At 47.2% G+C, this 121,434-nt stretch overlaps 2 protein-coding genes across 10 annotated transcripts; both read right to left on the minus strand.

Moving 5' to 3' along the window:
* Positions 1–4,648: 4,648 nt before the first annotated feature.
* LOC133391039 (spidroin-1-like) lies at positions 4,649–12,678 on the minus strand (the record flags this gene model as incomplete). The annotated part of the gene is made up of 1 exon (XM_061640930.1): positions 4,649–12,678. A coding segment is annotated over one exon (948 nt), but the record flags the coding sequence as incomplete, so codon positions are not given.
* A 4,751-nt stretch (positions 12,679–17,429) lies between these two features.
* On the minus strand, positions 17,430–100,061 carry LOC1272191 (hornerin). Of its 9 annotated transcripts, XM_061655063.1 has the most exons (11): positions 93,477–93,611; positions 90,324–91,103; positions 86,292–87,063; positions 85,437–85,610; positions 36,840–36,987; positions 36,500–36,700; positions 35,748–36,407; positions 35,463–35,627; positions 29,670–29,765; positions 28,793–28,922; positions 17,430–21,534 (listed from the first exon to the last, which is right to left on the minus strand). In XM_061655063.1, the coding sequence occupies exons 4-11, from the start codon at positions 85,556–85,558 to the stop codon at positions 20,078–20,080; spliced, it is 2,979 nt and encodes a 992-aa protein (XP_061511047.1). In that variant the 5' UTR covers positions 85,559–85,610; positions 86,292–87,063; positions 90,324–91,103; positions 93,477–93,611; the 3' UTR covers positions 17,430–20,077. The 9 variants fall into 9 exon arrangements, with proteins under 9 accessions (XP_061511047.1, XP_061511067.1, XP_061511056.1 ...); XM_061655083.1 differs by lacking the exons at positions 90,324–91,103; positions 93,477–93,611 and adding an exon at positions 99,476–100,061; XM_061655072.1 differs by lacking the exon at positions 86,292–87,063.
* Positions 100,062–121,434: the final 21,373 nt, after the last annotated feature.

The following is a 121,434-nucleotide window of genomic DNA, read 5'->3' on the forward strand; positions in this document are numbered from 1 at the left end:
AAAGAGAATGAGAGAGAGAGAGAGAGAGAGAGAGAGAGAGAGAGAGAGAGGAATAGAGAAAGAGCCAGAGAGAAGAGAGAAAAGTGAGAGGAAGAGGGACAGAGAGATAAAGAGAGCAAAAGAGATAATGCAAGGACAAAGGAATGGGTCCAGAACAAGAAAGATTCAAAGACTAAGCTGATTTCAATACAACGAATCATTACGATAACTCAGAGAGTACTTGGCGACATAAAGGAGAAAGAAGAACAGAGTTCGAGCGTACAACAGGAAGAGAGGGAGAGAGATAGAGAGAGAAAGAGAAAGAGACAGAGAGAGAATAAGAGAGACGGAATAAAATTGTCAAGAGCATTCATGTCAGATGGGCAGATAAAAAGAGAGATTATTTGAAATTCGACAGGCATAAAAAAGTACAAGAACTTCGCGGAAATAGTATAGAAAGTAGTACCCGTGTTCCAAAACTTGAGTCAGCGAGTCAATTTTAAGAAGTAAAAGTACAAAAATACAGAGCCGAAATAGAACAAAAAAAAATTGACAGTCGCAAATCACATACGACAATTTGGCAAAGTTAAATGAAAGCAATGAGAAAAGAATACCAGCAATGCAAGGTAAAAACAAAAAAATGGAAAGGTGTAAAATGTGACCCCAACTGAAAAAAAGAAAATTGTAAGATTGAATTGAAGATAAGCAATAATAGGCACAAAACATTATGTTAAAACAAGCTATGAAATTTAATGCTCAGATCAAAATAGATTAGAAAGGAGTAAAAGAGAACTGATAAAATGATTCGACAACATCGAACCAACAGAAGCTGATCAATCCAGACGTTAGTATTGGAGATGATAGACAAACACAAACACTATGATGCATCCGTACGCTGATGTGCGCCATTACTCTCATCCTGCAGCCACACACCCATGGAACCGTTAGAAGAATACAATTGTCCAACTGTTCCCCAGAAGGAAAAGACGATGACCAAATGTTACATAGAAGAGGGGGAACCCCCCCCCCCCCCCATTCCAAGTGTATCACAGCTTATCGATAAAAACACGTTCATAGCAGAGAGGATTGAAGTGTGCTAGTACTTTTACCTCTCTCCGCTAGCGCGGCCGAAGATTTTTGGAAGGCATACTATGCATAGCTGGGACAGGATGAGAGGAGATCAACTTTCGTCTGTTATAAACGTGTAGAACAGGTGCATAATGGTACGGCGTTGGCTTTCTAGTTTACTCAAACATAATCTCAACGTTACAGATAAAGATAATGTGAAGAGAGAAAAAGTAATAGAAAAAAATAACTATGTATATATATTATAAATGTATATGCTTAGGAATAAAATTGAGAAGAGAGAGAGAGAGAGAGAGAGAGATAAAGAGAAAGAGGGAGATATATATATATAATTTCACAGAAAGCCATCAAATGAAAAGCGGCGCAATGAATAACTCATTACATTCGTTCAAAGTTTGTTACAATTAGGTACTACTAGAAAGAGAGTAGGTTTGCACGGAAGTAGAAGGTGTTAAGGCATTGGTATTTTATCGACAAAAAAGCTAGATGTTTTAATAAATTACAAATTTAACTGCCTAATATATATCTGCAGGTGCAAATGCGTGACTTGCTTGGTAGATCTTGCTTGGTAGACCGATACATTTGATAGTACGATTTTGTTTCGGTTTTTTTTTGTTCTTTTCTTCTTATTCCTAAAGGATTTATGATTAATCAGTGTTTAACGAGAATGCTGTACAAACCAAACCATGTGACAAACGAAAACAACCTTTAACGATGCACATGTGTTACTAATAATACGCAACTTTGAAGCCCCCCCAAGTACACTTATTAAACCAGTTTCACGGCCTCAAGTAATCCGAGCATAACAAAGCTAAACGTATTTTGTATATATTTGCCTAAGTTACGAATATTGCTTAATGCAGAAAAACAACGACTCACATCATTTAGGTCACATCATACGTACACACATACACACACTAAGCTCAGTGAGCGACCTCGATGTGAACTTACAGATACACTCAGTTAACGTGTTTTCGAACGCTACGTTATGCAAACAATTTTGAGGAATCACTTCAATAAAATCGCTATATTCTAAGCCAAAACATACGAATACTAAAAAAAAAACTCCGATTTTTACGGTAAGGATTCAATAAAACAAAACCATACACACCAGGAACACCGACGTTTCAATTCACTAAGTAAGCGTATGGTGACAACACAAACGCAAAAGATGGAACTCACGACATCACAAACAAAGTAACCCCACGACATCCCAATGAGCACGGCTTTACGGTAACTCTTTGCGTGAAAATAGAGAGGAGTGTATAGTAGCAACGATCTTTTAACATGAAATGGACGATCGACAAAATACTAAATATACCATCTGTCTTTGTTTCTCTCTCTCTCTCTATCCCTCTCTGTCCCTCGCACACTCACTCAGCGTGTTTTAATGGCAATCGTTTACAGACGTCGTGTGCATCTCTCGAATGATCGACAATTAGTAGCTGCAAATAACGCTTGTCCCGTTGGGTGTTGTTTTCCCATACCCTTGCCGACTAAATACCCATTAGCCGGTTAGTTGCTTTATGTCGGCAGGCACGCGTGGATTTTAATTTCACCGAGAGAGCTTTCTCTTTGCACTTTGAAATGTTAGTTTTGACTCGTTTCGATGTATTTTACACGTATGTGATTTTCGAACTACATTTTGCTTCCTTCCTTGCTTCTCTCTTCTTCTTCTTCTTCTTCCCGTTTAGTTCTTTTGCGGCCCGATACGATTAAACTTTAGTGTGGCCAACACAGTAACGAAAATCACGACACCATTAACGTACGTTTACTTGAAAGTGAAACCCAACAATTATACGAACACAAAAACAACGCAAACACCCGTATGAACAAACGACAGAAAGAGATACGTGTAACGATATTTGTTTTTTTTTTTCTTTGCCTTTGTTTTATTAAGTCTTTTAGTCATCAAATATAAATTATTTTAGTATAAATTATAACAAATAGGATTTTAGTTTTTTTCCTCCCTCCGTTTCCTCTGCAATGTTTCCCCCCTTTCGGTTTGTTTTACTTGTATTCTTTTTTTCCACTTCTCTTCTTTGTGTGTGGTTTTGAGCCTTTATTTCCCCGCTTTACATATCTGCTGTTATTACTTTTTGTATGGGAGTAGCGTTTTTCCAATTTCTCTTCATATTTTTTGTTTTCGTTTTCATTTGTTACATCCCATTTATTTTTCAATTTAGTGCTGCTGCTGCTTCACGTTTGTTTTATTCTCGATTTAATTTTAACTTTTTTTTTTTGTTACCATCATTGCTATGTTTACATCAGGTAAGATTCAATTACACACCGGCGGAAAGAAAACGAGGAACGAAGGATATAATAACAAGAACAATGATAAACATTAAATATAAGAATCCGAACACTAGAGTTTAGAGATTAAAAGTAAATGTGTTCACATACACACACACACGCTGGTACACATTGGGAAGTAAAGACTGTGGCTGTGGGCGCGGTCGGTCGGAAGGGTGGGAGAGGTTTACTCCCAAGTTTTCTCCCCCATCCCGTTCCCTTCCATAGCGCACTGCTAACCACCCCACGGCACCTATATCTCCATTGATAATCACCGCTTGGTTTCTTTTTCCCCTTACAACTCCTACAATTTGCACAATCTCGATTGTTTTCGGGGGAGGCGCGCGGGAGTCTCTTCTACACTTCTCCCCCTCTCCTTCCCCTGTGTTCCCTCTCTCCCCGTCTCCCATGTAGTGTAGCTTAACCAACTGAGCGGATTTTGTAAAACATAAATAGCGATTATTGCACGTAGTACACGAGTAGTCCCTAATGTGTAAGGCTACACGGAAGCTCAGAGTATGAGAGGAACGGGTGGAGGGCGCGTGGGAGTGTGGGACTATAGTTGAAGGAGTAACGGTGATTGAAGCGGACAAGTGCGGACACGACAGCCCGGCGCAGACGAGACCCACACTCATATACACACTCGCACACAACACATACACACGCGCGCGCACATACAGACATGTCAATCTCTACACACACTTACAGCTATTGTTGGATTTTTTTTTCTTCTTCTTCGTGTTGCTTAGTACATTGTCTTACAGGATACACGCCCTTGTCCGTCCTTATATTATATTGAGGGAGGCATTTCTAAGTGGACGTGTGAATGAAAGGGGCGGGGGGGGAAGCGTTGGGAAGAAGGATTGAGCAAGAAGAGCAACAAATATCCTACATCCTACAATGCAACGTTACAGAACAGAATAGTTCCCTTGCCGTAAATGACCACGTGTCATCACCACGTGTTCTGTGACGTTTGTGTGTGTGTGTGTGTGTTTGTTTTTGCTTCTATTACGTCATTCGATTCATTTTAGCTAATACAATCACCCCCAATCCCCTTTTCCCTGGCTCTGCGCACTGTAAACGAAGGTGCTTTGTGCACACACTACCCCCCACTCACCCTCCCACCCTCCCATCCTTATCTTTGTGGAGCTTGTTTTCTAAACCATTAAATGCATTACCCGTTTGGCTTGACCATGATGTGTGCGTTCATGATCTTGCCATCATTGCACTGAAATTAGCTAAATGAGTCTTTTCACCGACTTAAGCTGTAACACACACACATACTGTAGTATTTAAATAAACAAAAAAAAAAACAACACGCAATAGAAAGAAACATAACGCGACGAGGAGTGAGAGATATGGTGCGATGTTAGCTTTCCTATATGTGTTTCTTGGCAGATCTAAGCGACAGCATATTTTACTGCATTTAAGTTAAGTTACACGCTACGGCATTAATGAGATTAATTATAGAGAAGACACAAAAAACAAAAACACAATCACTGCATGTATGTGGCGAAGAGAACGAGAAATCGAGAGAAAAGAGTACGGTACAAGAGGAAAAGGGATTTGCAAAGGGAGTGAAGAACCGATCTGCATCTTCAAAAATGCATCCTTGTCTGAGTGGCAATACTAAAATTTCACGTTTTTCGAGCAAAACTCCAAGCAGACATAATACTCTTGCTACAAACAAAAAAAAGCCCCTCTTTTCCTCCCCTCCCCCTCTCGCTCTTTTTCTCTTTCTTTCTCGCTCTCTTTTGTGCGATCTCATGCTGTGCAAATAAAAACTGTACACACTACTACAAACTCTAACCTGTGGGCGCAGGTATCTTGATCGAATTGAAACAGTAAGCTAACTTTGACGGTTGTAAGGGTATTTATTGTAATATTGTATTCAATTTTCTTCTTTTTGCGCTATCGTTTAGCAGACTCTTGATTTTCTTTTGTCTGGTTCCTTTTTTTTGCACCAAATGTAATCATCAGAGGTGCTGCTAAACTCAATCTAACCTATGCTCGGGAGCGGCTAATAAATTAGGCGTTCGTTTGCGATAACAAAAAAAAAAAACATACCGCAAAACAAAAGAACAATAACCATCTTAACTACGTTGCAAGAGTTTGGAGTATTAGACAGCTTGGCGCCCGCTGCTTCATTTTCCCTGTTCCTTCTCTTTTACTGCTTGTGCTGGACCTTGCACCATCATCTTAAGCTAGACAATACCCAATCGAACACAGTACAATTGCTATACCTCTTCCTTTGCTGTTTCGAGTGCCGGCCAATAATGGAGAGGCTTTGGGGAGGGGTGGTGAGTTATGTGCAGTTTGGCCTCGTGTAAACTCTAAACATTAATACAGACTAGTAAAACAAGCTTTTCGCGTTTGTTTTGTTGCTTTTACAGATTTGTTTCTCTCTTACGCTGCACCTTTGAAACGTGAAGTAATGACCTTCCAAATTTCTTTACCGTTGCCTCGTTCCCTTTCTTTCATCACAAGGGATAAATCTTCCAGACGCAGCATCCCACAAGTAATATCGTTAAGCGGTTTAATCAAACATACAATATATTTAAAAAAAAAATAATTCAACGAAAAAGAGCAACCAAAAACATACCAACGTAAAAGTAATAACAATACGACAGATTTCACCGACGGGATGAAAGTGTAAAAAAACACGCTTACACAGACATATAAAGAAGCTCTCTGAGATTGATGATTGACTAAAGAAAAAATAATAATAATAATGAAACAAACAGAAGATAGCGACAAACAAATAACAACAAACTCTCAACAAAAGGAAACTAAAGGATGCAAGTAAAGGTAAAAAGGGGAAGTAAAGTACCCCCGCCGATAAGTTCTGTACATTTAAATACAACCATACAAAATGAGGTAGTACGTTATACTTTTAAGTTAATCATACATATGGTTTTTTTTTTATAGATATAAACTCGCGCGTACTTAGTAAAAATTGTAAAAAATAAACAGAATAAAAACCTAAACAGAAAAAAAAACAATAACTATTACAAATGTAAAGAAAATGTAAGGTAAATTTCCAATCAGATGCCGGTTTTTTTTAAGCTTTTTTCTTCTTTTTCTTTTGATAACCACCACTTAGAGGGTTAGAGGCTGAGTAGATCGGTAAAGCATAATTAGTTAATTAATTAATCGTTTTAATAATAAAAAAAGGAATATCAGGGAATTCCATTCAGAGAATTCAACATAAATAACATAAAAACTGTGATTTGATATTGCACATCATTAGAAGGTTTCGATATACTGGTAAATTAAAACGCCCTGGCCTACGAGTAATGAGATGTCGGTATGCGTGTCGGGTCTAAACACTTAAATACTCCGCGCGCTCGATGTATACATACACTTTCCAAATACATATACATGGCAAAGGAATACTTACAGACAATATCATTCAACGGTGTACTCATTCATCATCATCATCACACACACACACACAGACAGTCGATGAAACGAACAGACACACACACACACACACACACACACACTAATCAGAGAGTACACAAAACTAGAGCAAAAATAGAACAAAAAATATTATGCACTATGGGAAGGAGTATGGACGCGTGATTCTCCAAGCATTCGCGTGTAACTGGCATTGGTGCTGCGTTTGCAATATTTGTTAGTAAACAGTTTACATTTCTATTCTGGCCATTTCTACTGGTTTTCCGTGTCCCTTACGTAGGCTTTGTTTCGTGCCAGCGTCTCATTTTGTTTCTTGCTACTTGCGCAATTCTTCGCACTATCCCAAGGTTCGACCTATGCTCCCTAATCGGAATACCAACAAGGAATGCTTCGACATGATTGACAACTCTAACCGAGAGAACAGTGGGGGGGGGGGGGGGGGGAGCAATTGCAGGCGAAGTGTAATAGAAGAAGGTGAAAATGAGAGGGTAGCTGAGTTTTAAAGCAGAAGGAAGTTACCGTCGTCACTAGCCCTAGTATAGTGCAATCGGTTATTTTCAGTTGTGTGCGCTGTTTTCCCAACCAAAACCATTTTTGTTGTTGTTTTGTTTTATAAAATAATTACTTTGCCTACTATTCCCGAGTTACACATCCCTGGAGTAACTCTTCCAGTTGCTATAACCACTCCCGCACATTCACCACTTTTCATTAAACTCTCTCCTCCTCCTTACTACCTTTGCCAGAGTTTTGCAGTAATGCCATTACGGATCACATGTTTACGAAGAAGAAAAATATGATCACAAAAAAGAAGGTGCGCTCCCTTCCTATATATCTACCCGTTTTTTTTTTTAAGTAAAGAAATGCATGCTACAGAAGAGGTCTTTTGCTTAACGTTTGTATCTTTCCGACGAGTGGTTTGGCTTGTGAATGGGGTCGCATTGAAAAATGAAAGCTTTTTGGGGAACAATTGCTTCTCAAGAATTAGCAAGAACCGTGAATTATACTCCAGAACTACTACTCCAGAACTAACAGTATTTGGCCTGAACGGCTATAAAAAATAAATCGTCAACCAAGTGAGCTTCATCGTCCGTGAAATTATCGGAAAGTAAGCACACAAAAAACAGACAAACATAAACGTTGGTAATTTTAAATTTTAATAATTTTCAAGAATTGAACTATTTTTGCTTTTTTTTGCATGATATGGTATAAACTGTGTGTCAAATTTATGAGCCCATGATCAGAAAAGCCTCAAAGTCGCCAAAAGCAGAGCCAAACAACACCAAACATTTTCGTTTTCCCATAAGCATGACCTCTAATCGTAACTGAATCTAGTACACTAAGGTGTAAACGTCAGAAGCTTAGTAGTTTTTTACGCATTTAATTATAATTTCTCTCTCTGTCTCTCTGTCTCTCTATGTCTCTCTATGTCTCTCTATGTCTCTCTCTCTCTCTGTCTCTCTCTGTCTCTCTCTGTCTCTCTCTGTCTCTCTCTGTCTCTCTCTGTCTCTCTCTGTCTCTCTCTGTCTCTCTCTGTCTCTCTCTGTCTCTCTCTGTCTCTCTCTGTCTCTCTCTATCTCTCTCTGTCGCTCTCTGTCTCTCTCTGTCTCTCTCTGTCTCTCTCTATTTAATCTTTAAATTGCACTCTCTACATCTCCCTCTTCCTCTTTTTCTTTCTCTTCTCTCTATCTCTCTATCTCTCTCTTTCATTTTCTCACGCGTTTGTTCTCTCGCCTACCCAGTTCGGGAATGTGCTGTAAAGATGAAACGCTGTATCACGTTTCTGTCTGTGTTTGAGAGACTTTCGGGTTGTAAACAGCACCTGTGTTATTCATAATGATCTGCGAGTTAAAAAGAAAACTGCATCTGTCACTCCGTAAACAATGAAACACAAAATATTATACAAAACAATACAAACAAGACTTAACGAAACAAAAAAAGAAGCACAGTTCACAATTGTCGGGTTTACTGGGACATTCCCGCTCCCGGTCACTATGCATTCAAAATTGCACACATAATATCACACTCACTCTTCCTACTAGCCAAAAACGTCAACAAGCACTGCTGTTGCTTTGCTGTGAGTTCTCGACCAGGTGAGTGCTTAATTGCACACTGAGTCGGTTAGCGGCCAAGTGCGTTGTTGGCAGCTGACATTAAATACAAACAATATGATACAAGGGAGTGGCAGCTAGTGAGTGTGTGCGTGAGCACTAATCAGGATTCAATAGAACTGTGTGCACACACACACAATGATGTCTCTGAGCGCGTACACGTGTGTATGTTTAGGAGAATCGGTGGCGGGTGTTTTGGGTAGAATATTCTAACGACTGCGTGTCAACAAACTCGTAGACACGGTTCGGGAAACGTTCACTATATGTGACTAGATAAAGATACCGTACCACTGTCAGGTGTGCTTCCCCCAGACCTACGTTGTTGTTCCGTTTTAGGACGAACAAAGAACATGCTTTCCCGAAATTTTCGACTTCGACCTCAACAAACACTACCGATCAAACACAGCTGAGTTTTCTGTCACGCTCTTCCCCGTATACAGCACCCAAGCCCCTCCCTTTATCCCCTTACCCTTTTCATTCGATGCTGGATGTGTTATGTGGATTAGGATTATAAATATGGAAAGCCCATCATCAACATAATACGCCGATCAAGCACATTTGTGCCCTCTGTTGAGCTTAAAGTTCGCAGCTGGGGTCGTATTCAATTCATTATCCTTGCCCTTTACTAATTCGATTACATTTCTAGTACAACGGAAACAACGAAAATACAACAAAAAAACCGCTATTATTATTTCAACGCATGCATATGAACAATTATACCGAACGTTGAGGCTTTTTTGTTTGTAAAGACTAAGTTTAGAGGGAAAATATATGTGTAGCAATAGAGAAGTGTCACTATTCCAGCCGGGCTATGTGCCGCAACTCCGCAAAACGAATCTTGCAACTTGTAGAACAACAATGGAATAAAAAAAAAATGCTTATGCTGAGTACCCATACAAACTAACAAAAAATTCTGGGGGAAATAGAAAATACTGCAACACAATCGTAACTGAAACATAGCGCTAGTGGGAGCCGTGATGCGCTTTTTGCGAGTAGAGTATTATGGTATAAAGAAGATGTGTATGAGTGTGTATGGCGTTAAATGCACGTAGAGATTGCGCAGGTTGGTGGTAACAAGGTACGGTCACACACAAGGAAAGGTACAAGCATAACAAAATAAAAAGATAGATAGAGAGAGATATATATAAATATATAGAGAGAAAGAGAAAAACGATCCCTTACGAGCTGTACTTAGGACGCTGCGTTCTTATAAAACTGTACACAATCAACTTCAACGACTGTAAGTAATGGTAAATGTACAACAAGGGGGGAAGAGGGGGGCCAGAGCGGAAAGGGTGTCCTCATACGAATCCCGACAGTCAATATCCTAATACGCTGTATCAAACCGTTCACACCTCTCTATCGGCAAAACGAGTGCCATTCAAACGATTCACTCAAAACGCATACGACAGGTGTGAGCGACGAAGCAGAGATACCACTACAACAAATCCACAGATAGTGTGACAGTTACTAATCAGGGTGCGCTTTCGTGTAGCTTTGTCGCTGGGGGGGGCGAGAGAGGAGGGATTGGGGGAATGCAAGGTGCAGAGCCGTCGAACACAACCACGCCAAAAGGTACGAGTGGAGCCAAAGCAAGAGCAAAGATGTCGCGCGACTTAACCTAGAGCTGCGGCTGACAGACGACAGTGCCCCCTCCTGTACGATGGGTACTATTACTACTAGAAACTCCACCACTATCAGCGACGACGCCAACGCCGACGCCTACACGACTGTTACTGTCTTTCGTGAATCCTTGATTATTGGCTTTCAACAACTCGCCCTGATTGAGGTTGGCAGCTGCACCATGGGTCGGATAGGCGTGAATGCGCTTCTCACACATGCCCGCTTGGGAGCGTTTCATCTGCCGTCGTCGCCGTCTGCGTGGCTGCTGCTGTTCCTGGTACTTTTGCTGACGTTGCTGCTGCTGCTGCTGCTGTTGATAATGTGAAAGATGAGGTGGCTGCGGCCGGTATTGTCGGCATTCAGTGCTTTCGCTTGCTGCGCGTCCGGTGGTAGATGCTGAAGGGGGTCCTAGCGGCCAGTCCGAACGCGTTGTTGTGGGCAGTGATTTGTAACCCCGCCAAATGCAGCTCCGATGCGGAGCAGTGGAGAGAGCAGAGCGACTACTACTGCTGCATCTGCAACTACTGCCGCATGGTGAGCAGAGCGACCGGCACCCGTATAGGGTCGTCGACAGTGGAATGATCGGCGGCTGAGCAGTGCGACGATCCAGCAGACAACTGCTGGCGTTGTGGCGGCTAAATAGGCTACAGTTGCGCTTTGAGGCGGCCATGCCGCTGTTCGTACCGCTGCCGGCAGTATTGGAGCTGTCATCCACACTGCTGCTGCGATAGCGACTATTGCTGTTATCAGCGTAGTTGATGGTGTGCCGCTGCCACCAGGCGGTTGCTGCTACCGCACAGCTGATGTCGCCAGTGCGGCTACCCGGGTAGCATACCGCTCCCGCCGGCCCGTAATCCATTCTGGAGGACGGTGATGAGCTTTCTGTACCGGTAGTGGCCGCTGTACCTTTCGCGAGCTGCTGAGCTGGGCGCCATAAGGGCGGTGACGACAGCGGAGACTGAACCGACGGATACGGATAGAGGCACCGTTCCCGACTACCAGGGAGTGGACAAGGTAAGGGAGGCAGAATGGGAGGCGATGCGGGTTGCTGTTGCTGCTGCTTGTGAAGGTGATGGGACGTCGTCCTGTCGGATGGTAGTGGTGGTGCTGTTTGTCGAACGGGTTGATGTTGGGCATCGTCATCGTCGTGGTCATCGTCTGCGTGATCTCGATAGTAGTCTTTTGCATCCCATTGTTCAGTACCGGCTCGTGTGCTTTGATATCAGTCGGATAGTTCGCCACCGTTATTACCATCCCGTACACTACTTCCACCACCACCACCACCACCTCCAACACTGCCAACCTCTCCCCCGATACTGCCACAGCCACCATCTCCTCCTCGATTGACTCCCGCACCGGTCGACATCATGCCTGCGACACCTCCACCGGCAGCAACAGCGGCTCCGGCGGCTACTGAATGCATACCGATCATGCCACCGCCACTACTACTCCTTCCGCTGCCGCCGCCACCGCCCAGACTACTACTACCAATGCCACCGCTTCCGACACTACCACCACCACCACCTCCTCCTCCACCTCCGCCGCTGCCGCTGCCGCTGCCCGGAGAGACGGAGGCGGCAACCGCCGCCGCTACAGCCGCCGCAGCCGCCGCCGCGGACGAGTTCGGAATGGGAGGGAAGTCGGACTTGAAGGTCCCGAGCGCGTAATTGGCAACCGCTGCCGCCGCGCTGCTGAACTGCTCCGACTTGAAGCTGTTCGCGACCGCGGCCGCGGTGGAAAAATCGGGCTTGAAGCTGCTGTTTGCGGCGGCAGCCGCTGCCGAAATGGCTGCTGCCGCCGCAGCCGCTTGCGACGCCATCGTGGGGGAAAGCATGTTTTCGAACTTTCTGGTGTCGGGGTTGAACATCGGATGCTTGAATTTGCAATGCGTGCGCAGGTTATCGCTTCTGGTGTAGGTCGCCCGGCAGAGTGGACATTCGAAGCGGCCCGGAAAGTGCACATGGTAATGGTTGCGTATGTGGGTGACCACTTTGCCGCAAAGCTTGCACCGATGCAGATTGCAACCGCCTGAGAGCCGTTCAAAGGTCAGCCGCATATGCCAGGCCTTGGAGCCTGTTGGGAAGATAATACATACACACAGAGAAGAGAGAGAGAGAGAGAGAGAGAAAGACCAGAGAGAGAGAAGAGAAGAGGGATAACAAAAACAATGAGATTGTCACACGCGTGGATCCAGTTTTGTTGTTGTTTTTTTTTTTTGCTTCATTTTTTATTTGGCTGTTTTTTTCTTTAGCTTTGAAACGAGTAGCAGTTTGGTAGTAGTGGTAGTAGTAATAGTAGAGGTAATAGTAATAGTAACAGTAGTAGTAACCAGTAGCATCTAATAGTAGTTCAAGTAGTTTTAGTTGTGGTAGTAGTAGCATTAGTAGTAGTATTATTGGTAGTAGTAAGGGTTATAGCAGAAGTATCATAAGTGTGGTAGTTACTATAAGAGTTTAAGTAGTGGTTATAGTTCGTTAATGATAGTAGCAGTAGTAACAGTTCACTGGAGTAGAAGTAGTAGTAGGAGCCATTTGGAAGATTGTGTATGACACTTGTGTTTGTGTGATAATGAAGTGCGACTATCACACTTCACTCCAAACACCCTGTTGTGTGTGGTTGGTGTGTATCGGTATAATGAAAGTGTATGAGTGAATTCACTGTGTCTTGTGTCTGCGTAGGAAGAAAGAGTTGATATCTCAGACTAAAAGAGGAAGAACCGTATGGAATGAAACGATGAAATGGGATAGCTGGTGGTGTACGGTGGTCTAAATACATGAGGAAGGATTGTTAGTGGGGGTTGGTTATTCTTACATAGAGAAAAACAACGACAACGGAGAGAGAGACAGTGGTAAAGATAGGGAAATCACAAGCTAAGTAGAAATATCCGTATATGATCAAGTGGCCAGATATATCTAGAGCATGATTTAGTGATCGGAATACGGCACAGTTAAGTAGTAATGCGTTTTTTTTTCACATTTTACCCTAGATGCGCCATTTGTGCAATGAAAGAAATATTAATTATATTACATATCTAGTTTTGTGAAACCAGTCGAAGTATGCCATATTGTTTGTACAAGGTGTATACAATATCCCATGTTTTGGATAAAAACTGTATAAACAGTGAAATGTTATTGAACAAGAAAATCAAAAAATTACACGTTCAGTTTCGCTCTTTCACTAAATGCAGCTTAAGACGTTACATTAATTAATGTACAAGTCAAAGCAAACATCAATTTCCTACGATACTAGTTTTAGCCATTAACAAAACAATTTCATGTTAAATACTTCGACAGCATGTTGCTCATTGATTTTCAAAACAGCACGAATCACTTTAGATTGAATGTTCGCGCACAAGGATCATTTACGGATCGAATTGAATCATTTAAATAGCTAAATAGAAGGGTCTATAGTACTGATGAAGTGTGACAAATGACAGCAGTAGCAGGATAGCTGGAAGAAGAGTAGAAATAGGATTGTACAAAATACAGGCTCGGCTTTTGATGCTACTTCACATTGGTTTGCAACGGGAGAATCGTTATGTAGCATGGCTCTAGAATAGTGTACTCGGTTTTTTAAGGTAAGCTTAAGGAGCTCTTAAGAAATAGCGTCTTGCTCTCCGTCAGTTGCTTTTATGTGAAACAAACAAAGTGTGACACTTTTGCTGAACCAACACCATTTAATATGCACACAACATCAACATGTATTGTGGAGCGTTTTCTATACAGTAAACACAAATCGACAACTTATACATATGGTATATGTATAAGGGAGGAAATAAGAACGACTAGATGTTCAACTTCCTGCATCATTTTCCAGTTCATGTTAAAACAAAATCTGTGTATAATACAGGCACCAGTTTTATACAACTGAAGCAAATACATTTTTATGAACCTAATATTTTTACATCGTTTAGTCCCAATTCGAAAGTTTCCCTTTCCCTTAAAACACACAAACACACATACATCTATATGTACAACGTTTAGGTGGAGTTGCGTTGATGTAACAGTAGTAATAGTAGAAGTAGTAGTAGAAGTAGTAGCAGTAGTATGGCGATATGGTTTCAACTCCGGCCTGCGGAATGTGAATAAGTGGGGGAGGGAGGGAGGGGGCGGGGGGTCGTATGGTAAAGGGAAAAGTGTTACTGAGTAAAGAAGAACGCTTATACGCGTGCTGTTGCAAATGTTTTCCCCCTCTTTGTTTTCATTCCATTTGTTTTTCCTCCTTTTCTTTTTGGTTTCGTTTGTATATTTGTTTGTTATGTTTTCATGTATCGTTTTGTTTGCTGTTGTTGTTTAGACCTTTTGTTTTTGTTTCGGTTGTGTGTTTGTTTCAGTTTTTGTTTACGTTTTATCGTTTTGGTACATTTCCTCGTTTGTTGGTTTGTTTGTTCGGTAAATAATAATAGTACTAAAATTATATGTTATCCTTATTCGTCACTGTCAGTACCAATGACAGTCGTTACAAAGAAACGAATAAATATCGTCTAACGTTCAAATTTTCTTTAGGTTAGGATTTACTCCGGGCCTTGGAGATTATGTTGAAGGTGAAACAAAAGTAGTTTTTGGAAACGTAATTAAAACAAAAACACATTTATCGAGATTGCATGAGAAGACAGAGAAGAGTAACAACACGCACACAGAGAGAGTTACATTCAGACACAATGAGTTTTGAGAAAAAAAAAAAAGTGTGAAGTTTTTACTACATTACACAACAGAGGAGAATTCTGAACGAACATCGAGAAAAAGGTTTATGGAAGAGAGTGAATGAAGGACATAGTGAAAGAGAGACAGAGAGAGAGAGAAACAGAGACAGACACAGACAGACAGTCAGGCAGACAGAGCACACCCCTTTGAGCCAAACCTTCGGGGAAGAAAGTGTCGATACAATTGAACCAGCAGCCATAAAACGATACACCACGCCGCCAGCTTTTACTGGCTGTTGGGGTGCTCTCTGCGACATTTGATCCATATGAGGTACCATCATTTGGCATTGGCGTGTTATTAGCGTGGCTTTTGCTTCGTGTTTGTGCTCTTCTCGTTTTCAAACAGTTAGGAAACAATGAGGATCGCTTTTTTTAATTGAAAGAACGCAAGGCTTAAGGTGGTAACAGCTTGAAACGACGCAATGGCAAGCAAAGAGGGCAAGAGAAGAGAGACAGAAGAGAGAGAGAAAGAGAGAGAGAGAGAGAGAGAAAGAGTGAAAAAACACCAGTGAAAGGATGACATCGATTGATTTTTATCGATATGTGTCTTTTTTGCACGTTTAAAACACATCTAGAGCAACAGAAAAAAGGCCTAAGGTAGGTGTGGTATGCTGTGGGTGGGTGGAAGTGTGTGTGTGTCTATGTGTTTTTATTGTTACTGTACGGTACGATTTTATACATGGAAGGAAGCGACAAAGTAAAGGTACAGTAAAGTACAGTAGTAGTGCAGCGTTTACACACACAGTAGAAAACAACAGAACAAGTAACAACAAAATTAGGTGACGACCAGAGCGCGCTCGAACCAAGCTCCTTCCCGGACTCTCACATAGACACTTACAAACACAGACAAGAAGAATATACGACAGCACACACACACACACAAACACACGTCAAAATTTGGTGTCAAAGAACTAGGTACAAATACAGCTAAGAGAATTGATTGAAAAACAGTGGAGACATTGACATGCGGTTGAGGCTGTTGGCATATGGACCTTCCCTTCTCCCAACCATGTTTTCGCAGCACGGTCACACAGAAACGAGCACGCTATGCCACACGCAGATGATAGTCGAATAACGAGAGGCACCCGTGGCAGTAGTGAGTGTGGCCGTGATGACCCACGACTAATATCTGCTTAGGGGAGACGCGCTACTATTAATGTCTACTCAGGTTGAACGGAGTGAGTACTTGTGATGCCGCACACAACTATCGACACATGGGAAACCCAATAACGTAACAGTGGTTTTAAGCAGAATGTTCCACAGAGAGGGAGAGAGAGAGGAGAGAGAGAAAGAGAGAGAGCGGGAGAGAAAATACACATCTCACAACTTGCTACTCATAACCAACGAAAAAGAATACAGACACAAAATTGATATGAATACACCAAAATGGATAAAGCGAAAATGAGAGTACCAAAAGGAAGCGAAGAAAAAACTTGTTAAACGAACAAATAAACGAGAATTAAAAAAAAAAAAAAACAAACTCTAGTTAGTTCATCGCCCCGCTAGCTCACCGTTTTTCTACCATTTTGTTTTTTTTTCTAGTCTGTTTTAATTATAATAAATAAAGGGAATTGAGACGACGAGCGGGAGCGCAGAGTTTGCACCGAAACGGGCGTGAAGTAGTGACAGTGAGGAAGAGGTAATACTACAAAATGTACTACTACTAATGGAATAAGTACACTAAGCTCCAGATCTCAACCTCGAGCAGTGTGAGGCAAGCGAGCGCGATGCACGCTGCTCATTTGCGCGCGTCACTCACTGGACACTCACTCAACTTACTCACTCATGTGCAAAATCAAAGTTTGACCGTTGACTCATGCGATGATGCTGCTTTCCCTTGCGCACATCCACGACACATACACACATCCTAGATGTCTACTACTTTTGAGCTAAAATTGTAACACGAATCTAAACGGGGCGTACGATACGCAACAAGCGCCCAAGTAGACGACTTTTCAGACATGCTCCAACCCCCCCCCCCCCCCCCCCTCACCACAGATGCCCTTCCAGTTGGCCATACATTTACATGCCTGAGTATTCATTCTATTCTTCCACTACTCCCTTCAACACAAATGAATTCCCAACTAGCTCTTGTTAACCACAAACATTGTAATAAGAAGACAGTCCAATGTATATGCGTCCTTATTACCAATCGTAATAAGAAGAGCACAAAGAAGAGCAATCGCACAAAGAAGAAAAGAAGAGAACAATCGCCCCCCCCCCTCCCCCCCCCCAAAAAAGACCTAATATGTGTGTGCGTCTGTGACTGTTTCTTTCTCTTCTTGTTGTTGCTGTTGTTCGTTTTGCTTCCTCCAGTTTTGTTTTTGTTACTATCTCTAAATATCACATCGTACGATTTATCTAATGTTTAGTTTGGTTGTTGGTGGTTTAGCTCTGGTTTGTGTGTTCCTTCCTCCGTTTCTTCTACCTTTTGTTCGGTTACTTTTGGTTTCATTTGCTTTACTTAAACGTTACGTTTTCATAACACTAGGTGTAAGGTATCAATCAATAAGCCCATACGGTTATTTCTGACCTACGGTTGAATTACTTCTACTCATCATGACAAGTTTTGTTCGGTTACTACCATGTCTTGACGACTTCTTGTTCTGTTTAGCTTCCATTATTTGTTTGTTTTAATACTATGTAGTTATCTTTTCTTTTTTTTTCATTGGGCTGGCATTGTTGTGTTTCACGTCTTCTTTTTACTTGTCTTGCTTTTGGGATTATAGTTATAGTTATAGTTATTATTGTTAATACATTTGTTTAAATTGTCTCTATAAATCTATCAACTACGCAATCGATATTACTATTGCAAGTTCACTATTTTTTTTTTTTTGCTTTGTTTTTCTTTTTTTACCGGGGGAGGGCCATCTACGCATATAAATATAGTTTCCATATCATATAAAAATATAAATGTATATGTGTTTGTAGATATTTCTACAGTTCCTTGTTGTTGTTGTTGTTGTTTTTTTTCTTATTTCTTCTGTCTGGTTACTGTTTTCCGTTTTACTTTCGGTGTCTTGAATGTGTATATAGTTTAATATAATTGGCTGAATTATACTTCCTATGTGTGTCAGAGTGTTTTGTTTTGTTCCTGTAAGATACTGGCTCATTTCTAAAAAACTTGTCAACTTGTCTAATCCTAAACCGCGAAGCACACTATAATAGCCTGAGCGTAAGTGTTTTACTAAATGGCTCCTCTTATTTCCGGGCTGTAATATGTACTACTACATTTGGTTTGTAAATTGGATTCTGTAATTTTTTAACTTAAACACATTACCCAAGACAAACTTGGCGCACGCCCGCACCCGAACAGACACCACAGTGTGGAGGGAGAAGGAAACGCGCAACGGAAGGGCAAACAACAACGACACCACTACGGATTCGAAAGCGTAACGCAATGGGGGAAATGGAGAGCGCACACAAGCCCGATTCTTGGGCCATAAGTGTGGAAGAGGCCGCGCGTACGGATCCGTACAAGGTGGGGGAGTGTTATGCAGCAAAACCCACTGATAGGGGTCGAACGCGTAATTGCTACAAACCTTCCCTTGTGCATATGCTAGGACAGATAATGCATTGGACTAACGCATAAACGTATAACGGAAAGGGATCCATATAATGCCCGTAATGAACTAGCTAGGTGCGGCAGCGAACATGAGAAAGAGACAAGAAAGAGACTGGAGAGATATCGAGAAAAGACATAACTACAAATCCGTACTGAACGCTATTGAGATCGTCACTCAGGTTGAACAGGTGAGAACGTTACGCAACATTAAGCAAGCAAGCTGAACTGATTATATCTCTAATGGAACCTAACAAAACTACTACAATAATTACTGCACTTCGGAAGGTATGCAATTTGCAGCACATTTGTGCCTTTAACACGAGATTAGTTACTTTTTAGCACCAACTAGCACTTTTCTTTTCCAATGCCATGGCCTACCAGAGGACCAAGAATGTTAATACAGAAGTCTAGTATGCCCGAGACCTCCAGAGAGCTTGGTTTGAATTTTTGTTACTATAAATTACTCCTCCTCCGCCCCTGAATTCTCTTCAATCCTTTTAATTCACTCCTTTATCGCCTCTTTGTCTCTCTCTCTCTCTCTCTCCATCTCTCTCATGTTGCACCTGTGCGATGTTCACGATGTTTAAAACCATGACGTTTAACAGCACAGACATAATATGATCCTGCCCTATCTAGCGCTGGAAATAAGGGTCATCTCCCTTCAATGAAAGTACGTGTTGTCCATGTCATTAAATATATATATATATATGCTCCAAAATGCACATTTTTACCATACAAGATATAGGAGGAGTATGCGATCATCACACTACAGGCGCGATGTGCTGCGAACGGAAACAATCCTATTGCAGGCCTCATCTATGACGTAGCGATCTATCCACACACGTCCACCATTGACAATATAATTATATATATATATATATGCTCATCGTATGTAAAATGTCTAACCTCAAGACATGAAGGCAATACTACGTTGGTATGAATGTTGTATGCGTATATAAATATCATCCATACTGTGGGAGGAAAAATGGGGTCCAGTATACGGTGTATGTCAATCAACTCGCTTGGATGGCGCGCTACTGCTGATGCAATAATATGTGTAGAGCAGTCAATCCTTACTCTACAACGGCTGGGCCATGCACATCTCCTACAACACACTCACCCCACGTGACCAGAGGAAAATCATTTGGCTCGTGTGTGCGCGAGCGACTCGTGTTCAAGGACCTACCCCACAGTGAGTGTTAAGACGGTGGTGTGCATGGAAAAAGAGAGCGAGCGACCCACGCTTTACACGAACAGGTTCTTCTTATACTTCAGCCGCTGCTTGTTTCGGGCGGCGCTTAATCACATGTGTACGATGTGGTTGTAGAAGCGGTCCCTCAGCTCCGGGTGCTTCACCTTGCAGTGAGCCTTCATATTGTCGCGCCGGGTGAACTTCTGCCCGCACACCGGACACTCGTGGCTCTGGGGCCGATGTATGTTTGCGTGGTGCCACCGGTTCGAGACGGTCTTGTGACAGCTGACGCAGCTGTACAGCGTCGGGAAGGTGCCGGTCAGCTGTATGAACAGCGACGAGTAGTCGATGTTGTGGTCGCGCCGCGTCGTGCTTGATCCACCGCCGGAAGTGCCACCGTTGCCGCCACCGCCGCTGCTGCCACCACCGGCACCACCGCTACTACCACGGAGTGGACCGCCCGCTCCACCACCTCCAGCCCCTATGGTGTCGGATGGGTCACCGGTGATGAGAAAGCCACCGCCAGATGCTCCTGCACCGCCTCCACCGCCATTACCCCCGCACAGTGACGTTGAGGAGGCAGAGGATGAGGACGACGAGGACGACGACAGGGACGCCGGTGTCGGTGGAGTCGTCGACGTGACGGATGGTTTGCTACACCGGCTACCGCTGCCGCTGCCATCCGGCGGGGGCCCACCACCACCGGTGTTGAGGGCTGCCGCTACCGCCACTCCCGAGCGGGCATCGCCGGCACTGTTGAAGGCACTGCTCGCATGCTGCTGCTGCAGGGAATGGTGGTGCGGTGCGGCGTGGTGCTGATGATGGTGGTGACCGGTGGCGGCCCCGGCTCCACCATGATGGTGGGACAGATGATGCCCTCCTCCACCGTACGGTGACCCGTTCGCGAGACCTCCTCCACTACCTCCTGAGCTGCCTGCCCCACCGCCAGCTCCACTCCCGCCTCCTACTGCACCTCCTCCTAGGCTCGCGGCCAGGCGGTGATGTTCGACCAGCGACTCGACGAGACTACTACTACCGCCGAGCGGAAGCGGAACGCCACTGAAGCCAAGCATACTGGCCGCTGCTGCTGCTGCTGCTGCTGCTGCAGCCGCTGCTGCCGCACCACTATCGCACCCTAACCCTCCTACACCTGCTGCTGCTGCTGCTGGTCCTACTCCTCCTCCTCCTGCCGCACATACGCTCGCCTCACGATCCGCTTGCTCGGTGGTCCGGTGATGGTTGCTGCGGTTCTGCTGCTGTTTCTCTGCTCCCGTCGCACCTACTCCTCCTCCCGCCCTACCTCCTCCTCCTCCTCCTCCTCCTCCTATCCCTGACCCTACCCCACCGCGACCTGCACCTTCATACTCTGGCCCATCACTGCCTCCTCCTGCCATGCCTCCTGCGCCAACAGTGCGGCTCCCATTAACGCAGCCGCTTCCTCCTCCTCCTCCTCCTCCGGCTGCCAAAACGGCATTCACAACCACTCCAGAGGCGAGATCGTGATGATGCAAACCGGCACGATGATGGTGGTGACGTGACGCCATCGCTAGACGCAACATACGGTCACCTGCAAAGCACACAGGCACACAAGAACGGCGTCACCGAGTGCGAGCGCCTCACCACAACACACACACACATATTCACAAACAAACGCCTCCAAATCAAAAACGAAAGAAAAAAAACAATCAAACAAACAAAGAGCTGAGAACTGGTGCCCGGTCTGGCTAGGAACTCAACAGAAAGAAGAAAAAATAAAACACAACACACACGCGCACCACAAAAAGGAAGGATGCGCGTTACGTATATGGGAAGGGCATACGGGACAGTAGGTGGAGAGGTGGACCAGATCAAATAAACATAAGTATGAGAGTAACCAATAGGTAGTGTTTTGCAATTTTTCGGAACTGTCAACAGTACAGGCCTTTCGGATCGGATCAGTATCAGCAGAACAACAGTCCGGATGGCAACTGTCTCATTCAGTCGGATAAGAATGGAATCATCCGGAACAAACGTGCTATCCATTCGAAGCTGACCCGATCCAATTTAAAAATTGAATTACTTTTCTGATTGTTTGGTTCTTTTTGTTTCAATCTTTGAGTTTCAAATAAGGAGAGACCAGGGCCTGAAATTAATTAGGGAATCAGGAACGCGCCACAAAAAAGAATTTATAAAAAAAAACGTAAAATTCATTATAAATTAAAAATAAACAAAAGAGATTTTTGACTGGAGGCACTCAATGCATGGCTAATATTATAAAAACATGAAATAGTTGAAAATGTAAAATGATTATACTATTTTGTAATAATAGTAAATTTTGGTTCAGGAGCCGTGTTTTGCCGATTGGAGTGGTTTTGTTTTGTTTTGCTTTTTTTTTTTTTTGCTATAGTTTGAGTTTTGTTTGGTTCTGGGCTAAGAGATTAAAATATAAAGATGGCGCTAACACTCAGTCACGTTCAGAAATAATAATTACTAAAAAAAACTAAGAACACTTGTCACAATCATAAAGTGGGCGTGTTTGTGTGGGTGTTTGTGTGTCTATTTAAAGAGGAAAGAAAAACATACTCGGTAAAAGAACAGAAACGGGGGAGGAAAATCAACCAAAAATGCTATCACAATAAAACAATAACCATACAAAAAAGGTGTTGAACGCAATCATGAAACGGTTCCTAGATATTATGACAAAACGTAAACACAATTCGACTATTCTAATCGCTAATGGTATGCGGTTTACTTATTGCTAATCTTATATAATATAAACTGCACTAGAGGGCTTTGTTTTACACGGAGTAAAACGATTTACACTAAAACTAAATAGCTCGAGAGTCAGCAATAATACATGTGTTTTGAGGGCGCGAGCAGGGAGGATATAAGACATGACAAACTGAATCGTACATGAAACAAAAACTAACGACCATCAATGTAAACGAAACAACCAAAACAGAACAGCAGCTCAGGGGAAGAGACTGAATGTGTCACGGTAAAATCGAATCACCAACACAAGTGTGCTGACAAGTTTGACAGTTCTCGAGCGTGAAATTAATGAAATGATTTCTAAGCGGGAACTACTAGCGTGAGACAATCGTTTGTAGGGAGCTGTCCTGGGATTTTGTAAACATATTGAACAAAATATACGAAACGAAAGACGCATGTAAAAAAAAAAAAAAGGATGGCAGAAGGAAAATGGCGGAACATTGACAAAGAAAGAGAACGAAACGAAACGTATCCGGCACCGCATCAAGCGACTAGGAAACGACACAGTTTGCACTAGAGATTAAATATAGCTATGCATAATACAGTATATTTGATATGTCTTTGTACTTACAACAGGGCTTAGGCCGTGTTGAACGATATGAGTATGTAATGAGGTATGGTGGTCGTGTGTGACAGACTAAGGCTATTTCTAATTGATAAAACTAAAAAAACTAAAACCATAAGTAAACTAGGAACCAAAGTTGACTACCACGAGAGAATGGATTTTCGGGACGTGATGATTCGGCGCAGAGTAATGAACACAGCCGTATAAAACGACGCTCTAACACATAACCGAAACGAAACCGAAAACAAACGAAAAGGACAATGAGCGAACGAACACATTCAACGTACTGCTATTAGGAAGGTCTATCTAGTTTCGCACACATTTGAAATACGCTCTAGGGCCATCAGGAAAAAAAATGAAAACACAAAAACGATCTCAAGATTACGACGTTACGAAACGCAAAAAATGTAACGCAAACGTAAGGGGAAACAAATAAAGGTGGGAATATGAATCTGGTTTGGTACGCTACGTTTAAAAAAGTAAACAAAGAAAACCCGTGAAACATGATAGTGTAAGGAACAACTGAAACGCTTCATAATGTCAATTGAATCGAAACGCAAAGCTAAACTAAACACAACAACACAAACATTTGATACAAATCGAGAAAAAAAAAACTAAAATAAACAAACAATAACTAAAAGGTACAAGATGAACAATATTATAACAAAATGAAAACAAACAACAACTTAACCAAACATGTTCTGGTCTTCTCTCCACTTCTTACGAAAACCTAACTTTAATGGGTAGAAACTAAGTTACTGCATATTATGATCGGTTTTTTTTTAATTCTTCTTCACAGTTATAGTTTTGGTTGTGTTGTTTCCTTCTGAGTGAAAGGCAGTGGGCAAGTTTTTTGGTTGGTTTAACGCTTTCGTTTAAGTGTTCATTATCATATTTTCGGTTCTTGTTTATCATACTTCTTTAATTCGATTTAGAAAGTTGTTCACTATACATGTGCGTCCTTCTCATTTTTGCTAGCATTAATTTAATTCTTATTATTACTTATTTTCTTTCCTATCAATTTGTTGAAGTTCATCATTACGTCCCTACGGTTTACCCCTAATTTGTTGTATTATATTATATAGTTTCAAAAATTACACATCGCAGCTTGTCACAATTCATCGATAAATACTTTTTAAACAGCTCACTCAAAATGAAAACGGATTGGGACAGCGAGTTTGTTCGTATCCGGTTATTAGCAAGTAATTTTTGTAACACATTACACATTTGGCTGACAGACCGTTGTTTGCCACTCCTCTAACATGAAAAGTGTCAGTTGCTTGATACGGAACATCATTCACTAAACAAACGAACGTGGTAAAGTATGGAGAAAGAAAATATCTCGATCATCAGCACGATCATCACAGTCCTTGCAAGAAATCAGGACAATTTCAACAGCATTTGATATGTTGAGAAATAAATGCTGAAAAACCTCATATTGTGAAACCCACACTAGTTCGCTCCGATCGGTGTTTGAGAGGCCTGCTCTTGCATGAATCGTGTGCTTTTAAAAAAAAAACCTGCTGAGCAATTCAAGTTTCTGAGTCGCTGCAGTCTCAGTGCTTTATACCAAACATCTACAAAACGACTGTTGAAACCACCGCAAAGAAGAAGCTGGAGATGCGCAATAGTGCACACATTCACAAAAAGGGTACAGCAATAAAATGTGTATAATTAAACGTGTAAGAAACACAATCGAAATCAGCGATAGCGAAAGAGATTTATAAAAAAAAGACGGTAGAAGAGTTAGTAGAGAAAGACAACAACTGGGATTGCACATTGGCCAAGACCACGAATAGAAACCAAATTTAAACTTAAAACGGGTGAAGAAAGTAACTAAATTGGGTTACGGGAAAGAAGCATTGAAGAAGGCGAAAAGCGATAGAGTGATGGATCGGGTAAAGGACGACGACCACGGTTGTTATTTGTGTTATTTTGAGTGAACATATGCATCTCCATCTTTCAACTAAACAATTTGTAGGAAGGAATTGAAATATTGGCATGACATGCAATTTCGTCGAATTGTTATTTCATGATGGGGAAATCTTTTTAAGTATGTCTTTCTCTTTCTCTCCCAATGTTTTTTTTTGTCTCTCCCTTCCTCCCCCCCCTCCCCTTCCCCTCTCTTCATACTTATATTTAGATTTCTCTCTCATTCTCTTTCTCTCTATCTCTCTTTTTCAGTATCTCCTTCTCGCGTGCGCGAGGGACATCAAATCCTCCATCACATCAAACCTAGTTGATTAGTATTCCGCATCGTTGTTTCGATGCGTGCATACATTTAGGGGCTTAAATATAGATTTGACGCTGGGAATGAGGGAGCCTTTCGTAGCTGATCGATGAATCAAGCTGACATTAGAGGCAGATCCAGATGGGGTTAAGAAGATCAACACACTTCCACACCGGCAGTACGTAGCGATGCGTGTGTCCGATCACACACGCAGCGCCCGCCATTCTGACACGATGGTTTTGTACGGGTAGACGCAAAAAAAAATAAACCCCCGACAGCACACAGCACATTCAAGGACCCACGGGGCCAGTATACAGATATTGTATGTAGCCGTTTGTACACGGAGAGTTTAGTGGAATAGTTATGCACCGCATATACGTAAGGTAAAGACGTGAGAGAAACAAAAAAACAAAACAAAAATCGTATTACCAATAGATACTTACTCGCTATTAAATGAAACACACATCTCATGATGGAAATTCCCCTTCTATTGCGCTTACATGTGTGTACGTATAATACGAAGGGCTTTGGTATCTATACATATACATACAGATACACATATATCTATGCAAACAATCTCAACACAATGCGAGGGTCTCCTTGAATGCGTACCACCCTCACAGGTAGATCCCAAAACAACACGGGCCTATATTAGACTGCAGATATCATTTGCCGAAGATAATACTTTTACATTCTCTGTCCTGCTTTTGCCTTACAAACGGTATACTGAAACGATCGCTTTAACTCAAATATAATTTTACCAAAGTAGAAGTAGAAGTAGAAGAAGTAGTAGAAGAAGTAGTAGTAGAAGAATTCAAGGAAGAATAAGAGATAAAAGAAGATGTAAGAAGTTAAAGATGACGGAAAGGTGAGTTATGTAAAAGGAAAACAATAACGGAGAAAAAGGAGTTTGTTGAAAGAGAGAAAAGGAGAGCGAGAGAGAGAGAGCAAGTGAGTTTAATTTCAAAAGAACAAACCAAAGGAAACGGTTACTAAATTATAAGCAAATAAAACGAATAAATGCAAGTTAATTGAAGAAACAAGGTAAAGTGGATACTAAATGCGTTTACACGGCATTAATTTTAACTTAACTACCTATTACGCGTATGGAAAGGAAGAGGAGGGACTGATGATGACAGCTTCAGGCACAAAAATGCTGCGACCAGGATGAATAATCGTAATTGAAGAGCACAGAAGAGCACAAAAAAAGCGAACATAATGTGAAATATTAACACAACTCCAAAGTAAAATCCAGCTTGTTTGAGAAAAACAACCAGAAGGAGAATAAAATAGATTGCAACAGAGCGTATCATGACATGAAACCATATCGTTTAAGTTAAATAAGGAAAAATTAGAATAAGAAACAAATAATTTGAGTAAGCGAAAAGTAAACCTACAACGAAATGGCGGATGATGACAAAACAGACAGCATATTGTGCTTTGCTTTCTTAACGGCGAACTAAAAAAAAAAAAGAAGTACAAAACGATACACTAAAACCCGTTCAATGAAAGCCATGAATGAAGTATAGTAGGCCAGCTAACAGGAAAACATGGGATATAAGTAAGGGATCGAAACTGATACGCGCGCTGGAATGTACGTCTGGCACGACAAAAACAGCGAAAACTAAATCAAACACAATTTGGCAAACAACAAACACAAGGCCGGCAGAGCAAAATTACGGGGTAAGGAGAAACACAAAAAAAAAAAAACAAAACGAAGCCAAAAAGGTAAACAGTGGTTTGAGGCGGAACAACTTTACGAACATTCAACCGTTTACTTCTACAGCTGAGCACAAGCGTTCAGTAGGCGATAGAAGGGAAGGGTAGAAAGTGTGAGTGAGTGGGTGAGAAAAGGTGAAAAAAGGAAAGAAGAGTGATAGCAACATAAAAAAAATAAGAGAACCCGAGAGTTAAAGGTAGAGGATCTTTTAAATAATGAAATGTCAATCAAACCTAGGTGTTATATAAATAGGCGAGGATATATATATATATAGAGAGAGAGTGAGATACAAATATGCAAAAATGTATGTGACTAAAACTACGCGTAAATAATTCTATTTAAAAAAAAAAATATAATATATTCAGGTGAGCATGTTTCTATCTAAACATAAAGCGTAAAACTACAGTAGCCTATAGTACAGCTATATATATACATATAAGAAAAAGAGCTACAAACAGTAACTAATAGTAAAGAAGTAGTCGTTAGGACGCATTAAAACTGAACAACAACAATCATGAAAAAGATAGTAACATTTCTGGTAGTGTCTAAGGAGAATTACAAACTGAAGAATAATTCGTACATGTAGTAGTGTAGGGAGAGGGAGAAGTGTGTAAAGAAGTAAATAGCAAGAGAGCAAAAATACAAGTGGCAATAAAAGAAACAAATGCAATAAGAGTGAATAAAGTACGGCGCAAAAGAAAGTAATACAAGAGGTGGGTAGTAGTTGTAGTAGTAGTGGTAGTAAAAGTAGTAGTAGTAGTAGTAATAGTAGTACCAATAAAGGTTGTAGTAGTAGTAGTAGCAGTAGTAATAGTAGTAACAGTAGTAAAGCTACAATGAAGGATATGATGAGCAATGTCAACTAAACAAGACAAGTGTGTCTGGTACATGAAAGATGGATGTGTAGAGTTTGTGTATAGATGGCTGTGTGACTCAGTGTGGTGTATCGTGTATTTTATATGGAATTCGAAGTGTTTTATTTAGTGTGTTGTTGTGCTCGTGTGTTTCGGTGCATGTGTTTTTCTTCTGCGTGTAAATGGGAATAGTAAAAGGTAAATTAAAGAGAGGAGAGGGGGTGGGGGGGAATAAACAATAATAGAAACAAAAACATCGAAGCGATTGAGCCGAAAAGAAAAAACGATACCAAAAAACTAACAATAGCAAATATATGTTATATATATAAGTAGATAGATATAAATATATATATGAATACAAATGGTTCTACAAACAGTCTCCGAAAAATGGAACAAAACAAGAATAATGTTAATCTTTAAAAGTTATTTTTTTATGTTGGTAAATAAATATAAATCTTTCGTTCTATATATATATATATAAATATATGTATAGAATCGACAAACGCATACGCAAGTGTCGTACACAGCCGCGCGATGGCATTGTGCATCGGTGCACCCACTTGCGTATGCGTCGTCGCAAGTGTGTGTGTGAGTATGATTCACTAAGAAGGGAGATATTACAGACAGAGAGGAGGTAGCAGATTAAATTAGGAAGATTACAAAACCGATAAAAGGAAGGAAAATAAAATGGTTCTGTTCGCTCACCATCGATATTGTCTGGATGATCCGGATGTGACAGGTGGGCGTCACTGTCACCGCTCTCGTTGAGCGATCCCATGTTGCCGGGTGCTAGGATATTGTTCATATCGTCCGCGTTCATGTTGATCGGAATAGGCTGTAGCCACAAACCGAAAGAAAGAGAGAGAAAGAAAGAAAGAAAGAAAAAACACACAAATAAGAGAATCACGAAGAAGCAGAGAGCGCGGGATGGATAAATTGAAAAATTGAGACGAAGAAAAGCAAAACTGTGAGTACTGCCCAAGCAGCGTGGAATCTAATGAAGATAACTTGAGGCATACCACACAGGTCGGATGATAAAGGAGATGGGAGGATGTGTAAACAAGGGAAAGGAAGAACGCAACGACGCAAAACAAAACAAAACGAAACAAAAACAAAACAAACGACAGCGGCTAAAAAGAAACGACTCAGCGAAACACGACGGCACACCTTCCCCCCCCCCCCCCCCCCCTTTTGCCACGAAGGCGACAAACACCCGCATATTACAGAGAGCCATTCCCACTCCGCTCGCTTCGGGCCCCCGGTGTAAGGTGTGTCGTGGTTTCAGAACGAATCCTTCAAACGTGGCAACAACAGCGAACAAGCAACTGAGTACGGAAGCGAAAGAAAGTCTACGAAACAACCGAACCATAACATAGCCCCAAAAACGTAACGCATAAAAAAGCAGCTAATGGGTTCCTAAATGACCGAATTCTAGTGCAGCAACAGACGAAGCTCTGGAACCCCGCTGCGTGTATCTGTGTCTCTGTGCGTGTGTGTATCTCTGTGAGGGTATTTGTGCGTATGCTGTCGTGTGTATGCGTGAAGTTGGATATAAATGTGGGCGCGTATGTGCTCTAGTTACATGTTTCGATTTATGGCGCAGGTGGTTGAGGTGCGCGTGCGGTTCGAGCCCGATGCTCGCAGACATCTCGTCGGCATACAGCGGCATCTTGAGGGGCTAGAAAAAGGAAACACAGGTATACAAGAGCGGTCGTGAGAAAGAAAGAGAAAAGGTGAGGATGTTAAGGATAACGAACGAACAATGGGGAGAGAGTTAAGGAGAAAAGGAGATGGAGACGAAGAGAGAGAAAGAGAGAGAGCAAGAGAGAACAAGAGATATGAAGAGATAAATACAGAGAAAGAGAAGGAGAGAGAGAGAGAGAGAGAGAGAGAAATCTGAAAGTGTCCTGGTTTGGCAATAATGAGATAAATCCAGTTCACATACACTCAGACATCTAAACACATTCACACATATGCACTCTCTAATAAGTGGATCCAAAGGGGGTCTTCGCTGTGACGTTTTCCAAGTTGCAAGTTTTAATTCATTGGGCAGCCTTCCCTTGACAAACGAGGGATAATGGTAGGAAAAAACAGTTACCACACGATTTTATGTACAACAGCGCAGAGGACGTAGTAGTGTTAGTGTTGTGAATCCTAAAAATCCTTCTCAGGGGGAATCGAATCTTCACAAGAGAGCCGGCCGGATTCAAATCCTTCCAACGATTGGATGAATTAGACATCACACAATAGAGAATCGATGGAAGGACGTTAGAGATCTTAAACTAAAGTAAATGTAATGGAAAAGTCGACTCCTCGCAGCAAATGAAAGACCTTAGGAGAGACAAACTCCACCCCCCCCCCCCCCCCTTCACACACACACACACGTACATACACCTGGATGTCCCCACCACCAATTAGAGCAGACAGCATCGCTCCAGGACCTGCTATATTAAATCTACGACTGTTCCCAGTGCGCTTAAACTGGTTACGCTGGAGAGCAGAGTGGAAGAACGAGTCCATGTGTCCAGACGGCTACCTCGACTCCCCGCGCACATATCTTTGGTGTGTCCCCTACCAGCAATTCCAGCCGATATCCCTCTACTGCATACATTCGTCCTTCGAGCGCGCGTAATAATAATGTGATTGCATTCCACGACGTAACGGGATTAAATTATGCATTTATAATGCACGCGTGTGTGCCGGCTGGAGCATCGATACCTACTGCCGATCGACGGCAAAAAGCAGTGTGCGCACACGCACGCACGCTCCTCTCCTATGCCATCGTCCATGTCCTTTTCTCGCTCGCCAAAGTGCACATGCAGGCACCCATCCCCTTGTTCTACTTACAAATTGCATTAGCATGGATTAAGTCCCTCGCATAGCAGCAAGGGCAAGATAACTTTGTGACAGGTAGCTCATCTGCGTAGGCTCTTGGGTTCTTCTCCCTTCCCCCGCTACAGACACATAATTCTGACAGCTCGATGGTGGAGAGGAGACCGTTTCACTCTCTGCAAAGGGGTAACTGTCGTTGGCTTTGGGAGAAATAGATACGCTGCTCACACAGTGGAAGGTGTTTTTGTCGATAAAGTTTCCATTTATTCGTACACATTTGTCTGTTCTTGGCGATCCCTCCCTCCCCAGCTGCCCTGGTTCTCCCTCCTCGAGGGGTGGCAACAACACTACCTAGTAGTACTACACCTAGTATGGTTGGGGGCACTACGTGCCTTCGATTCGACATTCGTTCGCTTAGGAGCACAAAAAAAGGAAGTAAACGAAATGCTTCGTTTGTAACAACACGCTCCTGGGCTTGGCTTGTTGGTACCGATTGTAGGGGTTATCATTTCTACTTCTTCACAGGGTTAGCAAACCCCCAAATATGGCCACTAAGAAAAGGCACATCTCACACAGCACAGCGTGAGAGAAAGAGAGAGAGAGAGCGAGAGAGAAGAACGTTGGCACACAGTGTTGTTTGGGGACGCCCGCGGCGTAAAACCCAACTCCCTCTTGGCGTTCGCGCACGGACCGGGAAATGAAAAGCAAAAGGCGAAGAGGAGTTGCGGGCGGCGGGCAGAGTGGCGATGGTCAGGGAGTGGCAGAGTCATCGGGCAACCGCTCGCCACTATCACAGCCCTTCGAGGCAGCGTTGGCGGCGGCGGCGGCAGCGGCGGCGGCTGCTGCGACAGCGGCAGCATTGGCGCTGGCCCGGCGCACCTCGGACGCATCCCGCTCGGTGCAGAGCCGGTGCGCCTTACACTTGTCGTGGTGGTTCACGATCTCGAGCCGGAAGTTCGAGTTGCCCTCGACGAACGACGTGCGAATGTCCGGTATGTCGCCGCACCAGCGCCGACAGTACATGCAGTACATGTAGTTCTCCTCCGCGTCGTACTTCAGCCAGTCGAACTGGTCGAGCCAGTTCAGCCGAAAGCGGCCGCCCTTGCGCGAGCTGGTACCCGGTGGGGGTGGTGCCCTCTGCCCGCTGGCCGGATTGCCACTACCAGCCCTGGAGGCGCCTCCACCACCACCACCACCACCACCACCGGAGGTGGACCGGTATGAGACCAGAGCGGATGGCATGCCGGACGCCGCTGTTGCTGCTTTGCCACTGCCACTGCCGCTACTTCCGGCTGTGGATGTTGCGGCGAATGCCGCCTTCCGCTTACTGACGCTTCTTGCATCAATGCCGACAACGCTCTCACCACCGTCGCCACTGGCGCCGCCGCTTTGCAGGGCGGCTTCGACGGCGGCAAGCAACGAGGATCGCGATATCCCTGCCACTCGATTGCCCCTACCACTACCAACAGCTCCCTCAGCACCCTCAACACTGCTGCGACCACCACCTCCTCCACCACCACCACCACCACCACTACCACCGTCAGCAACACCACCGGCTCCACCAGTGCCACCGCTACCCCCCATCAGGTTGTGCGTGAGCAGGTAGCGCTGCAGGCAGGACTTGCTTTCCGGCCAGTCCGCAATGGAGGCGAGAGCGGCGGCGGCGGCAGCAGCGGCAGCGGCAGCGGCGGCGGCGGCCGCATCAGCATGCGGGCCACCGTCACCTGCTCCCCCCGCAACTTCTCCTCCTCCTATAGCAGCAGCAGCAGCAGCAGCAGCAGCACCTCCTCCTACGGCTCCGGTCGGTCCTTGGGCGGGTGACGACGCAGCGGGCCGCTTTGCCGGCGGTTCGAGCATCTGCGGCGGCGGCGGCGGCAGCGGGGCATTTGAGCGCTTTAGCTGATGCTGCTGCTGCTGCTGCTGGTACCGGATAGTGGATAGTGGCGCCACCTGCCGGTGCCCAGCAACAGCTCCACCACCACCACCACCACCACCACCACCACCACAATCAACCAACGCGTTCCCGTGTCGCGCATTAGACAACGAGGAAGAGGAAGAGGAAGTAGAAGGATGCGGATAGGATGTGTGGGAGGATGACAAAGTGGTGCACGTGACATTCGCGAACGAGGTGCCCGAAAAGGGCACCGGAAAAGCGGAGAAGGAGGAACTGGTGGCGGTGTTGCTGGTGGAGGAGGAGAGCAGCAACGGTACGGCGGAAGCCGCCGCCGCCGACGTCGCCGGTGAAGCCGATGATGACGGTGAAGAAGCTGACATGATCGATGCAGACGGTTGTGCTTTCGATTCGTCTCCCCAAACATTTTTCTGTCAATACAATAGGAAGGGAAGGAGGAGTGTCAGTGCAATGGTCTCTCGGTTTCTTTGCTTTTGGTCGTGATTTGGCAAATGTGCGCGTGGGTCGGGACTGGATGAGAGGGGGAAGGGGGTGAAGGGAGATGGGAAGGGGTAGGTGCATCAGGATGAAAGAATGGATGACAGAAACAAGGGATACAAGGGAAGGGGAAAGACGAGATGGCAGGGAAGTTTGGTGGAAAGAAGGGGCGGGGGGATGGGAGGCAATGGAATGGGGGATTCAGGATTTTTTTTTTCAGGAAGGAAAATAGAGAGAGAGAGAGAGAGAGAGAGTGTGTGAACTAGTGATGGGTAAACTTGGCAAAAAATTCGGAGTCGACTCCGATCCAATTCCGAAAATTTCGGAACCGACTACGCATTGTTCCGCAGCCGGAATTTTGGATCCGGTTGTTTGGAATCGGAGTCGTCCGAAGTCGCCCGAAGTCATCCGTTGTAATCCGGAGACGTCCATTGCCATCCGGAGTCTTCCGTTGCCATCCGGAGTCGTCGGGAGTGGGAGTCGTCTGGAGATTTGATCACAATCACATAGTACCGGCCGGCCGGACGTTGACTCTAACCGACTCCGACTCCGGTTAACTCCGACCAACTCCAGTCGACTCAGACCGACTCCGGACGACAACTCCGACTCAGAGGACTTCAGCCGACTCCAGACAACTCCGACCCGGACGACTTCGGAGGACACCGGACAGCTCCGACTTTGGGCGACTCTGACACCGGGCGACTCCGACTTCTGGCAGAACTAGTGGAATCAGAATCAGTTTAACAATAGTCGGATCGGAGCTGTGGGTGCGCTTCAGAGAGACCACATCACTAGTGTGAACGACAGATGTTTCCCTCTATCCTCTTTTTCTATGTTTTTGCCACAACAACAGTCAAAGTGAGAGTAGTAATAGTAGTTGCAGTATCCATGGCACTCTCTCTCTCTCTCTCTCTCTCTCTCTCTCTTTCTCTCTCTTGTTTCGATCAGACCCGTTCGTTTTCACTGCCAGCTTTTCTCCCTCCTTCCCAATCCATCCCTCCCTGTATCCCTCAAGTATCCCACAATTCGACAGGCGTTCTCTCCACACATCATTCCTTTCCTTGGACGTTGACTTAGACTTAGAAACATTAGTAAGGGTGGGTTGAATGGTGCGAGGGGAAAAGGATGTCATTCGATAGTGTTAGGAGGGGTGAAATAGGAGTTTTTTTCTACACATTTATACAGTAATTTACATAAAATGTTGACAGATAGAAGACAGACAGACAACACAAAACAGGTAACGTGACCCACGGACGATGAGAGGTACTAGACTAAACAACGGCTTACAAGACCAGAAATGTTACGTTAGTGATGTCGTCTGCTGGAGAGAAAGAGCTTACTTCAGGTACACAGTTACTGTTAGATAATCTTACTCTTACAACCGCCGAAATGATCAGGATGGTGGTAGTTGTATAACAGTGTATAACAGTCGGTTCTTGCCGAGCACAATTCAATGTGAAGGTAACATCGAAGCTCCAATATCGACAGAAGTTAAATGCAGTCAAAACACATTTAATTGATATACAATTTTAATTACAACTGTTGGTTTAAAAAAAAAAAGTTATTTGAAAGGATGTGACGCGGCGTGTGCAGCAATTGTGGCAAATTTTATTAACTGCGCAACCACGGGCAGCATACTATAATGGCAAATTATGGCAAATTATGGCAGAATGGGGTTAGGGGAGTAACATTAAAATACGATGCACAACTCAAAGCAGAAGTCGTCTGATCAATTTAGTGCTTTAGCAAGTGTTGGTATCTGAAGGGGAAATCATGAAATTCCCAACAACATGACGTAACGGAGACACAGACACGCATTTGGTCGTAAAGGACGAAGTAAACATTACTTTCCATACAAACTCACACACACACACACACTCGAGCGCGGAAACACAAACAGACACATACACGCACAATGAGCCCTTTTTTGAACGAATGGACAAATGGGGTAAAGATCTAAACTTTTGGGGGAACTCACACGACAACACGAATGGGGGCCGGGGGATTTTGAGAAGGGGGACGGACGGGGAAGAGTTTCATGAAGAGCAAAGAAACGATGAAGCCGAGGAAAAATGGGGGTTAGCGAGGGGGTGGTGGGGGGGCGGTTGGGGGCGAGGGCGAAGAGGGACACATACACCGGTCCCGAACACCTACCTGCATCAGCTCGGAGGACAGCGAATGGCGCACCGGCAGCTCGGGCAGCTCCTGCTTGATGCCGCTCAGCGGATGGCCCGCCAGCGGATGGACCGGGGCCGGCGAGCTCACCTTAAACTCGTCCTCCGGTTTCGGGCTCTGCTTGAAGCTACTGTGTGACGAGGCCTGAAAGGGACGGGGCGAGGACGAAGAGCGGAGAAAGAAAAGTCAGTTTGCAATCACCGTTCAATGGAAAAGCGTTCGCTGGGTGGGGGGCTGAAGGTTTGAGGAGAAACGGCGGCGTACCTGCGATTCGTACCCCCCTTGCCGTTCGTTCATCAGGGACGGCGTCGAGGGCGATGAGTTATCACAGGTGGTGGACAATTTGCGCTTCTTCTTATTCTCTACCGTGCTGATCTCGCGATCCTCCGCCGCCAGATAGTCGCGCTCGTCCACCAGCGCCGACTGCATCAGATCGATGCTCGCGCTCCGGGACGGTTGCTGCACCGGGCCGGCACTACCGCCGCCTCCACCGCCGCCGCCGCCACCGCCGCCGCCACCACCGTGCTGATGGTGATGGTGGTGATGGTGCGTTTGGTGCGTCGGTTGCTGATGCTGCGACGACGGATGCTGCTGCGACTGTTGCTGGTGCGACGACGGATGCTGCTGCTGTTGGTGGTGCGTTTGCTGCTGCTGCTGCTGAAGCCGCTCGAGCTGCTCGTGCTCGGTCAGCTCCTTGTCGCGCAGCGGCCCATGGTGCAGGGAGTTGTTGTTGTTGTTACTGCTGATCGTGTTGTTGTTATTGTTGTTGTTGCTGCTACTGTTGTTGTTGTTGTTGCTGTTGTTGCTGGATGCGTTTGGTAGCGAGTCGCGCTCGTCCCGCGAGTCCCGGATCCGCTCCGAGCGCAGCTTGCTGTCCGTATCGGCCGAATACCGGTCGGCACTGCTTTCGGTCAGTCCCCGTACCTGTAACAAATGGGAGGAAAACAAAATGTGTACAATTAGCGCAACCATCGTTTTTGGGGAGGCAGCTTCACAGCACCATCGCTACCCCTTACCTTCAAACTTTCGGCCGTCTTGAGAAAGTTCTGCAAGTTGTGCTGGCCCACGTTCACCTCGCCCTGGTACATGAAGTCGAGCAGGGCGCGCATCTCGTTCACCTCCACGTCGCGCAGATAGATGATCGGATGGGGATGCTTGTTCTCGACGAATATCTGCTCGAAGTACGGGCTGCAGGCGGACAGGATCGCTTGGTGTGCCTGTGCAACAGCAAACAGAGCACGAGATGATAGGAGAGAAGAAACAAACCAGTTAGTAATGCGGGTGGATTGGGCCGTCGCGCGGCCAGTTCTCGCTGCCAAAAAAAAAAAAAAAAAAAAAAAAAACGAGCGCATTTACTTTGACCATGCCCTTCTCGCAGGCGAGCGTGACGTCGCACAGTTTCTCATCTTGTAGGAGCGTGGTGAGCACGGTGGTTAAGTTAGACTGATGATTGTTCCAGCGCAGACAGTATTGCTGGTCCATGATGCCGGTGTCGGTGCTGTTCCTGTTCGCGGTGGAAGAGGGAGAGAACAAAAAAAAAACACATCATAGCATCGGGTCTGGAGTAATATTCACCCAAAAATAAAACCCCTCCCATAACTCGTCGTCTGAGGCTGGGCCATTTATTTTGACTAGTTTTTTTTTTCTTGTGGCAGTACTTTCTACCACCAATAAGCTCCATTTTTTCGCGCGTCTGTTTTATTAGAGACTCACAGCACCCACCCACACCCCCTCGCCGTGTGAGGCAACATGATTTTCAACAGCAGAAACCAGAAACTGTATCATTCAAACGAAGCTCTATAGGGGGTACGCAATGAAATGTGCGAAACAAACGCGCCACAATTAGCCGAGATATAGAGAGTGAGGCGACGAACCTCCGCCAAATAAAATCGCCCACTTTGCAATGCAACTAGTAACTATCTTCATCTTCTTTTTGGTTTTTTTTTCGAAAGTCACTCCCAAGTAACCGCGCGCGTCCAGCGCCGGCTATCTTTAATTGGTATTTAGACCGTAAAATAAAAATGAATCCCTGTCTCTCTCTCTCTCTATCTATCCCTCAATTTCACCTTGCGTACACTCCCTGCCTGAACCAAGGGCTCTGGGAGGATGGAGGAAATGTAATAAACGGCCCGTCCTACACACACACACACACTTCTGGGAAGAAGGCTCGAACGTTTGCGACCTTAATAAGACAGACAGACCATTGGCGGTGTGTTTTTCGGTCGTCCGTAGCCGCCCACGCGCCCTCCCGTATTGAAAGTGCGTCCCCCCAAGGGAAGAGGAAAATAGAGCGGGGAGGGAGGAGAAGTCGAAAGAGATGTCCAAAAATAAGCGCGTATCAAATGGCAAATGGCAATTTTTTTCTTCTCTCTATCGCTCGTTGTTACCCCGAGAAACTGTTGTTCTCACCGTGTGCGCTGCCATTTGTCTTTGCTTGCTTAATTTACCTTTACTGGCCGAGGCCGTGAAAGTAAGGGCTGGGGAGAGCAGCAGTGCGAAGATGCTTCCCATAAACTGAGCTCGTTCTCCAGACTAACTAGGGCAATTAAGGCGATATCAAGAGGTTCACAGCCTGAGAGACGCGTTCGGAGTAGTAGTATGCTGTTTTGAGATAGTTCACCAATATTGTTGGAATATTTTTTCACAACAAAAGTCATGATGATGTCGTGAATGTCTTTTTTCCTAAGATCAATGGAAAGAACATCCTTTCAAATCGAAATCAATCCATTAGATTAGGACTTCCATTAGATCCTAAGGCCCCAACTAAATCATAAAGTTTAACAACAATCTAATAGCATAGCGTGAATGGGGTCCCACGAAGATATTAAAACAACTAGTTAGTGCCATGAGACGTGGTACAATTCCTGAAGTATGATATCCGATGGATGACATAGCGTATGACAGACATCAAGCTAAAGCGCACTAAATGATCACCATACAAATGGCGTCTTCGTTCCTTAACGCATTCTACACACTTCAAACTACAGATTGAAGGAACCAAGTAAACCAACAACAGGAAAAACAAATTCCAGAATATCCGGCACGACCTCCAACTTCACTTCTCTGTTGGTCGAGGTGTTCGCGCGATGACTTCAGACTTCAGATTTCGAGTTCGTTTTTTTCTGTTTTGTAAAAGCGATTGAAGGTGCGCAAAAATCCTGTTGGTGTGATGCTACCCAACAAAAAAAAAGTCGTTTTCTAACTCATATAAAGGCACACATGCAGCGCGCTGCGCCCCCAAACAGGATCATCGCATCTTCTCCAAAGATTGAAACAGACCCTCCGCTCTCCCTCCTCAAACTCTTCCCGCGCGAGCTAGATAGGATGATTCACTGATTAAAAAGTGGTCGCCGTCAGCGAGTGTCACCCCGAAAGCCGTCTTTCATCCACCTGATTGGTTCCGATGCCATCCAGCAACAGAGCCCAACGGATTAAAAAAAAAAAAAAACAAGCCGTGCCCAAAAACCCTGAATACCTAAAGACGCCCATATGCCGCGCCTAATCGAAAAGGACCGCCGAAATGTCACACAAACGAGAGGAGAAGAATACCAACAAACTACAACAAAAATCGATGGTGCGGAATGTCATCCGCGCGAAACGCGAATTAGTGGCGAAACAAACAAACAAAACTGAAGGCGGCTGTGTGTTAACGACTGCAAACCTGCAGAGTGAAGCCAACCATAACAGCGCGCAATCGCATCCACCACCAGCACACACACACACACACACACACAGCAGCGGATCCTGGACCAAAAATCCCTTTCGAAAAATATTTCACAAAATCAAATAAAAAGCAAACGATCGTCGTTTCACCATCGCCAAGTCACCACAACGGCACACCGGCACATAAGCTAAGATCAAGAAGCAGCATTCGCAGATAATGGAGAAAGGGCGGAAGGTGTGTGTGTGTTTGTGTGTGTAGGACATTTGAATCTCTACCACTAAGGCAACAAACTGCCTTTGCCCCGCTTGAGTGGTGGTGTGGAGGGGGAGGGGAGGGTCCCTCAGCCGGTTGTTTTATTAAATCAACATATTGGAAGCGTCCCATAAACAGCAAACCACACGTCAACCATTCCGACACGATGCACGGTAGTGGAAGAAAGGAAGGAGGACGCACAATTCCAAAATATCTGGCGAAAAAAGCACATACGAAAGGGTAAAAGGAAAAAAATATATATACGAAAAGGAATTATAATAAAACTACCATGACGGCCAGAGTGCTGATGATGAACCCTCCCTCCCCCCCCCCCCCCCCCCCCCCCCCTCATCAACCTCCCACTCAGCCCCATCTACAAAAAAAAACAGCAGGCAAAAATCGCCATCAATAACAGCGCGGAATTAGAAATTTGCAAATATTTACATATTATTAACATTAAATTTGATTGCAAACCCCCCAACAACACAACCAACAACAAAAAAAACCAGTTTGTCTTTTCTCTCCCTAACCTTTGCGCCAAAAAGTGGGTTTTTTATGTGTCGTTGGGCTTAAAAGCTCGGTTAGCGAGAGGCTGCCGCGTTCATCTATATATCTGCTTCTGCCGCAGTGTGTTGAGTGGACTCCCCCCCCCCCCCGCCCCTTTGTCTCTTGCTCTTATAATTTTTTCCCTTCCAAAACCTACCCTTGCCCTCTTTTTGGGAGGTTTGATGCTACAAATGTGGAGAAAACGTGTATATTTTTTATCCTACAAAAACACGAGAAAAAGATTTATACACAGAAATTCGCTTCTTGCCGAACGAAAATTTGCGTTGCAAATTTTTTATTTTTTTTCAAACCTCCCTTTTCCCCGTGTTTCTTCCCATATATCACACACGGCGTCCCTTTCCTAATCCAGCTTCGCACGTCTAAATTGGCCCACCAAAAATAAGCTGCAAGCTTTCACCCGCGAGAGGACACACGACGCGCCCGGGAGATATCGGGTAAAACCCGAATGATTTCTATCACACCTTTACCCTTTTCAGTTTTCGGAGGCTGAGAGGGGAGAGCCATGAAAACCTACCACGGATCATCAAAAAAAACACACACCCCACACAAGGAAGCCGTAATCCGCTTTGATTGCCCAACAACGGATCCGCAACAAGGCTTAACAACACCAAACACCCCCGCACAGCACACATGGTGGTTTGGGGGTTTTACGGATCTCAGACCACACGGCAGGATCATCAGGAGGAACCTTCGCGTGACCCTATTTCAAGGCTTTCAAGACCGTTTTATGTTCTACACGAGACTGGGTTGGGGGTTTGGGCGTGCATATCAGCAACGTCGGTGGTCGTCTGGGTTCAAAACACACGATCTGCAATTGGTCACGCCATAGAGGACGCCACAGCAGCATTGTGCAATTTTTGGAGGTTATGTACCATTTGAGTGGAGAATTCCTCTACGCTTCCATCAAAAACGCAATCGGATACAACTTTCTATGCCTGCTTCATTTAGAAATTTAAATTCTACCGATATTATCATGCAAAAACGCAGCTTTGTGATTTCCTACACCGGATCCTTCGGAACATCGTCCGGTTTCAAAAAGAAGCGATATGTCAAGTTAGGTTTAGGATGCCAGGACAAGTTTTCAATCCGTTTTGTCCACATTTCACGAACGAATCCTTCTCTCTGACGAATAATATCAAAGCAAATAGCACTAAATCTCTCCGAAAGGCCTAAATATGTATATGTCATATGCTTCAAACGCTCATTTACAAGATTGTTATTGACTTCTGAAATATTTGACGGATTTAAACGCACGTGGTCCACTGCACAATCATATTGCACATTTTGATTTTAATGTTTCATCCAAGTGCTTTCAAGAACATTAGAACAGGAAACATATCCCATCATACAAACTAGGCATGTGTAAAATGAACGAGAATCGCACCGTTCGAACAGTTCGGTAAAGTGCACGAACGAACGAGATTCTTAGCAAAAAGAACGGCCCGGACTTTTGGAAGAAACTGACTACACCGAACGCGTTCGAACGTTCCGTTCAGTGTTCGACGGCACACATAAATGTGGTAATCAAACGTGCAAAATCATATTGCTTTCTCGTTCTTTCTAGCTCCGCGCGAACGGGTCGTCAGAGATTAAAATGTACCCTCCTGTTGGTGTTGAAATCGTACCCCCGTACAACTCAATTCCTCGAACGCCGTCGAATTTGTCCAGCAGTGTTCGATACGTGTGCTGTTGTTGTGGAAATCGTATCTATACGACTGAATTCATCGAACGCGTTCGAACTGGTGTTCGATCTGTGTTCTGTTGGTGTGTAAAGCGTACCTACACAACTGAATTCATCGAACGCGTTCGAACTGGCTCATTTGTGTTCGATCTGTGTTCTGTTGGTGTGGAAATTATAGCTATACAATTCAATAGATCGAGCCCGTTCGAACGGATTAGTCATTGTTCGCGAATGAACTGAACTGAATTGATTGCGCTCATCATGTTGATCCATATTTAAGTAGTTTTTTTTATAGAATCCTTGAGTCTGTATAAGGCATAGGGTACAATATATGCTGGAGACATTTTTGCTCGTATTAGTTTTTTACATGCTAGTTTTTGGTCGGTTTTGCGTTGGATTGTGTTGACCAGACAGCCGAGTGTTTAATGTTTTTAAATTATTGGTGTCAACCGCAGAATGAGTACTTCTTTGGCTACAGTATGCGTCTATGGTGGGTAAATGAAAAAGATAACGAGCGTTCTTTGTGAATAAAAACCCCATGAAAAAAAAGAATGAAAGAATCGTCGTTCACATTCGGTTCTTTTTGGTGAGCGAACTAGTTCGTTCGGTGAAAAGAATCGTTTTGCCCATGCCTAATACAAACAATAGTTTGATTTCATCGCATCCAATAAAAATCCAATGTTTTTTTTTTGTTTATTTCACAATGGATTTAAAATATCCCGAAAAAATTGAAAACTCTAAAACTAAAAAAAAACTGAACAAATTAAAAAACAAAACATTTATAACACCCAACTAAGGTTAATTCTTCGTTGACGTAAATAAGACTAATGATGTCTGGTATCTTTGCACCAACTGTCTACTTTAATATGAAAAAGCATAACTTCCCACACAAAAAGTTTATTGAATTTGAAATACATTGAAGTCTTCTTCTTCTTCTTTGGCTCAACAACCGATGTCGGTCAAGGCCTGCCTGTACCCACTTGTGGCCTTGGCTTTCAGTGACTAATTGATTCCCCCCATAGCAGGATAGTCAGTCCTACGTATGGCGGCACGGTCTATTTGGGGATTGAACCCATGACGGGCTTGTTGTTAAGTCGTACGAGTTGACGACTGTACTACGAGACCGGGGGTCGATGCCGGTCGGTAGACTTAACTATATAAACTACCTAGGAAGTCCAACGAATTATGTTTCAGATGTGCCCTGAAAGAGAATTACATTTTCTAACAGTTTCTAGAAAAAGATTTTTAAGGACTCCTACTAATATGGAGCTACTTTTGAGTGAGGCACAAATATTAAATACGAGAAGCTGGTGAACCCATCCTGAAACTCAACACTTTCCACGTGTTTGATTTTCGTGTCCTTACTGCCTGGTCCAAAACGGCATCCTATCCTTCTCGGGCCACAGCGGCAGAATAGAGCGAACCACCACAGCACACCTCCAGCAGAACAACGACCGGCTACCACACCCCACAAGCAGACAAAACAAATCCTCGCTTTGGCGCGGAAACCGTCAGAAGCAGTTGGAAGGGTGGGTGGGGGTTTAGCTTAGCGGCGGCTTCGGGTGGGGGTTTTAAAATAGAACATTCTAACCTCCATCGCTTGCCCTTTAGTAAAAAAAAAAAAAAAAAAAAAAAAAAAAAACGATCCCCAAACACACATGCTGATGATCGGACAAAAATCGAACGAACGCGCGCGCGCGCGCACGCTCGACGAGCTCATGTTGTATTAGTGGAAGCAAAAACAAAAGAAAAAAAACATGCGCAAAAAATGGCAAAAACTTGAGCCACTCCACCCACCCCCACACCAACATGTGCATGTGTGCATGTGTGTGTGTGTGTGTGTGCACAAAAAAGGAACGCACACAGAGCGGAGGCGCGCCCACACATCAAACCCTTCTTGCACGGCCCGAGAGAGAGAAAGAGAGAGAGAGAGAGAGAGAAGGGCAACTGGCACAGGAATTATTGGCCAGAATTAAATTTTGGCGACATCACGCCCGTCCACCCCCATCCCTCGCCAGCACCCTTCAGCCGATCACAAACATTACAGTAGAGAGTAAGGGTGTACGAGTGTGTGTGTTTGTGCTGTTCGAGCGTGGCATGTGTGTATGGTTAAGTGTGTGCATCACTTCTTTTTTTCTTCCTTTTTTTCCTAAATGATACACACAAATTGGTTAAGGGTTGGGAGGGGGGGGGGGGGTGAGTTTGCTATTTCTCGTTTAAATATGAGATCCGCGTGCGTGCTAAGCAGCTCTCTCTCCCTCGCTCTCTCTTGCTCTCTCTCTCTCTCGCCGGTGGTTTCGTCACTCTTTTTCGGGGAGCGTTTAACGGCCACACGCACACTATCACGGCTATTCGTGTGCTCGGGAGCGCTTTAATCGTATGCGCAAATTTTTTGGCAACTCGTAACTAGACTCTCCCCCTACCCAGCACCCGACCGCGTCCACCCATCGAGCAACCCTTCTCCCCTTGCACCCAGCAAAACTCTAACCCCACAAAAACGTTAGCACTTTGGCGCTCTCGCGCAGCATCGAGACTCCCCAAAATGTATTAGCAGAGTGTGTGTGTGTGTGAGGGAGAGAGAGATAGAGAGAGCGAGAGAGAAAGAGCACATAAATCGACTGAGCATTAGAAAATCGATAGAAAATGAAAGAGATTAAGAGCAGCAAACAAGAGAAGAGAGAGAGAGAGAAACTTGCAATAGGCAAAAATTATGCAAAAGTGCCAAAATTGTGTGTATCCCAGTCCCGCTCACTCCCCTTCTCTCCATCTCTCTCTCTCTCTCTCTCTCTCTCTCTCTCTCTCTCTCTCTCTCTCTCTCTTTTCATTTTTCTCTCTTTTTTTGTATCTTCTAATCGTTCTTTCTCGCTTCCTCGGTGGTGGTGATGGTGAGGTGCGGAGACTGACCGTCCTTGATCCCTTCGATGTCAACCCTACCCCTCCCCCCCCCCTCTCCCACTCCCCTCACCCATCAACCCGGCTCGACATAACCCACCGCTAAATCAAACAGAAGGAGCTCACTGTCGCGCAAAAAAAGGTCCCGTGATCCAGCGCTCCCCCCCCCCCTCACCCCCTTCTCACACGCACCCCACATTCCTCAACCCTTCAAGGGGGCTGTTCGATCCCAGTATCTGTTGGAAGATAGGGGAGGGGGAGAGGGGGGGGGGGGGCAAACAACCAGCAACTCATCTTTCCACACCATCCCACCCTACACACCCCCTCCTCCGGGGGGGTACGAAGATGCCCTCCGGGGGCATATTTAGATTGGCTTAAGTCTCTCTACTTCTGTGCGCGGCTGTGTTGAGCGAGGGGGAGGGAGGGTTAGCTCTTCTTTACTTCTTCTTGTACTTCCCCACCCCCCCCCCCCCCTCGGCGAGTGAAAACTAAGCGAAACAGCGACAAAAATTGTAAAGAAATAAACAAACCCCATTTAACTGCGACAAAACTCGATCGCGTACCCGGATTAAGGCGCACAGAAAATGGGAGAAAAAAAACGGGAACTAGTGAGAGAGCGAGAGAGAGAGAGAGGGTGTGAAAGGGCCTACAGGACCACCTTCCTCTCTTTAACGGTGAAATTGCACTCAGTGCGCGGAGGGATCTTGTTTTTTTTTTTTTAGAGGGTTTGCAACATGTTTTGCAACCCGATGTCCTACACTCCTCCCCACAACGTCGTCCCTCCTTTCCCCTTCCACAGGGGTGGGCTGCTTAATTTAATTTTATTTTTTTTGTTTGCAAAATCTTCCCGCGTGCCTCTTCTCCTGGATTGGTCAGTGCGTAGAGGGGGTGGGGTTGCTGTGTGGAGCGCATCCTCCCCTCCCCCTTTACACCAAGCCGCCACACACACACACACACCCCAGTAGACTCTTTGCGCACTTTTTTTTTTGTTGTGCACTACTCTTAGCTTTCCTCTCTTTCTCTCTCTCTCTCTATCGGGAGTAAAGAAAAAAGGATTGATAAAGGGGGGTAGGTAGTGGAGGTGGGGAGGGAACTCACTGAGTTTCGCGCCACGCGCTCACACACCACACGGCAGATATTGTAGGGAAACAAGATGTGTTGCATATTTGATTGTAGAGATTGACCCCTCCCCCCCTGCTCCCCCCCCCCCCCTTCCACCCCAACCATCCCTCCTTCCCCACCAACGTAGTTCATCAATTTTTATCTATGTTGGCTGTACATGTTAGTGTGCGGAGTGTTTTTTTGCCTATATGTACACACACACACACACACACACGCGCGCACACAGTCGTGCAAAATTTTGGCGGTGGATTTGATTGATGATGCTTGCTCAAAAGGGGGTTGTTGGTGGGGTGGTGACGTAAGAGGAGAGTGATGGAGCCGACCGAGAGGAGGAGGAGGAGGAGGAGGATGGGAAGGTAGTGGAGGTAGTGTGTTTGAAAGCAGATTTTGGGAGTTTGAAGTTGCTCTTAGACACACACACACACACAAGCATACATAGTGAGGTATTATGTTTTCATTTTGGTTATACATTAAACTCTTCAAAAAAAAAACGCTCAAAAGCTCCTTTCGATGGGAAAAAACAGGTAAAAGACTGTGTGCGCAGACAACCAACCTTATCTTCTGTTTAGAAAAAAAAGCTACAAAATAGAATTGCAATTTTTTGAAAAACAGTTTGAAATTGAGCTTGATAAGTTGAACCCGAAGAGGAAGAAGAAGAAAAAAACAAATCAAAAATCGTCCCGAAAGTTGTGTCCTCCAGACTAAATCAAATGCAGAGGAAAAAAAACCAAAAAAAAAAAAAATAAATTCCAGCTCCCACACACAAACACACGCGTAGTGGAACAAGTTTCGATAATTTTTGCATTTTTGACGATCCCAACGGTTTCCTCCTGCCCCTGTGTATTATCGGGTCGTAAAAATCAAGTCAAATCCGAACCACCACCACCACCACCACAAAAAAAAAGAAAGGGTTCGTCGCCGGGGGGGAAGTAGTTGGTTGTTGTTGTGTGCTGTTGTCCAAAATTTCGCTTTCGAAGAGTTGTAACACACTCAAAGCGGCAGAGAGAGAGAGAGAGAGAGAGAGAGAGAAAGAGAGAGAGAGAGAGAGAGAGAGAGAGAGAGAGAAAGAGAGAGAGAGAGAGAGAGAAAGAGAGAGAGATACAGAGAGGAGAGAGAGAGAGAGAGAGAGAGAGAGAGAGAGAGATACAGAGATACAGAGAGGAGAGAGAGAGAGAGAGAGAGAGAGAGAGAGAGAAAGAGAGAGAAAGAGAGAGAGACAAAAGCTACTGTGAATTGCAAAATAAGCGAAGGGAAAATGTGTTTTTTTTTGTTAGGGGAAGCTATGGGCCGCACGTGATCAGCGCGAAGAATATCGAGAAATAACAAAAGATAAAGAAAATTGCCTCCGAACAAACAAAGCGGGCTGGGCATTTTGGTACCTTTTTTTTTTTTTTTTTTTTTTTTTGCACTGCCAACGACAATGGCGGGGGGCAAAGCGGCAGGATGGCGACAAGGGCGAAAAAGATTAGAAAGAAACCATCGGAGAATGCCGTCGGAGAGCGACCAACACACACACCACTCTAGCCCCAAATTGACCAAAAACTAGACACACACACACACACACGCATACACACTAATACCATCGCACAAGGCGGCGGCGGCGCCGCGCGCAATTTCGACGAGATATTTCGCGTGTGCCAAAAAAGTGGTTCAAATCTCGACCTTCTAAAATTCACTCCCCACCGACAAATCTAACGCACACACACACACACATAAAGTATGTGCACAAAACTGCCGTCTGTCTGTGTGTGTGTGCAGCAAGTAGCAAAAATACTAACGCACACCAACGAAAACGGCAGGCAAATTTTTGGACCGCGCGTACCGTTAGAAAATGCGCAACAACCCCCTCGCGCTCGCGCGCTTCTTCCCTTTCGCGCACCGGTTTTTTTTTCGTTTGTGGGGGGGGGGGGGGGGGGAAAGGGGGGCTTGTTAGTCGGTGTGTGCTAAAAAACGCTGAGAGCATTTTGTGTTGGAGAGGGGGTTAGGGGAGATTTGTAAGAAGGCAGGGTGCAACGAAAAAAAAAAAAATGAGGGCAAAAGGGAACAGGAATTAGCAAGGCCGGTTTTTGAAGGTTTCTGTCGGTGTGTGTGTGTGTGTGTGGTGGAGATTTTTCGGTGAGCTGAGAGGCGCGCGAGAGTTAATTTTTTTTTCCACAAAAAGGGGGAGTAGTGGGAATGGGTGACGGCGCACAGTTTTGTTTGGAGACGGCGGTTTGCGAATTTAGAGGCCCCCCTCCCCCCTCCCCACCAACACAAAAAACCTGCTTCGTTTGATTGTTTTATTTTTTTTTTTTCTTTGGATTTTCAAATCGTTGCAGGCACCGCTCTAGGAAGATTCTTCGAGCGGACACTAAAAATCCTCTGTGTTTGGGGAAATAGCAAAGCAAAGATGATGGAGCTTTGTCTTGAACGACTTTGTCCTTAACATCGCCTTTTATTCCCGCACAACAGAGCAAAACCTAAAAATCGAACAAAATTTGCACGTTTCATCGGACGAACAAAGACCCGACGCGATCAGACAAAACACAATATTCCGTGAACTGGGCAGTAGGCAATTTTGGGCCCACAGAGCGACAGTACAAATGGCTCTACGGGGAACGACCGAATAGCTACAATCAAAAGTAGACGACACACCAACGGCGCCCCCCCCACGTACATTGTTCACTCAAGAAATAGAGAGCGCGTACGCGCGCATCTGGCACGCGCATGTGTTTCCAGGAAATGACGCGCTGCTCGGACACAAACATCCGCCAACTGCGGCCCAACGGCTTGGCAAAGCGCAGTCCCGGGGGAGCATGCAGAAAAGAAAACGGAGGCAACATTTCGCGAGAAAATTCAAACCCACACACACACACACACACAGCGTTTGTGACAAAATCGCCAATCAAATCAACAAAGTACAGGCATTGCCGCATCTGGCGACGAACCCGCGAGTTATACACGTTTAAAAACGATTTTTTTTTTCGCACCAAAAAATGGGATCGGCACACAGCTATCAATGTTTAGGTGTATTTCTCGCTATAGACAAAACAGTTCAACGTCCCTTTCACAACACACGCACATACGCGGCAATGTTTGGAGAAGCCAGATGTTTTTCAAATCGTCAAAGCAGACAATGCTTGGGAAGGGGTTTTTTTTCCTTTTTTGCTACCAATTTCTTTACCCCGCGTGTGCACTTTTCTTAGACCAACAAGAGACACGCTGATCTTCGGAAGGGGGGGGGGGGGGGGGGGGGGGTGATTGAACAAACGCCGCCGGGCAGCAAGACATCCCACAAAACAGGAAACGGGACCACACTTGCAAAAACAAACTACAACGCAACGAGAAAACAGGGGTTCGTCTTCTGCCTTAAGCTGCAGCCAGTTTTAAACCACTTTAGAACAAATTTAGATGTTTTTTTTGTTTAATACAGAGACTTTGAGCTTATTGGCCACATTCGCCTCTTAGCAATGTTGGATGAGAATTTTAAGTGATTCTAATAATGCCATTTTCCTTTCGCCTTTCCCGTGCACACAAAAAATCGAATCGTAAAAGGGCGCTTTTACAAGGTTTTCCTATGGGGTTCTGGGACACTTTCTGGACTCTTTCCTATTGGAAGTGAACTTCATAAGTTGGAAATTGGACTCTATGGCACCCTTTTTAGACAGGCTCGTTGGAAATTCCTATTGGCTTTGTCCAACAAGAGTCCAATTCCCATTACAATAAGTTCATTTCATGCAAGAAAGAGTCAATAAAGTGTCCCACAGCTATGAGAACTCCTGGAAAACCCTATATTTTAAGAAGAAAAAATATATTTACAAATCCCCAAACATTGCACGCACTTTGCCCCGCAGGGGCCTTTTGTTTCACTACTAATCCTGTTTGACCTTCCTTTCCCCAAGTAACACAAATCGTACTTTTCTCAAATACAGGATTTTTCAGGCGTTCTCATAGTTGTGGGACACTTTTTGGACTCTTTCATGCACGAAGTTAACTCCATATAACGAAAATTGGACTCTATGGCACCCTTTGCTGGACAGGCTGCTTGGAAATTCCTGTTAGATTTGTCCAACAAGAATGCTGTAGAGTCCAATTCTCATTACATTAAGCTCATTTTTCGCATAAGAAATCAATAAAGAGTTCCACAACCGTGAAAACTCCTGGAAAACCATGCAACAATTACGTGAAAGAAAAACACCATACAAAAATGATAAAAAATTAGAATTTTTCCTAGGATCCTAGCCACTTTACCTCTCCCCCGGGGCGGCACCTCCCGTGCGGCGGAACACCAATCGCTAGCAGCCCCGGGCCTTGGGGGGGGGGGTTATCCCTTCCCGCGCGATGACCGTTGAGACTCTTGTGCGGTGTTGTGTCCCCGCGAGTCGTAGCGTTGCCGAGTCCGGAAAATTTCAGGATGTGTTTTGCTTCAATTTTGTTGTTGTCGTTGGAGTTTTCTTGTTTTTTTCTCTCTTTTCTTCTGGTTTTGGGTTGATAAGTTGACGGTTGGTGGGTTTTTTTTGGTGTTGCTTGTGAGTGTCGGGCGAGCAGGTACCAAGAAACAGCGCAGCGTTTACTTTGGATGTTGTTGTGGTTGTCGTTGTTGTTGGTGTTGTTGGTGCTGGGCGCACAAATTTGCCCCAAACACGAACACGGATTTACCCAACAATAGAATGCCGGCAATTTTGCACACACTCACACATACACAATCGCGCACACACACGCAATCACACCAAAATGCAGGGGTTCTGGGCGCGCCCTCCTTCCACTTCTCGCTTTGCCGGGCACACACATAAACACAGACACACACACACTTTCCTCCTCCCCAGGAAAAGTAGACCCTTGACACCGGATCGAAGTGGTGACAGGCGGCAGGCGGCACTCCACACATGCGTTTTTTTTCGGCGGCGGCGCGCGCGCCAGCGACCGCGGAAAGCCCTCCCGCGGGAAAGACGGGGCGCTGGGGGGAAAACGTTTTGCTTATTTCGGGCACAACTTTTACCGCAAATGTGAAAGATAATGGCGCGGCGTACACCACACGCACACCACCGCCCGCGCACCACACGGCACCCCGCGGGGGCACCAGGGGGAAAAAAGGGATTTGGCAACTTGCACGCGCACGCGGCTTGAGAAAATTCGGGCCGGCGCGATGATGTTTTGCGCGCGCTTGGTTCGCAAACTTCTTTTTGCCCTTTTTTGGGTTGTTGCTACAGCACCACCATCACACTCTTATACACATACACAAACACACACGCACATACAAACACATGTACACACAGCAGGGGGGCGATGGGGGACACACACGTGAAAACAGGCGGTTTTTGTTCCCCCGGCGCCCGGTTGTGATTTTTTTGATGCTTTTTTTTGTGCAAATTTTAAGCCGCGACAATACGCAAAACCCCCAAAAAAAAACCACACAGGAGGAGCTGGAGGAACAGCTTCACCCCGTCCCCCTTCGCGTTTGTGTGTACTTGGGGGTTGTGCACCACGGAAAAGGGTTTTTGCGGGGATTTTTGTTGCGAGTTTGATTTCGGGGTTGCCCTGCCCGATTCGATTTTGGCAGCACTCGCGCTCTCTCTCCGCGCGCGCGTGTGTGTGGCTTGTATGGTGGTTTCCTTTTTTTTTTCCTTTGGGCCGGTTCTTTTCTTTTTCGTTTGCTTGCAGGGGGGGGGGCTGCCTTGCTCGCAGAAGGGGGCCAACTTACTGCCGGGCCCGCGGACGATCGGCTCGGGACTGACAGCTGAAGCCGCTCGCGCATCGCGTGGTTGCGCGCAGCCAGATTAGATCGTGTGCGTGTGTGTGTGTGTTTGTTTGTGTGTGTGTTGGGTACGCAGTGGCGACCACCCCAAAACGCGCGCTAGGGTGGCCGGCGCTCACGCTGAGCGCAGCGGCCATCTCGCTCTGGCATCGGCTTTTGCAAGGTTTACCTTTGCTGCGGTGGGAGTACATCCCGGTCTGCTCCAGAATTTTGGCACAATTGCGGAAGAGAAAAAGAGAGAGAGAGAGAGAGAGAGCGAGAGAGCGGGCGCATGGCATCGTGTTTGAGAGAGTGCGGGCGCTGTGCGAAAAGTGGGTGGTTTTGGAAGGTTTGCCTTCTTTTGCGCACTGGTGCGAACGAGATGGAACGCTAAAATCGAGAGCCGCCAACCGGTACGCAGGGCGAGATTGCGCTGCGCCGGGAGAAAGAGAGAACGGCATGCGCTCTCTTGCCTCGGGCGCTCAGGCATGTGTGCGCCGACCGATTAGAGAGCGCAGGGGTTAGCAAATTTGAGTGTTGAGGCGATGATGTAGGGATTAGAAGGAAAGAAAAACTGAAGCACAAAAAAAAAATCCAGACTACAGAGACCGAGACAATCGAAATGCACATAATGGTTTGTGATGCGATTTGTACTTGATTGCGAACGTTTGCATCTTGCTTTTTCGTTGTTTGCCCATTTCTGCATTATGGTTACAAATAAAGAGCGGGCAGGGTCAGGGCTTTGCAACGACGTATCATGTCATATCTTCCGTCATGTTATTTAGTAAATTATTGGAATTTGAAAGGTCCATTAAAACCGATTTGCTTACTTTCCTTTAGCTTGCACAATTCGCACTACGTTCTATGTGTGTCAAAACACACGCGTGTCATAAGAGGGAGTATTGCGCATTTTAATTAATACCTTGATACCTTAATGAATGATAAAAAATATATATTCATAAACTAGATGACACATACAAGCTGCAACAAGAGTCACAAAATTACTTGCTAAACCCTGCAAGTACCGAACCAAGTATCGAACCAAGTTTTTACTAATGATGTATTTTGCGTATGTAATACACTCCCAGGACATGATGCTAAATGTACTACTTTACTGTACAAACTGTTGCCAATTGTTGGGGTATAGTTGTGTATCTGGAGTAGTGATGTGCTGTATGGAGCGCACCCACGGCTCCGATCCGACTCCGACTATTGTTAGTTCGGTTCCGACTCCGGCAAAATGGAACCACTAGATCTGCCCGGAGTCGGAGTCGTTCGGAGTCGTCCGGAGTTGACCGGAGTCGTCCGGAGCCGACGACTCCGAACGACTCCGAACGACTCCGACTCCGAACGACTCCGAACGACTCCGGACGACTCCGGACGACTCCGAACGACTCCGAACGACTCCGAACGACTCCGACTCCGGGCGACTCCGAACGACTCCGAACGACTCCGAACGACTCCGGGCGACTCCGACTCCGGGCGACTCCGACTCCGGGCGACTCCGGACGACTCCGAACGACTCCGAACGACTCCGACTCCAGGCGACTCCGGACGACTCCGAACGACTCCGACGACTCCGAACGACTCCGAACGACTCCGAACGACTCCGGACGACTCCGACTCCGGGCGACTCCGGACGACTCCGAACGACTCCGAACGACTCCGAACGACTCCGGACGACTCCGACTCCGGGCGACTCCGGACGACTCCGGACGACTCCGAACGACTCCGAACGACTCCGGATGACTCCGGATGACTCCGACTCCGGGCGACTCCGGGCGACTCCGTACGACTCCGGACGATTCCGAACGACTCCGGATATTGCAGCGCGGACCTACCTTCCGGAGTCGATTCCGAATTTATCGGAGTCGGATCGGAGTCGACTCCGGATTTTTGCCAACTTTTCCCATCACTAATCTGGAAGTTCATTATTTGATGATTTTTGTGTGTGAAATGTCATTTAAAATATCTGTATTTTATTTCATTTTCACTCGATAGCAAAATAGACCCATGCTGAATTAATCGATAGAGTTTGTATCCTTTACTGCTTTAGCCTGTAGCTGCCTGATCATATCAAATCTTTATAAAAATACATCAGCCTGTTAAACTTTCGTTTATGCTCGGGTTTCAGCAGCAGGCAAACACATGTACAAACCATTCTTTAAAGAGGCGTATGAGGCCAATTGGCTCAAAGTCTCTAAAAAAATAAAGAAAAAAAACCATTCTTCCCCATCCCGTCAAATCTGCTTACGTTGAGCAGGTCGTAAACAGAATGAAGGGAAGAAGAAAAAGCTCCGAGTGATACGATTGAAGTCCATCGGTTATCAAAGTACGGTATGCTGAGTGTTGTGCTGGGAGTCCCCGAAAAATAACGCAAACAAAAACGGATCCAGCTCAAAACCTAGCGCGAGGAATTCTTAGAAGATGACAGCGGCGGCCGTCCGCACACGGGGCGACAGTGGTTATCGCACGTTCGTGGAATAAGATCCCTGCAAACGATCATTTTCTCAACACCGTAGACTCTTTGAACACACGGACGATAGTCATTTGACTCTTGACTCGTTATTTATTATGGCCAGTTCAAGAATGCGCTTGTACAGCGTTGATGCGTGTTCCCCCGCTTTTGGGACAAAACTTGAAGCAGTGCATTTCGATGCAAAATAATCACAATTGTGTACTTGCCGGATCACCACGACCATCTGGCAATGGACAGCGATTGACTGCCCCTGCCTCTGTTGCTGCTGATGCTGCTGCTGCTCTCCCAAACGCAGGTCAGAACCAATGAACTTAGAGCGAGAGAGAGAGAGAGAGAGCGCGCGCTCACAACGCGCGCGTTCAATTGCGAATCCCGTACGCACACACTTGCGAGCGCACATCCCGCTTGAATGTATGTACACTATCACCTTGCCGAACGCGACAAAAAGTGCCGGTAATGCCCAAACGGTGTGTATTTAGCTTCAACCCGCTTCCCGGCCCAATCACCCTTTTTATTTAACCACCCCCTCCCTCCGCGCCGCGCTCACTCGACCGCCAAAACCTGTCTCCCTTCATCAACGCACGTCACTTGTCGCTTCCACGTGTGTGACGCCATTCGCTTTTGCGCGATCACTGCGGAATCGTCAAGATCGCGAACGCCTCTCTCGCTCCGCTCGTCCAATGCTCGCTTTCTCTCTTTCGCGAGCGCGCGCTTTCCAATCGCTCCCTCTCTGTTACTCTTCCACTTGCGCACAACTGTTCTCTCCTGCAGCGTGCCAGAAACCGGGGGTGCGCAAACATTCTTTATCATTCGCGTATCAATATTCGATACTGTTCTCTAATTAACCTCTAATTTTCGTACTCTATCTCTTTCCGCTCGCGCGTTAGTGCTCTGGGCAAGCGATGGAGTTTTTCGTTCAGGAACGACTCTGCCTGTCCTGCTTTCTCTCAGTCCGCGTGCCCTTCGAGCGTCACGAGTGAGCGGATTAGATTGCAAAAAATAAAATAATACACACATCACCTATCGCGATGATATAGGCACACACACACACACACACACACACACACATGCACACATTTAAAGGTTATGTCGCTGCTTCATCGCTTCTTTTTTTTTTTGGGGGGGGTTTTGTTAGCTTGCTTCACCTCTTTCAGGGATCTCCTACTCTACATCTCATTCCAAATTGCTGTTTTTTTTTCGCTTCGTTTTATTTTGATAAGCGTCATCCCCACGCACACAAACGGATCATCTATCCTGCTCGCTCGTGTGTGCTCCCCGCAAAACACACATCACCACCTCGCAGGGCAGTTGACAACGTGTTTTTTTTTCCTTTTTTTTGCTCGGCGGGGGATGAGCGCAAGCGAGAGCAGCCGCACATCGTGCACTGTTCGCATCAAGCGTTTCTTTTTTTTTTTCGGTTGCTTTTGCAAACACGAAGCAATTTGGTTGCATCGATTTTGTTTCGCTTTCAATCGGTGTCTTCGGTTAAATTTGACGCTCCGGGTCCCGGTTCGTGCGTGGCGGAGGGATAAAACGGTTGCTTGGGGGAAACACCGGAGTGGATTGCGCGTGTTGGTAAATGGCGTGCGCAAGCGAGAGCGCCCTCTGGTTGGGCGGTTGGTGCAAGGAGCCACCGATCACTTGCCACACACTGGTAGCAGATCGCACCCGACGTCAAAACCGATCCTCGCACACAGCGAGAGAAGGGCGATAACGGCTGGTGATTAGAACGGGCCCAGTCCCCAAGCATCACAGCGCACACGGCGAGTGTGACCCTTCTTGGCGGGCAATCCGCACATCTAGCCGATTAGCAAATTGATCGGCAACTAATTGGGCGCTAATTGGCAGGTTGAATTAGAACACTAGCCGGTGGGATAAAGAGCGATAACGCGCCGCTTCGCTACACTACGGGGCAGGTTTTGCTTTTTTTTTTCCTGTGGGAAAAGCAGCAGCTGTACCCCTCCACCCACCCTCCTCCCCTCCGGAAACCCTTTTATCTTCTTGGTCACCCTTCACCAATAAGCTAACGCGCACCGTAAACTATACTGTCCCCCTTTCCGCCAAACGTGGCAAACTTCCGGTGAATGTTGCGGCTACAGACGAAAACGTTGTAATGTTTAACCTTCTGGAAACCGCCGAACAGGCCGAATAAATCTGCGTGGAACGTGGTAGGCGAAGGAGGAAGAGGCGAAGGAGAAGGAGGAGTTGTAAAATTTCGACAATGGTCATTTCACGTTCACCACCGCCCGTCGTGGAGCCGTCAAGAAAATGAGAAAGATAGACGGGGTGAGGAGGGGAAGAAGGGGTATATATATATTTCACTTGGCTAAATCTGTCCCGTTTGCTTTCTCGTTTATATTTGCTTCGCCCACTCAGCTGCTTAAGGCGGGGGAGGGGGTAGAGATCGGACTCATCCTTCGACTTCGTGAAAGAGACTCTGGGGGGTGTTTGGCGAAGCAAAGGGTGAAGCCAAAAACTCACCAAAAACCTACCCCGCCGGTCCCTACCGAGGCGTCCCTTTCGCGAAACCGGTGCCGGGAGATCCAAACGATCCATTTCAATTCAGCCTCAGTAAAGCAGCCAAAAACAAAGGCAACAAAAAAAAAATCACGCACAACTCTCTCACACACACACACACACATCGTCCACCCCTCCCGATCAAATCGAAAGCCACCGAAAGCGCCCGAGTTCGCCAAAGAGCGACAGGGGGCGGTTTGAAACAAAAAAAAAAAAAGGGAACGCGAGCAAAGTGTGAACACACGCGGAGTACAGGGGTCCGCGTTGTGGGGGGGGGGGGAAGGATGCGGGGCAGCGGCACAAGAGAAAGAAAACGGCCCAAAATCCGCACACCTACCACCATCCGTCGCCCTTTCTACCAATCAGCCTCTTAAAAAAAAAACAAAACATAGCGAACACAGCGAAAAAAAAAAAAAAATCTGCAGCTTTCGGACATTTGATCCGATTCATCAGTGTGTTGGTGTGTGTTGTGTGTGCACGGGCAGGCGCGCGCGCTATTTTGTTTCTTCCATCCTCTTCACCACCACGGTTTGATTCAATTTTTGTTTCTTTTTATACCCCCCCTCCCCCCCCCCCACCCCCCTCCATGACAATCTTTTGCCATTTTGCCATTTACCTTTTTTTTTTTGTAAGAAAAAAAAAAGACATCTTCCTCTCGTTTGCGCACAATTTTGCGCCCTTCTAACTTGGCCGGATCGGCGAAACAAGATCCACCCGCGCCCGCGTCAACCAACCAATAACACAAAACAGACAGTGTGACATGGCCCAAGTGTCCGATACAGCAACAAAAAAAAGAGTCCCCAACGAAAAAGAAACACAACAAGCCAAAGTAAAAGGGTAAAGCAAGCAAACGCAATCGTTATCGTGTGCGGGCGGACGGGCGGGCGAGGGTTTTGTTGGGTCTTAGAAAACTGATTAAAATTGCGCGTCCAGCGCAACCGAACCGGAACCCGGAGGGGCAAAAGAGAGAGAGAGGGGGGGGGGGGGGGGGGGGAGGAGGCAAAAGCGTTTTTTGGGCTCCCAAAAAACCAAAACCAAACCAATGAATCACACGGTGCGGCGAGCCCTGACGAGGGGTGAGCATTTATTTTATTTCGTCTTTTTTCATTTGCTGTTTTTTTGCTGTTGTTGTTGTTGTTGCTTGCCTGCCGGTGTTAGCGAGGTCGTTTTTATTTTCGCTGCTTGGGGAATGCCGGTTGCGGTGGTGTGTGCGCGCGCCGCCTAGTATTGGTGGAGGTCGACCGTCGGGTAAGCACCGACCGACCGGGGCCCTAATTTAGAACGATCTCTGTGCGCTCACGCGACATTCAATGAAGTGTGCGGCAAGTGTGTGTGTGTGTGTGTGTGTTGATAGAGTGTGCAAAAAAGAGCCTCCTCGCACGAACACATACGAGCAGCAGAGCACCGGGAGGAGCGAAGTAGAATATTGCATATTTGTGCCGTTGGTGCCCGCACACATTGTTGCTCTTGTGCAGCACGCTGCTGCGCCAAACGCACCAAACACAACACGTGGCCGGCGAAAAAATAGCGCTGTGGGGAGAGACGCAACACAACAAAAAAAAAAAAACGCGCAGACGTTTGCAGTTCATCTTGCAATGGGAGGTTAATGGGTGTTTGAGGAGATCCTTGCTAGGCACGCGCTTGGGTTTGCTCGTTACCGTTGCGCAAATTCCAGGGGTTTAGAAAATGCAAATTTGACGCTTTAGATTGAGTGCGAGAGGAGAGGATTAAAATAGGCTCTTGTACTCTCTGTCTCTCTGTCTCTCTTTCTTTCTTTCTCGCTCTCTATCTCTCTCTCTCTCTCTTTATCTCGGAATTTTTATTTTTGCATCGCAAAACTCTCAGCGCTGCTCAACGACCAAATCTCTTACTAATTAGAGACCACACAAACCGCTTGCAGCAAAGAGAAAGAGAGCGATAATGCATTGTAATAATACAAAACCTTTTCCCTTGATAGATCACGGCAGAAAATGAAAAAAAGAAAATAACATGACAAGCACGACACAGCAAAGAAAACAACAACTCCGCTAGGAATGGTGCGACGAGTGGTGTTCGCTCTGGCCTTCTCCTTTCGCCAAAACCAGCACAACCCAGCCGTATGATGACCCAACCGACGAAACAGAAGAGCAAACTCCCCCCCCCCCATCCCCCCCAAAAAAAGGCACAAGAACACCCAACATACACCTTGGGCGGAAGAAAAAGAAGAGCGAAAGATATCAAATGAAACTATCACCCTAAGCTCCGAACCCCACCACCACCCCACCCACTCAAATAAGCTAAACACACACACACACACGGCGCACAACGAGAAAGGGACAAAAAAAACAAAAAAAATAGCACACCACCCCTCCCAAAAACTTCAACACAAACACAAAAATTAAATAAAAAAAAATCCGCAACGCACACAACGCACGCAAGAACAACAAGAGCAGCAGCAAAATGGCACAAACTGGGCATGACATAACCCTACCGAACAATACACACACACACACACACACACACACACACACACACACACACACACACACACACACACACACACACACACACACACACACACACACACACACACACACACACACACACACACACGAGTGACCAGAAAGAAGAGGAGGGGGAAGAAGAAGAGATGGAAAACGGGCCGAAACGGTTGTGGATACAAATATACCGAAATTGGCGCATCGCTCTCCGGCAAGCGCCACCCTCATCCCTTTCCTCCGCCCTGTCGCCTATCTAGCATTCAACAGCCGCCGGGCGTAAAGGGCAGTATCCCGGTGTGTGTGTGTGTGTGTGTGTATGTGGGGGTAGTAGTGGAAGGGGGCGGAGATGAGGGGTTCTGCAATGTGGCTGGGAAGCTGGGAGCGGGAATTCTGAGACAGCGTTGGTTTGGGGGGTTTTTTTTGGGTCGGGGGGGGGGGGGGGGGTTTGGGACCCTCGACACCTTACCCTTCAAATTGCGTGTGCTCGCGCGGCCCTAGGAGTGTCCGACACAAGCGAGCGAGCGAGAGAGAGAGACGGAGAGCGTGTGAGAGGTTCCTCGCTTACGTCGTGGCAGTTTTGTTTTCTTCTTCTTCTTCCTCTGTGTTTGCTTCTTAGTTAAAGTTTTGGGGTTGTTTAGTCCTATTCACCACCTTGCCCGAGCTCGCCTCCACTGACCCTAATTGGTGTGAGTGTCAATTTTTCGACCCCCTGCGTCACACCCCTTTTGCTATGCTTAGAGATCGTTGAGCCTGAGACGCGCAAAAACGCGTCTGTGTGTGTGTGTGTGTGTGTGTGTGCCCGCAAAAAGGGAAGCCAAGGGAAGGAATAGGTTACATGCGTGTTGTTAGATGGCGGGTGGCGGTGGTTATGTTGTTCTTTCTTGGCTTCGAATTTGGACGCCGGCAAAGCACACTGTTGCCGTCACTGTATTGCACACCTTTTTTTATTGCCTTTTCTTCACTACGGAGAGAGAGAGAGAGAGAGGGAGAGAAGATGGTGTCTAGATTTCTTTTTTCGCATTTCGCATTTGATGCGAGGTTTCGCTCTCTCGCTCTCCAAAGTAACCTTTTTTTTTTGGCAAAACCCTTCCCAAAACCAGCCCCTAGACACAACCGAACTGGACCTTGTGCGGCACGCACACCGGGCAGGGGGTAAGAAGGGAGGTGCTCGGTGCCGTGGGCTCGTATCGCAAGATAACGGAGGTTCCTGTTCCGAAGGGCAACGCGAAACAGAGGAACAGTGAGCGCGGAGGCAAGCGGGAAAAGGGCAAGGAAGAGAGAGAGAGGGTGGGCGAAGGTGGGAGGGAGTGTTTAGGCGAGAGTGAGCGTCAGTTAGAAGAGAAATCATGTGTTTGCTTCCTTCGCTCCCTTGGCGGCGCATCGCCAACCGTGCAGCAACCTCCCAGGCATACCGTGTCTGTTATTTTATAGGTTGAGCGAATTTTTCGACCCCCCCCCACCCCCCTCCTCCACCCTCCTGCTCCTCCTCCCCTCCTCCTTCTTCTTTGGGTGCTAATTGTGCTACATTGAATGATTTAGAAGCGCGAAAATGTTGTCCCCCGTTTTGGCTTTGGCCGGTCGCCGCCTGCCCCGTCCACTTGACCGCACTGAGTCATTGCGCACTGAGCCGCTCGCTGCGCGGGCGTCCCACGCTCTCCAAAGCTCGATCGGAATCGATGTCACCCGGCGCCGATCGGACGCCCGGGCGGAAAGGACCGCGGCACGGCGCACCGACGGTGGAGACGGCATCGAAAATGGAAAGCGGGCGCCTAGCGCGAAGGTCACACCGAACTTTTCCAAGACATCTCTCTCTCTCTCTCTCTCTCTCTCACCATGCAACCCCCGCCCTATCCGACCTTGTCCCGTTGTTGGACGAATGATTTAACTTAACCTTTTTGTGCGAAGATAACAATAATGCGTCGAGCGGGTCTTAGAAAGCCGCCGGAGTACCCTTTCTCTTCCCCTCTCTTTCCTGCAATCACTATCACTGACAACGGGCTGGAGCTATTTCGCTGCCAGCAAGCAATCCATTGCCCTTCCTTCAAGCATCCTCTCTTACCTTTTCTATTCCACATCTTCTCCTTCTCTCTCTCTCTCTCTCTCTCTCTCTCTCTCTCTTGTGTGCCAAAGAGACGTATGATAGAAGCAAACGTATGTATGAAATACGCATCACTTAAAGATTTGGTGGGCGACCACACATCGATATCACCGATGTAGCTGCCCCGGGATGTTCCGACACCCGAGGGATATTCGACGCCGCACTCCTCCAGCAATTTTCCCCCCCTTGCCTGCCGCCCCCTTCCCCGCGGTGCGAAGATGCCGCCCAGATCCTCTCTAGGCGTTTGTCGCCGCAACCCGCAAAAAAAAAGGGAAAATCATTTAACTGCTTTGCATACTCGATTGGGACGAGCGGAGTGCTGCCCACCGACCGAGCTACCGGTGGACCCTACCGCACCCGAACTAGACCACTCCGGAGGATGCGGTAAAGATGGGATTAATGCAACAACAACGCCAACAAAAAAAAACCGATATTCGCATATTTTGCACTGTAACAAAGTTGTTTCACCAGGCAAACGTAGGGATGCGGGGAGGGGGAGGCGGGCGGCTGCACATCTTCCCGAACGTTGCCAGCCCAAAGCGACATTCCCTGGGATGATAAAAACCAGTCCTTCCGCTTCTCCCGGATTACCTTTTTTTTATTTTTTAGTTTAGTTTGGTTTGGTGCCTTGAGCTCGGTTAGGGGTCTTGATAGGCGAAGAATGTGATTGTGGAAGGCGGTTCGCTGCCTGTTTCTTGTTTTTTTTTGCATATCTGCAAAAAAAAGTGGGCCTCCTAGACCGTTTTAGCGGGAAACTAGCACTAAAGGCACCATCCACATAAAATAAGGCAACAAATTAAGTAAAGAGCTGCACGCACACGCACACAGCAGGTGGCGCTTCTCGCTTCCTCTCGCTTCCTATGCCTATCGGAACCTGCCCCGGATCCGATCACGCTCGTTCCGATCGGCTGGAAGTTCGACAATTCCAGTATTACCCGTTTGCCTCCTGCTGCTACTAACACCCCCCTCCCTCCCCCCCCAAACCCCCCCCAAACCCCATCACGAAAGAAGCAAACAAAAAAAAAGGCTAAAAGGCGGGCGTGCGCGCACCCCGAGCTTCTGGGCGAGCTTCTGCCCGGTTCGACAGGTTAATAGGCGGCACAGTTGCACTGGAGTAACCTGGTACCGGGCCCGACCGGGCATGCGCCCATATCGTCCCGGCCACCAAAGCCAGCAACCCGATTTGTTTTATCCGCACCTTTTCTTTCCCCTCTTTTTGGGGCTTTTGGCTGCGCATCCCACCAGAGCCGGCAGAAGAGCCGGCGGCCTCATTCTTTCCGCGGATACGGAGGGCACTGTGTGTGGACCCTGAAACCCCCCACCCCACCAAGCCCCGCGGCTCGCGGAAGGGTGGCGCAAAGGCGCATCAATTTCGGTTATTTACAAACTTCCGAAATAAACGTCCGGGCCGGTGGTCCCGGAGCCCCGGCACCCGGATGCGGAAAGGAAAAGGTGAACCAAAAGGGAGGAGGAGGAGGAGGAGGAGGAGGAGGAGGATGAGGGAAAAAAGTGCGAGGGAGGGATAGGAAAAGAACTGCGTATCACTTGCGGCCGGCGCGAAGGAAGTAAAGCAAGAAATTACCTCCAGCAAAGTTCGCAGCTAAAACAGGTGCGCTCGTGGCTTCCCACTTCTCTTCTCTCTGCTCCCCCCAACCACCACAACCCACCACACGACTCGCTTTCCTCCACGCGTATCGCTCCTACGATTAATGTGATGCATTAGAAATTGAGGATGAAAAGAGCGAAAATGCGAACGTTGCGGGCGCGCGCCCCAGCTTAGAACTGGACTGCCGTTTTTTCGATCCTCCTTCCCCCCCCTGGGGTTTGGAGGTGAAGCTATACAAGGTGAGGAAAGAGGGGATGCTAAATTAAGTTAAAAAGCTTCCGAAAAGGAAATAGCACACACACACTCGCGCGGGAGCCTCCGGCCGCATCTACGAGCGCGAACGGAACAAGAGTCCCGATGCGGACGGGGCCAGCGCACTTCCGGATGTATCGAGCGAAGAAAAAGGGAGTGGAAGCGGGAGTGAAGATGCTGATAAAAAAGTAAGGTACAACAATGTGTGAGGAATGTGTGCGTGTGTGGAAGGGGAGGTGGGTGAGGGAGGCGTAATGAGCGTTTCCGCGTGTGGGTGCTGGCGCGCGCGCACGCCAGCGCGCACGCGAGGGCTATTCCAGCGGGCAAACGAGAGCAAAAGAAAATTCAACCCCCCCCCATCCCCCCCAGGGATGCCTTCATTTCACCCGCACCCGCACCGGCTGGCAAATGGACAGGTGGTGGGCCCACCACTGCACCGCGCAAGAATGCGGAGGCAAATTATCAAACAATAATGTGGAAGTAGCGTATTATAATTCGGCAGCGCGAGTGGTTCTGGCTGGCGCGAGGCAGTGGGGGCTTTGAGAGTGCGTCTCCCCCGCCCAGTGCCCGGAACAGGAAGGAAGGAAGGAAGGAAGGAAGGAAGGAGCAGATCGAATCGGTGCTATTAATCGATGCATTGGCAGCCCATTTAATGATTATTGTTTCGAGCGCGAGCGGGCGCGCGCGCGCGCGCTTTCGGTCTGCCTACGGGTCTGCGCGAATCGTTACACTGATAATAACCGCCAACCTGGCGCCGCCGGGCGGTGTGTCCATGCGGCTGAAGCCACGGCCACGGCCGTACGGTAGGAGTGGTTTGGGAAGGATGGGGCTCCCTGCCTCGCTCGTTCGCCCAACAAAGTTTGGCCTGTGCCGAGCCTGCCCTGGTGTGCCTGCGGAGGCAGGGAAGCAGGGCAACTAAAACAATTCAAAAATGGTGTGGAGCTGGGGCGGTGTGGGGCGTCGAGCATCTGCGGCAAACTTCAGTGCCCGTTTCCCGATAATACCCTGTCCCTATTTCGATACCTGCGATGCTCCGATTTTTCCGAGGCTTTCGGGAATGATTCAATACCCGGAGCAGCAGGCGGACGCAAGAACGGCTGCCATAGGGAGGGGGGGAGGCCGAGGTGAGTGGGACAAAGTGGGGGCAATTAGTGGCCAACCAGTGGCTCGCTGGTGGAAATTGGGCGGCCGATGGGCGGCCGCTTTATTTTTTCTCGGGCAGGCTAATGATTTCTTTTAGAATTAGATCAAGCGCATTGTGGCGCAGGAGTGGAGCAGATTACGGTGGGGCGAGGGAAGCAGTGAGTGCGAGTTATTGATGGAGGTTTGGGGCCGCTGGTGATCTTCAGCGCCAGGTCGCGCGTTGGGCCGGAAGTTGGCGGGAGGGTGATGTACCGGGCGTTGATTCACTTCCGAGTTCCGAACTGCTCAATACCTGCGTACCGGGAACTTTGAACTCCTCCCATATGGAACGGTGTTCTCTGGAAGTTCTGCAATAATTTCGTATACCTGTTATTGGGAGCTCTCAAGTCTTCAATTAGCTTTAAATCAGTTTCAAGCTTCCAAGTGCTCCAATACGGAACTACACACTGGATTTAGGATACCATAGAATTGAGAGTTGGGACAGATATTAATTCAGGAGATCAGTATAAGCACGTTAGGGTAAATGATCTGTCCCTAAGAGCCGGATCAGCTTTCCATGGTTTGTACCACATTGTTACTGACAACACTTTGGGCCCTAGTTTCCTGAGAATATGTCCAAGATACCGATGTTCGACATCTTGGCTGTCCAAAACGGTTAAAATTGTATAAGCAGGCGGGATTATAGAATTATGTTAACTTTTCAGGGATTTTGGAACTATGGGCGAGTTATTCAAGCAGTGTTTCTGTTTCCAACAAAATTGGGCTACTTTTTAATGGGCTTCAGATTCGCCACAACCAGAGGATTAGAATTCGTGAAGGAATACCAAAATCGAGTTCTGGTCAATATCTGGGTGTTGACTTGAATCAATGTCGATCCACCGCTGTCTAGTTTTTTTATGATTCTTTGTCACTCTGAAACTCCTCAATTTCCCGTTATATTGTTAATTCCCTTGGAAGTTACCCATACGCTAACCCTTAGAGACTGACACAGCAAACAAACAGGAGTGAGTTCAAAAGAATTGAAGTACTATTTGGAAAAAAAGAACATTAAATGCTTCATTCGATTGGACGTCTAAAAAGAATCACAGTGTGGCACCTTCTTTCATACAAAAGTAACAAGAGCTAGTAAAACTCAGGCACAAAGCAACAGTTAGGAGATGCTGTAGTCCGTCCCGCTATAAGTTTGAGTCAGCCAAGTGCTCCAAGCAGGAACTGTTTGTCTTTCATTTCTTGTTTCAATCAACTGTACCATCTTCATTATTTCATTATTTCTATGCAGCCTCTAAAATCTGCCTCATTTATACTGCTTCTCGAGACTTTCGTAAGAGATTGCAATCTCTATCAAATAAAATAAATCATTCCGTTGATGCCTGCCAGCGGCAGAGGGCTCCCGCAGCTCCGCTAGGAGGGCGATGGAATGGCACGGTAAGACACACAAACTCAACCCCGGCTGGACCTGTCACACCCGATCGGATCGGGACTAACGGGATGCAGAGGTCGATAAGGTTGCCGAACGGAGTGGGCAACCACATTAAGCAAGAAAAAAAACAACAACAACGAAGAAGCTCCACCAGATAACATCGATGCTAACAAGCCTCAATCTCGCCCACCAAAGTCGCAAAGTGAGGAAGGGCGAAAGGGAGCCGGCACACGGGACCGGGCAGGTCAATTGCACCGCAATAATGCGTCAAGCTATCTGTGCTAACCACCTGTCCGGCCGCCTCCTGCTTCTCACTGGCTCCAAATTATCCGGATTCTAGCACCTCCCGGAGCAGGTTGCTGTTTGCGTGCCGTTGCGATTCTTACTGTACTTTCCTCGACCGACGCGTTCTACCAGTTCCTGTTCCTGGTTCCAGGGCATCCAGGGAGTTGGCAAGCACGCGACATTTTACCTAAAAATATACGCTTACCGCACCGTTTGGCAGGGCCTTTTTTTCTTCTTCTCGCTTTCGAGCGAGATTTGCTGGTACTGCTCATTCTGCTAACTGTTGTTTTTTTTTTTACTGCCGATCACCCTACCCCACCACTCCAGGCAACGGTTACTTTCGGACCGGAATATTTGTGTGTGTGTGTGTGTATTTATGCATATACATACAGACACACGCCTTAGTAGAAGTTAGGGCGCAAAAGGTGACTCTTTTTTTGTAAGACCCCGACGAGCCTGGCCCTCTCTATCTCTCTCTCTTTCTCTCGTTCTTTCTCACTGCCCCCGGGGTCGGTTAGGGATTCAAGTTTCTCATTAGTGATCATTTCTGTTTCCCGGTGCAGATTTCATCAATAGGTTTGCTGAAATGGTTCTCTTCTCGCCTCTCAGGGCGCTCGATTGGCACCGCTTCGCGCGCGCGCCCGCGCTCCTAGCCGTCCGGGCCAGCGGAACCGGATTCTTCTTGGCCGTGTGTCGCTCGTAAAACTCGACCGGGAGCTGAGGGAGCGAGTGCTAGGTAGGTTAATATTCAGCCCTCTTCACCATCCCGGGTTTCGTGCAAAAGGGGCGCATATTTTTACAGCAAATATTTATCAATGTTTTTCCCTTTTTTAGCGCCTGATTTTTTTGTCTGCTGCTGCTGCTGCTTCTTGCTTGTTTGCGTAGAGCGTTGGACCATCGTATCCCCATCCGCCGCCTGGAACATCATCATAGAGATCTGACCTGTCCCCGTTATCGGGGTTGGCCGGGCAATGGCCTTGCTATTGCCACAGACACACATGCATGGATTGCAAACAAGGAGAAGTGAAATGGGGACGGTAAACACACGGACCCAAGGGACACATCCGGGTAGGGACGGCTGACGGTGCCAGTCATCAAGAGCTTTAATATTAGATGATGGTGAAGGATCAGGTCGATCACCCAACGGTGCGATCACACCAAGCTCGGTTGTGGAACAAATTTCTGTGTGTGTGTTTGCAGGTTTGTTTTTTTTTTTTGCATGAATAAAATCTCATACAACACAAAATTTAAAATATCCACGTAACCAGCCCACCAACGGGGAAGGCCAACAGCCCTAAACCTTTTTCGCGCACCGAAAATAAGAAAGAGAAGCAAAAAAAAGGAAAGTCTTCACATCGAACGGAAACGCAAAACAGTTACATTTCCCTTCCAATGTTATTTTCGGAGTTAAAATCCGTTTCCCTTTCACCTCTTCCTTCGCCGAACCGTTGGGTGCCCGGGACAGGTGCCTATCCTCCCGTTTTCCGAGCACCGTTTGATCGCTCATCAGCTAGTGAGCCCTTCGACTTTGCTCGAATGGCTCGTGATCTTTCTCTTTTGTGGTGCTTACTCCATCGCTTCTCTAGCTGGTTTCGAGTACGCTTTTTGGGGTCTCCCGGCCACCCCGTAGCCCTTGCGCAGTCCCGTAGCGTATCGGAATTTTTGGCAAATGCCCACCAACACCACGACACGCCGCGTAACGCTTGACCGAGCGAGATGTGTAGGAAAGGTATGGCAGTGGAACAAAGGGTATAAACCTAAGCGCAAACCAAGCACCCGGGCGACCCCCAATTCCAACCTTCGCTCGATGGGTTGCACTGCCAAGCTCAAGTCCTCCCTCTCCACCTGGCCCGGATTTAAGATGAGCGAAAAACACCGAGAGAGAGAGAGTAAGTGAGAGAGAGATAGAAGGAGAGTGAATGATCCAACCCGCCAGTAACACGTTAGCCCACGACCTCCCTCCCGCGGGCACAGCATCGAACGCGAATGCGTGTGCAAAATAAAGCGAAAACTACTAACCAACAGCGCAAACATGACGAGCAGTGCCGCGACCAGAAATGCCCGCGTGACACTAGCGCCTACCATCGGTGGTTGGTGGAAGCCTTTTTGGGCGACTTGTGGTATTTGTTCAATTTTTCTTTTCTGCTTCTGAAGGGTCATTCTCTCAGCACGATTGATAGTTGAAGCGTACGGAGTGAGGGATTTGCTCTTGACAGTTAAAAACCGGGAGAATCATTGGGACGTTAGGGGCATTGCTTTAGCCTTATACAGCATTGTTAGGCAGACATAAGAAATAGGAGCAAAAAGGGCTTGACATCTGATGAAAGATTCCTAGATAATTGTATGAATAATCTACTAATAGGATGACATTTAAAGCCGATTCATCGTACAGGATTGCAGTATTTTTATTTCTATTCGATTCGTATCGAGAATATGAATATGAAGTTGCTTTTGAACTCAAATCAAATAATCTTTTAAATACATTTACTCGACGACGAGAGTACTCGAATGAAGAATAACCCTAATAGCCTGGGAAATATAAATATCCGGTGGACTCTAGATCTATTAACAACCACCGATGATAATAAAATGAACAGAGATGTCATGGGCGGAAAATAAGGCTGGGTTTAAACATGGGACAAGCACTGGGGAATGATTACTCACTGGTAAGGGAAAGGTGCCAAGCCAAAACTGTTTTTTGGAGTCAAATCAAGAATATTGACTCGTCAAACAATGTCAGATGCCGAAATAGACACGTACATTAGGAAAAGGATATTGGTCGACAGGGTTTGGAGTTCTTCTTTTTGTTTTTCATACTAAGTTACTCCATGGTTCCGTAAAGGAATCGAGCTTTCTAGGGTATCCAATGCCAGTCCACGATAGCAATTAATTCCGTAAACCTCTATTTGTGTATGGACTGGTAACATAGGCTATATACATATATACATAAGGCTAAGTGTTGTCAATAATACCTAACCTGGCCCAGGAGCACGAATATCAAAAACTCTGGTATCAAATTGAAGCAGACTGTGGGACAGGGTAAGATATCTGTTCCTGAAGATGTGGAGTGTAATGGGTACTACACACAAGTTAGAAGTGCTCAGGATTAGGTTCCGAAACAAGGATTGCTTGGAGCTCGGAACAGGCAATTCTAGATTAATTCTGGAGCCAGTCTAGACAATAGGAGATCGAAGGTTAGAACGAGCAGTCGACATACATACGAAGATCTTGAAATATGGGTCCATGAAGAGATGGGATGGTTTCAACCGTTGAGAAATCCTTATCACTTTAAAAATTACTTCAAAAATTGGTTACATATTTCTATATTCCAGATTTATAGCTGTTATAACTAGGATCTTACAAACAAATGTGAACGAGAACAAGATCTTTTGGATCAGTAGCACCGACAACTACGTCATCTGACCCCAATAAATATAAAAAAAAATCCGTAATCGATCGCGTCGCTAGTGTCCTAATCACCAGTCTCACTCCAAAGAAGGGTGCCACGATTCGAAACGCGAAACAGGTACACCAGCCAGTGATGATGATCTGGCTTTGCTTAGCCGGGCTCTGCGGCCTCCTAATCCTCACTCTCTCTCTCACACACACACACACTAACACATCAACATGCCAACAATGAAAAGGTGGCTCGTATATGTGTTTTTTTTTGGGAGTGAATGCCAAACGCATGCAGGCGCGCTCTAAGCCACGATGAAGCCAAATCAAAGGTGGAAAAGGGAACCTAAAGCGGCCAGTGCAGATTGTGGAGTTCAATATCGGTTTTTGTCGTAGTTTGATTCGGTTTTTTTGTGTGTGTGTTGTCGCGGCTTCATCCACGATCGAGCGCGCGCGAGGATGCGCGCGAATTTGAATTTTAAATTTTTATCGCCCGCCGCACTAGCTCACCCCGGCGCACAACTCCATTCTCTCCGAGGGGACCGCTTGAAATATCACCGATGAAAAACGAACCGAAAAGGGAGAACAAAGAGGACAGTGCGAAGAAAAGGAACACACATCCAAGCGTTTTTTTTTATTGAATTTGCCGCTGTGTGTGATATGTCCTTTTGCGAAACTTTTCCTCGAGGCGTTAAAACCTTCAAAACTTCCCTCCTCTGCGGTAGCCGTGCCTTCCGTCTGTCAGCCCTGTCGCTAAACCTTAACCTTTCTATGTCCGATCCGGTTCTCTGCTTGCTGGAGGCTCCAGTGCACTGTGGACCGGTGTGGCGCAAAATATTAATCTAAGTCAACCTTTCCACCGACCACCGACCGGCCGAAGGTCTCGGAGGAAGACACCGACCAGTAGCGGGTCCTCCAAAGCGACGTTTGGTGATGCAAGCAGGCAAAACCCGTTCGGCTTGGCGTTGGGTTGGCGTGCCTGCAGCACCACCACCAAGACGTGCCCTGCTGGACGTGTAGGAGGTCCCTAGCTGTATACGGGATGTGTCGATGTCAAACGCTTATGACGAATAACAGTGAAAGCTAGTTTGTGCGGGCAGCCGCGTGTTGTCTGGAGGGCCCCGGCAAGGGAACACGTGGCATAGGCAAAGAAGTAACGAAGAGGGAGCATGAGGTGAAGGTAGCAACAAAAACGGGCCACCTCGAAGGGGTTTGCCGAACGTGTTGGGCGCTTTCTAGGGCGACTCTTCCTGGATACCAACGAGGTAACCAGATTTTGCGCGCACACACACTTGTGCCCGGGGAATCTAACCTCAAAATTCTTCTGCCACAAAACCGGGAAGCCCACCCCCGCCCCCGCCCATGTCCCATCTCTCCCTCCTTAGTGCACCGAACAGGTTGTCAGGCTGGTTCGGTCTGCGAGTCTGCCCCACGTTCCGGCAGGTGCCTTCGCGCATCGGAACTTCTTCCGTTCGCTCTTCTTTCGCTACCGCGATGTCTCACTTTTGGGGACAGCTCTACAACTTGCGGCTGATTTCGCGCCATTGCAAGACCTTGGGTTGCGGTCCTCACCCGCACCCCGGACCGCAAGTTAATCCATTCTGGTTGATATTGGGGCAGCCTTGGCGAAGGAAGAATCGCCATTCGGGGCTCGGTTGTCGCGCCAAGAGTCGTAAAGAAAACACGGCAAAAGTGAGCTTGTTAGGGAAAGAAAACATAGAGATGCTCGTTTGTCGAGCTTTTGCGAAATGAAAAGTGGACGGAAGACATTAAAGCAATAAGAAAAAGAAACTCCTCAACGCCGGTGCAGGGCAACAAACAAAAAAAAAAAAACAAGTAAACGATCCCGAATGCCGAAATTATTCATTCGCGCCCACACTCGCGTGGTTCGGCCTCGCGAGCGAATTAAATAAAATGACAGCACACTAGGGGAGGGGGGGGGGGGGGGAGGGGGTCGTAAGAAAACCAAAACGCCAAAACAGCAAGAGCGGGCCCCGGCTGAAATAAAAGAGGAACCCAATTAACGGCGAAACACAACCGAACGACTCTCAATCGACTGTTAAGAAGCGACAGTCGGCGCTACCATAGCCACGGGTGGGACCGTACGACCCAGGAGGGAGGGAAGGACGATCCGCACACTAAGTGCCCTGCCCGGAGAGCAATAAGTTGTGTAAAAGACACACACACACACAAAGGCAAAGCAAGAAAAAAAAACTCTCCCTCTGAGCCTGACGTTTGCTGAACCTTGCCAAATTTGGCCGGCCATGTTTCGGCTGTCTCGCTCTCCCGCCACCCCAACGGTACGGGCACACACGTGCACGACATTTTTTTTTCTCGCCTCCCACCAAAGCATCAACCCTCGCTGGAGGGGTTGGGGAGGGACGAGTAGGGTTGTATTTGCGCGTGATCTTTTTTCGCTTCGCGCTGGCCATAGGGTTTGAGGCCAATTGAGGCCCGTTCGGTTGGAGTGGTCGAGATGGTGATATGGAGAGATGAGGGAGGCATGCAGGAGAGGGTGGGGAAAGGGTGGCGAGCGTAAAAAGGGAAAGAAAAAGTAAACGCGCACCTATCAGCGCGGGCGCGACGCGGGCATCTCGCGGCAAAACCACCCTAACAGATACAAAGACGCACTGGATTTGCTGGCGCGCGCGCGCACGCTTGCTAATCCTACCTCGCGCATCCCGTACGTACGTACCAAACCGCCATACACTTGCTGAGGCAGGGTTGGTAGGGCCTACGGTGATGGATGAAGCATGGTATTTGTACTTTTTGTTTTGCACCTGCGTAAAACCTGTTATAAAAAGATTTTCTTCTTCACAGCACTTTGAGGATTTTCTACACTGGATAGCTGTCATACCCAAGCACCGCTGGTGTTAGGAGCAGCTAGTTCCAAGTGCGTGGACGTCGGGATGAGATTTTGTCGCTAAAAAATGAAAATTATTTGATTGTTGCAGCTAGCTGCTCTAGCTGCTGTTTCTAGGCGCTATACTTTTACAAACTTTAAAGTAATTTACAGTTGAAGTGGTTAAATTGTTTACAAATATTTATGATAAACTTTCCCCAAAAAATGGCTATAAAACATGGATGAGGTGTACAACGATTGATTGACGAACTTGTACGACTGAACAACATGCCCATTATGGGTTCAAGTCCCAAATGGACCGTGCCGCCATAGATCAATAAGTCACTGAAAGCCAAGCCCACAAGTAGTGGTACAGACAGGCCTTTTGAGTCGCCAACGGCCGTTGAGCCGTTAAGAAGATAAGAGGATAGTTCTTCCCTATGAGGAATGGTTCATATCCCCAGGCTTGACCTTTAACGTGTCATTTCTTTTCCTTTTTGTAAGCTGTTGCTGAAGTCAAGTAGAAGCTAAGTTGGGTGCAAGAGTGCTAACTCCCATTCGATCATTCTAAACCTCGTCGAAGCATTCCGCCTGTTGAAGCTGGGAGTACATCGTACCAGTACTCCTATACGCCTCCTAAACATGATTATACACTACGAAACTAAAACTGCCGAGTTTCGCGAATATTTAGTAGAGTCAAACAACATGCATTTCCAGTTAAATAACAAGTCAGATTCGCGTTTTTGAGATTTATGTGAAAAAAAATGAAATATAACTGTTAGAACCTTCTGTATTCTTCCAGTGGAACTCTTGCCCAATCTTTCGGTTGATTGTCATAATACGTGCTGATTGTAAGATGGCGTGAAAGCATCCGCTATTTAGGCTGGACCCCAAATAATTTAATAGCAATACTCAAGATAATGTTTTTGTTTATATTAAACAAACACCTAGCAATAAAGCAATAAAATGAGCCTACATATTCCATTGAGTTTTTGAAGTTGTCAGAACATTATGTCAGACATAATTTGAACTCTCTTCAGAGACATCAAGATATCTTGAGATACCTTACTTTATGCTTGCCTAACAAAGCTTGGGTTTCATAGAATCTCGCAAGAATGAAAGTTGGTGCCATCTAAAACGACATCTATGTCTTGATTTTGCTATCGGACATTAAAATCCACAAATCACACTTATTACAATACATCTCTCGACATGTTGCCAAACGATGACGTAAAGCGATCGTTGTCCAAACGCCGCTTCGAACGGGTGCTGCCCATTTCAAACGTGCAAAACACACCGAAAACCCCTGCTTTTGCAGTAACATCGCAGTGGCGAGCATGCATTATGTATGAAGAGACAATTCGCGAACGCTAATGCAGGGCATTAGATCTTCGCGACGGCACCGTGCGGTTTCGCCTATGTGTTGGTGGAGAGTAGAGGACCCCATGGTAAGGTGCGCTACGGTTGATTGAGCGGGATGGGTGGGGGGGGGGGGGGGGAACGAGACCCGATTGAATCCGTTGTGTTGAGCGGTGGCAGGGGTGACACTGGAGCCGGGACGGGGGTTGCCGTGCAAAGCGGATCCGGCTTCCGATGACGACACGCACGGGACAGAAAGATAAACACACATACACACACACCACCGTCTAACACTGCTGGTCGGAATGTCGGTGCGGTGAAGGAACAAGAAGAACAAGTTGTCGAGGGGTTGGGGGGAGGGGGGGGGGGGGTGTGCGAACTAAACAAAGGAGCACACACAAACACACTCGCCAAAAACAAAACAAAAAAATCAACCCCAAAAATCTGATCACCGAACCGGTGTGTAGGTGCAAACCGAAGCGGGAAGCAACAACAACAAAAAAAAAGAAGAGAATCTTAAAGATACTAACAAGACAACACCACGAACCGCCGTTTCGCAGGCGCTTGTGTAAGTGACTTACACGGGTAGGAACATATCGTTTTATTGCCGTTGGCCCCTGCCGCCGGCTTGGTGCGTCTCCGCGCGCGCATGTGTGTGTGTGTGGAAGAGAGAGCGCAGAAAAAAAGGCACGACATTTCAGACTTTCTATCGCGCACACTTTGACCGATCGCGGTCGCGAATTTGGCCAAAGGCTTTGGAGAGATCCTCGCGCACGCGAACCTAATCGCGGTTCCGATCGCACAAATCACAACGTGTCGCTTTCCGCACTCACTTGCACTCAGCACGAACACGCTGAGCCGGCCACAGCCGGCAGAAGAGGGCTCAAGGTTATCTAAGCAAAACACACACACACACACACACACTCGTTGGTCCGCTTGACGTTTGGTTTGGGGCGGGAGGTGGTTAAGACAAGGAACGATAAGGAAGCTACGACTGTCCGAGCCGGAGCGTCACACTTGTGTCAGAGCTGTCAGACTCACAAAAAAAAAAACGGACCCATAGGGACCCTAACTCCACTTACCTGTGCGTGGACAAGCGTTTGCATTACTTCACACTACAAGCAAGCGAAAATAAAAAACAAAAAAAAAACAAAACTAACCAAAAGAAGGGATCAAAAAACCCGGTCGTGGCGACCAACCCCTCCTAACGCAGCGATAGAGAGAGAGAGAGAAGCGAGCACGCGCGCGGGTGGCTTGACTTGACGCGAGTGCGAGCTGCGCCGTTTTGACACGGGCCCGCAGATCCCGCCGATTTTGCGTGCGTGGGAGATAATGAAGCAAAGGGTTGGGGGAGGGGGGGGGGTCAGAAGAGGGACAAGAAGGAGAGAAAGAGAGAGAGAGAGAGAGCGCGAAATGCCCTGGTCGCATCGGTGTGTTGGTTGGATTACATTGCGGCACCCCAAGTGCGTGCGTGGGGCGGTGTGCGTTTCCTCTTCTTCTTTTTGCTTTTTTTTTTTAAATTGTTACGCACTAAAACCCCAACCCAACTCTCTCCCATCATTCCGGCCCTTTTTGCGGACGACCTTCCGCCTCTACCCCGGGGCGGTGGTACAGCGGTGAGTTTTTTTTTTTGTTTTTTGCAAAGAGCTGATTCACACGAACAGCTGTTAGAGCGCTGAGTGCCGCCACCATCCGGTCCGCGGAAAGGCGCGAGAGTTTGTGAGCGGTTCTGTTTTTTGGGGGAGGGTGAGAGTGTGGTTTTTTTTTATATCGCCTTTCTGTCGTTCCATTTCTGCTGGCTCACTTATACATAAAGCGAGCGGGAGGGCGCGCGCGCGCGCTCGCCTGCTCACGCTCTCGCGGCGGAGCGTGGCGTTGGCCAAATCTTCTCCAGCGCCAGTAACGTCCGATCCCGACAGGCACGCAAGTGCACGACGACGACGGCCGCACGATGATTATGTGAAGCATACCGACCGCGGTCACTCAATGCCCTGAGCGCTGAGCGACCGTTAGGGCGTGCGTTTGGGGGCAGCCAACAGCAGCAAAACATCGTCGTTACAGCGGTCGTGGAATTATGCTGTCCCCGGACGGTGCTGTGTGTGTGTGCGCACACACATACGAACGGCCAGACGGCGTCTGGCCGATCCGGCGTCGGGAAATCGAGGAAATCGAGTGCAGTTTCGCCACCGCCTTTCGGCTCCTGTTTCCTTCCACCATAAAAAAAAACCCACCATCACCCCCGTGGGGGGGGGGGGGGGGGGTAACTATGTTAAATGCCATGACCTTGGAATGCATCTCATCGTTTGCGGCGTGGTTTGCTGGTGCGGTGTTGTTGCTGTTTGCCGCTGTAGCGCTCCTGATGCTGTTTTGTGTGTCCTTGCGCCCGTACCACGACCACCGGCGGAAGCAGGGCGCGGTGGCTTGGTGGGTTGATTGATAGGACGGATGCAACCGAGCCCGATGCAATACGGGCCGGTATGGGTTGGCGGTGTGAGCGAACCACTCTCTCAGCACAGGGAAAATGCGACAATCCGTTTAAATCCATAATAAACACATGAAGCAACATTTATATTGCGGAAGATAAGTGTCACTTGGTCCGTGCCCTCGGGTGGGGAGAGGATTTTCCTAACAAGCATTGGGGGTTCGCCTCTCTCTCTCTCTCTCTGTATCTCTCTTATCCTTTGCCTTGGCAGAGTTTATTTTTTATGACGTAGAAGGTTTATGAGTTTCTGCTTTACGGCGCAGCCTTTTGCACGTAACTTTAAGGATTCACTAATAGGAAGGTTGTTTGTTGTAAGCTGGGCGAGCTACGTTAGGAGCAAAAAGTGTTGAAATTGCTTTGAACATTTGCTTTGAAAAGGTTTTTCCATTTTGTTCGTGAGGCAGTAGCACCCAAGAATTGAAGGTAACTAAATTCTATGATGGTATGCCAAGCTGAACGCAAGAACTTGACATGGGCGCAATATTTCTAACGGTCGTTAACAAATATTGTTGCTAGTTTCGTAATCAACTTTGTTGAAAAGATGCTTGATACAGCCAGTAGAAATTGATGTAATTTTAATTTTGAATATATACATTTTTTAAATATTACAATCCAATGTCTCCTACCAAAGCTAACTATCAAAGCTGAACGACTTCAAAATTATGTAACAACCAAAATTATGCAACGACCGGCACAAGGCGAGAATGCATTTCAGGAGGATGTGGTTGATTACGCCATAAGACAATGGGTTCTTAATGCCAGTTTACAATAAAGTAATGCAAAGATTTTTTTTTCGTCTAAAATGTCTTCAAATCCTGTATCCAGCAAGTACGATAGCAACCACTTTGCTATAGAAAAACCACTTTCATGTCAGTTTTAAGTATTTTGATAAGTAAGGATAGAATAATGTTTTTATTTTTTACATTAATGCGTGGTTTTCCGAGATTTGGTTTTTAATATTAGACTTTGTTTTTGCTAAAATTTAGGCAAAGAGCTTCCTATAGGCGAAAGGTGAAGATAGGTGAAGGTGTGCTGGCCTGTGTTAATTACAGGCTTTTTTGCAATGCTGCATTATGCATTGCAGGCAATCAAAATCATTCCTTCTCGGCGATTGAATTACTCCATAATTCAAAATTTGGACAGTATTTTTCGCTATTCACATTAATGTACTTTCAAGATTTAATTAATCCGAGTAATGGATCTGTTTGGCTTGGATTCATACATTATCTTTGCTAGAAATTAGAAGAATAGCAATATGATAAGCCTTTTAAAGTTGTAATTTAAGTAGCGAAATTCCTTATCTTATCTTTTTGAACAATTTTTTTGTAGAATAAACGGCACAATTGGTCTCCCCCAAACCCCATTTAACTATATAATTAATATTAACAACAACAACAAAAATTAAATAAAAATATAGGTCATCCTTAGTGTTCGAAAATCAATTCTAGCTCCATTTATCCTCTTTCTAGGATCCGCGATGTGAATAACTTAGTAACTATTCTTGATTTAAATCATACCATCATGTTTAACATTACCCTCGAGGGCAGCTTGGGCTCGCGCCCACCGGAAAATCGTTGTCCACCAGCCGACACCAACCTTTAGGAAACGGCCAACAAAAAAGCGAAGCGATCATTTTACATCTAATTAGAGCCCGAATCGAACGTTTAGCTCGAAATACTTCAAACATAATCGATAATGCAACGCTCCGGTCGCGCACTCACCAAACACCGATACAGGCACGCAACCAGTTCGACCAGACCACAAAGACCTCGTCCCGTTCGAAGGCCGGCACACAAACAACCGAAACACACAGCGCAAACACACACACAGGGCGGAAGGATGCAAAACATAATTATACCGTGCAGCAGCAAAGGGGCACACGGGGGCACACCAACAAAAATAATAACAATCAGGCAAGTACACCTGCCAAACCCCCGGTCCACCCGCATCCCACACCTATAGACACTCACGCCAAATCCGGTGCGATGGGAGCCGTCCGTGTGTTGTTGTTTTTTTTTCGGCAGGCCGTTGCGCAATTGTAAGTGAATGTCAAAATCAGTGACTGTTCGATTATCACCTTTTCAAACTTGAATACAAAAACCCCCGGTTTGTTCCACCCCCGTTGGCAAAATAACAGGTACTTGACGTCTACTGCCCCCTCGTTTACACACACACACACACACACACACATTTGCTCGTCCATCACGGCCACGGCTATGGTACGGAACCGTGCACGGCACCAGCGACACACACCAGCGGCACAGATTCGGCATCCGCGGCACGGCGGCCCTCGCTTCCGGCCCTTTTTTGGGGTCGGTCAAAAGAGGCTTACTTGATTGCCGCCACGTTTTGGGCAGGCAGGTATGGAGGGGCGGGCCCGGAGCGGGAGGGCCCGCTTGGCAGGTGGATGTTCACGCCAGGAAAATTGATAGACAATAGAAATTAGATATCGTCACGTGTTCATTTCCTGGCGGGCACCGGGCACGACGGCGGCGGTGTCTGTGGCTGTTCGTGCTGATGTGGCGAGGAGAGGGTGCATAATTTAACTTTGCTTTGTTCCTTACGTGTGAGTCGGAAGGAGTGAAAACCAGCAACAACGACAATAACAACAACAACAACAAAAAAAACGGAAAACAAAAACGGACAGACATGAAGGTGATAAAAGCGTAAAAGGGTGCGCAATCAACACGAGCCAGCGCAAAAGGAGTGACGGGAATCACAGGGAGGGACGGGGGTGTTGATGTGTGAAAATGTACGTAACATAATCATTAGACCGAAATGCCCGCGGAAGACACCGATGCGGGATGCAGGACTAGGGGACGCGTTTGGGAATGGGGTCGCGCGAACAAAAAAAAAAAGGCGAAAATTTAAATGGCTTTTCCGACGTTCGCGATGGCGTAGGTGCGAATATTTGACAGCCGGGACAGCCACTCGTACTGGGACCTTCCAGTACCCCCTTTATGAGGGGGGTGGGTAGACAGGGAAGTCATCCAAGAAAATGCCACCGTTTCCATCAACGGCGCAATCGGGCTTATTGTTTTTCGTGAATTGTTTCAAGGCGCGTGAAGGCGCATTTGTCCTGTCCTGCCGGTACCACACACTCTCTCACACACACACACACACATGGTACACATTCGATGTCGCCGTCCGGGTTGTTTTTAATTTGCATCCACCCGGTGTGTGTGTGTGTGAGTGTCGGAAGCGCCGGCTCCGATGACAGGAGCGAAATCATACGGTAGGCTGGGCTTTACCAAGAGTGCCGGACAGACACCTCGTAGGATGGAGCTGGGGAGCCTCTCTACAAATCGATGGGTGGGCGGGGAGCGGCGGAGTGGCGGGCAAACCCTTGTGATTGTGAGTGTTTAATCAATACGTCACGAAATGGGTTTTGATTGAAAAATTACTTAAATTTTCCATTTGCTAGCGCCCGTGCCGCGATGGGTTGTCTATTTTTCGTTTTTGGTTTTGCTAGCGAGAGTTCTTCAGTGTCCCGAGAGCTTGGGTACTGTTCCTTCTCCACCATTCAAAGCTACAGTACCCACCGGCGCTGCGTGCTTGGAAAGCAGTATTGGGAGGTTTGTTCAGGATGTCTGCTGTTGCATTATTAACCAATAGTTTGGGCTGGCTGTGTCCCTGGAAGTTTGGAGTTTGGACCTCATGGAGGCAGCATGGCTGTAGCAAATGAAAGCATACTGAATTATACACCAAATATATTAAAACGTACTTAATTATATTACCAAAAGTGAATCTCTCAACAAGACAAACATTGCAGGCTTTAGGCGAAGACTCAGCAGGGATCAGCAGGGATGATGTGGATTTGGACTAAGAATTACTATTTCAGATTCAGTAGCTAAGATCCATTGGAATTAGGGATTACCAGAATGGAAAGATCTAATAATCTGGGAATATTGCTATGAAAGATATACGAGAACGAGAAAAAAGCTGCAATATCTATTCCTACAGCGCCCGGAGTAATGTAATTCCCATTTTTACCTGACCTAGTCGTAGCCTGCACTTCCCGGAGACGCGGCAAGTTGAGGTTAGTTAGCTCTCTAAACACCAAAGATCTTCGTATGTCTCTATAACTTTAGATTCATAATGAAATACTATCAAATCCTTTCCAAAATTCAAGGAGATCCGCGAGCATATATAATTGATGTAAAGACATGGATACATATTTTGAACCATGATTTTGTTCAGTTATGATTTATGAACTTATACAGTTAAGATCTAGAACAATTCATTAAATTGGAGTTATTGGAATTTATTGAAGTAAACTTTAGATCCGTTAAAGTTCTAGTCCAATCAATTTCTAAATGGATTCTGTCCAAGGACCTTGTAATATCTCTAAAAAAGATTGAAGAAAATCTGTAAACTAGCGTAATAAGCTCTTGAATTTCTTGATGAGAATAATTCAAAACTGGAAGGCTCAAAAAGATAGAAAGAGAGTTTTGAGTTAACTTAAAGCCAGTATTCAATGCCAGTAACGGGGAAAATTGAGACTATAGAAATGAAAGAATACTTATTCGTTTTATCAGAAGTTGCTTAGAACAGAGCGTGTCGAAGTACTATCTGCCGTAATCCGCATATCTGCGCTACGCATTTTAACGGCTCCACCGACTCTCATTTAGAGTATTTATCTTCTCGCGCATCCGACAGCTGGGCTCATTTGCGAGTAGTGTTTCCTCATCTCGACACACCTGTCAACCGTATGGCAACATCCGATCGGAGCTAACCTTTTTTTCCGGGCAATCGGAACCCTCGCACCGCCAGGTGGAATGCCAAAGCACCACCCGGTCCGGGGGTGATTGTTGCGTTATTAACTCGAAGCCCATTACCCGTGGTTGGGAGGAGGTTTGAGCAGTTTCTACGCTCTTCTTCTTCTTGTATATTCTATTATCTGGCACTGGCGAGCGCTGGCAGTGGGCGGGTGAGTGAAAATTGATATCATTAGTGAAAATTAATGCCCATCCGGTCGATTCATTGATTCTTTGGCGCTCGCACCAAAGCGTTGCGGTCATTGCGAGTCAGTTTTTGTTTGTTAGGATTGCGCCCACACCAGGCAAGACGCGCGGCTCAATGAGGAGGGCATGGAGGCCTGAAGGAGTAGTTTGTTGAACCAATTATTCTTAGTCTTTTGGGGTTGAGGATGCGTAACATCCCTGTCGCTGCCGCTCATTTATTCGATGAGCCGTGCCATGTCTCATTTCCTTCCGCTGGGCTTGACGCTTCGAAACAATAAAATATGATTATACATCATTCCGGGGCCAGAATCAGGCAGACAAGGCACATACACATAAACATACGGCAAGGGCACAAGGGGCAGGCTCGGTACCGTGTAGACTGTGCACCGAGCAGCCGCCGGTGGCATAGGAATTGGTTGCGTCTAGTCGGCAGGGCACGGTGAGGACGGTGGCGATTGCCACATCTAATCGCTTTTCGGTGAGGCATCGTTGGTGGTTGGTAGGGCTTTGGGTATGGGTGGCAGGAGAGATTGTCAGTCGGAATGTAATCATCATTCGGGGTACGGTGACGTGCGCGCTGTGCAAAACCGTCATTGGGGTGGCGGAACCATCGATTGCCGCCGTGCGTGCGGTAGACTCGTGTGTCTCGGAACACCAAGGGGGTAGAGGGGGCAATCGGTGGGCTTACCCTTGCTGCTGTAATCGAAGGATAACAGGATTGCAAGATTGATTGATGCTCGGTTTTGAATTTGCGAGCTAATTGCTTATTTATAATGCGATCATCGTTTAGGCAACGTCGGACTGACTGGAACCTGGCCGAAAGCCGGGCACGCTGCGTTGTGTTTGGCGTTGTCTAATGGTCGACCATGTGGGTGGAAGGAACGGTGCATGGTCTTCATTTTTCCCAGACATCGCACAACACTTTTCCCTGGGTGCGTCTTGGGGTTTGAGTGAAGAGCTCGATACGTGCAGCCCGTCTCGTGAAGGGTTGCCGTTTTGAATTGGGCTTTGGCGGAACGCAGTTTGCATTTCGGAATAGATAGCGTGCACTTCAGCCTGCCACCCGATCCGGAGGGTGGGTACAGTGCGGTGGCGGTGAATTTGCCAATTGTAATTTGATGCGATATTATGCCTGCGAATCGTAAGCCTGATTAAAGCGGCAACAGTCCACTGTCAGCTCTGGCGCGAGCTGATGTGCATGGTAATTGCAACCGGGTGTAGGCAAAGAACGAACCCCGGCTCCCTTAAAAAGTGTGTGCAGCCAGGCGGATTGCATGCATCCTGGCGCATCTCATCTTCGCTTGTCTGCGAGGCATGTGCCGCTGATAGTTGTACGTGCGAGAGGGTATTGTGGCACAAAAACGGCCATAGTGCAGGTTTTCTTTTGTCACCCTTAACTCACCGCATTATCGATAGAATTCATTCTACTACGACATTTCGTAACGCGAAAATTCGTTTTTTGTTGAATTTTGAGAAAACAACTGGTTTGGCTGGTTTGAAAAATAATGATAGAGAATTTTGCATAAGCTTCTATTCCAAAGAACAAGCGATTCTTGTCGAGATTCTAATCGAAACATAATATGTCAAAGACACTTAAACTAACGGTTATTTAGTGACATCTCACTACATTCCATTAAAGGCATATTGCTAGAAGTACCATGATCTGCTCAGCGCCTATAGTTATGTATTACATATGGATTTAAAGATTTTTGACCCATAAATGGAGTATATAATTGCTTCCCAGTTTTGTCCAGTGTGGTGAGCGGTGACAAGCAAACGCAGACATTCTTGAAGTTTTGCATTCGATTTTTTTTAATTATTTCAATGTTTCTATTAGTGTCGGGTAAATCTGATTCAGATTCGTGAAACTGAATGAATCTTTGACATGATGCAATGAATCTGAATACCGGTTGCAAAGATTCATGAATCTCTTCATGAGCTTCTCATTATTCTTCTTTTTGAAGAAACCACCTACGTGGTCGTTCCAGCCTAAACAGGCTTTCGGGACGTCTTGGCAAGTCCACGCAGCCGGATAGTTTGTTTTGCTACGGGGAGACGTTCCATGCGTGGTTTAAAGCCGCGACGGGTTTAAGATGTTAGGGATGCTGTTTGGTGAGATTGCGCAAATTAACTATTTTGCAAATCATGCATCTCTAAAGATTCATGAATCCCTGAAGATATATGAATTTTATTGGATTAGATTCATGAATCTTTGAAGATTCATATATCTTTTAAGATTCATAAATCTTTGAAGAATCATATATCTTTTGAGATTCATAAATCCTTGGAGATTCATGAATCTTTTAGAATCTCGAACCACTCATCACTGAAGATTCATACGAATGAATCCCATTGAAAGAGTCATGAAACCCAACACTAGTTTCTATGCTTCCTATTTAATGTTTGTTGCTTGTGTATTTCAAATAGCTAAAAATAATTTGTCAAGTATGACATCATCATACTTCATGCTTGCGACACCTGAAAAATCAAATAGAAATGGAAAACCCACCTGGTAAAATAAAAGCATAGGACAGTAATGAGCATCCATTCGAAGAGCAACACCATCACAGAGCGAATTAGTACACCCGAGAAAGGATACACCTTCTCTAGCTTGCCAGCAAGCCTGTAGGCTGTCAAAGAGTAGTGGTACCACTGCAAACGATCGCAGTGCCACACACTCGATCCTCGCTCGTTGGACCTCGACCTCGCGGCGGAGTGCGAAAAATCAAAGGAGGCAAATTAAGCACTCACACAGAAGGCGAACGCCCCAAATAGGCAAGCGGCAAATGGAGTGCAGCTGCTTTCCGCACACAAATCGCGCACATACATGCACACACACACGGGTAACTGACCCGCGCTGGCTCACACAGAAAAAGAAGAAAAAAAAAAACCATGGATGCTACAATACCCCGACACCCGGTAGATGATAACACATGGTACAACAGCGGACGTATAGGAGTGCGAAATGAAACTTACCACACAGTCGCCCCGGAGATGGACGGACGCAAGCTCGTCGACAGCAGCAGAGGTGTAGACCGTGCCGGGTTTGTAATGGTGGTGGTGTGCGTGAAGCGAAGGACACTAACGACACACACTGACGCCCGTTGGATGAGACGTGTAGAGCGCAGCGCCATCGTTGTGCACGACACACCCCGCCTATGGCATCCCCAGCAGCGGTACCACACTTGCCGCCGTTCAGTTTGGTTGATAGATGCAAAGGTTTGATTGAAGCTCGGGAAGCCATCACTACTACCTCGTCGGTCGGTAGTTCGGAGGGTTTTTTTGTTTGTTTGTTTATTGTAACGCGTCACACAAGAGCAAATTGCACAGGGCAGCCTTCAGTGCCTCCAACGGAGGAGGAGTCAAAAAAACGAACACACGCACATCCCCATTGCTCTACCACCGGCAAAACCGAATGTCAACCGCGCTCTCCACACGATCGCTAGCGCTGGAAGGACCGTCCGTTCTACAAGCTCCACACGCACAATCGCACGCAAGGGTCAAAACGCTTACTAGAGGTTACTGATATGAGCCGACTAGTGCGGGGCGGAGGCAGATATCTCAATTTGTACACGCGCTACTAAATACAAAATCTGTCGAAAATTCTAACACTACCTTAAAGAGCAATCACAACCGGCGGCCAGTGTGGCAGACCACGAACGCGCGGCCGCCACACAAGGACCGTGTTCCCGAGCGTACCGACCTGACGGTGTATGTGTTTTGTATGCGTGTATTAGTTTTTGTTTGTTTGTTCTGTGGTTTTTGTCAGTCGGTATTTCTTTTCAGTTGCGTGTCCATTGCTCCATTGCTACGGTTACTTTGTACTTTGAAAACGCTACGAACCATTTACAAGTGATTGAGTGGTTTCCGTTTGTTTTTTTCGTGTTGCTCCTTGGGCGTGTACACACGCGCGCCTAGTATTACAGTGTATAATATAGCTAGATGTAGGCAAGCGGCATACGTTTCACTCGCGCCCTCTCGCTTACTAATTTTATGCACAGTGCTTGTCGATGAGATGGGATGGCTAGCGGGATAGCGACCGCTACCGTAATGTACACACATACACCTATTTGGAATCTCCAACTACCCCTGTAACGTCTATCATACCGAAAACAGGTCATAATAATCGCTATATTGTCGCGAGCCTCTATTGGCGCTCACTTATTGTACCAGACGGTGTTTGCCGCACACGTTGTATATATATATAAGTTTGTGTGTATATATATATGTGTATAAAGATAAAGCTACGCATATGTATGTTTGACTGGAAGCATATGGTCAATGTATATATATATAGTTCGGTGTATATGTATGTCTGTCTATATGTAGGTATAGTTGGTATGTACAGGCACGCAGAACGCTCCTGGCGTCCTCGGCAGCCACAGGACGCGGAGGAAAAGCGGGCCAATTTTCCGACTCTCCTTAGTGCGTCAAGCCTATCGCTACTAATGCACCTGCTCCTGGATCGATATGATGAGGCCCTATTGCTTTTGAAATTGGATGTGTTCTTCGGACGTGTTCCCATTGCCCAGCGATGTCAGCGATTGCGCCAAAGACGCAACGCACATTCACATACACACTCACACACATGTAACAAAGCTGTGTTTTCCCTATGTCCCCCCCCCCGCTAGACTGATAAACACTGTGTAATAGGTTGATTGATGTGGAAGGCTCGACAAGGCTCTCCGGCACGCGAAGAGCCATCAACGCATCTCTTCCCACTGGGCTGCGGGACGTACCTGCGTAGCGATTCCACCTTGCGAAAGTCGAGCGGCGCGTCGACCTCCCCGTTGATCTGCGGGTATCCGTTCGGCGTCGGATAGCGGCTCGCGTACAGTGGAAGTGCCGGTGAGGAAGCCATGTTGAACAAGTCCGATGCTGCCGATGCTGCTGCTGCGGTGGTGCGGTTGGAGCTGCGAGGAAAACCACCACCACCCCCCCCCGACGGGTCAAGGTGTGAAAGGAGGAGATAAAAAAGAAAAAGAAGAAGAAGAAGAAGAAGAAGAAGAAGAAGAACAAGTAAGATAATTGAGTGAAAAAGCAAGTAACAGCGCGCCGATGCTAGAAACAAAAAAAAAGGGGTGGTTTTTGAGTTTGTTTGCACGCATCGCTCGCACGCGTTTTCCCGGCGTGCGGGAGGCACCACGTCCAAACTCGCCTCCCCTCTGCGAACGGGTGATTCAAATTAGCTATCCACCATCCTCCCTCGTACCCTACCGGCTCCAGCAGCTCCAAGACAGGGAAAAAAAAGCGGAAGCGAACCGGAAGCTGAAGCTTTACTGGCCGAGGGATTGGTGCTTTTCTTTTAATTTCTCGCCCCAGCACCCACCACAGCCGGACAGGTGTGCCTGGGAGTTCAGGGTGGAGATGAGATATGCCCCCTCACCCCCTTTCACCCGGAAGCATCAATAATTGTACCCCCCCCCCCTCCTCAGGTTCAGGTTCCCCCCTCCGGGGCTACCGTCGTGGAAGTAAGCAGAGAAACGTTGGGGGGGGGATATAATTCAGTTTTTATCACAGAGATACCGACAGCCTGGCGGGGCCTGAAGCCTGATTAGCAAAGCGGGAAACAGCAGCCCCCGGACGGTACTTACACAAGATGGCGAGCGCGCTGGGCCTTAAACTGTATGCTGCAACCAACGACTACTACTTCCACCCAAGACGGCGCTTGAAGACTTGGACAGAGTTCAAGAACCAAAGCGCTCGCACAGCGCCACAGTACACAACAACCACACACACACACACACACGTACGCGTATGAGCCGTTTTCGAATATTTGGGAATAGGCGAGTCTATGTAGATGTCGATAGGATATTACGAGCTACGAGGTTTGAAGATATTGCGGTTTTACTTGTTTTCGATAAGCTTAGATTACTCGTTTTTGAGAAAGACGTCCACCGAAAGCGGATGGCGGTAGCACTACATTGCAACTAGAGATTGAGTATCAAAATGGGCATCAAACTGGGCCACTACTGCTACTATTACTGTTACGGATGGAACTCGAGCAGCAAAACTATAGAGACTATGCTGGATATAGGCAATCACACACTACTCTGTGACGCTGAGGATATGGCGGGTCTGGTCTACTACGCATCTGCGTCACTTGGGCAGCGTTACACCACTACTACGGGCTACGCGAGGGCGACACTCTGACGGTGTGTTCGTCTTTGATACGGACTGCTTCGTAGTGGTGGTGTTTTGTACGATCGCGCTCGCTAGGCGGCCGATCGGAACGTGACACTAGCCGCTGCAGCCGCTTAGTGCGCTTAGTGGCTCGGCGGCGACGGGCGTTTGATTGTGTGCCGCTGCCGCTTACGGGTTGATTGGTAAGGCGGGCAGGATAGTGTTTGATTGCTGACATGATGCCTGAAAGTAAGCGAAAATTCGGTGAGATCTTGCGCAGGAGGTACATGTGTGTGTAGAATTTTAATTCGAAGAATTTAGATTGGATGTGACCGAGCTCGGAGGTTGGAAGTCTCCGGGAGGTTCCACTTGTGTAGCTATCCAGCAGATGGCTATATGTCGGTTGTCGCCTACATTCAAAACCATACATTTTATAACAGTCATGTCCCTGCTGGTCAGATGCCTCCAACTCCTATAGCTATAGCTGTACATCCGACTCATCTAGGGTTTGGTTCTTCCTGTTTCCCATCACACCGGCACCAAGTCACCCAAATTTAGCGCAAATCTTTCGTTCCTCTTCCGGAGATATAATTTTCTTTGTTATCCCCCCCATCCCGGTAGGGTTCTGGCACTTCTGGTCGTACAGTGTTATGTGTTCTTTGTTGCCCAGCGTGCAGCGGCACGGGTGCTTGAAATCGAAATACCGGAAAATGCATTTTTGATCTATGTACCGCATGCTTATTTAATGTTTCGCCAACATTATATACCAAGCTGCCGGTTATGTGCCGCAACCGGAGAGTGAGTCAGCTAAAGTAAATAACAAACCGAACCTGTTTACCAGCGCCACATAAGGCTTTAGGTTAGGCCACAAAGCTTCCACTATGTTTTACATACCGAAACATACCTGCACCAGACGAGTATGTAACGCTACGCTACATACGGTCGATGGCAGGCAACCACATCCTTTCAACCCCGTTCGAAAGGGCAGTGGACACAACCCCGGGAGAGGGGTACGGATCACGAATTTAGCCTGCCTGTCTACAGGAAGTGTGTTGCGCCGCAGCGGAAACGCAACGGTATGATTTTGTTGTTGTCATGGGATGGGCAGAATGGGATAAAAATAGAAAACAATCTCCGGTTGATCGGCTAAGCGGCGGAGGTCATTACAATGCCCGCATAAAACAGCCCTTCCTCATGCGCAACCCATGCAGCCATGGATAGATGCTGCTGCTGCTGTAGAACGACGCGAAACTGCTTAATTAAGGTGCTTCTTTGTGTGAGTGTACGTTTTTGAATTATTCATTTACAACGCACGCAAAAGCGGGAAATGATAGGAATGCGAAATCCGGTTCGAAGGACCAAAACGCATGCACAGACACCAGAAAAAGCGCAGAAGAGCTATGTAGAGGCTATGAAGAGGTATGTACCGCTGCTAGAGCTACTGTTAGGTACTGTTGCACCGCGTTGTATGTACAGCATCTGTCGGGAGCCTGTACATGGCAGCTTGTAGCATAATTCTTATGTAAGGATCTCGCACCACCTCTGCACAAGCATTTACTAGCAACTGTAGCGCGCAACCTATGTATACATGCGGACCGTGATCAGCTGCATGTAAAGGAGAGCATGTAAAGCGGCATGTAAAAAAAGGTACATATCTGCTGCTATGTGCGGTTAAATAACTGCACTGTAAATATTTACAGCAAAACGGCTCAGGTCGCTATGCGTCTGGCTAAAGGGGTCCTGTTTTCTCCCCCGGCCGCCAGACCACATGGCTAGACGAGCCCGTCTGTTCCGTTTACAGCCAGAGCAGTGCCAATGCAAGGTCAAACGCAAACGTCAGCTCGATTCGATTCAACTCCAGTCGGGACATGGTGCCGTACGGCGAAGGCAACGCACATGCCAGCGCCAGCGGACTGGAACGATGCAGCATTTTGCTCGCGCCGAACACATTTCAGCAACGCACCGAATCCACGGCGAATGTAATGCGAGAGTGCATGCAGTTGAGCGCGTGAGCGAGTTCCTGCTGCTGTGGGAGCAGTTTTCTTGGGTAAGGACTCTCCCCAAACGCTTACATCACGGCCGTTCCAGCGGTTACAGCATCCCGCTTACTACATTCAACCTGCGTCTGTAAACGTAAACATACACACACACACACAGACACTCTCAGACATTCCAGCACTTCAAGCACAAATACAGACACAAATTCACTGCCTCTCTCTCTCTCTCTCTCTCTCGGGCTTGAACAGGCGACGAACCGCACACAAGGACGAACCGTCGCAAGCAGGGGAAAAACAAACACAGCGTCCCCTTTGCGAGTGAGTGGCCATGTGGGGAACCCACGGCGGAGACTACGTGCCGTGCCGCACAGGTCCTCGTCCTGTACGCCCTTGTTCGCCCCCCCCCCCCCCTCCCCCATCACCAGAAAGGCCAGACACAGGGCAGACCGCTGCAAACGGGAATGTCAACTCTGGGAGCTGAGGATGGGCTGGGAGGGAAAGTAGCCGCCTGCCTGCTGCCGGCCGCAAGCGGAACTAGGAAGCGGTACCGTTTTGCATGCTGTCTCAATTTTCCTAGCTGTAGCGTGTGATGTAGGTTTTTTGTTGTTGCTTTTGTAACGTTGTACTAGTTGTTGTTGCTGCTGCTGCTGCTGCTCTGCTCTTTTTTTTTTTTGTTCCCGCTGGCTGGCTGTGGTGTAAACCAAGCTTTAAAAATAGCTGCCCGGTTTCCGGGCTGGCACTGAGCCGAAGGTTTGCCTGGTGGGGAGCACAATGTATGCATATTTATCAGCCCATGGGCAAGGAAGCAGGGCCCACACCACCAGCAGGCGACGAGCCGGGGCTGCACGATAGTGGAGGTACACAGTATTACTGCTTCCTGGGCACTGGCTGGGAAGGCCACGTGAAATGTGACCGAAGGCCTCGCCTGAAAGGTAGGCTAGCCGCAGCGCACAAAACATAACGTAACAGGGGCAGGGTGGCTCTTTTTGTTTTTTGCAAAACACAACTAAAAGGCGAAACAAATAAAGTAAAAAAAGGGCTTTAATTTAAATAACGTCTGCTCGGGGTTCATTACATTTCGGTTTTTATGGCACATCACGATGTAAATGACACATGCACACACACACACACAAACACAGTACCAACTAGAGTGACGCAGAAGTAGACAGTAGACAGAGGAGCGGAAAAAAAACAACTCTGGAAAGGACATAAAATCATCCAACTGGAACTCGGCACCGTTTGGCTACTAACCTCTTTTTACCGTGCCGGGTTTTACACTGCCCTGTTCTTGTACCTCTTTTTATGGATGTGTCTGTGTGTATGTGTGTTAGAAAAGGGATTCGCTTCTTACAACAACAATAACAACAAAAAAAAAAGTCCCATTACTATCGACTTGGACGTCTTCACTGGACCGGATCTGCTGCTATTGCGCCCAGTGTCGCCGTGTACCCCATTTTTCGATGCGTTTTTGTACCGTGCGGCCCCATTCTGCTCTTGCTGACGTACCTTTAAGGTTCGGGCCGTGCGGTCCCGTAACGGTCAACGGGGCTGGTGGGCTGATGCGGCCTCGAGCGTAGGACGGCCTGGCAAACGCTGGTCCGGTCTGGTCTGGTGTCACAGGCGGAACAAACACGGTCGTGCAAATTTGCGACGAAACACTTTTGCGTCTCACTGCGCTCAGTGCACCGCGCTGCGAGCGTTGTTTTGAACGGACTCAAACGCTGCGTTACTAACGGCTGCAAGTGCCACCAACATCACGGTCATTCTTTCCCCCACGTGGCTTCACAGACACACACACACACACTGATGGACGCACACACACACACACGCACACGCACACACAATCAGCTACACTTGTCTTGGGATGCTAGTCTTGTCGTAGGCTGTGTTCGTTTATCTCGTTTTGTGTGTGTGGTTTTTTTTCTCTCTCTCTCTCTCAACTTCGTTTCCACTCAAATCCACCGAATCGGAAAAGCTTCACTAATCACGCACACACACATACAAACAGACACACACAACTACCGCACGCGCTTGAGCTCGTAAGGCTGCGCCTGGTAGGTAGGCAAGGCCGCCCAACAGCTTAACGCCTCGCACGCTACGGAAACGGTGCAGCAGCAGCGTGTGCAACTGCACCGACTGGTCCTGTCTGTCTATTTGGGTACTTGCCCTACTGCCACGCTTGGTAATCGAGCTGGCGTGGGGCTGTGTGAGTTTTATATTTGATTTCCGGGTGGTAATTTTCCGGCGGGCTAGAGAGGCGTGCGATGGGGCGGGCTGAGAGTGCGGCTGTGATTGTGGAGGTGATTATAATAAACCATTAGTGAAATTATGTAACGAACCGTGTGATGAAAACGGCACCCCCCCCCCCCCCCCCCAAATCCACTTCCCCCGATACCCCGGGTGCGTTCTTGCAGTTCGTTACACACACACACACACACACACACACTGAGAGACGAATACGGGAACGCACACGTACGCACGGCCGAATGCACTTTTGGTCCTCGGGGTAAAGGGGTTCGTCGTCTGCTCACAGAACACACACTCAAACCACAGGCACGGAGCACAGCGGGCAATAACTGTGGGCTGGTGTGGACTGTCAAATGTCAGCCAACAATAATGGTGCTCGTTCTAGCTGCTGCTGCTGTGTGTGTGTGTGTGTGTGTGTGTGTGTGTGTGTGTGTGTGTGTGTGTGTGTGTTTCTGCGTGTATTGTCCCACTCGTGCGGTTTTATAGTGCGATGCAGGCCGCCTCGGGGGCCGCAGCGTGACCGACGGTCCGACGCGACGCTCGCACTGCTTCGTGGCCGGTTTGCCCGCAAGCACGCGCGCACGTGCTACAGGGAAGTAAACGGGGCGACTACAACGGCAACAAGAACAAACGAAAAAAAAAAAAAAAAACAAGGAAAGAACAGTTTGCACCGCGTGCGCTGCACCACGCGGAGCGCCCGAAACGGAGCGCCCGAAACCAGGAGTACCGGCGAGTTGCCAGACGAAATTGCATTTTTGTTTACATCGACTACAAACGCGTCACTCACATGGTGGCGGCGTCCTGGCTCCTTGTGGATTCCCTTTTTTTTCCCCCCCACTGAGCCTCCCATCCCTCTTTACTTTTGCCTCAACCCTCTTGGTCTACCTAGTTTTACTGAGCACTTTCTCTCTCTATCTCTCTCTCTCTCGCTCTTGCTTTCTCTCTCCGTGTACTTTGAAAAGCACACACACACATACAGATACACACATACATAGAATACACACACACACACAGTGCACTCTGTGTAATGAAGTTGTGCCGTTGCCAATCTCCCCGCTTGTTTGTTTGTTTTTTTTTTGCTACTATCATTTCTCTCTCTCTTTCTCCTTCACACCGGGAGGGGGGCTCATCTCCGAAGCACACAGTTACAGTGAATTTTTGTTGCCGTGCAGTGCCAGCAGTGCTATGAAAACGCACACAACCGCAACCGCAGTGCGAAGGCCACACCGCTCGATTACACGCTCGTGTCGGTGCTGTTGTTTTTGTTTGGCTTTTCTTTTTTTTATCGAAACACAGCACACACAGGCAAGTGTCCAGCGAGCGAGGGGGAAGCGAGGGGATTCGTAGCGTGGAAGGGTGGACGCTACTGGGACAACTGCACACGGCACGATGCTTAAAGTTGGTTGGATATTGTTTTGCTTAAAAAAAAACACACACACACACACACACACACACACACAATTTTGCAAGCGAAACAGTCCCACAGCACAAAGCGGTGCACATTCCGAAGGATATGCACACACACACACACATACACGTAAAAGCTCACAAACATAGCACACAAGTGCCACCAACGCGCAAACCGCTTATCTAAGCCGCCTACAGTTATGCAAACTGCATTGCGCGTGACGGCCTAACGGCTAACAGCAAAGTGCGTTTCAGTGCAGCGCCATCACTGCCATCACTCCACAGCACCATTCGCAACGGCGTTCGAATCAAACACACGCGGACACTCATTCGCAGCAATTTTACAAAACAAAATTGGTAATTATTCAAAACCAGCCACGAACGCTACTGCTGCGTGGGATAAATGTTGGTTTTGTTTTGCTTTGTTTTGCTGCAAACAAAGCAGGGGCCGATTAGGGACTTTGCTTGCTTCTTCGCTCGCTGTGTTCGCACACTGGGCTCAACACTGGGGCAGGGCGGCGGCTTGCAGTCGGCAAATCGCAGTCCGTTGCGTCGATAGCGGTTGCTCGGCAATTACTAAATCCTGTGCCGAACGCCGCAGCTCCCTGAACCAGCACTGCCAGCCTGATTAATGTGATTTGGAATGATGGGGGGGGGGGGGGGGGTGGGTGGTGGTGGTGGAGAGGAGAGAAGAGGGGGGGGGGGAGGGGGGTTGGAGTGTGTGGGTACCTATGGGGATGGCGCTGGATGGTGGGCCGGGACGGGGATGTATATGAGGCAGCAGCACTGAGGGTGCCCGATGGGGACCGGAAGGGTAGCAAGCTGGCAGAGAGGAGGAGGGATGGGGGGGGAGGGGGAGAGGGATAAGGGGAGGAGGGGTGGGGGGAGGTGGACTGCTCGAGTCCTTGGTTAAGCGCGGCCGAAGGCACACACACCGTACAGTTTTGCGACTTTACAGCTTGGGATCCCGTGTTGTACTAAATAATGATGAAAACGCAACATTACTTTAAATATACTGGAGCAGTAGCAGTCCACACAGACACGCGCACACACACACACACAGACACGTTGAGCCGTGGCAATCGTTCGATTGCGTTTGGAGTCCTTGGCTCGTCGTCGTCGTCGTCGTCGTCGTCGCTCGCTTGGTCGACTACTGGCCCTCGTGTCGGCTTGTTTGTTACGACGACGTCGACGCGCTGCTGCTGCTGCTGGATGGTTGGTTTCGTCGGTCCCGAGTCCTGTTACCATGCCCGCTGTATGTGAGAGCGTGCGGTGGGTGTAGCCAAGCCGCGTGCGCCAGGCCAGGCGGTACGGTGTGGGGGTTGGGCCCGAGGATCTCCCCTCATCCCCCCCCCTTCCCCATCCCACAGGCCAAGGCTCCGGCAGAAGGCGAGAAGCGAGAGATCGTCCTGCGACAGTTAGTTATCCCTGGGTTTGCCTTGCGGTGTGCATCCCTTGCCCTTTGCCTCGCCCCGAGTGGTCGCCATAACACGATCCCTTTTTTGCTTACTCCCGCGGGTATGAACATCTCCCTCCGTCCCCCTCCCCCCCCCCCCCCCTCTTCCTCGATCGAACGACGAGGGAGGGGATCTTCGCCTCGCCGATGTAGCGGAAGGAAGCGGACCTGCCGCAAACTAGAACCGGGAGGGTGGCTACGGGAAGGAGGGGATTGGGGGGGGGGGATGGGTTGTTCGGGTCCAATCAACGCGTCAGCCAACCAACGTTCGCAAAACCAGCACCAGCCAACCGGGGCTGCCAAACCATTTAACCAGCCCAACCAATCAACCAACGAACGAACTTCCACCATCCGCCCCCCCCCCCTCAAACTCTTTCGGGGTTGGGAGGGGCGGAGGGGGGGGGGAGGTCGGTGCAATAATGCAAAAAAAACCCATCCAGCCACGAGTCAGCTCGGGAGGGGGAGGGGGGGGGGTGAGTTGAAACCCATCCAGTGGGTGGGGGTGGGTGCCGGGAGAAGGGGAGGTCAAACCGACAGCCCATTTTGGCAGCGGCACCACTGGCGGTGTTGTACATACCCGGAGCTCCCCATCCATTTAAGACCACCCCCCCCCACCCCCCACCCCCCTTCCACCAGTGGGCGGCTTACTAGCGGCGTTAGTAAAAACGGGAGCGCACAACACACCTCCTCCACCACAACCACTAAACATTCATCATATAGCTTTACATACAAATGGGCGGACACCTATTTGGGGGTGGAGAGAATAGGGCGGGGGGGGGGGGGGGAGGTCGGAGTGGCCGATTTTAGCTAAAAAGGGAAGTAGCGCCCTTGCCAATGTACTCGCAGGTCGTACACAGTGCAGTGTGTTGCACCCACCTTCCCATTGTCCTCCATTTTCCGATTTTCTTCTATTTACCAGGGATACCCCCCTTGCCCCCCACCCACCCCCTTCCTGAATTGCCCTTTAGAACTGCATGTCTTGCACAGTGAACCCGACCACCTTCCTTCGGCATTCCTTTGGCGCTGCACACACACACACACACACAGGGATGCATTTTTCCAAAACCCCTCCTCCCCCCCCCCGCCCCCCGCTACCACTTTACAGCTAACCAAGCGGTAACCATGTACCTGCCCCGATGTACACGCTGCACTGTAAATGGTGCTCCAGCAAATGGACCATGTACAAAGCGGGCGAAGCTTTTCCACCTCCCCCCCCTCCCCCCCTCCCCTCACTTCGGCACACTCACGACCCTCGCTTCACCCTATGTACAATGGTTTGTGTTATGTTTTCGGTTCGCTGCTTAGCTCCAGGGCTTTTCATTTCTTATTTCTCCGCTCCGTCCCCCTTCCCCCCCCCCCCCCTTTGCAAAAAAAGAGAGTCAAAGGTCGAGAAGGCGAGCAATAGAGGTAAATATGTTCAGCACCGTCCGAACACTTACAGCAGCGTACACACACAGCAGTACATAAAGGAACAGCTCGAGGATTCCGTTTTTTTTTAATTTTATTTTCCTTGATTTTGCTTCTGCTTATGCAACGCTCTCCCTCTCTGTCTCTTTGTATCACTCTCTCTCTCTCTCGCAATTGCATTTACAACCACAGCACATGTATGTACGGTGCATGTTCGTGCATGCAAGGCTGGCACGGAACTCATCTATACATATGTATAGAGCGGCTCTTAGGTAAGCGAAAAGGCACATAGGTCGGTGAGCGCTTTCGCCATATGCACTTTGCCGATGCATTTCCCGAACCATTATCTCTCTCTCTCTCTCTCGCTCTCTCTCGCGCGCGCTCTCTTTTCCTCACGCTTTTTGCAGCGAGTTGTTCTCGCATTAGCTAGGTACTGCCACCGTGGGGGGGAACTCACACACAAACTCCACGCGTGAGTGAAGGACACTCGAGGACTTTCCGGAGCGGGGTGGCCCAAAGTGGTGGGATGGGGGTGGGGGCAAGGAAAACACCGACACCGATGGCATTTCCGCCTACCTCTCGCTCCTCCTCCCCACACCCCCCTTTTTGCGCGCTGTGTGGGGTGTTTGCTGCGTCTGCATGGATTGAAGATGGGCTGCGTTACACTGGCTGGAGCGAGTGTTCGAGCGTCAGTAGGCTGCGTACGGTAGCAAATAATCCAGAGTCCAGTCCCCACCCAGGCAGCCAATAGGGCAGCGGAAAACGGGGGAAAACTCTTTCAAATAAAAACACACACACGCACACGCACAGCGCTTGGGCGACAAAATGCCGAAGCTGAAAGTACGACAAACAAACTAATAAAACGCTGCCTCGATGCTGGGTGCGCATTTCCGAAACGAAATGTTCCTGTCCTCCGGACCCACGTACTCCCCCAAGTCCGCCCCCCCCCCCCCCCTTAACACACGTACCGCGCGTTTAAAGTGCGGCCTCTAGCCGTTGCACTGGCGCGGTGCACTTTAAATGCAACTTTACATGTGCGGCCACCCTTCCCCGCAACGCCGCTATGCACTGTTGTGAGGGCGCGCGCGTGTGGGTGGGTGGGCGTTTAATGTGGCACTTCATCCCCGCACCGGTGTTGCATTCCGCCGGTCAAGCGTTATCGGACGGGCGTTACATTCACATCCGGCCAGCGGCGGGCGAATCGGCGATGCGAAAATATAACGAGGGTGCGTGGGCAAACGGCCGCCGAGCTGACGATTACAGGCAGCCTCCTTTTCCTCCATCGCTTCCCCCTCTCTCTCTCTCTCTCTCTCTCTCGCTGCTGCCGGCCGGCTAGCTGGTGGGCGATAAAATCTGTCAATATTGGCGAATTAATTGGCCAGTTGACGTGGTCCCTCGGTTTGCCGCTTCCGCTGCCACACGCAAACCCACCCTGGCCCTGTCGGGTGAGGGTGTAAAATAAGCAAACTTATCGCACCGCACGATAAGTGCTCGCCCAAGCACCCAGCACGGATTAAAAGCACGGATAAGGGCGTCGATTAAACAAATGCCACCGCCTGGCTGAACCGCCTGTTACCATCGCAAAGGAAGCCCACCCGGCGGGCCCTTGTTGCGCCTTGCGCCAGTGGGCGCTACGGAGGGCTCCTCGAGGCTGTGTGTGTGTGTGTGTGTTTGTACATTTTTTTCCTTAATTTTTGTCTCCAGTGTCGAGCATATTAGCCTCCAACACGGATCCTTTGTGAGGTTCGTGTCCTGCTACTGTATGTTTAAAACAAAGCAGCAACAAAAGGAAAAGCGCGCTCCTGTACTGTGCGTACATGTGTTCCCTCCCCCCCCCCTTACCCCCTGTGTGTCCTATGTCCTTGTAAAAGTGCATTAGGCGTACGCAAAACGACAAAATTATTGCCACTCATTATGTGTGTGTGTTTTTTTTCCCGTTTGCACCGTTATCGGAACGCAGCGAGAACGTCCTAGCTTGTGCAATAGTCGCGCGACGGAATCGAGCATCGAGGAGGTACATAAATCGGCCGCCCGGCACACATAACAGCAGGGCGGCCGAGCCAGGACGGTGCAAAAGGCATTCGGCTTGCAGGCGCAACATATTTCCTATGATTGTATCCTTGGTCCTTCGGCATCGGGCGCCGTTTCGGGTGCTGCCAGGCCGAAGCATATAGGCCACCCGTCGAGCCACCCACCAGCAGCAGCAGCAGCAGGATTATGTCTGCTGTCCCGTCGCAGGGGGGGGGGGGGGGGGGGGGAGGCGAAAAAAAAGTGCAATGCAATCCGCACCACGGCGACATAAGCGAGCAGTGGCGTTACATAGTGGGGCATGCACATGCGCCACCGCGCCAGCACATTGCCATGCTGGAGTGTGGCGGCTGCGAGCGGTTACTGGAAGAACCAGCCCGCTTTTCTTGCGCACCGATCGTGCGTTTGATGCTCGATTTCTTACGTGACGCCACTGGGATGCTGGGCACGGCGCGTGCACATAGCGCGCGGCCGACTGCTGCCAATGTACCGCAGGCCAGCTGCACATAAGCGCGACGTTAAATAATCGGGCTTGAGCTGGCCCGCGCCCGAGCTTTACACAAGCGAGGTAGACCGAGGACCCCCCCCAAACAATAGCTATGTATAGGGCCCGGCTATGTGTATGTAGCGCAGCCGGCAAACTCGGACACGCCGGGCAATCGCTCGCACGAATGCAATCCCGATCGCCGGCCAGCACTGTCGGCTTACATCGGTGCTTGGTAGCAGGGTAGGGTTCGTCTTCTACGGCGCTTTTTTCTCCTTGTTTTGACTCGTTTTGTTTCGTTTTTATTTTTCGTTTCATTTCCCTCGCCAGAGATTTTACACCGGACCACCACGGCTTGATGCAGGCTGGCAATAACAAAAAAAAAACACAACAGGACTGGGAGCTCTGTGCTCTCTCTCTCTCTGTTTCTCTCTTTCTGTCTCCCCTTTTTTCTCCTTTTTTGCTTCAACCCCCCCCCCCCCCCCCCACCACTTTCGTTTTGTGTGCTGTGAGTGTTGTGGATAAGAAGAAGAAGAAAAAAACGAAGAAGGAAGGAAAATGAAGTGGAAAACCACTCTTGCAGTGCATCTTTCTTTTTTGTTTTTTTTTTGCTTGCTTTTCCCTTCGCTCTTCCGGGGTTTCATCGAAGAATGAGGACAACACAAGAGTGTGGTTTTTCATTTTCCATCGTTTTTAAAAAGAACCACAAACCCCACAACGCACACACACACACACGCTCTTTCGCCCCAGTCTTGCACGCTCTCTCTCTTGCACTCACACAGCCAAACGGCCGTTCTCTCCGTGCTATTTCAGTGTGCCCCGCTCTCCAGCCTTCGTTCCGATCCCATTGTGGGAAGCGTTTGGGAATTAAAAGATTTCCACACCGTCTGACAGCCCCCCCCCCCCCCTCCCCATCCGCTCCTTCTCTCTCTCTCCCCAATCACGCTCGCTCTTCATTACTGTGAATGTTCTAATTTATTCGTCCTTTCGTGCGGCGCGTGTCTGTGTGTGCGCGCGCCCTTCCTTGCATGCCTCCCTCCCCACCCCCCCCCCCCCTCTCTTCCTCGTTTCCTCGTGCCGTAGCAGGACATGCAGTTTGTGTTGTGCCTTTCCGTCCCGCTTTGGGCCCGGTGCATTTGTTTGCTTTGTACTATAAATAATGTGTGGAACAGGGGTGGGGGGGGGGGGGGGGTGGGGGGGGGGTGTAATGAAAATGGTTCCAGCAGGTGTTGGGGATGGGGATGGAGCGGAGTTTTATTTGCATTTCGATTTCTACTTACTGCCAATGTGCGCCCACATCTTACCCTCCCCCCCAGGGACACCCCCCCCCCTCCCCCCATCGGGCTCTTGCGGGGCCGGTGAGTACTGTTTTGACGTGCTTTATTTTTATGCTGCTTTGTACCAATGTTCTTTTTTCTCGGCTTTTTTTTCTCTCTCTCTCTCTCTCTCTTACCAACTGCCAACCCTTTTCTTTCCCTCCGTGTTGCTCCGCTGTGTGTATTGTGTGTTTGTTGTTTTTCTTTTTTTTTTATATATTAAATATTTCCCATTTCTGTTACAACTAGCTTACAGCTTACTTCTGCCTGCTTACCGATCCGCCGATAGGCCTGACAGGCGTGTAACACTTACCCGTTGCGTCTGGTGCGCTAAAGCACATGGTTTTGTACGGGCACGGGGAAAGATGGCGGCCGGAAGCGGCGGCTACGGTCGGTCGGTCGGTCGGTCGGTCGGTCGGTCGGTCGGTCGGCCAGCAGATGATGAGCAGATGTCGCACGTGGGTTGTCAAGCGGGTGTGCTGGGGGTGGCAAACCACCTTGAGCCACCGCCGCACCGACACTATCGACCCGGGTGCCGGTGCCCACAAACACACACACTCGCACGAACACACACACACACACACTTTGATATCACACTCGAGTTTTGGAGAGAGGAAAAAAAAAACAACCTTTTCTTTCCCAGCCGATAAAGTCACAAACTTTCTTCCTGCGGTGCCTGCTGGCCTGCTTGCTTGTATTGTTTGGTTTTTCGTGTTTTTTTTTTAAATTTTCCTCTTCTTCCTCTTCTTCTTCCTCTTCTTCTTCTTCTTCTTCTGCTCGTGCACAGATAGAGCGCGGTCGCGGCTTTACACCGGGAGCGTCACACCATCGTCAGGCGGCTGGCCGGAGCGACAATGGTGACTGGTCTGGTCGGGCACGCAAACTGCACCAAAACGGGATGGCCTCTCCTCCCGCTTTCCTCCCCCTCTCCCCCCCCCCCCTCCCTCCTTCTCTCACGCTGGCAAGCAGATGCACATGCACACGGCGCGAAGGGAAACTCGCGTCACTCCCGCTTTCGGTTGCGCGACGGCACTCGCTGCTGCTGCTGCTGCTGCTGGCACCGTCCGGCCGTCGGTGAGTGAAAAGTCGGACACACGGCTTGGTCGTGTGTGTGTGTGTATACCGTGTTGGTTGCGTGTGCCTGCTCGCCGTGTTGCTAGGAAGTTAAAACCGTCTGACCCTGAAAAGCTAGCCAGTCGTCCCTCGCTTCCCGCCAGCCTTCTTCTCCGCTCCTTATCACTGGACACTTTCTCTCGCTCTCTCTCTCTCTCTCTCTCTCTCTCTCTCAATCTCTCTTACACACTCTGCGCTTCTCTCGTATAACAAAATGTCCTTCCAGCTTTCTATCCCGTTCACTACGCTGCCTCGATGGATGCAGAAATTTCGCACGCACACTTTCCCACTGTCCCTACTCTCGCTCTCTCTCTCCTTCTCTCCCCTTCTCTCTCTCTCTCTCTCCCTCTCTGTGTGTGGTGGTTTCGAAGGACGAATTGTGTTTCCTGGATGCACCTCGTCGGCGACGCAACGTGCGAGCAACTAACGCCGATCCGAAACACGATGCCACGCTCGACGACGACATGCTGCACTTTGCACACTACTGCGTCCTATACCCACACACACACACACACACACACACACTTACACACTCAATCAAAGAGCCGTAAAAGAGTGCCACCAGCCTGCCGCCGCTTGTTCGAATTATCTGCTTCGATTTTGCCCCCTCCCCCCATCATCCCGGAGCAGGACCTGCCGCTGCCAGTAACGGAAGCCGAGTCTCGGGCCTCGTCTCCCGCTCCTTGCAGCAGAACCAGCAGAAACACTCCATCCATCCATGTGACCTTACTCCTCCTGCCCCCCCCCCCCCCCCCCCCCCCATTCCTCGTTCTCACAAGTGCAGCCAAGCTCAAAGGAGAGAGAGAGAGAGAGAGAGAAAGAAACAGAGCAGACGGGAAACCTGGAGTGAGTTACATGGTTTTACATAATCAGGACACTCTCGGACAAAGGGGGTGGGGGGGGGGCTACAAACCAGTAACTGCATCCTTTGCTCTACGTGTGTTGGTGTGTGTGGATAGTGGAAGTGCGAGAGAGTGAAGGAACGCACACATACCCACCTCGACAAACACAAGCGCACCCCGTGTGGCACGTGCAGGCGTGTGTAACCAGGCGCGTGCAGTGTTGAGGAAAATTGCTATTGCTCCTCTCCGCTCTCCCCCCCCCCCGGACCCCCTTCCGCCCTGGTAGCACCCAAACCTTGGAAAGATGCAGCCTTGATATCCTCTTTAATGTTCCGGCCTGCGGGAAGGGACGCCTGCAAAAACCGTGAAGAGGGGGAGGGGGGGGGGGAGCGAATGGGGAGAAGAGACGAACTGGCACCGACGTCAAACTGTCCGGCTCGGTGTCTCGGTGCTGGCCTCAGCAGCCTCAGCAGCAGATCGGCAAAACCGGAACATTGTTTGCCCCGCGTATGACGTGCGTGACGTTCCCCCACAAACGTTACGCGCTGTAATGACCCCCCCCACATCCCTATCTCCCCATCGCCCAATGTAAAGGGCTGTCATTTCGTGGTGTGTCGACTAGCAACAGGAAGCAAAAAAATGGAAAGAAAGAAAGGAAACTGCCCCGGAAAACTGACACCTTGGACATTTGCAGACGTTTGCGAAGGCGACTGCTGCTCGGTGAAACACTATCCCGCACATCCAACATCCAGCATCTTCTGGTGGGGTGGTTTTGGATGGGGGGGGGGGGGGGGGGGGCGTATGCTTCCCAGAACAAAGTGCTGGGGATGCCAGTGCCAGAGCCTGAACGCCTGTCACGGACGTATGGTGTTATGGCTATCAGTTGTGTTGTTCGGTCGATTACACTTGATCTGGAGCAGGCAGCCAGACGACGCCGCACACCGCCGCCGCCAGCCGTCACAGTCTCTTCTAAATAGGAGAAGAGGTTGAGACGAACCAAGAAGGAGGATGCAAGAACTTCACCGACCGACGCGATGCTGCGAGTAACTTGTTGTCGGCGCGTGTAACGCTGCGCTTGGCCGCCTGGGGAAGCGTAGGCTAGGTCCTGGAGCATGCCGGAACAAGTCGCTCACCACCAAGACAACGCTTACAACGAACGGGGAGAGGGGGGGGGGGGGGAGGGGGTTACTGATACACACAGCGCAACGGACGCCTGCCAATGTGTAAGCATTGGCACCAGGCAGCAAACGACCAAACAGCGCAAACGAATCTCAGCGCGAGAGAAAGCCTTACACACGCCCGAACACACTTTACCTTTTTTTCCCAAAGAGCACTTGGGGAATGAGTTACCGTAGCTCTCTCGCAGTGTGTGCCTTTGTAATGCCGTGAGTGTATTGAAGTGCTCTTTTTTCCACCTTTTTTCCCCCATTTCGTTACATTTTGCTATCATGGGCCCGCTTTTTTGCTTCGATGGAGCTGCAGCGGTTCGCCGCTATCGCACCGTCGTCCTTGCTTGTGCGGCGTGCTGGATGGCGCCTTACGGTGGTGCCTTCGCTTCTCATTCCACGCAGCTCGGTACGCATTTGGACGAGACTTTTAGTGGAGTTTTTTGTTTTGTTTTTTTTTTGTTTTTGCTTTCGTTTCGATCCAAACAAACAAACAGCAGGGAGTGGAGGCGTTTGTTTTGACTTTCGCACACGGCTGGAGGAGGATTACCGGTCGGCAGTACACGAGTCCGGCAGTAGCGTGCGCTTCCCGACCGGCCCTATGGTTTGTTGAGGGCCCGGTCTACGGTTTAGCACAGGTTTTCTCGTCGTTTGGTCCTGATTACATGCGGGAGGCTGGAAAGCGAATTCCACGATGTGCGAACAAACAAGCCTGCTTGGCGTGTGCGGCATGTGCGCCGTCTATCATCGCCGCCGTAACGGTGGCGGTGCGGGCAGCACGAGCACAAAAGAATGTCTTCATTTACTGGGCAGCGTTGCCTTTCTTCCTATGTACTAGCGCGCAACGCTTGACATTAGGTACGCCTTGCCGTGTGGGAAAGATTTATTTTCCACTGGCAACGAACCGAGCAAAATCATTTGCATTGGTGGGTGTTTGTTTTTTTTTTTTTTATTTATTTTGACGAGACGATGACACAAGATTGTTCTGAGGAAAGTAATTGGTTTGGAGATGGTTTTTTTCCTTCTTCGAATGTCCTTCAAACGAAAGTAATTGATGGGGAATTGAATTGAAGATAGAAATGTTGACACTGCTGGCATACGTTTTATTGACGTAGCTAGATGTCAATAAATGTGTCTAGCTCCTGCCTGGGGTGCTGAAAAAAGAAACTGATGTTTTTTTTTAATGGAAATTCGATGTTTAGATGAGAATTTAATGTCTCTTTTTCATCGGTACACTTTTCGGAATTGAAGCAATGCTACCTTGGCACTGATCCGCCAGGCAATGAAGGTTATTTAAGACAAGTCGCTATGGGAGGACATTTCGATAAAAAGGTACAATCTATTTTCGATCACTGGCTGCTGGCAATCGCCTGCTATGCTATGCATGGTGCTACGATTAGCTACGTGTCGTATTTAATGTTTTTTTTTTTTCAATCATACAAAACGCTTCAATTAGGCACGTGTCCACGGCGACGAGCAAATGTGGAGAAGTTTGTTGACTTTAACAAAACCATTTCCATGCCTGCTGTTTTTCCATCGAATTTGGTAATGATTAAGTGAGAAATGTTTCGAGGATTGAAAAAACAAAAGCTCTCTCCAAGGTTGTTTTAGTTAAGACAATCAGTCAAGTTTGTTTACTGCTAGACCGTCTCTGTTGTATGCTGGAAAGCATATCCTGTTAACACTGCTTAGCTAACCGCGTGAAAGTACGTAATGTGCAAAAAATGCGTATGCTAGCATACCTTTAGGCGGTTAGTAGTCCAACCGTCAATATAGAAAGAATCGATGTTAATGGAAAAAGTTGAATAGCTACCAATACCTCGTTTATAACCGAAATTCAAGGGTCGAAAACTAAATAACATGTATTTAACTAACACAATTTTCGATAAAATATAAAATTTTATCACAAAAATTATGTACACCATACAAGGAATCATGTTTAAGTAGTAGTTTGGAATCGTTATAAATGACTATATAACGGTTACCAGTAGGAAATTAGACAAAAAAATAAAACCTTTCAACTTCAGCAAAATGAGAACTGTAAACGGTCATAATCAAAATCGTCGTATATGCGAATCGTCGTAACTCGAGTGGGTCGTACGTCGAAAGTCCCCGCTCGACATTCGTCCAGCACAAGGGATGTGGGTTCTGGTTAGGAAATAGATCTCAATAAACGCTTCATAGATTGTTTTTATATTTGTGCATTTTAAATGTAATCCATATATGTATTGAAAAATAAAACAAAATACCGACTAAACCTGAAACTTTACACATTTGTGGGTTAATGTACGAAATCCAAACTAATCTCTTTCATTCCTGGTAAAGACAGATTTAGTGCTAAACTGGGGACAAAGCCTAAGTTTGGAACAAAGTCTATTTGTAGAAAGACACACGGCTGGACGTCGGTCGTTTTCCAAACTCATTGTGCACACTAAAATGTAATGCTTATTCAAGTCCAAAACAATTGTTCACACAACAGTCATTGTGTCAACGATGAAAGTAATTAAATTGTAAAGGTAGATGATAATGCCATTCCATAGTGAGGAGCGGAAATTGTTTGACCAGATTGAAAAGATCAGAAAAGGCTTATTTCAACTACATCATATTTCCACACACACACACACACACACACACACACACACACACACACACACACACACACACACACACACACACACACACACACACACACACACACACACACACACACACACACACACACACACACACACACACACACACACACACACACACACACACACACACACACACACACACACACACACACACACACACACACACACACACACACACACACACACACACAGACACACACACACACACACACACACACACACACACACACACACACACACACACACACACACACACACACACACACACAAACACACACACACACACACTCTCGAGTACGAGCTTTATTAGGATTTTCAGGCCATCTAAAACCCGTAAAGCTCATCTCCAATCTATAAGTGCCCAATTCAACACTGACAATTGTGCGTTAAATGTTATTCAAGCATTCTATGTCGGATATTTCGAGCTTTCATTAAAATACAGTGCGAGTTCAATGGTTGAACAATGGTTTTGCCTGAAGTGTTTGCTAGTTCGATGTTCGATTGATAGCTAGCTAGTTGCATGTACCTGTACAGTTTATTTAAATTTGCTGAATTGGATTGGGACGAATACTGCAACGGAAAATAGAATGTATAGGTGAGGATTAGGTCGATGTTCGATACCTGTACCCGTTCGAATTGTTAACAGTAGGGGCCTTCACGATTCTAGTTAGTTTTTTTGTATGGAGTTTGACAGTTGGAGGCTGAAATCACGTAAACACTCCATACAAAACCACACAAAAAAAAACTAGCCTGCAATTTTCAGTCTAGATTATTCTAGCCACAAAACTAGAATTAGATTCGAGTACCTGCTCGAAAACACGGTGTTGTTTACATTTATCCCAAGGTGCATCAAAGAGATCTGGCGATGGATTTCAGAATCAAAGTGCATGTAGTCCAGGTGGTCTCATAGCATTTTTATAACCAATTTTGAACATCACTTTTTGACAGAACGAGTGAAAACTTTTGCTCAAACAGGCTTTCTGGTAGCTAGACGAATACTCAAAAACACTCTTAAAATCTTCATTCAGAAGCAGAAGCGATAAAAATCAACCTTCTAAATTCATACACCTTGGGATAAGCCCACCTGTATATTATTACCCACCTAGATAGTTGCTCGAAAACTGCTATACAATGTAAACAGCTGACAGGCTGAAATTTCAGCCTACGAACTTCAAACGGAAAGGGTCCCAGTTTTAGTTTTCATTCTTAAAAACTCGTTTTTGTGGTTTTGTGTCGTTTGGGTTATGTGTATGACTGTTGATATCGCTACTGATCGGTTTGCGAAAGAATCACTCCGCACTCACAATGTCAATTCAGTCATGCAATTAATCTGTTCCCAACTCATTATCGCAGCACTTCTAACTGAATCATACGAAGCCTCAATCCATAGTAGGTTAGAGCACACCACGGGCATCTATGACAGGTCTATTTATTTATTTATTTATTATTATAAAGTATCGAACCTCCATGGCCTACATACACAATTAAAACTAATGTCTTATAAACTATGTGTTCCTAAAATTAGACATAATGCATTCTCGTATGACACTAGAACATTTAGGTATACTAAAGGACAGGTCTATAACATTTGAAAATAAATTAAAATTCTTGGACATCAATAGCAACGGATCCCTAGCACAGAAAAGACGATAACGAAAATCAAGGTCTTCCGACATTCTTGCCAAATCCACTACATATGAACTGCTGCTATCGTCCGCTAAGTTTTATGTGATGTTTGTCAATTGTTTGTGAAACAGCACTCAATACTCCGATGATTTTGAAGGATTATTCCGGTTATCCGGTAAAAAAGAAAACAAACTCTCATTGTTATGTGAAAGGCTTCTTTGAATGGCTTATTTACATATATTTACATTTAATAAGTATTTCGGCTGAACTCCTCAACTGCATTAATCGTTTTTTCTTTATGCATCATTCGTTACGTATTATTATTTAAAAAATAACAAGGATGAAAATTCTAGGTTAAAATATTCACCTAACTATTGCACCAGTTTAATCTTAAAAATATAATTCTGTACCACCAAACAGCATACCTTTAGGCGTATTGAAGTATCGTTAAAAATATGCGCCTATAAGTAGGCTCATTTCGACTGTAAAGCGAAACGTGTCAGTGTTAAGATGTTAAGAAGTTCAAATAGCAATATCATTTCTGCCTGTATTTCGTAAAACACATCTATTTAGATTTTTTTTTAATATTTTTTTCTAGTTCTAGTTTTTAGTTGTGAGTATGGGGAAAAACAATTTGAACTAGAAAAAAAAATTTGAAAAAAAATCTGAATAGATGTGTTTTACGAAATACAGGCAGAAATGATATTGCTATTTGAACTTCTTAACATCTTAACACTGACACGTTTCGCTTTACAGTCGAAATGAGCCTACTTTTAGGCGCATATTTTTAGCGATATTTCAATACGCCTAACGGTATGCTGTTTGGTGGTACAGAATTATATGTTTAAGATTAAGCTAGCAATAAAATGTGTCTCACTTCTAACGACCAGCATTGAGAGTAGCCTATCACATGAAAACGATTTGTACGCTTAGTGCTGTATAGATTGTGAGAAAAAAAAATAGATGAGTAAAAATACTTGGAATTGTTTTTCCTTTTTTTTTGCCTCTGGACGCTATCTTCATTTTATGAAAAGTTGCTTTACTTAAACGTCTTTCCGCAGCTCGACAGGCAATTTCCCAACAATCGTTATTTTCTGCACCCCCCCCCCCCCCCCCCCCCCTCCTAACTACTACCGACCAGTCTCCAGGGTACAACCTAGTCGACGTTGGGAGCAAACGCTGTCCAAAAGAAGCAGGGGAAGAAAAAAACAAACGAAACTGCCGGTTCGTTTCCAAAACACAGTGCCACTGACATGCAACGCTCAATCAATCCACCATCACTAGCCGGGAAACAAATCAAACTTCCAAAGCGTCTGTCTATTCCTATGCGTTCCCATAGACCCCCCCCCCCCCCCGCCAACACTCGCCTGATAACAAATCCACTTCCGATGACAGCTTCAGGACGCGCTTCCTGCCCCGAAACGCCTAACGCGAAAACGCGTCAAGGTGTCAGCGAAACGGAAAAGGCGACCACGGTGGAGAAGGGAGGGGGAGGGGGGAGGGGGAGGATAGCACCGAAGTGCTGACGCCGGAGTTGTTGTGCATTAGCTTGTAACAATAAATAAACACACACACACACACACACGGTGCGAATGGTGTCGAAATCGAGCCGGGGCGGACAACCCCGACACTGAACGCGTTGCTAACGCGGCAAGCGACGAACACCCGGACCTAGGCCAACGTTCGAGCCGGTAGCACTACCGTGGTCGTCGGCCGTCTAGTAATGCACACCGTTATCTATACAAACGGCAATTGTTTAGTGAGTTTAATTTGGTGAAGGATTAAGCGGGGTGTTTTTTTTTTGTTTGGCTGGTGAAAGTTAGTGACAACGCTGACAGTTGAATTGTTTTTTTTTTTTCTTTTAATTTCCTTTTGTGGCTTCGGTCTCCGAGATTAGTGAGTCTTTTTATCGCGTTGTTTAAAATGCGAACTAAGAAAGTGATTAAAAGCGACCAAAAAAAAATTGGGAAGGAGGAGGGGAGGGGGTCGTTAAACCTACTCGCTGCCGTCCTGTTTCCACCCTTTCGGCCTGCCGCCTGCCGTATGATTGGCCGCAAACCTCAACCCCAGGTTTGATTATTCAGAGTATTTTAGTTGGAACTTTTCCTCCCCCGCTCTGTTCCCCCTCCCTTCCCTCGACCCCTTTTACCCCCACTGATTCGGCCTGTTTCGGTGCAGAGCTTGATTGTGCTTGCGTCTCACGTACGCGGCTGAAAATGATTGAAAACCACTGCAAATAGGAGTGAGGCCGTGTCCGCCTTTCCGCGCCCCAGGGGCACCCAACCGCCACCGAAAACGATCGCCGAACCGAGCACCGAGAAACTTTTTCCCTCTCAACCTCAACCCCCCCCCCCCCTCCCCATCCCTCCGCTGCTCCCCTATCTCACCCACCGGAGCAAACAAAGGATCCCGGTGGCAGGTTAAAATGCTGCACATTTTTATGTACCACGGCACAGGCCGGTTATGTATGGTTTATGTACAGCCGACGCCGCTATGTACCGCCCGGGCTATGTATGTACACTACGCATGTAGGGAACATTCGTTTCTAGCCGTACATAGACGGGCAGGCCGGCAGCATCCCCCGCCCCGGGGCTTACATCGTGGTCGAGCTTATCTCCGGCGGCGGGATGAACGCTTCGGCGGCACGCGCTTGCTGATCGGCAATCGGGCAATGCGAAGTACATGGTATATATGGTCACATTCCATTCCACACCCATGGAATGTGTCGTTCGCTTTGAAGGATCGTCCCTCCCGGTTTGGTCGGGTCCCCTCCATCCAGCTGCCAGGCTATTTAACATCACAAAAGTCACGGGACATTATACGGGGACCGCTGCCAACCGGTGGCCTTATGTGCAGGCGCCGGATCGCAAGCGTTTGCGAGCGGCAAGCGACACTTTACATAGCGATCCGCAGCCGGGCTGCATGTAAGAAGAACGGCGCACACACACACACACACACACACACACACACACACACACAAACCAACAACCCAACTACTCTGTACATACCGAAGCGGCAGTTGCTATGTAAAGCTTGGGGCCTTCATGTCCATGTACTGCCATGTAGCAGCACCGTGGCAGAGTAAACAACGCACCGCTAACGGCACACTATGTAAAAGGGCGGGCTGCAGTACATGGGAAGTTATAAATTATTTCCACGCGCGGGTACGCTGCACGCGAACGTAAATAATACCAACTGTCAATAAAGGTGCCGAGCTGCTGGTTGTGAGAGAAAGACAGAGAGATAGAGAGAGAGAGAGAACGAGAGAGAGAGAGAGAGAGAGAGAGAGAAAGAAAGGGAGCGATTGGTAAAGAAATGCATATAAAAAATTGCATGTTAAAGTTTAAGACATTTGAACTTGCCGGGTTGAAAATTTTATGTATTTCCGATCCTATCTTTCCCCCCCTCCCCCCCCCCCCCCCTTCGCGAACGGCCCACAGCAGCCGGCCAAACGAGTCAAACAACCCGGTAGGAAAAGTCCCACCCACGCTCGCACTCCCTGCCGCCATGCAAACCGCCCCCTCCCGTGCAGCACGTTAATCATTTTCGCAAAATTACGCCCAGCCCGGGCACGCTTTTCATTATTATAATTAATTGGCGATTGTTATCTTGATGCACTAATTATCATCAATGCGCACTTCAGAAAACGGCACCCACTTGGCTGCTCCACCGCTCCCCTTCACCGCCAGGTGCAGTCGCGGTGCGGATGTTGGCAGGCACATACTATTCCGAACCGTTCCAACCGTCCTATGTACCGCGCGTGCTTTATGTGCCCAAATGTTTGCCTACCCCCGGTGCATTTATATTTACCTTTGCACCGTGCCGAAAGGTAAATGATGGATGTAGGTTATGTGAGCGAGTGAAGGAAAACTAAGAGCGAGAGAGCGAGAAACGGAGGGAGAAAGCAAAGGAGCGAGAGAGCGACAGCCGTGCCATGTAAACGGGAACGCCGTTTTGGGAGTTTGCACCAATCGGGAACGATTCGGGTAGATGCATTTTCGGTGCAGCGACATTTTCGGCCACCGCGAAAGGGTGCACCAAAATCCAGCAATTCTGCACTCCCACTACTCCCCTTCCTCCCTTCCCAGCCTACTTGGGTAAAGCGGGAACTTCGTAAGAAGAAGACACGCTGGAAGCGCAAGAAAGGAGCAGGACGCACGGCTTATCAAGGATATAAGTACACGTACCCACTTTGCGGGAGGGGAAGGCGGTATTTTGCATGGCTCGATGAGCCCTGCTCCTGCCCCATTGTCCTTTGCGGCCAGGATGGCCAGGAAGCACCAGTGGATACAAACAAACAAACAAAAAGCAGACTCGCGGTAGCACACCTTTTTTCCCCAGCCCCGGCCAAGCACGGCGATGGAATATTGATAAAGAACTGAGCGCCGGGGGGGGGGGGGGGCTTGGGTCTTCGAAAGGCCCGTCGTATTCAAATGCGATTGCGAAACAGCAACACGGGCATTGCTTGGGGATTATTTGGAAGTGTTTGTTTTGCTTGCTTTTGCCTGCCTGCCTGCCCGCTGTTTATTCGCTTCCGGCTGTGCTTTGCTGTACCATGATTGCACCGGCAGGTAGCACGAAGCAGCGCGGCCCACGCATCCCACGCTAGTAGTGACCAACGGCGAGTAAGAGGCGAAAGAGCGTGGAAAGAAACACGGAAGTCGCATAGATATGTTTACCCTCCGTGACGGATAGTTTGCGGATCGCATCGAATTACGAATGCCTTCGGCCGGGTGGCTCGCCCGTCCGATGAGCCTGAAACGTGTCACACGAAAAAAAGTGAACAATGAACAACTTATTAGGGGGGTTTTTCCATAAAAAAAAAAAATTGCATGAGTATTTAGGCAACTCAATACAGACCTTTTTATTATCATTGATAATAAGTCATATCATACTCGTTGCCCCAAGTTTGTTTTGATTTTAACCGCCTAAATGTATGCAATCTAGGTTTGGTATCTATTCTGTCTTTCGTTAAGTAGCAGTTGGTACAGTAGTATTTAAATTAGATTTAAAAGGTATCTGTGAAATTCATTTCGAATTTTGACACTCCCTAAAACACCCTAAATCGTTTCTGTATCTGAAAAAAGTGTCGCTGAAGCCGACTGCTAAGCTACCTTTTTTTAATTAATAAAACACAAGTATTCCCCGATATTCGCTATTAATGTGGACCGGAGGCAATAGCGTATCTCGAATATTAGCTTAGAATGAGCTTTTCAGTGAAATTATAGCAAAGTTTTGTATAATTTTGCTTGAAGTGGTTGGTTTTATTCTCTAAATTATTTATTTGATCTGATTTCAACCGAAGGCTACAATTTCCTTTCTTTTAAAATGGTTTTGTGAAATCAAACCAAAGGGGAATTTATTTTGCATTTGACATTTGATGTGTCAAATCGGTACAATCGGTGCTTGAAGAACGGTCAATTTTAGAAAATCGCGTATATTGGGGAATACCTGCAGTCATTAATTCAATTTCCCGATGCATCCATAAGTCTAAAGTTAACCTTCCAGCAATGAGCCTAAATGTAGGCATGATGCATGCATGTGGTATTTTGCGCCTAAATGTAGAGTAACTTTATGCTTTATAGTGCCTTGCTTGCGGAAAACGCCTGAAAGTGTACAATCCTTTTGACAATATAGCTATAGCAATATGGTACAGTGATTATCTTCAGTAAAACATTCCTATCACAGTATTTCATCCTCGAGTGTCAAACATCACGTTTTAAGCTAAATTAGATCACATGAAGCTCTTTTCGTAAATAAATTTAATAGGTTTTTATGCATAATCATGATTTCATCAATTGATTCAATATATTACGTGCTTAAAATGTTGATATTTCTGGCTTTTGATCGAGAAAAAAATATCAAAAAAGCAATTTACGCTGCATTTCACATTTCACAACTGTCACATTTAGTGGACTGCATTTCTCTGAATCTGCAAAAGTCGACTGCCGCAGTCAATAATTAATAAGTTTTGGTGTTCGAAATTATTATTTTTTTCTTTAAACTGTGTCTGCCTCCCAATTCAGTCGGATTCGTGATAATTAATCCTACATTTTCCTGCATTGTTTTTATCGTTTTCAAGTTTTTATTAGATTCCTTACGAGAAATAAAAAAAAAAAAAAAAAAGTTTTTATTAGAATCACCCTATCATTTATGAAACAAATAATTCAAACAAAGCATGGAAATCATTAGTAAATCGCGAGACTCGTTCAACAAACAATCGGGAAGTCTTCCAGCAATTGGAACTCAATTAAACCCCGTAACATGATCATTAACAGATCAGATCAGGTTCGTTACGTGAGAGTCACTCGTTGGTTTACACTGCTATACTGTCCTGGTACAGGATGTCATCATAATTTCATGCGTGCCTAAGATAGTAGAATAAGGAGCAATAATTGATCTGTCACAAAAATACCACAGCGGCTGTTCATTGATTAATTTTTCTTTAACACAATTCTTAAAACATTCTATTAATACATTTTAAAGAAGGATATATCTGTTCGCTCAAACTATATGCATCCTTCTTCAACTAAAACTAGTTACAATATTTTTTGGTCCATAACCATCGCCCATTCTTCCGCACGAAGTCTGCACTGCAAACTGGATGTCAAAAAAAAAAAAACTGAAACCGTTTGACGTGATGCTTGCAAAGATTCGCCATCCCTTTTTCAGCAACCACAGCGCAATAGCCAGCGGACCACGACCATACAAACGTACAATTCGAACACTTTGGCCAAAGCATGCCCATCCTTCCACCTCCTTTCCCACCACACGTTCACCGCCCCACGGTGACAGTTTACGGCATCCAGCCTCACCAACAGCAGCAATGGTTGGCTCAGCGTCAGCGCAAATAATGTGTCCTGGGGGCGATGGTCTTTGGATTATTCGCAAATTAGAAGCCGCCCATCCCGTCGCGGAAATGCACGGCACGTGCGACAAACGGGGGGGGGGGGGGGGGGGTGTGTGGCCGTGCGTGCGGTGTGGGAGGGAGTCCGCACAGTCCGAGTTCAAAGCGAAACTTCGGCGAGCGGCGGCGCGCTGCGAGTGACAGTTCAATAATTGAATTACCTTATGATGCAGCTTATTTGGCCGCGGGACAATTGGTTGTTAAAATAGCCTGGCCTCCAATTTTCGGGTTACAGTTCGGGCAATCGGACAATCGGAAATCGGAGAGCAAAGTGGCCCCGTTTGAAAATGCACCGGGGACGGGGAGAGGGGGGATGGGGGGGGGGGAAAGGGTTGAGTACAAACATTGTGGAACGTTTTTTTGTTGTTGCTTTTATGCTCAAAAGGAGAAACAATACAACGCAACACAACAGCATAAAACAAGAAGCACCGTACGTCCCAAATCACAACGGTTTGAGCTGTGCTGGGGCTGTTCTATCGATTGCTTTGGTGTTTCCGAATGGTTATATTTATTCTTTTTTTGTTTCACCTCGAGGGCTTTTTCGGGGGGGGGTTGCCCGCATAAGCTGACACCCTTCCGTTGATTGCATTCGCTGGGACAGCAGTTAGAATTCCATCCAAGCTCACTACCAGTACATCGGTGGTTCTTTATAATAGAATAAGTTGTTGTTGTTGTTGCTGTTTTTTGTTGTTGTTTTCCGTGACGTGAATTAAGCCTTTGGCACAATCAGTACAACGCCGCAAAACAACGATTACATAAGATCAAACCAAACATTTGTTATAAGATTCGTGGGAAACTCGCGCAGTTGCATCGTTTCGGCCCTGTGCAGTGCTGGAACGACTTTTTCCTCTTAAATAAACAATGGACAATTGAAATAATAGACTTTTAGAAAGTGATAAAATGACAACATAAACAAAAGTAGATTGTCTTATTTTATGTTATTTGTATGCTTGTTATGATTATCTATTTTCTTCCCTATCTTCCTATCCTTTGAAAAGTTGAGAGGATAAAGCTAGTATTGTCAAGAAAATCCTGCTCAGACAAACATTAAAATTTACAGTTGATAAACTAAATCTCTTAACTTCTTTTGAAACTTGAATCCAATAGCCAAAATGGAGTGGACTTTATTGCTAAAATTTTATTAGAAAACAAACAAAAACAGTTGAATGCAGGTTAAGAATACGATCCCTGTATAAAAGATTTTCCTAAGTGTTTGAGGAACATAGTCACTATTAATACCAGCTAGATTCAAATATATCATAAATATTACAATGTATTATGTATATTATAATGTTTTTTTAAACATAGGATGATGAAAGATAGAATATAATAAATATGTATGGCAAGGTGACGAACTCTCCTGTCTGCTCTTCAACATCGCCCTGGAAGGTGTCATTCGAAGCGCGGGGCTAGACAAAGACGTGGCACGATCCTCTACCAGTCGCTCCAATTTCTTGCCGTCGTGGATAACATCGACTTCATCGGCAAGACAACAGCGAAGGTGTGTGAGGCGTACACCTGACTCAAACGCGAAGCAGCACGAATTGGATTGAGAATCAATACGAGACGAAGTACCTGCTTGACGGAGACTCAGACCATCTGGAAACCAGTGTAATAGTTAACGGCGACAACCTTGAGGTAGTAAAGGACCTCTGCTATCTTGGGACGGTCGTTACTTCGGACAGCGACATCAGCAGCGAAACCCGGAGAAGCATTGTGCAGGAGAATCATGCATACTATGGGGTTCACCGACTGCAGAGATCCAGAAGACTTTGAGCCCGCACGAAATGTGAGATATATCGCACATTGATTCGCCCGGTGGTCCACTACGGACACTAGTCCTGGGCCATCAGAGCCTAGGATACAAACGGTCTGGGCGTGTTTGACCGACGCATCCTCTGAACCATCTTTGGCGATGTTTTCGAGCATGGAGTTTCGAAGAGAAGGATGATCCACGGCGACAAAGGCTGGCAGGATATGATGGCTGGGGCATGTTATGAGGATGCCGGATGACTCAAAGTTTCACCAAGAAGGTGTTCGACAGTGATCCCCACTTCGGCATAAGGCGCAGGGGAGCACAGCGAACTCGATTGCTGGCTCCAGTGAAACGAGTGCTGTCGGAGATCAGATATCTTCATGGATGGGAGGCTGCAGCCAGGGACCAAGCATCCTGGAGAATTGTTGTTGGCCGGGCCATGTCACATCGATGTGCTCTATTCATTATTCACAAAAGATTTATGACTCTCAAAGATTCATGAATCGAAAAGAGCTTTTCCGGAATCACCCGGAGTCGCCCAGAATCAGCCGGAGTCGTCCGGAGTCGTCCGGAGTCGTCCAGAGTCAAAGTCTTCCGGAGTTGTCCGGAATTGGCCTGCGAAGAAAAGCTCTGTACACGAAATTCACACACAAAGACAAAAATAAAAACACAACATAATGAAATACCTGATCATAAGAACATTGCACCGGACGGCTCCAGTTGACTCCGATCGACTAGGGACGATTCTGAATGACTCCGACTTCTGTCGACTCTGGCCGACTCCGAATGTCTCCGGACGACTCCGACCTCCAACGACTCTGGGGGACTCCAGACGACTCCGGAGGACTATGGACCGCTCCTAACGACTCCTACTAACGAAAAGGGAGGATGTCGAAGATATAAAAAAGAGATATAAAAGAAATAAAAAAGAGATCGGGGCAATGATTCCGCAGAGGTACGAAAATAATGTTGCAGGTGGTAGAAAGGATACGGCAATACAAATGAGGATCGTTGTGGTGTAACAAGAGTTCAAATTATTTTCATCATCGTAAATGCCTCTATCCAGTATTGAGATTAAACGTGGAACATAAATTGGTTACATACAGCAATGACTCGTGATACCGTCGTCAACTCACACGACTTAATATTTTCTTGGACTGCGTAGGTCGTTACGCGAAAAAAAAAAAAGAATTGGGATTGACATCGAGGCAACTCTTGGAGTACAGTCTTTGAATGGCGCTTAACAGCAACCATCAGTCATGAGATCAAGCCCAAGTTAACTAAACTAATATTTCAACCAGCTACATGTAGATAATATGTAAATGGTTTGCGCTTTGGTTTGTTTCATTTGTTCAATAGTTTAATAATAAATTCAATGGCAGTGCCTTTTCAACTGAACAGCTTTTTGCTGAGGTGAATACTATATAATTGCTGCTAATAATGTAAACACTCATGATGAACGACCAAAAAGGCCGTTTTGCTTTGAATTTATAAACCAATTAGTAATATGAATACATGAAGTCTGTCTGGCAAAAGCAATATTTGCCCTTAGACGGCTTTGCCTTGGCACTACAAACACTACAAAGAGGTAATAAATAAAAACAAGGTATGCGCTTACCTTGTCAAGTCCAATTGGAAGACTTATGCCACCCAAGTTGCATACTTTTAGGCGATGATATGTATTCCTAGAGATCGAAATTTCACAACAGAGGCAAACGTGAACGCATTAGTTTAGTAAAATGAAGTTTGTTCTAGTTTTCTGCTCATGTTTACATATAAATTCATTTAATTTACCAACATAAACGTCTCTTTTTTTATTCAGCGTTCCTCCTAACACCCATAAACGACATTTAATGTGTTATAAAATCATTTTTGTCTAGAGCAGGACTGCATGACAATGTTGAGGGTTATTTTGATGTTACCTTTAGCTAATCGGAACGTTGAAATCTCGTTCTAATAAGAAAATTTCCAGCTTCTTCAGTTTTCTATTATTGCAGCTTGATTCAAGTCGTTAGAAAGTTAAAATTCAATTGTTAATGAAAAGAGCCTTAGTCGAGAGGTTAAGTGTAAGCCCAAAATTTGCATTCTAAAAAACCCATGTTTTGCCATGATCTTTGAGGTTTTGTGACAGGACCTCATCATATATCAAGAGAAATTAAAAGTGGCCTCCTTCCGCAACTAAATTGAAACATTTATGGAAAAAAAAATACATATTCTCTGATAAAATCCAAATTCGATCCAAAGCATACATGCTGCAAGGCAATTATGATCGTTTGATGCAAATGCCGTGTATTCTCTGACCCAGAATAAAACGCACCTATAAAATAAAACTAACGAATTACTAGCATAGCACCGATGTTGCCGATGCCTTTGTTTCACTCGCAACGTCGTGCAGTCGTGCACGCGCCGAGGCTTAAGGGGGCGTGTGCTGCCCCGAAACCAACGCAACGACGCGTGATCCGACCCTGATCGAAGAGATCAGCTAGCGGGCATGCATTACAAAACCATTAATCAATTACGTGCCCATCAGGTGCATTTCCGCCTCTTTTTTTTGTTGCTGCTGCAACTGCAGTATGTATGATGCTATTAGTGCATTTGAAATGGAAATACGGGCAAGGAGGATTGGGGCCAGCCGCCAGTCGGGAGGAACATATTTTTTAATTAAAAAGCTTCAATTCAGCTCGGCTTTGGTGCGTGCTGGTACGCTTGAGAGGGCCAGGGAAGGGGTTGCGTACAAGGCTGCATCTCTGCTCTCTGTTCAATGCTGCATCAGCAGCACCAAACCTTCGCGGGAAGCGTTTCTGGCGGAACCTGGAGGCATCGATTGCATACTTTTCGGTGAAGTGGAACTGAAACCGAACCCGAAAATAGGAAAATAGTTCACGGTTCCGTTGCGCTACTGAGGGTGCGGAGCGGATGCAACTTCTGGCAGTTTGTGCAATGGCACAATGGCAGTTCCTCGCCTGGTCGCAATCCTTCGTCTTTCTTCGGGGAAAACAGAAAAGCCCTGAGAGTCCTTCGCATTGTTTACAAAACCGATCAAAACCTGTATCTTGAACAACGTGGGCGAGACGTGGAGCAAGGGGGGGGGGAATAGCAAATGTCCCGAACCCCTCCTCTCCCCTCCCCCCCCCCCCCCTCCATTTCCCTGGGGGACGGAGCGTGAACAAGGAAGTACATACCGAGTGGCGTGCAGTGGTTATGGGTGTGTGCGGTGGCAAAGTTTTACCGTGCCCGATATACACCTAAGCCGCTGGCAGCACACTTGAGGCACCGCCACCGCTCCCGGTCGGTATCACGAGTAAAAAGGTAAATAGTGGAAAACATTGTAAATTATCATTCTGCACCGTCCGGCGACCGGCGACGGCCCGGGAGAACAAAGGATTTCAACGACGGCGTCGATGGCAACGGCTGGCCGAACGGGTTTTGGCACGGTCTCGGCTATGTGCACATACCGCCAGAGTGCCTGGGTGCAAGAAAGCTGTAACTAACGCTAGCGCACGCCTACACCGATGTGCGATTACATAAAGTTTGCAGCGGCAAGGCAACACATCACGCCGCTTGGCCAAGTAGCACGATTGCAGGTGCAAGACCTCCGCGCGCTAAACATAACTTCCATCACTGCAAGTGCAACGGTGACTGTGAAGGTGTATATACCGACAGTCAAACCTGTACAATGCTGTATAAATCCCGGCGTGCGAAACATATAGCTAGCGTACATAAACGCGTAAGGTACATAGAGACGCGCTGCGTTCGACCAATAGGAGCCCGGCTACCCTGCTTATGTACCGCGTCTGACAGACCTCCTGAAGCTCCGAGCGAGCCGAACATACGACGTCGGCAGCCATGAAGCCGTGGGCCTGTCAAATCGTACATAGTACATCAGTACATAAGTGTGTTCAGCAGCAGCACCAAAAAGGATCCGATCTGACCGCTTCCTGGAGTATCTGGTGCAGGTTTTCGGTCGCAACATGCATCTATGTGGTTGGATTGATTATATTATTTATGCGCGTCTGCACCTACACCGGACCGGCCTGTGACGGAGAGAGCTTTACTTAAAATATCTATATATCTTGCCCGCCACTATGACGGGCTCTACCGGGCTTAGAGCGCGCAACTATGTACTTCCACGAAGCAGTACCGACCCTATGTCCGCAACCCGGTCTGTTCCGTCGAGCTACTGCTCGTAGCTCACACTCCACATCAGACACACATCGGTTTTCGGTGCTTTTCGGTGTGGTACGGCAGTGGTTCTCGGCTCTCGGGCGGCACCACAAAAAAGGACACAAAAGCTCTCGCGGTCGCTCACGCCGGTCGTCCTGGCGCGCTCCACACCATCAAACGGTCGGGCACACAAAAGCACGAAGCGCCGTGTTGAGGGGAGCAGATGCATCGACGACTCCACGTGAGCGCTCTCACGTTCGGCCGTCTCTTTTCAAGGATGTGCGGACTCTCTCTCTCTCTCTCTCTCTCTCTCTGTCGCTCTCTGTTATTCGGATTGGTTTTGGAGACGCCACTCACGCACACACGGAAGTGTGCTGGTGTAGGAAGGATGAAACACCAACACAACTAACCGCACCAACCGACCGACCGACCGACAGGGCAGCACTCTTACACACTGTTGATGCATTGCGTCATTCCGTGCTCTTTCCCATTTGCGAGCGTGCGTGTGCGTGTGTGTGCGTCACTCGTACACAGGCACAGGGCGCTCATCCGTGTTTGGGTAGATGTAGTAGATGCTCGCTACGGCTCTCTCCAGCTTCAGAGCAGTTGGATGCAGTTTGCAGTTCGTAATGTAGGACGCTGGTACTGTGCACTGTGGAAGAGAAGTTAGTGTTAGGGAAGGTAGGAAGAGTTCAGGCGTGTGTGTGTGTGTATCCAAGAGAGAGAGAGAGAGAGAGGTACAGAGCGTGTGATGCAAGGAACGAAAGAGAAAGAGGCCGTGCGCGCGTGTGGCTGCCTTGGTAAACTAGGTCAGACATGACCTTGACAATGGTTTTTGGCGTGTGCCATGTTGACGCCTTGTGTGGGAAGTTGCATACCGTCTGCTGCCGGCCTGTCGGTACTCATGAACAAAGAGAAAGAGAGAGAGAGAGAGAGAAAGAAAGAGAGAGGGAGGGGGAAGAGAAAGCGAGAAAGAGAGGGGGCACTATCGGGTGGTAGTGGTTTGGGTGGGCGGTGAGTTTTGGGAACAAATAACACAAACAAGCGCAAACGAGCGCTGAAGCATGGATTTGACCGTTCTGGACACAAGGGTGAGATGCGGAGAAGGAAGCTGACACTCGGCGGCAACCAAAAATTGGTAAACGGGTAAACCCCATTGTGCACGTGCATTTAAATGGTCCATTTGCGAGTGTGTATGTGTGTGTGTGTGTGTGTGTTTGTGTGTGTATTACATGCTTCGTATGACACACTTTAGGAACGCAGACACGCACGCACACACGCTCGTTGGGTGATTATTATCTGACGCGCTGTCCCGCCACCCGACGGGCGGGTGCGTTTTATCTTTGGCAATCGATTTCGGTTGCATTTTATGTATGGGTTTGACGCCCAATTAAAAAGCTAAACATGCTGTTCGTGCCTGCGGGCGTGCCGGGCGTACTTTGGAACGTGGTTGCCTGCGCTACGCAAAGTGAAAACAAAATACACGCTGGGAGCATTGGCGTTTGTTCCGATCGTTGGGTCGTTTATTTACAAAAAGAAAATTGCTGGTAGAATTTTCTACATTTTGACATAGACTAAACAAGTCTCATCAACGGTCTGGATGAGCGCCTAAAGCTATGCAATGTTGTGCTTGTCACTAATGAGACAATTTGTTGAAGAACATACTAAACAGAGCTATTTTTTTTAATTTGTTATACGGTAGTTGAAGAACCATATTCTATAAAAAGAATTCCTCTCTTTTTTCAGAAATTATCAAAATCAATTAAACATGAAAATTCTTTTGATCCAAAAAATCTTGAAATTAACTGCGAAAACAACATTGTCTTTTTATCTTGTCAACCTAAAGAAGTTTAAGGATTGGTTATTATTTTATTGCTTAGAGAAACTTTGAGTGTTGTTTATTTCAATCGAGCCTTTAATTTACATTTTGCTGGGAAACGTGGCTAATAAATTTGTGGTTAAAATCAAAATAGACGTTAGGGTAGATGCGGGGTGTTTGGTCCTTCAAACCGGATTTCTCTAATTTCCATTAGGAATTATTTTTATATTGTTGCTTTGTCAA

This window comes from Anopheles gambiae, chromosome X (genome assembly GCF_943734735.2).
Source record: "Anopheles gambiae chromosome X, idAnoGambNW_F1_1, whole genome shotgun sequence".
NCBI classification, from domain to species: domain Eukaryota; kingdom Metazoa; phylum Arthropoda; class Insecta; order Diptera; family Culicidae; genus Anopheles; species Anopheles gambiae.

Excerpts from the sequence above, each read along its gene's own strand:
- LOC1272191 (XM_061655056.1), bottom strand. The coding sequence starts at position 83,831 with ATGGCGCTGCGCTCTACACGTCTCATCCAACGGGCGTCAGTGTGTGTC. Across the intron at positions 28,923-29,669 it reads TGCGCCATAAATCGAAACAT|CCTATTCCGATCAACATGAA; the intron begins GTAACTAGAGCA and ends TTGTGGCTACAG. Across the intron at positions 21,535-28,792 it reads TCATCCAGACAATATCGATG|GTGACCGTATGTTGCGTCTA; the intron begins GTGAGCGAACAG and ends TGTGCTTTGCAG.